This window comes from Lynx canadensis, chromosome E2, assembly GCF_007474595.2.
Source record: "Lynx canadensis isolate LIC74 chromosome E2, mLynCan4.pri.v2, whole genome shotgun sequence".
NCBI classification, from domain to species: domain Eukaryota; kingdom Metazoa; phylum Chordata; class Mammalia; order Carnivora; family Felidae; genus Lynx; species Lynx canadensis.
In genome coordinates, this window is record NC_044317.1 from 57,251,833 (window position 1) to 57,377,835 (window position 126,003).

At 42.2% G+C, this 126,003-nt stretch overlaps 2 protein-coding genes across 2 annotated transcripts; both read right to left on the reverse strand.

Annotated features, from left to right (window-relative positions):
- Positions 1-22,849: 22,849 nt before the first annotated feature.
- Positions 22,850-98,452, reverse strand: LOC115502656 (zinc finger protein 708-like). The gene is made up of 6 exons (XM_030298247.1): positions 98,022-98,452; positions 87,327-87,419; positions 42,432-42,575; positions 38,881-39,007; positions 38,304-38,399; positions 22,850-25,691 (listed from the first exon to the last, which is right to left on the reverse strand). Exons 3-6 carry the CDS (start codon positions 42,444-42,446, stop codon positions 23,719-23,721), a joined length of 2,211 nt encoding a protein of 736 aa, XP_030154107.1. The 5' UTR covers positions 42,447-42,575; positions 87,327-87,419; positions 98,022-98,452; the 3' UTR covers positions 22,850-23,718.
- LOC115502710 (eukaryotic translation initiation factor 4E-like) lies at positions 73,512-74,890 on the reverse strand. Its single transcript, XM_032591390.1, has one exon. The coding sequence runs from the start codon at positions 74,805-74,807 to the stop codon at positions 74,247-74,249; it is 561 nt and encodes a 186-aa protein (XP_032447281.1). The 5' UTR covers positions 74,808-74,890; the 3' UTR covers positions 73,512-74,246.
- Positions 98,453-126,003: the final 27,551 nt, after the last annotated feature.

Below are 126,003 nucleotides of genomic sequence, written 5' to 3' on the forward strand. Positions count from 1 at the left end.
CCCAAGTCTCCATCTCTGTCACATTTGCTGATCACACGTAGCTTCCTAAGCCCTTTCAGTGACTAAAAGAGACTCCCTACCATTTGTGTCCCACATTTCAATAGTTCTCCATATTTGCTTTCAGTAGCCCTATGTTCCCCTCAAAGGATACCATCATTATGTTTCATCTGCCTTCATAACTGTCTCAGTGCCAAGTGCCTGAGTTAAACCTGTGGCCCATTGACACCTCTGTCCTCTTATCTCAATGAAGTGGTGACAGCATTGTATTTAAATTTTAAATATGACCTCCAATGATCTGTTTAAAGATCATTGCTCAGAAAAATTCCAAACTACTCATGAGAACCTACAAGGACCTGAGTGACTGATGTGGAAGGGGGGCAGCTGTGATGCATAGGCTGCTGGGATTTGGAGATGAAGAGACATAGAAGAACTGGAGATGATTTGGAAAGAAACAAATAGAATTTACCTTCCTGGTTCAGAGTCAGTAGTGCAGCCCAGGGACAGATGTCCTGTTTCCACAAGCAGAATTCATACCAATACTTCATCTGGATGTTTTTCATCTCCGACCTGGGGCAGTAACATTACTCCCAATGGAATACTGTTATCTTCCTAAGCACACTATAGGTGCTACATACTCAGCACTGTCCCATGTTTGTTCACTTGAAAGAAATATCAAAACAACCCAAGATGAACACATATTATCTATATTAGATGTTTTATATATGGTATTATGATAAAATAAGGTAGAGAAAAGAAAATGTTATTAAGAAAACCATAAGGAAAATGAACTTACAGTACTCTACTGTAAAAAAATATGCCTGTCAGTGGACATGCAACATGGACATGGGTTCGAACCCATGGTGTTCAAGGGTCAACAGTACTTTGTCATTACAGTCTCTTTACTACAACCTTGTTTAATATGTAGTGGGTTAAGGTTGGTACAAGGAAAACAATTCATTCATTACACATCAGTGCTAACACATGAAAATCCGTTCTGGTTTACTAATTAAAATATATCAAGTTTGGGGCACCTGGGTGGCTCAGTCAGTTAAGTGTCATCGGGCTTCGGCTCAGGTCATAATCTCGTGGTTTGTGGATTTGAGCCCTGCATCAGGCTCTGTGCTGATGGCTCAGAGCCTGGAACCTGCTTCAGATTCTGTGTCTCCCTCTCTCTCTGCCCCTCCCCTGCTCTCTCTCTCTCTCTATCTCAAAAATGAATAGACACTAAAAAAAGTTTAATATTTTTAAATAAAAAAATTATATATATCAAGTTCATTGTGAGCTCAAGCCCCACGTCTGACTCCGTGCTGACAGCACCGAGCCTGCTTGGGATTCTCTCTCTCCCTCTCTCTCTGCCCCTCCCCTGCTTGCTCTCTCTCTTGCTCAAAATAAATAAATAAACTTTAAAATATGTATTATAAATATAAATAAATATGAATATTTGTAATATTTATATGCGTATAAATCACTGCAAAATTACTGTAGGATCCTTGGTCAAAATACAGACTACAAATATTCAACAACCAGTCTTCTTCCTCTGATGTAATGACCTGAGAGTTATGGTTCCCTTGGTTTTACTTTTCACGTTCCAAATATGTGTTGATCAAACTATTTATGTTCTCAGTAAGGTTTCTGGTAAACAGCAGTCTATAATAACAGTTAAATTTGGGGAAATCAAGTGCAATACACCTATTTCAACTGCACAGGGGTAGAGCCTCTAACCATGCATTTTGAAGACTCTCCTAAAAATGATCTAAGTGTTTTAACTTTGGGTTATTCTCTACAATAAATATTATGATTTAGATTATTGTCTTTAAAGTGGTAATAGGCTTAGTGCTTTTCACTATGAATTCTCAGATGTTTATTCAGATTTTCTTTTTCATTATATACAGCACCAATTTTTTACATATTTGAGGTTTTTAATGCTATATGAACCTATTCTTATCTGAAATGTATATTTAAAACAAAAGTATTCTGGGGCGCCTGGGTGGCGCAGTCGGTTAAGCGTCCGACTTCAGCCAGGTCACGATCTCACGGTCCGTGAGTTCGAGCCCCGCGTGGGGCTCTGGGCTGATGGCTCAGAGCCTGGAGCCTGTTTCCGATTCTGTGTCTCCCTCTCTCTCTGCCCCTCCCCCGTTCATGCTCTGTCTCTCTCTGTCCCAAAAATAAATAAACGTTGAAAAAATAAATAAATAAAAAAAAATAAAACAAAAGTATTCCCCATTCATTACATTTCTAGTGTTTCTTTCCAGGATACACCCTCTGATGAGTTGATGTTGAGTTCCATGGAATGGCTTTGCCACATTCTTTACATTTGTAAGTTTTGTCCCCAGTAAGCACTCACTGATGTTTACTTAGGTTGTAGTTTTAGCGAAAGGCTTTGCTATAGCCTGTATATTGGTTGGATTTCTCCCGGGTACATATACTCTGATGTCAAAGAAAATTTAAGCAATGGTTAAAAGCTTCACGTACAAAATTTTACAGGTTAAAATCATACCTTTTACATCTGTAAGATCTGTAAGATTTCTTCCCAGTATGTGTTTTCTGATGTTAAGAAAGGCTTGCGTGCTAATTAAAGGCTTTGTCACATTCTATACATTTGTGAGGTTTCTCCCCAGTGTGAAATCTCTGCTTTTGAGTGAATTTTGAAAACGATTTAAAAGCTTTGCCACATTTGCTACATTTATAAATCTTTGATAAGGATACAATGACATACAAAAAAGCTTCAGCTTTGATAAAAGTCTTTCTGATATTTCTTTTTTTAATTAAAAAATTTTTTTTTTTTTTCAACGTTTATTTATTTTTGGGACAGAGAGAGACAGAGCATGAACGGGGGAGGGGCAGAGAGAGAGGGAGACACAGAATCAGAAACAGGCTCCAGGCTCCGAGCCATCAGCCCAGAGCCAGACGCGGGGCTCGAACTCACGGACCGCGAGATCGTGACCTGGCTGAAGTCGGACGCTTAACCGACTGCGCCACCCAGGCGCCCCGATTAAAAAAATTTTTTAATGCTTATTTATTTTTGAGACAGAGAGACACAGAACTTGAATGGGGGAGGGGCAGAGAGAGAGAGGGAGGCACAGAATCTGAAACAGGTTCCAGGCTCTGAGCTGTCAGCACAGAGCCCCACGTGGGGATCAAACTCACAGACCATGCGAGATCATGACCTGAGCTGAAGTTGGACGCCCAACTGACTGAGCCACCCAGGTGCCCCAAAAGTGCTATATATTTATGTTGTTTAATTTTTTAAGGATTTGTAAAAAAAAATTTAATGTTTTTGTTTTTGAAAGAGAGAGAGCACAAGTGGGGGAGGGGCAGGGAAAGAGGGAGACACAGAATCCAAAGCAGGCTCCAGGCTCTGAGCTGTCAACACAGAGACCGACATGGGGCTCGAACTCACAGACCGCTAGATCATGACCTGAGCCAAAGTCGCACGCTTAGCTGAGCCACCCAGACGCCCCTGATTTAGACTTTTGATCTTCATTTAAAATTTTCTGACATGAAGAAAAGTTTGAATAATTAATCCTTCCTGTATTTGAAATGGTTCAAATCATTACTTTCTGCATGGACCAGGTGACTTTCCAGAAAGTCCAAATTTCTTCTCAGAGAATACGTACGTTTAAGAAATGGAGTTGGGTCTTTGTGTTCATAAAGACATTGTTCTGCAAACATACCTGTCTTAAAGCAGGGTTTTGCCCAAAATGTTTTCTACACCCCATCTCTTGTGGCAGTAAGGAGTCCATCATAGAAGTTTACTTATACCCATAATAACCTTCATTCTGCCTTTCACTCCCTTCAATCACTTTCTCTATCTTTCATGAACTGTGCTTTCTTAAAGTCACAGCTTCCATATCTTCCCAATAGCACTTTATGGAATAAATTTTCTTTGCCTGTCTTTGTCAAAACTCCCAGGTGTCACAGCACGCCTGGGAGGCTCAGTTGGCTTTGAGCGTCCAACTTCTGCCTACGTCATGATCTCGTGGTTCGTGGGTTCAGGCTTCACATCTGGCTTGGTGCTGACAGCTTGGAGCCTGGCGCCTGCTTTGGATTCGTGTCTCCCTTTTTCTCTGCCCCTTCCCTGCTCATTCTCTCTCTCTCTCTCTGTCTCTCTCTCTCTCTCTTTCTCTCTCTCTGTCTCAAAAGTGACTAAACATTAAAAAAAATTATTGGGGCACCTGGGTGGCTCAGTCGGTTGAGCATCCGACTTTGGCTCAGGTCATGGTCTCACAGTTCATGAGTTTGAGTCCTGTGTCGGGCTCTGTACTGACAGCTCAGAGCCTGGAGCCTGCTTTGGATTCTGTGTGTGTGTCTCTCTCTCTGCCCCTTCCCTGCTCATGCTCGCGCTCTCTCTCTCTCTCTCTCTCTTCTCTGTCAAAAATAAATAAACATTTATTTTTTAATTTTAAAAAAATTATTTTAAAAAAATCCCAGGTTTCATAAGAAGACATAACTGAGAAAGTACCTAAGAAATTATCCCACTTGCTACACCTACCTGTATATACTTTAAAATGCTAATGTAAAAAATTCATATCCATCATAGGACATCAGGAAGATGGAGAAAAGGGCAGCACCGGGACTTTCCTCTTCTGTGGAGATACAAACTCACCAAATTGCCTTTTTGAGTGCTCCAGAAGCCTGTTGGGAGAACACAGCACCTCCAGGCTGGCACAAATGAAGAACCACCAGTTTGAAAAAAGAAAGAAAATCTGTTACCCTTGCTCACCAAAGCTGCTCTCTCTCCCTGGAACTCTCTGACAAGACCATGAGAAAACTCTCAACTCTGCTCAGGAGAGGAAGATATGAGTGATGTGTGTGGGCAATAATCTGGCTTCATGGCGGCTGCCCATCTCATGCATGACGTGGAGGGCTGAGGGAATGGGAACACACTCTTGATGCATTGTATTGTCCACCCTCAGAACAGGTAAGTACTTGTTCAAACACCAGCGAGACTGCAGAGCTGAGCAACGTCAGGAGAGGGATGCATGGTGTGCACCAAACAAGAAACAACAAACACTTCTTTAATTACACCCAGACATTACACATCCCAGCATATGTTTGACAGGCCCCAGATTTACTACACAAGTGGCTGTTATTTCTGTTCTCCATAGAAAGCAAGTGCATATATCCTGGGACCAGAGACCGGTTTTTAAATTCCCAAACCTCAGCAAAAGATCGCAAGGCATACACGGAAACAGAAGAACGCGGTCCAATCAAAGGAACAAAATAAAACTTCAAAACTGGCTCTCAATTAACAAAGAACTATTAATTACCTGAGAAAGGATTCAAAATAACTATCATAAATGTGCTCACGAAGGAAGAGGAGAAAGCAGACAGGTAACTAAAATGATATCTGGTAAATTATGCATGACCAAAATGAGAATCCAAAGAGACAGAAAGTAAGTATAAAAAAACAACCAAACAGAAATTGGGAGCTTGAAAGTACGATAACTGAATTTAAAAGTACACTAAAGGGTCAGCAGACTCGATCAAACAGAAGAAAGAATTAAACAACTTAAAGACCCCTTGGGTTTTTTTTTTATTTTTATTTTTTAATGTTTATTTTTAGAGAGAGTTAGAGAGAGAGAGAGAGAGAGAGAGAGAGAGAGAGACAGTATGTGAGCAGGGGAGGAGCAGAGAGAGAGAGGGAGACACAGAATCTGAAGCAGGCTCCAGGTTCCCAGCTGTCAGCACAGAGCCCAAAGCGGGGCTCGAACCCACGAGCTGTAAGATCATGACCTGAGCCGAAGTCGGAGGCCCAACTGACTGAGCCACCCAGACGCCCCAAATCATACATTGAGGGGAGCAAAGTCCATGTGAAAAAGGACAGAGTCTGAGGGACTTATGGGACACCAAAAGTGGACGAATATATATGTTAAGGGGACCCCCTAAGGCGAGGAGAGTGAAAGGGGGCAGAGAACTTACATAAAGAGCTACTGGCTTATCCTTCTCACAACTGTGGAAAGAAAGACACATATCCAAGGCGCTCAGTGAATTTTAAGTAGGATAGATGTCAAGACATGGGCACTGTGGCACATTATAAGTAACATCAAAAATTGCAAGTGAGGGGCACCTGGATGGCTCAGTCGGTTGAGTGTCTAACTTCAGCTCAGGTTATGGTCTTGTGGTTAGTGAGTTCAGACCCCGCAGTGCACTGTCTGCTTCCAGAGCAGAGTCCACTTCAGATCCTCTGTCCCCCTCTCTTCACCCCTTCCCCACTTGAGCTCTCTCAAAAATAAACAAACATTAAAAAAAAAAATTACATGGGGCCCCTGGGTGGCTGTCAGCTAAGCCTCCGACTCCAGCTCAAGTCAGGATCTCACGGTTGGTGGGTTTGAGCCCCGCGTCGGGCTCTGTGCTGACAGCTCAGAGCCTGGAGCTCTTCAGATTCTGTGTCTCTGTCTCTCTCTCCCCCTCCCGTGCTCGTGCTATGTCTCTCAAAAATAAATAAAATCGTTTAAAAACTTTTTGTTAAATTTTTAATTAAAAAAATCACAAGTGAAAAGAGAATTTTGCAACAGCATGAGAAAAGCAACTTATCTTGTGCAACAGAGCTCCTCTAAGAATATGAATGGTCTCTCAGCAGGACTTACATGAAGAAGTACATGAGATAATATATTAAGTACTGAAAGATTAGAAACTATCAACCAAAGGTGGTGCATCTGGCCTTTTGTCCTCCAAAAATAGAGAAATGAAGAATTCCCCAGGTAAAAACCACTAGACCTGCCCTACAAGAAACATTAAAGGAAGTCTTTCTGGTTAAAATGCATCGACTCCAAACAGTAACTAAAACCACATGATACGATAAAGCTCTCTGGCAAATGTTTACACAAAGATAGAAACCTAGAATGTTTTATTGAGGGAGCACAAATTGCTTCTTTTTATATGACAAAAATTTAAAAAATAAAATGAAAGTATAAAATGATGTATCAAAATTATAGACTACACCACATAAAAGAGAGAATTGGGGTTATTGGTGACATAAAGTGGGTGCAAGGATGGACAGGATAAGTAGTAGAGTTTTTTTTCTTTAATGTTTATTCATTATTAAGAGAGAGACAGAGTGCTAGCAGGGGACGGACAGAAAGAGAGGGAGACACAGAATTCAAAGCAGGCTCCAGGCTCTGAGCTGTCAGCACAGAGCAGGACGTGGGGCTTGAACTCATGAGCCACGAGATCATGACCTGAGCTGAAGTCAGATGCTTAACCGACTGAGCCACCCAGACACGCCAAGTAGTAGAGTTTTGTATGCTACTGCCAATATCTGGTTAAAATGGTTTCTTACAGCTTTGGGAGGTTTTAAATAATCCCCATGGTAACCAAAAAAAAAAAAAAAAACTGTAGAAGACATAAAAAGGAAATGACAATGGTATCAAGTTATGTCATTACAAACATCAAAGAAACATAATGGAACACAGGAAGAAAAGAAAGGTGGGATAAAATAGCTACAAGAAATACAGAAATCTATGAGAAAACAGCAGCCATAGCCCTTCCCTTTCAGGAATTACTTTGTACCTAGATTAAACTCCCCCACCCCGCATTAAAAGGCATAAATCGGCTGAGTGAGTAAAACACAAGATCCAACATCCTCCTGGCTATAAAAGAGTCACACTAAATCTAAGGACACACATAAGATGCAAGTAAAAGGAGGTAAAAGCATATTTCTGGGGTGCCTGGGGGGCTCAGTTGTTTAAGCATCTGACTTCGGCTGAGGTCATGATCTCACAGTGTCAGGCTCTGTGCTGACAGCTCAGAGCCTGGAGCCTGCTTCAGATTCTGTGTCTCCCTCTCTCTCTGCCTCCCCTCTGCTCACTCACTCTCTCTCTCTCTCAAAAATAATGAATAAACATTGAAAAATTTTAGAATGTCTCTCATGGTGGTATCAGGTGTTGTGATGAACCTTCTGAGCGGTTCATACAGCGAGCAGCTTCCCCATAGGTAACCTGTTGTGGTCATTTTTCCTCAGCTTCAGCTTGCAGAGCTTCAAAAAAAGAAGTTTTAGTTCTCATGATTCCAAGGCAGAAAGGAAAAAGTTCAAGACGTTAATTTGGGGAGTTGTAGCTAGATACTGGAGAAAACTAGAATTCAGGATTTTCTGAGGACTAGCAGAAAGCTCCAGACAGAACCCACAGGGATGCTTTACCACCTTCCATTAAAAACAAACGGGAGCGCCCCGGTGGCTCAGTCGGTTAAGCTTCCGACCTTGGCTCAGCTCACGAAATCATGGTTCATGAGTTCGAGCCCTGCGTCGGGCTCTGTGCTGACAGCTCAGAGCCTGGAGCCTGCTTCGGATTCTGTGTCTCCCTCTCTCTCTGCCCCTCTCCCACTCGTGCTCTGTCTCTGTCTCTTAAAAATGAATAAATGTGGGGCGCCTGGGTGGCGCAGTCGGTCAAGCGTCCGACTTCAGCCAGGTCACGATCTCACGGTCTGTGAGTTCGAGCCCTGCGTCAGGCTCTGGGCTGATGGCTCCGAGCCTGGAGCCTGTTTCCGATTCTGTGTCTCCCTCTCTCTCTGCCCCTCCCCCGTTCATGCTCTGTCTCTGTCTGTCCCAAAAATAAATAAAAACGTTGAAAAAAAAAATTAAAAATGAATAAATGTAAAAATAAATTTTTTTTAAAGGACAATTCGGGCAAATGGAAACCAAAAGAGGGCATGGGTGGCCATACTTATATCAGACAAATATACATTAAGTTCATAGAGTGTCAGAACAGAAAAACGACATTATATGTAGATAAAAGAATGAAATTACCCAGGTACTAGAACAATTATGTGTGTACCTAACACCAGAGATCTCATATATATGAAGCCCAAAAGACAGAAGTGAAGCAAGAAATACACAGCATCAGCACAGTAGCAGAGGGTAATACCTCGATTTAACTGGATAGAAGGACCACATTCAAGTCCAAGAAGGAGAGAACTTGAACAATGTTATAGACCAATTACATATAATGGACGTAACACAGATCACTCCACCAGGCAAGAGCAGAATACACAATCTTCTCAATCACACACGGAACATCCTCTAGTAGAGACAATCTGTTTGCCTTCAAAACAAGTTAACAAATTTGCTTAGGCCTTCTTGAATTTTTTTTTTTTTTTTTTAAGTAGAGGCTTGAACTCACAACCCTGATATCAAGACCTGAGCTGAGATTGAGAGTCAGATGCTTAACCAACTGAGCCACCCAAGTGCCCCCAAAACAAGTTAACAAATTTAAGATGATGAAATCATAGCAGTGTCTTCTTTGACCACCACATAAAGAAACTAAGAGTGAATAGCAGGTGGAAAATTGGAAATTCCACAAATACTTGGAAATTGAACAACGCACTCTGAAACAATCAATGGGTCAAAATGAAATTTAAAAAAATAATAACCATAAATACCTTGAGACTAAGGAAATGAAATGCAATATATTCACACATATGGAAACCAGAGAAAGTAATTTTAAGGAAACAGTGGAGTGAAAAGGCAACCTGAGAAATGGAAGGAAATTTTTCGCAGAGCCTCCAGAGCATAATGAATTAACATCTAGAATATATAGAGAACTCTTGCAACAACAAACACAAAGCAACTAGCATGATTAAAAACTGGACAAAGGATTGAATGGACATAATCCAAGGAAGGTACACAAATGAACCAGCACAGGAAAGATGCTCAAAATCCCTATTCATTAGAGAAATACAAATCAAACAGTGAGTTGTCACTTCATACTTGTTCACCCCCACTATTGTAAACAAGAACAAAAAAGCTACATGTGTTGGAAAGGAAGAGGAGAAATTGGAACCCTATGGACTGCTAGAGGAAATGCAAATGGTGCGACCACTATGGAAAACAGACTGGAGTTTCCTCACAACTTTTGAAATCATGTTATCGCGTGATCCAGCCATCCCACTTGAGACTATATAATCAAAAGAATTCAGAATAGGATCCGCAAGAGATATTTGCACAAGCAGATGGGCAGCAGCATTATTCAGAAAAGCTAATAATAAATGCAAGCAACAGAAATGTTCATGAATGGATAAAGAAAATATAGCATTTAAATGCACTAGTATCATATTCAGCTTTGAAAAAAGAAACACATCTTGTCGTTTTATACAACATGGTTAAAAAGTAATGATATTATATTAAGTGAAATCTATGAGTCGCAAAGAGAGATACACCATGATTTCATTTAAGTGGCTAAATTAATGTCTTGAACCTCATGAAGAAGGGAGGAAGGAAGGAAGGAAGGAAGGAAGGAAGGAAGGAAGGAAGGAAAGGGAGGGAGAGAGAAAGAAGGAAGGAAGGAGGGAAGGAAGGAAAGGGAGGGAGGGAGAGAGAAAGAGAAGGAAGGAGGGAAGGAAGGAAGGATGGAAGGGAGGAAGGAAGGAAAAGGGGGGAGGTAGGGAGAGAAAGAAGGAAGGAAGGAGGGAAGGAAGGAAGGAAGGGAGGAAGGGCAAGCAAGCGGCTTAGAGTAGAGACAAATGTGGAAGTGGCTGCTTTAACAGATATGGAGTTTCAGTTTTGCAAGATGAGAAAATTCAAGAGGTGGGTTTTGCAATAATGTAAATACACTTAATACTCCAGTTAAAAACTGTTAAAATGGTAAATTTCATGGCATATATTTTGGACCTCAATTAATAATAATTTATGACACCTAAAATTGATACAGAGATAAAAGTTTAACAAAATGACATTCAATTCAAAACGGTGTTTCTCTCCCAAAGAGAATATGAATTCATTCCCAAATAGATGACGACATTAATTCTATTATGACAACTCACCCGGGATAAAACAGGATAAAACAACCACCGACAACTAACCAAAAAACAAACAAAGTTAAGTCATGAAACAACAACGTATAGGTAATATTTACACAAATAAATTTACACATAATTTTATTGGCAAGTGACATATGGCTGATTGCTATTTGAATTAAACCCTACACTGTCCTCAACTGCAATGAAAATTGTTATTCAAGATTACAAAACATAGATAAAAAACAAAAGCACAATTAATTAATGATGTGGCAACTATCATTAAAAAGGAAGCTCTGGGGTGCCTGGGTGGTTGACTCAGTTCAGCATCTGACCCTTGGTTTCAGCTCAGGTCATGATCTCGCAGTTCCTGGGATTGAGCCCTGTGTGGGGCTCCATGCTGACAGTGTTTGGGATTCATGCTCTCCCTCTCTCTGTGCCCCTCGTCTGCTCATGGGCATGCGTATGCGCTCTCTCTCTCTCTCTCTCTCTCTCTCTCTCTCTCTCTCTCTCAAAATAAGCTTTAAAAAATAGAAAGCTTTGTTATTGGATTGCAAAACAAGATTAAGTAAAATGTTAACTGAAAAAATTCTGAATAAAGCATACAAAGGATCCTTCTAGATACCATAATTTTATAAAAGGATCCTTCTAGATACCATAAGTTTAAGATTTTTCTTAATGTTTGTTTTTGAGAGAGAGGGAGAGAGACAGACAGACAGACACAGAGTGTGAACAGGGGAGGGGCAGAGAGAGAGGGAGACACAGAATCCTTAGCAGGCTCCAGGCTCTAAGCTGTCAGCACAGAGCCTAACGTGGGGCTCACATTCACAAACTGCAAGATCATGACCTGAGCTGCAGTTGAAGGCTTAACGACTGAGCCACCCAGGCGCCCCTAACTATAATTTTTAAACGGAGTGGGCACTCAAGCAAGCATTTGAAACAGTAGCATGTTACATGCCATAAATTGCTCAGAAAATTCTTTTCACTGAATCATAAAATGCTCTAATAAAAATTTTACAAGCATTAAATGACACTATAGAATGTTATTAGAGACACTCCCACTTTTACACAGAATGCCAAGGCTGTAATTCATCCTTTACAAGCAACAACAGGGGCACGTCGGTGGATCAGTCATTTAAGTATCTGACTCTTGATTTCAGCTCAGGTCATGATCTCATGGTTCCTGGGATAGAGTCCTGTGTCAGGCTCTATGCTGACAGTGTGGATCCTGCTTGGGATTCTCTCTCTCTGTCTGTTCCCTGCTCATGCTTACCTGCTCTCTCTTTCTCTCTCAGAATAAATAAACTTTTTTTTTTTTAATTTAAATAGAAGTAACAGGGGCACCTGGTGCCTCAGTAGGTTGGGCATCTGACCTTGGCTCAGATAATGATCTCACAGCCTATGAGTTCAAGCCCCGCATTGGGTTCTGTGCTGGCAGCTCAGAGCCTGGAGCCTGCTTCGGATTCTGTGTCTCCCTCTCTCTCTGCCCCTACCCTGCTTGCACTCTGTCTCTCTGTCTCTCAAAAAAAATGAATAAACATTAAAAGTTTTTGGAAAAAAAAAAAAAGGGAATGTGAGTTTTGTTACAGATTCTTTAATTTTCAATCCAATATTGTCCTCATTAGAGAAGAGAGGCTATTATAGAATTCTAGAAAATAATTTCCCCAAAACATTGTTATTTGAGGAGTTTGAATGGAATGATGTTTTTTTTAACATTTATTTATTTTTGAGAGAAAGCGAACACAAGCAGGGGAATGTCAGAGAGACAGGGAGACACAGAATCTGAAGCAGGCATCCCTTTTTTAAAAAATTTTTTAATGTTTATTTACTTTTGAGAGAGAGAGACAGAATGTGAGCAGGGGAGAGTCAGAGAGAGAGAGAGAGAGAGAGAGAGAATCTGAAGCAGGTTCCAGGCTCCAAGCTCTCAGCACAGAGCCTGACGCGGGGCTCAAACTCACAAGCCATGAGATCATGACCTGAGCTGAAGTCAGACGCTTAACTGACTGAGCCGCCCAGGCGCCCCCAAGAGCATGCAACTCTTAATCTCAGGGTTGTGGGTTCAAGCCCCATGTTGGGCATTGCGCCTACTTAAGAGGAAGAGACAAGGAAGGAGAAGGAGAAGGAAACAGAATCCCAAGCAGGTTCAACACTGTTAGCACAGAGTCAGACGTGGGGCTCGAACTCACGAACCGTGAGATCGTGACCTGAGTCAAAGTTGGAAGTTCAACTGAATAAGCCACCCAGGAGCCCCTTGAATGGAATGATTTTTATGGCAATTATGGGTTCTACTAGAATATGAAAAATGGAAGCTACAATCCTTTTTGAACATTTACTATTACTACATTAGTAGTGTAGCAATTTTTATAAATTAATGCAAAAAAAAAAAAAACCCACCAAAATAATTTGAGACCAAACATAATACTTTTTCTCCTTTACGACAGTATTTTACCAAACAACCAATAAATGGAAGAAACTAGGTTTTAACCAAGATTATCTGGTCTAGAGTTTATCTAACATGGCACACACATCTATATACAGAGACTACCTTAAAGCAATGTTCTGTAGGGGCCAGGGGCAAGCTGCCCCAACAGGGGACATTTTGGCATGAAAATTTTGGGGGGGATAAAGGCAACTGACACCCTGTGGGCCCAAGAAAACCTTTTTATCCTCTCCCTTTACTATGTAGAAGAATCTTAATTGGGGATCTTTCAAAGAATAAGTATTATCACCAGAGACAAATTTTATCTGAGTGACTGTGTGAAAGGGCAAACATCTAATTACCATACATCTGCTTTTATTATCGCCCTGTGAAGGGCATTTCTCCACCGCGAAGTCCCAGACCCTCCTCCTTAGTTCAGGACGACATATATACCCATTTTGCCTGATTGTCTTTGGGATTTCTGTGTCTTTGAGGGTTCCTTATACTTATGAAATTTAATTTGATCTTCTCCTGTTAATCTGTCTCATTTCAGTTGGATTCTCTGTCCAGGTAGAAGGACCTGAAAGCGGAAATAAATTCACACTCCCTGAGAGTATCAACACACAATTGGTCCAATGAAGCCACCAGCATTGATCTTGTCAGTTCAGATGAAAGAATGCACAGGTCATACTGCCCCCAGGCACAGATGTACCAGCCAAGGAACATGTAGTCTCGACTCAAGAGATAGGAATGTAACCCCACTAGTTTACAAGGGATTAATCAGCACTACCTTGCAGATATAACTACCAGATGCATCCAATAAAACCTTTAACATAAAGAAAAAAGACACTTTTCTAATTCAAGGTTTTTTGAGATGGAATACACCTCTATGATATCAGGTAAAGTGGCAGCAGAAGTTATCAAGCAACATCTCCTAACATGGCCTCAGGGGTCTCCAATCGATGGCATCCACCTTTTCAGTGCCAATGAACCAAACTGTGCCCTTGGGCTCTCTAAGCAAGAGAAATTGATCATAAACCAAACTGAAGTTTCAGGCAAGGTTTCATTGCATCTTGTGCCTGAGAAGAAGGGACACAGCACAAAGGAAAGTGTCACAAGGGACACACCACAGAGAAAAGTGTAGAGGACAGGGAGAGTCCATCTTGGCGCACGCTGGTTTGGACCAGTCTTTGCCAGTGTTCATAGTAAGCATCCTCCCTCTGAAGTCCTGCAACATAAACTACTCGAGATGCAGAGTTTTGTTTGTTTGTTTGTTCTTGTTTTTTTCCCTAATGGAGGGAGTCAAACAATGTTGGATTTCATGGTCAATGTTAAGGGGGCCTGAATCTAGCCCATGCTCTGTCTCATCAGAGGACTGTTGAACTCAATTTTCCCTTTAAAAGCCTTCACTTGCAAGCCACTGGGGAGTTCAAGACTTTTGAGCATTAGCTCCTCCTTCTCCTGGGTGGGTCCACACAAATAAACAGCTTAAATTGGTTCACTGCAAAAGGCCAGTGTATGATTTTATGGCTTGCTGCACATGGTGGACAAACTCATTTGCTTTGGTTACTATTTTGGTGAGCATAAAGGGAACCCAGTCCCATGTGGATGTTCTGCCCATGATCAATTGGCCCCTGCCAGTGGGGGCATCTCAAGGTCCCATTGTGAGAAGGGAGATGAATCATTTTCAGAAATACCAAATAAAAGCTGTGCAGTCTAATTAATAATAGGTTTACAACCTATTGGAAATATGTACAGACTCCCCCCTCCCCCCACATTGGAGTCCCAAATGCTTAGACACTTCACTTCCTTGTTCTTCTTCCCCTCTCCATTTAGTGGTCTTATTTTTGTGGGTTTTGCAATAAGCATGAGCCAAAGAACAGAGGGAGGAGGGACTGAAAGTCCCTGTGTCACCTCAGAGAATGCACCCTTTTTTGAGTCAGACTACTTTTTGCCCTACCTGGGCACAAGCAACTTTGGGTAAGGCTGTAACCTCTGTAATGCTCAGCCAATGAGGAACCAGGGGAGGGACTTACCTGTAGTGCTCAGCCAATGAAGAATCAGGGGAGGGACTTGCATGCTAGGAGATAAACTGTCTGCTGTGACTGCGCCCTGTGTGCCTATCCCGCAGAAACCACTCTTGCAAGTACGTTGAGTAAAGCCTTTCTTCACTGTGATCTGAGTCTCCTCATCCTTCCTTTGACTGGGTTGACGGCTTATTTCTCACACCATCCAGGAACTTCCTAGAAACTTGTTCTGGGGACAGTTTTGAGACACTCACCACTGAGCAGATCTGGTTGATCTATGGCGCTTTTTTTTTTTTTTTTTTTAAAGAGATCTGCTATCATTTTTCTATTCCTTTTTTTTCCACTTTCACTTTAGGCCATAAAATCATACGATTTCTATTATTTGTGATGAGCTGGGGGACAATAGAAGTGTTCGAATTTAACTTATCCTAATAGTAAGGCAATGAAGTGCAATGGAAGGCTGAATGCTAACTGTAAATGTTTTTTGTAACATAACATTTCAAACCTGCTTAAATCCAGAGAGATTTTCTTATTACACAATTTGATTTGCACGGCAATAAAATATTAGATATATAGCAATACAGATGAAGAAACAAGAATTTAATTTGTAGTGAAATAATTATTAGATACATAAAGTACACATAGTGAAAACAGGTCACAGTAAAGTGAGACATCATTTTGCTCGGTCACTAAAGCTCCTGACACGTCCAATATCATACCATCAAATTTATCGTTCTTGATGATAGAGCAGAACACAAAACAAATATGGATCCCAGAGCTGACTTTCAGAGTTTCCAGCATAGATAACTCATTACAGTGATCCAATTTGGAAATCAGTTGGGACCAACAAATCACTGCATGAAGGAGTGAATGAGGTCCTTTATCCTTAATGTCACCAGCTAGGATTATTATGTTTCTTGGATTTTGTTGAAAGGATTTCATATTTTCTCAAATACTGAAGAGAAATATATTTTACCTCTGAGCCCTACACTAGCATTTATGTGCTTTAGTCTTGAATATAGAAGAATAATGAATTTTAAATTTTATTTTATACATTTATATAGTCTAGATGGTATTGGCCTGAGGAATATAACTGCCCAAGCTGTACAACATTCAATCTTAAAAATAGGGCACCTGGGTGGTTCGGTTGGTTAAGTGTCTGACTCGATTTTGGCTCAGGTCATGATCCCAGGGTGCTGAGAGATTGAGCCCTACATCAGATTCTCTCAGCCCCTTCTCCCCCCTCTAAAAATAAATATTAGAAAACTTAAAAAACTAAAAATAATGGGGTGCCTGTGTGGCTCAGTCAGTTAAGCGTCCAACTTCAGCTCAGGTCATGATCTTGCAGTTTGTGGATTCAAGCCCTGCATCGTACTCTGTGCTGACAGCTCAGAGCCTGGAGTCCGCTTCAGATTCTGTGTCTCCCTCTCTCTCTCTCTCAAAAATGAACATTAAAAATTTTTTTCAACTAAAAATAATTCTAAAAACAAAAATAGATTCAAGAGAAGTTACTAGGAAATGCTGACATACTATATATACAAATTTTTAGTTTGCTATATCCCATTATATGGAGGAGCAAATGTAATGCGTTTATAAAGGAAGGGTTTTTTTAGGACTCAAATATTAATTTGTAACCCTTTTGCATTTGTTCTGAAATAGACACACCAGAAAGGTCACCTTCCCAAAATTGTGTCCGTTTGACCTCAACCTACAAATGTGTACCTAAGCAAAACTTTAAGCCAGAAGTAATTGTTCTATTTTACAAGTACAAGATAAAATTTGTAATTAAACCGTCACAAAACAAAACAAAAGATTTAAACGGACTATGCATCAAAAATTTAGTTTTAAGGAGACCATGAAGGAAGATGCGAAATAACTTGACAATGGTGCTTTCATTGTCCAGTGAGAGAAATAAGGCAGCGGACTGGAAAAACCTCTTTTGATAAACAGTATGTGATGACACCAGACATTTTTTTATTAGTTTCATCATAAACTCATTTTGGTGAGGACTTGTACTCCTCTGGTTTCAGAATCTAAGAGGCTTTGTGGTTCTGGGTCTGTGCTTGTGTTGTTTCTTGACTGGCAATGGGGACTGTTTCTGATCTAACTGCCCATGTGCAGTCCATTAGCCGCATGTTACACAATAGGCTGGTGTTCAGTTAGGACTCTAATAAAGGATGATCATTTTCCTTTGTAATACTGCATGGCCGCAATACACTGTAGAGTCAGGAAAGAACAGATTGCAGGTCTGTGGCAGAGATGACTCTTCCTCTTAGAAATTTAAAAGTCTTTGGGCGCCTGGTGGCTCATTTGGTTGGGCGACTGACTTCGGCTCAGGTCATGATCTCACAGTTTATGAGTTCAAGCCCTGTGTCGGGCTCTGTGCTGACAGCTCAGAGCCTGGAGCCTGCTTCAGATTCTGTCTCCCCCTCTCTCTGCCCCTCCCATGATCCTGCTCTGTCTCTCTCTGTCTCTCAATAATAAATAAATGTTAAAAAAAAAAAAATCTTTTTAAAGAAATTTAAAAGTCTTGGTGTGCCTGGGTGGCTCAGTTGGTTAAGCATCCAAAATTGGCTCAGGTCATGATCTCACAGTCCATGAGTTTGAGCCCCACATCGGGCCCTGTGCTGATGGCTCAGAGCCTGGAACCTGTTTTGGATTCTGTGTCTCCTTCTCTCTCTGCCCTTTCGCCCTTGTGCTCTCTCTCTCTCTAAAATAAACATTAAAAAAAAAAAAGAAATTTAAAATTCTTCAGTCTTGCCAATGTAAATGCTTGATGCATTCTGTACATGAGATTCTGAATGAATCCCAAGACAAAGGACATTAGCTCTTCTCATTAGACAGGGACAGAGTCAACAGCACCCAGCAGCCATCCCACAGGGATTCCCATTCATGTCACAAATAATTTAGTTACTCTCTCAGGGGAACCATAGAAGAATCAGCCACTTAACATGCTGCACACTTTGAATTTAGGCAGGCTAAGTGCAGAGAAAACCAAGACACAAAATATAATGAACCAATTCCAGGAGCAAATTATTGCAGGAGCAACATCACTCTAGTTAGCACATTCATTCACAGCTAAAACCCCTTAGGTAGTGTTGAGCACCTAAACCCACTAGGAATCAAAATAAATCACTAAAATGGGGAAAAGGATGGAGACAATTGTTGGAGACCTTCCAACAATCTGGTGGGAACTCGTGTTTAACACACATGGAGAACATGTTTGCAATATCTAAATAGAGCTGTACTAAGGATGATTTGAATGCTCAAGTGGCCTGAATGAGGACCCTTGAAATACTTAATGTGTGTACTTATGCATCCACCTCCAGAGAGCCATCTATTCAACTAAACAAATCGAGTGGGACACCTATTTTGACTGCTTCTTGTAAGTTTAAAAAAAAAAAGCACACACTAACAAGATAGTATCAATGCAGTAAACAAATAAGGAACCCTCTGAAATCGTGGCAAAAACTGAGCTCAAAAAACCAACTCCTCTAGAAGTACTTCCTACTGCTCCACCATGTTTTTTTACTTGAAAAGGAATGCCAAAAAATGAGGCATTTAAGTCAAATCCTGTCGGAGAACAAGGATTCTTGTTGCCTCAAAGATCCTTCTAGCTGGACTAAGAATCAAATTGACATGAGACAGGTTAACAGACCATCAAATTTAATAGGTGTATATACAGGGAATCCACATAGAGGTGGAAATTCCAGACTGTCAGGCAAGATGAGGCACTTATGTCATCCAGAACTAAGGAAAAGGGGGTAGGCGCCTGGAGCTTCCTAGGAAAGGAATGCACTTCACAGGGTGATAAGAGTACATATTTGGTAACTAGAGGCTTGTCCTACCTCACAGATGTGTCACTCAGATAAACTTTATCTTGGTTAATAACTCTTACTGTGGGAAAAGCCATACAACTTAGACTCTTCTGTGTGGTTAAGGGAGGGGGAAAGTTCTCTTGAGCCCACAAGTTCAAAGTACCTTCACCTCAAATTATCAACGGGACAAAGTGGCATATTGTGGCTGAGAGGAGGGGTGGGGGCAGGCGGAGCAGGTTGTCCTAAACCACTTCAGTTCCCCCATCTACAACTTCTATGGTAGTTCACATATTAAAACTTGACCTGGTAGATTTTTCACACCCTCGATATGGTACTTTAGTCCTGACAATAGGTCAGTTTAATTAGTCGAAGTTTCACGAGGCAAGGATTCAGCTGTATTTTCAAACTAAGCCTTGTAGTTTCAAGTAGTGTTATTAAATGAGGCATTTATATGAGAACAAATCAACTATTGCTAATAGTCACTGAGAGTTTCTGAATTCTGGAGGCATCCCTTAGGGAGAAAAGATAAATGTTTCAATTTGTTTACAAGGTAGGTTTTGTGAAACTCCTGCAAGTCAGTTAAGAGAAAATGTTTGCTTAAATCTGCAAAAAACACAACTATTTTTTAAAGGTTTTATTTAAATTCCAGTTAGTTAACATACACTATATTAGTTTGAGGTGTACAAGTGATTGTATAATTCCATACAACACCCAGTGCTCAACACAAGTGCGCTCCGTAACTCCCACCACTTATTTAACCCGTGCCCCCACCCACCCACCTCTATTCTGGTAATCATCAGTTTCTTCAATATAGTTAAGTCTATTTTTTGATTTGCTTCTTTTTTCCCCATTTGCTTGTTTCTTTATCACACACGACTGAAATCAGACGGTAGTTCTGATTTTTTTCGTTTATACAATACCTCCATCCAGGTCAGTGCAAATGTCAAGATTTCATTGCTTTTTATGGCTGGGTAATATTCCGTTGTGTACACAGACGGTATCTTTCTTATTCGTTCGTTAGTCAGTGAACACTTGTGCTGGACTGTTTGAATCAAAAATGCTCACTGCCACTAATTCCCCAACTTCAACAATTCTGTGCCTTGGAAAGAATCAGAACACAGAACTATACTCATCATGGGCTGACTGAAGACAGGAAGGTCCCTCACAGCAATGCCATCAGCTTCCCTAAAACGTCACCCTCGTAGAGTGGATCTAACCATAAAAGGGCTTATATACCTGGGATATTAGTGCTTTGATGAGACCAACCACAGCACATGACTTGCTGATCCTATTAGTGTCCAGAAGGCTTCATCTCCAAAATTTACTCTTATATGTGACATTTTATAGCTAGGCCCACACCTGTGCACCATTCATTACCCCCTCCTCCATCCACTGTCACTGATCTATGTCTGGGCAATCACAGTAATCGCCATCCGAAATCTGTTCTTCAGTAACACACAATTCGACTGAATCATGAAGATAAAAGATGAATTTCTTAATCCTCAGAAACTCACCCCATTTCCAAAATCCTCATCTCTGTGACATTTACTCATTAGATGACACCACCAAGAGCTGCCTATGACTTTGGTGACAAAAGGGAGCCACCTCCAGTTCCCTTGCCACATTGAAAGGGTAACTCACATTTTCATTTCATAGGTCTTATCTCTCTAAAGATGGTGTCATGGTCACGTTTTACTTATATTCTCATTCCACATCCCAGTGCTAAATGTCTGAATTAATACTGTGTCCCACTGGGGGCACCTGGGTGGCTCAGTTGGTTGAGCAACCGACTTCGGCTTGGGTCATGATCTTGCAGTTTGTGAGTTTGAGCCCCACATCGGGCTCTGTGCTGACAGCTCGGAGCCTGGAGCCTGCTTTGGATGGTTTCCCCCTCTCTACTCCTCCCCAGCTCACGCTGTCTCTCTCTCTCAATGATGAATAAACGTTAAAAAAATAATTTAATAAAAAAAAAAAGTACCGTGTCCCACTGGCCAAACATCTCTATGATCGCATTTAGGATTTCAGTGAGGACATTCTAGCCGCCAACACAGGCAGAAAATGTTTTTGATGCCTATGTAGCTGGAAACAAAAATGAGGAAAAACAGAACTGGAGATCTACAGATAACTAGGAAATAAAACAAAATAGAAGCTTTATTTTTTGAAATGCAGAGAGTCAGTTGTGTAACTCAAGTGTCTTCTCTCCACAGGCAGAATTTATGCCAATTCTTCATCCTGTTATCTAGCTCTTACCTGGGGCTATATCACTCCCATTGGAATGTTTCCCTACTTATGGGTATCTACTACTCAACCAGTATTGTCATACATACATGCTTACTTCATGTTAAGTATCAAAACATTCCCCCCTTATGACTGGGGGCACATACCTTTATTTGGGGCCATAATGTGGTGCTTTAGAGTCCCTGCGCAAGGTCCAGATTGGGTCATTGACTACAATACGTTTAGGTAAATTCTGTGGGAATCTTCTCTAAGGGACACATAAGGGGAAAAGTTGAGGAGGGGGGGGGAAAGAAGTTATATCAGAAGTTACACTAGAGGTCGCCTGAGTGACTCAATCCGCTAAAGGACTCAGATCATGATCTTAAGGCTTGTGAGTTTGGCCCAGGTTGGATTCTGCCCTGCTGGCACAGAGCCTGCTTGGGGTTTTCTGTCTCCGTCTCTCTCTGCCCCTCACCCTCTCTCTCTCAAAATAAATAAATAAACAAAAAAAAAAAAGTTACACTAACTTGTGACTCTACAGGGTGTTATTTAGGGACCATACTAGTGAGAAAAGGCCGGTGTTAGTTCAAGTCCCTGCGAAACTACTGGCTATACAAAATGGCTGCCAAGTGGCACCAACATGGAGTCCTTGAGCTAAACGGTCTATAATACCTCTATATAATCTATAATATATCCGTGTACTATCCCACTAGTCCCGAAAAGGAGAAAATGATACAATTGAGAAACTAGGGAAAAAATAATCACACATTACTTAAACTTTAAAGCCACTGAGAAAATGGATTTCTAGGTGTATTATTCCACTCCATTACAAATACGTGATATCATCAGTTTCCTACAACCTTAAATAAAAATGAGATAGGTTAACATTGGTGGTGGGATAATACTTCATTCATTACACATCCATGCGAACACGTTAAAAACCATTATGTTTTAGTAACTAAAATATATTAAGTTCACAAATAGACTAAGTAATGCATTCCAAATCCACTCTATAACCCTTCTTCAAAATACAGAATACAGGCATTCAAAAAGCATTGGTCTCCTGATATAATGATGTGGAAATAGTACTTTCCATAATTTTCAGGCCTGAGGTCCTTCTTAAAAAATGTCTATCTAAAAATCATATGCCGTTTGGGGGAAGCATTTGCTATCCTTTCTGACATCTGCGAGGATTGATCCATTTCAACCACATCAACTGACATTCTCTACATCGAATTTTAGCTGTTATGAAGATACGCCAGTATTTTACAAGACTGCCATGTCTTTTTTCTTAAAGACAAGTTGGTAAAATAAAAAAATACTTATCATATTCAGGAAAGGTTTTACTTTGAATAAATGGAGAAGATTGATGTTCTGAACACCTATCTCATTATAAGCATAAATAGCATCTCCATTTAGATTTTCTTCATATTGTACATCAGACTGTCCTCCATCTTCCATGAAAATTTAGGTATGCAGGAGTCCCACCTAATGAAGGACATCTCATATCTTTGATGCATCAACAATCAGCCACATATTTTCACACACCCACTAGGAATGAATTCTGCAATTTGAGAGTAGAAATACAATAATACTTGCTAATCAAATATCTCAGGGTCGATGTAAGAAAAAAAAACACATTGAAATTAATTATACCTATGCAAAAATCCATCCACTTAAGCTTTTGAAGCATATTAGCATATATATTATCTAAGTGTTTAGCTTTGTATTTTTACTTATAATGAGTATTTTGATGTAATGTCTAAATAGGTTGACTGACATAATGCTTGCCACTGGATTTGTCACCTGTATTGACATTTGATATTCAATTAAATATTTTCCTAAATATTTATATCTTTCAAGTCGCTTTCCTCTATGCACTCTGGTGTTTCCTAAAATGTACGTTAAAATGAAGGTCTTTGCTCATTCATTACATTTTCAGGGATTGAATCTGGTGTGCATTTGGATTCCGGTTAAAGGCACTGCAACTTTCTCTACATGTTACGGTTTCTAAACTGTTAAGATAGCTATGATGTTGAACAAATTGTGAGTTTCGGCTACAGGATTGCCACATTCTTTACTTTTGTAATGTTTCTCCTCAGTATAAGGTCTGTGATGCTCAGTAGGGTTGAGCCTAAAAGTCTTACCAGATTCTTTACATTGGTAAATTTTTCCTCCAGTATTAATTCTGTGATGTTGAATGAGGCTTGACCTCTGATTAAAGGGCTTGCCAAATTCTTTATATTTGCAAACTCCTCTCCAGTATAACTTCTCTGTTCAGGAGTCAGGGTTTAGCATTGCTTAAAGGTTGGGCTACATTCTTGACATTTGTATGGTTCCTCTCCAATAGAATTCTCTGATGTGGAGTAAGGGCTGAGAAGTCCTTAATAGTTTTCTCATTCTTTCAATTTGTAAGGTTTGCTCCAGTGTGAATTCTGTGATAATGAGTAAAGGTTAACCAGAGATTAAATGTTTTGCCACATTCTTTACTTTGGTAAGGTTTCTTTTAAGTGTGTATTCTGTGATGTTGAATAAGATGTGAATACTGGATAAAAGTGTGGCCACATTCTTCACATTTGTAAGGTTTCTCTCCAGTATGAATTCTGTGATGTCGAGTAAGGTTTGAATGCCTGTTAAAGGCCTGGCCACATACTTTACATTTGTAAGGTTTCTCTCCAGTATGGACTCTGTGATGTCGAGTAAGGTATGAGTGCCTGTTAAAGGCCTGGCCACATTCTTTACATTGGAAAGGTTTCTCTCCTGTATGAATTCTGTGATGCTGAGTAAGGTTTGAGTGTCTGTTAAAGGCCTGGCCACATTCTTTACATTGGAAAGGTTTCTCTCTAGTATGGATTCTGTGATGTTGATTAAGATGTGAGTGCTGGTTAAAGGCCTGGCCACATTCTTTACATTTGAAAGGTTTCTCTCCAGTATGAATCCTGTGATGTCGAGTCAGGTTGGAGTGCTGGTTAAAGGACTGGCCACATTCTTTACATTGGTAAGGTTTCTCTCCAGTATGGATTCTGTGATGTTGGGTAAGGTATGAGTGATGGTTAAAAGCTTGGCCACATTCATTACATTGGTAAGGTTTCTCTCCCGTATGAATTCTGTGATGTTGAGTAAGGTTGGAGTGCTGGATAAAGGCTTGGCCACATTCTTTACATTGGTAAGGTTTCTCTCCAGTATGAGTTCTGTAATGGTGAGTAAGGGTTGTGTGCTGCCTAAAGGCCTTGCCACATTCTTTACATATGTAAGGTTTCTCTCCAGTGTGAGTTCTGTAATGTTTACTAAGGATTGAGTGCCATTTAAAGGTCTTGCCACATTCTTTACATTGGTAAGGTTTCTCACCTGTATGAACTCTGTAATGACCAACAAGGGTTGCATGCTGGGTAAAGGCCATCCCACATTCTTGACATTTGTACGGTTTTTCTCCAGTATGGATTCTGTGATGTTCAGTAAGATGTGAGTGCCTGGTAAAGAGTTTTCCACATTCATTACATTTGTAAAGATTCTCTCCAGTATGAATTCTGTGATGTTGAGTAAGGCTTGAGTGGTGGATAAAGACCTTGCCACATTCATTACAAATGTAACTTTTCTCTCCAGCACCGATTGTCTTATGTATATACAGTCTTGATGACTGACTATACATGTTCCCAGGTTTATTACGTCTGTATGAGTTTTTTCCCACATGCATTCTCTGATGATCAATAACATTGGAGGTCTGGTTAAGAGCTTTGTCACATTCATTATATTTATAAGGATTCTCTCCCATGTGCATACTCTTATGTATAATAAGGTTGGAGCCTTGATAAAAGACTTCCCATTTATTACACTCAAAATGGTTCTCTGGAAAATGAGTAATCAGATGTTTATTAACATTTGACCCCTGGATAAATATCTTCTCAGATTCACTGTATTGAGCAATTATGTTTTCATTGAAAATGCTCTGGTAGTTTTGCAGGGTTGACTCCTCGGTGAAGGAACTCTCAAACTGATACCACATAGCGCTTTTTTCTTCATTTTTAAATCCCTGATTTTCAGAAATATTGGACTGAAAGGTCAATGCAAACCTATTTTCAAAATGGTTCAAATAATTATTTTCAGCCTGGACTAGGTAATTTTCTAGATTTTCCAAATTTGGATTCTGCATATACGTATCTTTGATCATTGGATTTGAACCATTGCTTACAGAAACACAAGGCTTTGCAGAAGTAGTTGACTTAAAAAGGGATGTCGTCCAGAATGTTTTATATCCTTCACCGTCTGGGGCGGTGAGATTCTCATAATGGGCAGTTATCTCTGTTTGGATACGTCCTTCATATCTCGGATGCTCTGCACTCTCTCCATCATTGTCCCAGTCTATCATTAAGTGTAAATTCTCAAGGGCACTCTGTTTATATCTACCCAGTGACACATTCTGAAAACAAGATTCTATGCACGGCTTTGGCAGCAAGCTCTGGGTGTCATTTGAAGATACGGCTGAAAGAGATCAAATAACAGAAAAATAAAATCATTTTTATCCAACTACAGTCAGATAAATACACTGACCAGTTCTAACATGCAAAATTAAAATCGATCGGAGAACTTCAGCAAGACGTTTGAGAAGCAATCATCAGGACCTCATTCTGCCGGCACACAGAAATTTGCATATAACGTGCTGACCACGTAGCCTAAGAGATCATTCTGGAGTACCGTCACCTGTAGTACACGTCGCTTTTCTATATGGCAAAAAGTCAGAAGTACCGTTTGAGAACAAAATTAGCAGAAGGAAGGAAATCTAAACATCAACCACAAATGAACAAAACAGGATATAGCAAAAAGTGGACAGTGTCAACAAGAAAAGGAGCTGGTGTTCAGAAAAGATCAACAAACATGACAGACCTGTAACTAAATCAGGGAAGAAGGACAGAGAAGACCAAGTACAATCAGAAGCGAAAGCAGACACATTAAAACTGATATGACAGAGGGGCGCCTGGGTGGCTCGGTCGGTTAAGCGTCTGACTTCGGCTCAGGTCATGATGTTGCGGTCCGTGAGTTCGAGCCCCGCGTCGGGCTCTGTGCTGACAGCTCAGAGCCTGGAGCCTGTTTCAGATTCTGTGTCTCTCTCTCTCTGACCCTCCCCCGTTCATGCTCTGTCTCTCTCTGTCTCAAAAATAAATAAACGTTAAAAAAAAATTTTGTAATAAAAAAACTGATATGACAGAAACAAAAATAATTACAAGAGGTGACCATGCCTATAAATAGGTATCCAAAAAAAAAAAAAAAAAAAAGAAAGAACCTGTGTATATGGGGTGCCCGAATGACTCAGTTGGTTAAACATCTGAAATGGCTGAGGTCAACATCTCAGGGTTGTGAGACAGAGGCCCACCTGGGGCTGCCTGAGGAGTGTGGAGTCTGCTTAAGATGCTCTCCCTCTATCTCTGCCCCTTCCCTGCTCTCCCACCCCTGTACTTTCTCACTCTAAAAAAAAATTAAATTAAATTAAATTGACTTCTGGGGAGCCTGGGCGGCTCAGCCAGTTTAATGTCTGACTCGGTTTCAGCTCAGGTCATGATCTCACAGTTTGAGGAGTTCCAGCCCCATGTTGGACACCATGTTGACAGTGCGGAGCCTGCTTGAGATTCTCTTGTCTTCCTCCCTCTGCTCTTCCCCAAGTTGCACTCTCTTTCTCTCTCAAAATAAATAAACTTAAAAAAAAACTTACTTGTAAAAAAATAAGTATAAATTTCAAAAGGTGTAACATACCTGACTCCATCATGGAGAAATATATAAAAATAAAATAAAATAAAGTAAGAAATATATATAATTTTTGAGACAGGGACAGAATGCGAGCTGGGGAGGGGCAGAGAGAGAGAGGGAGACACAATATACAAATCAGGCTCCAGGTTCTGAGCTGTCAGCACAGAGCCCAACATGGGGCTCAAACCCACGGACCGTGAGATCATGACCTGAAGTCGGTCGCTTCACTGAGCCACCCAGGCGCCCCTATATATATATATTAAAAAAAAAAATCTCGGGGCGCCTGGGTGGCGCAGTCGGTTAAGCGTCCGACCTCAGCCAGGTCACGATCTCGCGGTCCGGGAGTTCGAGCCCCGCGTCAGGCTCTGGGCTGATGGCTCGGAGCCTGGAGCCTGTTTCCGATTCTGTCTCCCTCTCTCTCTGCCCCTCCCCCGTTCATGCTCTGTCTCTCTCTGTCCCAAAAAAAAATAAACGTTGAAAAAAAAAAATTAAAAAAAAAAAAATCTCAACCTGCCAACAGCTAAGTAGATTAGATTGATAAAGAAATGTTATTTTTCTTTTAAGCTTATTTATTTGTTTTGAGAGGGAAAGGAAAGTGGGGGGGGAGGGGGCAGAGAGGGAGGGAGAATTTCAAGCAGGCCCCAGGTTGTCAACGCAGATCCTGATGCAAGGCTCGAACCCAGGACTGGAGATCATGACCTGAGCTGAAGTCTGATACTTAACCAACTGAGCCACCCACGAGTCCTACTAAAGAAATTTCTACAAACTTTCAACAATGAAAGGTCCTCTGCCAGATGATTCATTTAATGAGAAACAGATGAAACGATGAGAAAGTGCTTCCAATCTCCTCCAACATTTCCAAGAAGTGAAGATAAATTATCAAAACACTCTCAGTGACATGACAATCACCTGGTTATCAAAGCCAAAGGAAGACACTACAAGTACACAAGATTACAAAGTACTACCTGTGAGGAATATTCAATACAAAGTCCACAATAAATTAAAGCAAAATGAATCAAAAGCACACTTCAATATTTTACAACATAATCAAGTGGGAATTCTTCCTGTAACTCAAGGGTGTTTCAACTTACAGAAATCAAGAAATTTAAGACTGCACATTAACCAAGAGAAGATCAAACAGGACATGATGCTCTTAATTGTCGCAGAACAAGAGTGTGTGAGCATATTGGAAAGCGTTTCATGATTTACAACACTCAATAGTAGCAACAGAAGGAAACTACCTCAACCTAATAAAGAACACAAACGTACAAAAGTTGAAATCTAACATATTCAAAGATAAAAGACTGAAAGTTTCTCCTGTGTGATCATTAACAAGGTAAGGAAGCGACTTCACTACTTCCGTTCGACAAAGTACTAGAATATTCTAGTCAGAACAGTTAGGCAAGAAAACATACAAAAAAGGAATCCAATATAAAAAGTAAAACTATCTGTTCACAGATGACATGATCTAAGAAAATCCTCAAGAATCCTTATTTCCTTTTTCTGTTATTTTATTTTTTTGGTCATTCCTTGTATTGTTTATTTATGCTAATTTTCCCTGCTAGGAAACCCATTTTCAAACTTTTTTATGCTATAAATGCTTATGTTAAGAAAAATTTCAGCAGCACCTGGGTTCAGTCAGTTAAGCATCCAACGTCAGCTCAGGGCATGATCTCACAGTTCATGAGTTCAAGTCCCGCTCCATGCTGACAGCTGGGAGCATGAAGCCTGCTTCAGATTCTGTCTGTGTCTCCCTCTCTCTCAATCTATCCCTCCCCAGCTTGCGTGCTCTCTCTCAAAAATGAGCAAACATTAAAATAAAAAAAAGAAAAATTTCAGATAAACAACTTAACACTACAAGGAAGTAGGAAAAGAAAAGAGCTGAGATTTAGTAGAGGAAGGAAATGACAAAGAAAAATTAAAAATAAATAGAGATCAGAATAAGCAAAAACATAAGACTGAAAGTAACACAATTTCCATCAAAATCCCAACGCCATTTTTGGCAGAAGATCAAAGTCTGTCCTAACATTTATATGGATTTTACAGAATGACACATACACAGAGCAATCCTGAAAATACATCGAGATCATGTTGCTGGCAGCACACTTCCTGATTGAAAGCAACTACAAATCCATAGCTATAAAAATAATGAACTACAAACACAAAGAGAAGCATAGAGTAATGGAAACACGTAGGTGAGTCACACGCGTACTTCTCCAGTGTTAACGTGTATGAGAACAAAGTGGCAATCTTGTTAAAATTCATATTCTGCTTTGGATTTGTAGGTGGGTTCCAAGTCTCCACATTTCTTATAAGCTTGAAAGTGATGCCAACCTTTGGCTCAAGAGCCATATTTTTGTTTTTTTTAATTTTTAACATTCATTCATTTTTTGAGAGAGAGAGAGACAGAGCATGAGTGGGGGAGGGGCAGAAAGAGAGACAGAGCCCAATGCAGGGCTTGAACTCATGAACCACGAGATCATGACCTAAGCCAAAGTCGGATGCTTATCGGACTGAGCCACCCAGATGCCCCAAGAGCCACAGTTTTAGGTTCCAAAAATAAACATAAAAAAAGAAGAAATCGTGGATGACTGTGAACTTAAAGACTATTGTAGAAATTACAAGTTTTTTGTTTTTTTTTTTGAGACAGAAAGAGACAGAGTATGAACGGGGGAGGGTCAGAGAGAGGGAGACACAGAATCTGAAACAGGCTCCAGGCTCCGAGCTGTCAGCACAGAGCCCGACGCGGGGCTCGAACTCACAGACCACAAGATCATGACCTGAGCCGAAGTCGGACGCTTAACCGACTGAGCCACCCAGGTGACCCTAGAAATTACAACTTCTAACGTCGAGAACAGAAACAATGGTTCTCGAACATTTCCTACACACTGTACACCATTATAACACTTTTTCATAAACGTACCCATGAATCCACAGTAACCTATGAGAACTGTTCATCTTTCAAAAGACTCTCTTGACAAAACTTCAGTAATAGCAGAACCTGAGTTTTAGCCCAGACTGCCTGCCTGTGAATTCACCTAAGAGAAACACGCAGACCGTTGTACAGACACAACCTTCAAGGAGATTCACAGGTTTCAAAGTGACTGTGGGAATGGAAACACAATTAAACCACAGAACTGATCCACTACAAGAGGTAATTGAGGATAAAACATAAAACACAAAAATTCCAAATTTCAAGAAAGGAATAAAAATGGGGTGCCTGGGTGGTTCAGTTACAGCTCAGGTCACGACCTGACGGTTCGTGAGTTCAAGCCCCCACACTGGGCTCTGTGGTGACGGCTCAGAGCCTGGAGCCTCCTTGGGATTCTGTGACTCCCTCTCTCTTTGCCCCTCCCCCGCTTAAGCCCTGGTGCTTTCTCTCTCAAAAATAAACATTAAAAAAATTTTTAATAAGAAAATAATAAAATAAAATAAACCATTTTTTTTTTAAACTTTTCTAGTGTTTATTTATTTTTGAGACAGAGAGAGACAGAGCATGAACGGGGGAGGGGCAGAGAGAGAGGGAGACACAGAATCGGAAGCAGGCTCCAGGCTCTGAGCCATCAGCCCAGAGCCTGACGCGGGGCTCGAACTCACAGACCGCGAGATCGTGACCTGAGCTGAAGTCAGACGCTTAACCGACTGAGCCACTCAGGCGCCCCAAAATAAACCATGTTTTTAAAAAGAGCATGCTCTAATTTCTAGCTAAAGCAATACGTGACTGAGCACAGTGTTCACAGAAAAGAAGAATTAAATGTCAAATTAGTTTCTTAGTATGAATACAGGAAAACATAATAAATAATAAAAAATAGAATATAAGGAGGGGCGCCTGGGTGGCTCAGTCAGTTGGGCAGCTGACTACAGCTCAGGTCACGATCTCATGGTCCATGAGTTCAAGCCCCGCGTCAGGCTCTGTGCCAACAGCTCAGAGCCTGGAGCCTGCATCTGATTCTGTGTGTCCCTCTCTCTGTCCCTTCCCTGCTTGCTGTCTCTCAATCTCAAAAATAATAAACGTTTTTTTTTTTAATTTTAAATAGAATATAAGGAAAAATATAAAAAATGGAATACAAGTAAAAACATAAAAATGTTGGTAAATCCAAATCCCAGTATCTACATTAGAATATTAATTCTTCTCCTAATCAAATTGTTACAGTAAAGTGTGAATAACTTGGATGATGCCACTTCCAAGAAGCAAAAACACCAGTAACTAAAGAAATCTTTTTTAATGTTTGTGTATTTTGACAGAGAGGGAGAGAGGGTGGGTAGAGACAGAGAATACCAAACAGACTCCATGCTCAGCATAGAGCCCGACGCGGGGCTGGATCTCAGGACTCCGAGATCACAACCTGAGTTGTCAAGAATCAGAGGCTTAACTGAATGAACCACCCTGTCCCCTAAAGAAATCTTTCTTAGTGTTCTTCTCCAATTCAGAAGGAAGAAGTGAAATGTAGCAGTTAAACTATATGGAATTGGATATACTCCCTGAACAATTATTTCCATATTCAAATTAATTTTGAACACGTCATTTTGTGCAAACTGTTCTAAAAATCCCTGAGCAAGTTATATGAGCAACAATTAATATACAGCCGAACAAGGAAAACAGAGATGTTATACAATTAATAGCTAGGTAGATAAGACAGGATTTGCCTGGAGAGATTCTCAAACCAAGATACATGAGATGTAAGAGAAATAACTTCAATACGATGTAGATAAAATTATTCCCATTAGGTATCTCTTAACATTTTTGTTTGCTAGAAAACCATCAATTTTTTAATATATTTTAGAGAAAGAGAGAGCGTGCAAGCAGGGGAGGGGCAGAGAGACAGAGACAGAATCTGAAGCAGGCTCCAGGCTCTGAGCCATCAGCACAGAGCCTGATGTGGGGCTTGAACTCACGAAAAGTGAGATCATGACCTGAGCTGAAGTCGGACACTCAACCAAGGCACCCAGGCGCCCCTAAAATCATCAGGCCTGCTTAGGACTCTTTCTCTCTCTCAAAATAAAATAAACTTAAAAAAAATTAAAGAAATAAAAGAGAATCATTCTTCTGATAGAATGATCTGTGAGTTCTGCTTCCCATGCTTTACAAACGGAGGCTAATAATCAAGTACATGTGGATGTACGATAATTTCACACCCTTTTACGGGAAGAGTTAGCCAATCTTTCCTCAGATATTTGTGAAAATTTCTTTATGCCAATCACATAATTAATATTCTTGACTTCCACGAATGGCCATTTTGAAGACATCCATATTTTGATGCAATTCCAATGTTTCCTACTTAAACGGCAACTGGCAAAACTATTTAAAATTCTGAGTTTCTGTGTCTTACTTTAGCGCAAAGAATGATGCCCTGAACACTTACTTCATGCTGACTTTGTCACTCTTACACATCAACCACAAACAGGATCCCCATGTGGACCCCCCCTTTGTACAGTCAGTATACACGACAGCCTCCTTGATCTTTCATGGAAAAGTAGGTACGAAGGTGCCTGGGTGGATCCGTCAGTTAAGCGTCTGACTTTGGCTCAGGTCATGAGTTCAAGTCCCCCAATGGGTGAGCATAAACCCCACTTCTCTCTGCCCCTCCCTCACTTGTGCCCTCTTTGTCAACCAAAAAAAAAAAAAAAAAAGGGGGCGCCTGGGTGGCGCAGTCGGTTAAGCGTCCGACTTCAGCCAGGTCACGATCTCGCAGTCCGTGAGTTCGAGCCCCGCGTCGGGCTCTGTGCTGACTGCTCAGAGCCTGGAGCCTGTTTCCGATTCTGTGTCTCCCTCTCTCTCTGCCCCTCCCCCGTTCATGCTCTGTCTCTCTCTGTCCCAAAAATAAATAAACGTTGAAAAAAAAATTAAAAAAAAAAAAAAAAGGAAAAAGAAATGAAATGTAGGCATGAGCAATACGTATTCCTCAACATAAAAGAGCCCCTCAACAATCAAATCATTTTGCATGCACAGAAGTAAAACAGGCATAGCGTGAGATGATTTCAGAGTAAAAGCAGGGACACCTGGCTGGCTCAGTGTGTTTAGAGTCCAACTCTTGATCTCCAGCTCAGGTAATGATCTTGGTTTGGGACATGGAGCCCAAGGTATCTCCCCAGGATGTTATTACCTCTTGTTGAAAACTTTTGATCAGGAGTTAACAGCTTTGCCACATTCTTTGCAGTTTAGGGTTTTCCTCCATTATGTGTTCTCTCATGTTCAGAAAGTCTGTAGTTCTGTTTAAAGGCTTTGTCACATCATATTTTACATTTGGCAGCCTTCTCCCCACTACATTCTACTTCGGGTTGGAAGTTTTGAGTAGTACTTTACTGCTTTGCCACATTTTGTAGATGTGTAATATTTCTTCCCATTATAAAATCTGTGCTGTTGGGGAGCTTGGTTGGATCCGATGGTAAAGTGTTTGAATCTTGATTTCAGCTCAGGTCATGATCTCAAGGTCCGGAGATCAAGCCCCACAATGGGCTCCATCTTAAGATGCTCCTTAAGATTCTCTCTCCCCCCACCCGACTTGCACACACGCTCTCTCTTTAAATGAATGAATAAACGAGTAAGTAAAATCTCTGCCATTGAGTGGGTTTTGAAGTTAAAGGCTTTGCCAAAGTGACTACATTTGTAAGTCTTCTCTTTAGTAAGGATACAGTGGTACATAGTAAGATTTGAACTTTCGTAGAAGACTTCCCCACATTTATTATTTTTATGTGGCCTCTTTGCAGACTGAGTTCTCTGATGTTTATTAGGATTTGACCCTTGATTAGCATTTTCCCAGATTCACTGTATGGGTAAGTTATGTCTCCATTATAAATACCTCACTAATTACAGAAGATACAGTCCTCACTAAAGATCTCCCTATGTTCACAACACATGAAAACTTGCTGCAAACTAAGTATTATGTGATAACTATTGAGCAGCGAAATCTGGTTAAAGATGCTACCACATTTACCAAGATTAGAGACTTTGGAACAAGGGATTATGTGTTAGTGGAAGAATACGAAACCCACCGAAGAGAATTTCTCAAATCAATCATATTTAGAATTTTTATCTTCATTTTGAAATGTCTAACATTTCAAAAAAAAAAAAAAGCCTAACATCTCAAAATGTCTCGGTGAATGATTAATCCAATTTTATGTTTGAAATGGTTACTTTCAGTACGGATTGGGTGCCTTTCAGATTTTCCAAATGTCCTTTAAGAGAATGTGTATGTTTAAAAAATGGATTTTGGTTCTTGTGTTCAAAGACATTGCTCTGCAAATATAACAGACTTAAAGTGCAGTTCTCCCAAGTGTTTTACACCCTTGATCTCTTCTGGCAGTAAGGATGTCATTATGGATAACTGTCCCAGCTTGGTTATATCCATCAGAACATCCTTTGTTCCCTTTACCAACCCCCATCATCATCCCTGTCATTAAGTATAAATACTCGGGCAACAGGTTCCATATATTCCCAGCACTCTATAGAAGAATCTTCTTTGCCTGTCTTTGCCAACAAGGCTAAGAGGTTATAGAGAGACACAATGAAACGATACAAAACAGGTTATCTCGCTTACTAAACTCATATGCATGGTCATTAAAATACTGATGTGCAAAATTAACCCCCATCATAGGACATTAGGAGAATGGAGAAATAGGAAGCATCAGGACTTTGATCCTCCATGGAGACAAAATTGACCATATTACCTTTTTTTCAGTGCTCCAGAAGCCAGTCAGGAGAACACAGCACAAGCATTCAAGTATGAATGAAGAAGAACCACACTGAAGGGACAAGGAGAGTTTCTGACAGTTGTGCACAACAGCTGCTCACTCTCCCTGGCACTCTGTGGGCAAGACCGTGAGAAAAGTCTCAACTCTGCTCAGGAAAGAAAGACATAAGTGGGAGCAATAATCTAGCTGCTTTGCAACTGCCCGGGGGACTTGTTTTTTGTCACGCGTGACATAGAGAGAATGAGAGAACCCAATGATACACTGTGGTGGCTGCTGAGTCCCAAGGCGAGCATTTGTCCAGACATTGGAGAGACTAGAGAGCTGAAGAGAGAGGGGAAGGTATCACAGGCTCTAAAGAAGTAACTCCACCTCTGTAAACTGGGAAATTAACAAAAACTCAGACAACACAAATGCCCAGAATACATGTGACAAGCACCAGGATTATTGTGATTTGGGTTCTCCTGTACAAATCAAGTTCAGGAGAATGGGCTCAGAGGCTATTTCTTAAATTCCCAAATGTGAACAAAAGATCACAAGGCATAAAAAGTAGAAAAACTACTCCAATCAGAGGAACAAAATAAATCTCCAAAACTGGCCCTAAATTAAAAGAGAACTATTAATTACCTGACCAAGAATTCAAATAACCATCATGAAGATGCTCGTGGGAGGAGAGAAAACGGGGAACTAAATGATGTCAGGAAGACTATGCATGGCCAAAATGTAAACCACCCAAAGAGATGAAAAGTATAACAATCAATCACCCTAGAAACTGGGAGCTGAAGGGTATAATCACGGAATTTAAAAATACACCACGGGGTCACCAACAGATGTGATCCAGCAGAAGAAAGATCAGATTAACTGAGACCCCTTGTTGTCAATGATCTACTGAGAGGAGCTAAGAAGAAGGTGGAACAGGACAGAGTCTAGGGATTCATGGGACACCACCAAGTGAACCCAGAAATACATTAAGGGAACCTCATAAGGAGAGGAGAGTGAGAGGGGGCAGAGTTTACAGGAAGAACTACAGGCTTCTACTTCCAACATATGTGGCAAGAAGAGACAAATTCAAGAAGCTCAGTGAGTTCTAAGTAGGATAAATGTCAAGACGTGAACCCACTAACACATTATAATTAATCTATCAAAATTCACAGGTGATCAGAGAATTTCAAAACAGTATGACAAAGGAATCTCATACAAGGGAGCTCCTGTAAGATTATTGGTAGGATTCTCAGTAGACCTTAGGGGAAGAATATTATACTATTAGGACAATTCATGTATACAGGATACAACATTCAGTGAACACTAACCAAGGGAAAAAAATCAACAACGTGTGTCACGAAGTATGTGTGCACGGTATTTATACAAATACATACATAATTTTACTGGTAAAGTGCATAAAGTGGATTCATACTTGAGTTAAACTCACATTATCTTAAAATCTAAGTTGAATATTGTCATCCTACCACAAAATACACAGGCAAAAATGAAATCACAACTAAATAGTGTTGTGGAAGAGCCCAACAAAGGAAACACATTATTCACAACTGCAAAACCATAATAAGACAAAATTTACCCCAAAAAAATTCTACATAAAAAATAGTTGAGGGGCGCCTGGGTGGCTTAGTCGGTTGAGTGTCTGACATGATCTCAGGTCATGATCTCGTGGTTCGTGAGTTCAAGCCCCATGTTGGGCTCACTGTTGTCATCAGAGTCTCCTTCAGATCCTCTGTTGCCCCACCCCACGCCTCTCCCCTGCTTGCATGCTCTTTCTCTCTCTCTCAAAATAAAATAAACTTAAAAAAATTTTTTTTAAATAGATGAATTTTTAAAAGGCAACCTTCTATATAACTATAATTTTAAACTATGACTGTGTACCCCTAAGAAAATAGCATTTTCAATTACTGGTAGGACTTCCTCAATGGTAAAATGAAAAACAGTATTCATTAAAAGCAACCATGGAAAGTTCTAATGAAGAATATTATGAATAAGCACTGAAAAGACATTAAAAAATTGTATTATGTTATTAGAATATTCCTCCTCTTACACAGAATGTGAGGCTATAATCCATTCTTTAGAACCAAGCAGACAAAATGAACCTCTTTTATTTGTAAATAATGAAATACCACCAGAGCTGTAAAATATGTTGACAATCACTTTATGAAAAATAAATATTGGGGATTAAATTCAGAAACATTCTGAGGAAAGCAGAAGAGAAACCTATTATTGGTTATTTTTTACTGAAGTAAAATTACATTATAAAAAAAGCTTTTTAAAATATGGCAATTTTACTAATTATCCACCTTACTTCTTATAAGCATATGCCAATGGCCTATCAGAACTTTTGATCTAAAAATTCAGAGATTAACAGAGCGCCTGGGTGGCTCAGTCGGTTGAGTGTCCGACTTCAGCTCAGGTCATGATCTCCTGGTTTGTGGGACTGAGCCCCACATCTGGCTCTTGCTGACGGCTCAGAGCCTGAAGCCTGCTTCAGATTCTGTCTCCCTCTCTCTCAAAAATAAACAAACATCAAGAAAAAAAAAAGGCTTTTTAAATTTAGTGATTAATCTCATATATAACTAATCAGAAAACGAGAACACAAATGACAAAATCACAAGAACTTCTTATCATATAAAATAAAATTATAAAATGATGCAATTATTAAGAAATATGGTGATAATTGAGAGACTTTACGATAGGCTGTGAGTTCTAAGCTCTAAATGTTGGAGCTCCCCTAGGGCATTAATTTCTGTAGGAATTCTGGGATACACATAGATGCATTAAATTATTTCACCATTGGGGCGCCTGGGTGGCGCAGTCGGTTAAGCGTCCGACTTCAGCCAGGTCACGATCTCACGGTCCGTGAGTTCGAGCCCCACGTCGGGCTCTGGGCTGATGGCTCAGAGCCTGGAGCCTGCTTCTGATTCTGTGTCTCCCTCTCTCTCTGCCCCTCCCCCATTCATGCTCTGTCTCTCTGTCTCAAAAATAAATAAACGTTGAAAAAAAAAAAAATAAATAAATTATTTCACCATTGAGGAATGGAATGCAGAGTGAAAATTCCTAATTTTAGTTAACAGAAAGACAAATGAACTTTTGACGTGAAATAAAGGATTAGATTTTCTTATTTTAGGGAGGTGCTTTGTTATCTGATGAAATTACTGAGTCTCAGTTTTGTATGATTAAGATTAAAGCCTCCATAACATTGGAAAGGTTAAACAAGAAAACATGTGATATCTGTCTCCAGCGTTCTCTGAGTTTATGCACCAAACCCCAATATGGCCACCACTACCCTGACACACTTCTCACATGAGGCAAAACAGAACCTAGAAATAGCTTAGAATAGAGTTCGTCAGAAATATGGAAACTTCCCCAGGGCCCTCAAAGCAATGGAGAAGCTCTCAGAATATGCAGGCCCTCACACTCCAAGGGGAGTCTCCTCCTGGCCCTCACTGTGGACATGATGGACCATCACTGGAGCTGAAGGAGAATTCTCAAAGAATGTAAGAGCCAGAGGTGTTAGATAGCAGATGGCTCGCTGTGAGAGACATAAAACTAGCTAATTTCCATTCAAGGAGAGCTGCTCAAACCACATTTTAAGGCCTATCTTCCTCCTTTCACGACTGGTCCTCACCTCTGTCATCTGCTTCACTCATCCCCACCTACCTGGGGGTGTGGCTATGGTTTCCTTTTCGTTCACATCACACAGCTCCTTCTTTTCCTCCAAAAACATGACCAGGTCTGGCTTTGACACAGCAAGACCTGTTTATTAGAGAAAAGGAACAGAGTATTGATGGGGATTCTAACTTTCGACCCACTATTGTGCTCAGCGGATGAGAGAGGCCACTGTGTAGAATTTTAGGAAATGATTTTCCAAAAGCCATTGCCCATAAGTCCCTTTACAGCATGCAGGAAGGATTTCCAATGTTCAGATCTTGACCTCCACTTCCAAATACTAGATACAATAAGAAGGAGAACTTGGAGTTAAACATGTGGGAGGTACCATTTTATGCCATTCAATGTTTACAATTGCCGCTAATTTACAGAAATGAAGATCTTACATGAAAGGGAGGCTAAAGCTGAAAAGGAAACATCAGGAAGGTATTTCTCTACATCTACAAACCCCTACTTCTTTCCCTCACTGCAGGGATCTGAATCCCAGTCATGCAAAGAGGAAGCTTTTTCAAAGGAAGGAGCAAAACCCTGAGTGTGGTTTGGGAAGTCTGGAAGGAGTTATCCTCACCCAAGAAAAGGAGGTGTCCGTAGTTCTCTAACATCACATCCCTGTACAGTTCCCACTGAACGACGTTCAGGAATCCCCACTCGTCCTGAGAGAATTCTATGGCCACATCCCTGAACGTCAGCAGTTCCTGCAATGAATACCACAGTTACCGAGTGACCACAGGCAGAGGTCATAATGGTACCTAAGATGAAAGAGGGAGTTAATGTCACCAGCTGGACCCCAAGACCTGACTTTCACTGCTTACCTGCTTGTTCCCACTGACCTTAATCCCTCAATTTCCTTTACCTCTTCTTTCTACCATCTTCTACTTCAGGCAAAACCCCCCATGGGCTCAGTCTCCTATGGGAAAACAGAAAGTATCCAACAAAAGGTAATGACTGCCCCGAGGAAGAGCTTGGGCTGGCCCAATATGAACTTAGCCCCTGACTCACACCTATTGCAGATGGACTAAAGAGTAACCCAAGGAGTGACAGTTGCCATTACTCACCTCTACATATGATGGCAAGGCTCTCCTTTCTCAATATCCACCCTAATCTTAAATAAAAGGAAACCGTTCCCCATTCCTCAGTGAGCCTCTACTCTGGAAATTATTCCCTTTCTCCTAATTTGCTGAAAATCAAGTTTCCTTTATGTGACAACCCCAGCTGGTGTAGTTTCTCTCTGTGAGTCAGCAAAGAATGAACTCATGTTAGTAGTTATATTAGGAGAGCTGGTTCTGGCCTAGGAGAATTTCTCGCTTTATGCAGTGATTTTTAAGACAGTAATATGTTCTCATGTATTCTCTAATTTTGAGATAACAGGCTGGTATATGATTCACAAAAACATTGTAAACACTGTGTGTTTACCCAAGAGGATTTGTGAAATAAAGGCATCAATACAGGAATACGCATTTTTAAATACTGCATTTGTATCATATAGAAGTTGTGTCTATTTCTTAGATGGAAAGTTTGAGTGGGTTACAAATATGCTTACCAAATTCTAAGGTGAATGAGAATTTCACTACCGTGTATTAAAGATCTTGTTAAAATGCAGGTTCCGTTCAGGACTTTTGCGGTGGTATCGGAGTCTGCATTTCTAACAAGGCATTAGCCTTTGGGCCAAGGGATACATTTTTGAATAACAAAGGTAGAACTCCAAGGCAAGAATTCTTGGAGGGCTGGTAACTGAATGGGTTTTATGGCAATTACAGGTTCTACTAGAATAGCAAGAAAGCCAACAATTTTTTGAGCATTTCATACTTACCAGTGAGCATCTAAGTTTCTCGTAAACTAATGAAATATAAATAATACTCTAAGAGAACAAACTCGTTATTCTTTTATTTTCATGGAGTATTCTGTCAAACATCCAATATACGGAAGGGATCAGGTTGTAACCCAGGTTATCTGCCCTACAAGTTATCTGCCCTACAGTTGATCTAAAATGACACACAGGTCAGTATACAGAGAGGACCCTATAAAATTGTTCATAATGGTGTCAAACCTGAGGAGTTATGGAAACAAGCAATCCACACAAAATTGATGTACCTTTTTACATTTCCTGCACACATCCATACATTTATTTAGAAAGTAATTAAATACACATTAAAAATGACAGAGTAGAAAACGGTCATGGTGACTTAAACATTTTCAATGACAATAAAACTCATCTCTTTGTGCCTGACAATGCTTCTTTTATTCACAACGGCAACACGAACACACAGAATGAAATAATTGTTATATCTGAGTCCAGTATGGTGATGGATAGAAGCAGTAAACTGTTCACCGTTAGCCCAGAAAGCTGCTCTCTAGCCTGCATAGATTCCTTAAGGATCAAATACGTGCTGGTTGCTGCATTCTTACAGGGTCTCGTGGCTGCTTATACATCTCATCGATGGCTAGTATCGAAATGAATGATAAGCACCAGAAAAATCTTGCAAAAGTAGCTTTCCAAGTAGAAATTCCAAGAAACACTGATGATCTAATACTCCCCACATGTCCCCTCCCACTTGAGCACTTTGCAGGTAACCCCCAGCTGCATACAGCCAACCTGCAGCTCTTTCTGCCCAAGGTTCCTGTTCCCAAGCTACTGAAATATAATTAGTAACATGCACCATAAAACGTCTCAAGAATTGTTTGACAGTTGTGCTCAAGGATCCCACCGAAGACTTTTGTTTCAATCCTCCTTTTTGATCTATTTCATGATTTTAAGACACTCAAACATGTTAATTCTGTGGTTCTTCTTTTGCTGAAAACACAAAGTAAATAGAAGAGGATGCCTGTGACGAGAGCGTAGAGTAAAACAGAAGCCTACAGGACGGAGGTCTGACTGAATTAGAACCTCCATTCCCAGAAGTCACTATCTCTACTACACAAGTGTGTAAACTGAGGCGATGTGGGTGGGCCCGGTAACCAGAAGTCAAGAAGCATTCTTGAGACACAGTCATTACAAAAAGCTGCTTCCATTAAAGCGTGGGGACAGGATCTGCACTGAGGCAGTGAGGAGAAATAATCGTCTACTTTTAAGTTCTGGGGATGAAAGAAGCTTGTACAGGAATTTTCACATGTTAAAGAGGACTTAAGGGATCCTGAAGGTCTTGCTATTGTCAAGCTAAGGTTGTTGTTGTTTTTTGCCTCTACCTGCAAGTTGCCAGGAAATTTTATTGTATCTACGTTTTTTTCGCCTTTGTTCTCCTTAACAGAAACTACAAGCAAAGAGAAACTCAGGAGAAAAAAGTTTCCAGTTTAAATGTGATGGTTTCTGCACATCGCTCAGCAAATCCATCTAAGGTCCTTTAGGAATGAAACGAGGGAATATGTGAATGAAACCTGGTGGAGAACACCACGCCAAGTTAAACAACGGAACATCAGCTGTAAGGAAACGATTTGATGTGTCCGATGGTCACATGATCACTGGCGTGTTCTTGTGGCTCCCTAACAGTAAATCAGAAGATAAATCTAATTATGAAAAAAACCAGTGGATTTATCCCAATTTCAATCACATATCGTTTCCATGTCCTATAATACCTGGTATATTTTAAATAGAGTAGCTTTTTCACATTCTAAAGACCAAGCCTGCCCTTTTTTATTTGCAGAACTCTCGGAGTTATTCTGGGCCTCAGATCCATCTTGTATTTATGTTCATTTTCTTAGTCCGGGATCTACACAGAGCTGATAAAGCATCCAAAGTGGACCTAAATGGGAAGTGTTTTTTTTCCTTGACTGAAATACCAGGGCCAGACCCCATCAGCAATAGGAATTTTGAACTCCCCAATTTCCCCTGGGGATCTGTCACAAGGAATATTTTCAATACTTGCAGGACTTTAACTCCAAGTGACAACTGTCGAGGCCCTCCTGGAACCCAGGTCGCAAAGGGGACAGAGAAGGCTCTGGGATATAGAGGAACAGTGTTCTAAAGACCTAAACTTGAGTATGATTTTTGAAAAGGTTTAAAAAACCAGGTGAAAACAAAGCAGAAATATCAGGACTAGAGGAACCAACATTTGCAATTTCTAAAAGCACAGAATTTCAGGAGAGAGAGAAGACGCGGCTTCTGACGTGGGACGCCAGGCTTACCTGAGAACTGGCCATTTTCTTCTTCTTCCACCTCGTCCGCTAGATTTCTTGCTCGGTTGATTTCAGTGATGAAATCACGGTTGCATCAGGAAGAAAATGCCTTTAAAGCCACCAACACAGCCTCTTCACCAGTTAACTGCACGCCTGCAGGCAGGACATTGTAATGCAAAAACGGCCCAACTTCCTAGTCCTTTGTGTCCTGAGCTATTCAGGAACTCTGAGCTCCCACTTGGAGACCTAGCTCTGAGTTTCCCCTTCTCTGCTTGCAGGGGGCCTCTTCTCCCACAGACACCCCCAAATTAGACTGCAGCATGGGAACGTGTGCTGCACGGACCTCACCCTCCCCAACTCCTACAGAGGAGACCCCATTACCTCTCCTTTAGCCAAAGCCTGCACTCAACGTTCATAAATTAATGGGAAGCCGCCCCGCGTAACCCTGGCCTCATTCTGAATCACCTGATGCAGTTAATTAAAATAACAGTTGGGAGGCGCGCCAGGGTGGCTCCGTGGGTTCAGCCTCCAACTCCTGATTTCGGCTCAGGTCAGGATCCCAGGGTCGTGGGATCCAGCCGGTTGTGGGTTGCACGCGGAGCAGGGAGCCTGCTTAAGATTCTCTCTAGCTCTGTCCCTCCCCCACTCACGCTGTCTCTCTCTCTCTCTCACTTGCTCTAAATTAAGAAAAAAATGAAAAATAAAAAAAAACACTTGGGGCGCCTGGAGACTCAGCTGTTTAGCCTCCCGCTCTTAATTTCAGCTCAGATCATGATGCCAGGGTGGTGGGATTGAGCCACGCGTCGGTCTCAGCTCGGAGCGTGGAGCCTGCTTAACATTCTCTCTCGCCCTCTGCCCCCCCCCCGCCTGCGCATGCGCTCTCTCCCCTCTCTTAAAAAAAAATACCGTGCATGTATAAAAATAAAACAAAAAAATGCTGTCCTTCCCACCCACACCAATTGACAGAATAGGAGGGGGAGGGCAGCTGATACCTTTTTTCAAACTCCACATGTGACCCTATTGGGAAGCATTTGGGGAAGTGACCAAGCAAAAATCAGTAACCATGGGTATTGTTGTCACCCAGATTTAAATCCACGCCTCCTCCACTGATCAGAGTTTCTGGAGATTTACACATTCTCCCTCTTTTCTCTACACGGAGGGAGACACTCATTCAAATGCAGCCTCCCCTTATACATGCAAATGCCTCTTACAAAAGGAAATTTACACCAGGTTTCAGAGCTTTTCATTTGTCTGCTGGATCTTTAAAATAACCAGCCGAGAATAATCCTTAGGGCAAAGAGACATATTTTGTGCTGACAAAATGCTTCACCGCCCCCCCCCCCTTCAGTAGGGAAGTGTTTATTTTCCTAAGTCACTGCCAGTTTTCCAAAGCGAACGTGTATTTTCCACTCCCATCAGTAACACGTGGGAATTCTAAATCCTCCCAATTTTCGTGTTAATTTGGAGTTATCCTTTTTCCTTTATTTTAGCCTTTCCAGAAAATATTCAGGGCTTTCTCACTGTAAAATATGAAGTGATCTTACTACAGGTGTCGAATACGCTTAAAAGCATAATGCTGAACAAAAATCAAAATGACTGCATTAAAGCATCAGTAAGTCTTGACATTAAACGAAATACCAATTTTTCCTCTCTTCCACAAACCTCCCCTCCTCCCTTTTCATTTAGCCTTTTTCTTCAGGAAGCCGGTACCACCCAGAAAACCTGATGAACAAGGCAGGCAACACAAACAATTCCTGTCGAAACCGGATGGATCCTGTATTTCCCTACAAACCCCCAGCCCCTGCCTCTGGGTGGGCTTGCAGCTCTGAAGGCCCTAGCCAGCCTCAGCCTCCTCAGCCTCCCAAAGCAACAAAGCTACTGTTCCCCAACTCTGTCTTATCCCAAACTCTGTCTTCACGCTATTATTTTTGACTCTGAAGCACAGAGGTCAGTTTTTGAAAACAGAATGAATGTGCAGGAGAGGAAAACATTTTTCTCCATCTGTTCTCTCTTCTTTGGTGGGTCTAATAATTGCAATGATGTAAAACAGGTTCACAAAGGAAAAAAACTAATTTCTTAATTATGGGAACCTCAAAGATACCAGGCTCAAACACAGGCAGCTGATGCTTATATGCCATTTTGAATTAAGCAGAAGGGGGTAGGGATTTAGAATTTCAACAAGGTGGAAATACATTCACAGGAAAAAGAAAAGAACAAATATTTGTTACACGTTTGCCATGCCAGGCAAGCAATTATTTATGATATAAAAAGTTAATCTCAAAAAAAAAAAAAAGGTAATCTCTGGTATTAGCTCTTTTCCTGGTAGAGAGGTCCCTCATCTAATTTATTCTTGGGATGTATATCAGCCTCAGAAATAAAGGAAATCCTTCCTTATGCAGCAACAAAATAAACTTAAAGCACCTTTTCTCAAGTTAAATAAGCCACACACAGAAAAATATATACTGTAGGAAATCACATATATGTGGAATCTAAAAGAGACAAAAATTATAAAAGATTAGCATGTTCGTTGCCAGGGGCTGAGGACGGGGAAATACTCGGACACTGATTCAACTGGTCCAAGATTTACTTAATGCAGGATGAGTAAGCACTGCATGTTTACATCTCGATGACCAGAGCTCATACTACTGTGTTGTATGCTTGAAATTTGCTAGGAGAGGCTATCGAAGTGTTCTCACTGATGTGGAGAACAAAGGCAAAAGAAAAAATACTATTTTCTTACGACTCACAGCCCACTGACAAGTCGCTGAGACGGGCAGAGTGGCTTTTCCTCCAGGAATTCACCTGCCTCAATGTGGACACTTTGCCAAGGGCAAAAGGCAACCTTTGTGTGACATTAGCCCCACTCCAGGATCCTGTAAATTCTCCTTCAACACATAAAAACCCTTTTGGAACCTTCCTTTATCTCTACTCCCCAAGTCATATGGTAGCAATTATCCTCCAAGCTTATGGCCCACTGATATACATCTGAAGGGTCTCATGACTGAGGCTTCACTAGACAGTAATAAATGACCTTTTCCTAATAATATCTAGACCCTCAAGTTCCTTGAAACCTTGCTTCCAAATTCCTCAGAGACTTAGGCTGTCCCTAACCCCCTCCCAACTTGAAAGTATATCCTCAGCCACTCCTACTAACCTCAGTGCAGCTCTTTCTGCCCACAGGTCCTGTCCCCGAGCTTTATTAAAACCACGCTCTTTGCACTGAAGACCAGAATTCTTTCTTGTCTGTTCACTCCTGAACCCCAACATTTTCATAGCATCACCACACACACACACAGAACATCTTTTTTTTTTAATGTTTTACTTTTATTTTTGAGACAGAGAGAGACAGAGCGTGAGCAGGGGAGGAACACAGAGAGACCAAGACACAGAATCTGAAGCAGGCTCCAGGCTGTCAGCACAGAGCCCGATGCGGGGCTCGAACTCACAAACCGTGAGATCATTACCTGAGCCAAAGTCAGACCCTCAACCGACTGAGCCACCCAGGCGCCCCCACACAGAAAATCTTAATTGTGGGAGGTATGGGATGTTTATTAGATCTTTTGTGGTAATGACTTTGTAAGCAGGACCCAAGGGTGCAGGGGCACCTGGTTCCAGTGGCCCCAGACAGACCCAGTTCTGCCACTCATGGCTGACCAAATCCAAGGGCAAGACAGAGGACTTTTGCTGCCTCAATTTTGACCTCAAACTTCCTCACTGGGTTCCTTCCAGCTTGTCTCCTGGCTCAGGAGGAAGGCCCTGAGGACGAAGTATCCCTCAGGGGAACTGGAATTAACCCTCAAGCCACAAGCACTGCCCTGAGCCAAAAGACCCCACCCTGGACTGACTCCCAGACAATGACAGATTTAACCTTCACTGTCAACCTGCAGGCACCCACTCACTTTTGCCCCCGTTTCCCTTATATAAACCTGGAAGTATTTCTAGCACATTGGAGACAATCTGAGACATTAGTCAGCCATCTTCCCAGTGTCTGCCTCCCTGAAATAACTTCCTTTGTCTCACCACCTCTCATCTCTCTGCCTTTGGATTTTGTCAGGAGCAAGTGACCAAACCTGATCTGATTGGGACCCTGGAGACACGTGCTCTTGCACCCCATCCCTGAACACCAGCTAACAGCAGAGCAATGAGTGGTGGCAAAACCAGAAAGGGATTTTCGTCAGGGAGGCCAACACCGAGAAGGCAGTGCACGGACATCTCAAACACGGTCTCCAAATTACCGGAATAATCCTCAACCTTGAAAAAGGAAATAGATCCTTTCAAATTAAACAACACACTTCAAATGTGAGGACATTATGCTAAGTGAAATAAATGAGACACACAGACACTGAATTACTAACGTGACTAACCTAATGGAATGAACCTCATGAAAAAAGGAAGGAATGAAGGAAGGGTGAAAACAAGGAATGTGGCAACAAAAAAGTAAGAAAGGAACAAAATGTAATTGCCTGGGGTTTAGAATAGATACAAATGTGGAAGGGGGCGTCTGGGTGGCTCAGTAGGTTAAGCATCCAACTCCTGGTTTCAGCTCATGTCATGATCTCAGGGTTCATGGGTTTGAGAGGTGCATCGGGATCTGTGAGGATAGTGATCTGTGAGCCTGTTTGGGATTCTCTCTCTCTCTGCCCGTCCCTGGCTCATGCTTGCTCTCTCTCTCTCTCTCTCAAAATAAATAGATTAAAAAAAAAAAAAGATACAAATGTGGAAGTAGTTGTGTAACAGGTATTCAGTTTCATTTTTGTAAGACGAGAAATTCAAAGGGATTCATTTTGTAATAATGTAAATATTCTTAACACCACAGTTCAAAATGGTTAAAAAGATAAATTTCAGGACTTAGGTTTTCAACCACAATTAAGAGTAAAATATACGAGCGCCTGGGTGGCTCAGTCGGTTAAGCTCCGACTGAGCGTCCAACTTCGGCTCAGGTCATGATCTCATGGTTCGTGGGTTCAAGCCCCACATTGGGCTCTGTGCTGACAGCTCAGAGCCTGGGGCCCGCTTTGGATTCTCTTTCTCTTGCTCTCTCTCTCTCTCTCTCTCCCTCCCTCCCTCTCTGCCCCTCTCCTGCTTGTTCTCTCTCTCTCTCTCAAAAATAAATAAACTTAAAAAAAAAAAAGTAAAATATAAAACCTAAAGCTGAAGGGAGTGTGGGTGGCTCAGTGGGTTAAGCATCTGACTCCTGGTTTCAGCTCAGGTCATGATCCCATGGTGCCTGAGATGCAGCCCCAGATTGGGCTCTGTGCTGACAGTACAGAGCCTGCTTGGGATTCTCTCTCTCCCCCTCTCTCTCTCTCTTTCTCAATCCCTCTCTGTATCTCTCTGGCATGCACGCATACTCTCTGTCTCTAAAAACCTAAACATAAAAAAAACAAAAACAAAAAAAACAAAAAACCCAAAACCTAAAGTTGATACAACAAAGTGGAGTTTTAAAACATTACCTTCAATTCAAGAACGTATTTCTCTCACAAAAGTCATATACGTTCATCCATAAATACATAATGAACAAAACAACCACTGACCCACTAACCAAGAGAAAGAAACAAGGTGAGTCATAAGCAAAGAATGTATGGGTAATATTTATATAGAAAAATACATAACTTTATTGGGAATTGATATATAGCTGATTCCAATTTGATTTAAACCCTACACTGTGGTAAAATGCAATGAGTTGAAAACTTATGCACAAACATAAAACATAGATAAAAAAACAAAAAAAAATTAATTAATGTTATGGAACCTATCATACAAAAGAAAGCATTGTTCAGGAATTCTAAAACAAAAATCAGACAAATTTTAGACCTTGAAATTCTGCATAAAACCAATGTTTTAGGTGCACTTGGGTGGCTCTGTAGATTGAGTGTCCCACCCTTGATTTCAGCTCAGTTCATGATCCCACCAGGCTCCAAGGATGGAGCCCACGTAAAATTCTCTCCCTCCCTTTGCCCCTCCCCACGCTCATGCAGGCTCGCTCCCTCTCTCTGCTATGGGGCAGAATAGTGTAATATTATGCAAGGGCGCTGAATGAAACAACCTAGCGTATTTGGGAACATAAACATGAAGCAATAGTTAAGTTTTGAAAGAATAACAAACCTTCAAGGACATATTTTTAAAGTTTATTTCTTTATTGTGTGTGTGTGTGTGTGTGTGAGAGAGAGAGAGAACAGAAGTAGGGAGGGGCAGAGAGAGAAGGGGAGAATCCTAAGCAAGCTCCACACTGTCCGCGCAGGTCCTGATGCGTGGCTCAAACCAAAGAACCGTCAGATCATGACCTGAGCCGAAATCAAGAGTCAGACACCTAACCGATGGAGCCACCCAGGCACCCCCAAAAACACTTTAAAACGGAATTGTTATCTCTAAGGAACTGTTTAGAACCACACGTGTTATCCAAAATACTCTGTAAGGTTTTAAATTCACAAATCATGCATTTGCGGGGCGCCTGGCTGGCTCAGTTGGTTAAGTGTCTGAATCTTGGTTTCAGCTCAAGTTATGATCTCACGGTTCGTGGGTTCAAGCCCCACATCTGGCTCTGCGTTGACAGTGCAGAATCTGCCTGGGATTCTCTCTCTGTCCCTCTCCCACTCTCGCTCTTTTGTTCAAAATAAATAAACTTAAAAAAAGAAAGGAAAAGTTGGCTAAAAAAGAGCTGAAGGTACCTTAGGCTCTTAAATTTGTAACATTCATTTTTCCAATGTCCTGGTTCCTTACATTAATTGTGGAAGCAAGGCTTCTAGTTTTGTTTAGGGGTATTCATTTGCTGGATTGAATACTGAAAATTTTAGCCATCTTTTCTCTAAGGGTGAGAACAAATTGGTCTGCAAAGTTCATAATGTCCAGTTCCATCTTGGTCCTTGTAACTAAAAAAGAAAGATCCTGGATCAGTCCATTTACATAACATAGTTAAATACTACTATATGGGTGAATTCCACATCTAAAGACTAGAATTTTCTTTAAAGAAATGTTGGACTTGGAAACAATTATCAAAACTAAAAGGAAACCGATGGAATGGGAGAAGATATTTGCAAATGACAGTTTAGATAAAGGGTTAGTATCCAAAATCTATAAAGAACTTATCAAGCTCACCACACAACAAATAATCCAGTGGAAAAAAATGTGCAAAAGCCATGAATAGACACTTTTCCAAAGAAGACATCCAGATGGCCAACCAACATATGAAAAGATGTTCAACATCACTCATCATCCGGGAAATACAAATCAAAACCTCACACCTGTCAGAATGGCTAAAATTAACAACTCAGAAAACAGCAGGTATTGGCAAGGATGTGGAGAAGGGGAACCCTCTTGCACTCCTGGTGGGAATGCATATTGGTACATACATATATTCGGCAATCAAAAAGAATGAAATCTTGTCATTTGCAACAATATGGATGGAACTAGAGTTATGCTAAGCAAAACAAGTCACTCAGAAAAAGATAAATATCCTATTATTTCACTCATGTGGAATTTAAGAAACAGAACAGATAAACATAGGGGAAGGGAAGGAAAAAGAAGATAAAAACAGAGGAAGGCAAAGGACAAGTGACTCTTAAATACAGAAAATTAAGTGAGGGTTGCTGGAGGGGTGTTGGGTGGGGGGATGGGCTAAATGGGTGATGGGTATAAAGAAGGGCACTTGATGGGATGAGCCCTGGGTGTTATAAGTGATGAATCACTAAATTCTACTATTAAGATCAAAAAAAGAAAAAAAAAATCACAATTCCCTCTTAATTATAGAGAACAAACAGGGTTAATGGAGGGAGGTGATGGGCATGAAGGAGGGCACTTGTTATGACAAGCACTGGATATTGTAGGTTAAGTGATAAACCACTGAATTCTATTCCTGAAACCAATATTCCACTGTATGTTAACTAAATAGAATTTAAATGCTGGGGAGGAGAGGGAAGGAAAGAGGAGAGGTAGGGGAAGGGAAGGGAGGGGAAGGGGGAGGAGGAGGGATAAGTGAAGGGAAGATGGGGGGGGAAGAGAGGGGAAAAGAAGGGAGGGGAAGGGAAGCGGAGGGAGGAAGTTGGACTTCACTGTAATCATCACGAAGGGATTCACAGGGCTTTTGTGTACAAGACTGAATTTTGTTCCGATCCACAGGATTGGGAAAAGCCATTATAACTGATAGGTGGGGTCTTCCAGGGACGCTTCTAACATCTTGCCTAAAGTTAGCAGTCTTTCTTTAGGCCCTATTTATGATGCTCCCACTGGATGTTCCCACCCAGTGTATGTCCTGGCCCTCACCAATAACCAGGTTGTTGAGAAACCAGGTTGGGAAGGTTGGATCACCATGTTAAATTCTTCACCAACTATGGGCATCCTCAGTCACTTTAGGGAATTCTTTCACTGTGGCTCCAAGTTCAGCCTTACTCCAGAGAACATAAGAAACTTTGGGTCGACCTAGGTCCTCAGAGGACTCATCTTTAAAGGGGCAGGTTTTGGGGCGCCTGGGTGGCTCAGTCGGTTAAGTGGCCGACTTCGGCTCAGGTCATGATCTCGCGGTCCGGGAGTTCGAGCCCCGCATCGGGCTCTGTGCTGATGGCTCAGAGCCTGGAGCCTGTTTCAGATTCTGTGTCTCCCTCTCTCTCTGCCCCTCCCCCGTTCATGCTCTGTCTCTCTCTGTCTCAAAAATAAATAAACGTTAAAAAAAATTAAAAAAAAATAAATAAAGGGGCAGGTTTTAATAGGTTCATGAGAGGAGGCAGCAGAGTGAACTTCAGAGGAAAAGGAAGGTGCAGCAAAGGGATGGAATGAGAGTGGAGATGTGGGAGGGAGAGGACAGAGGAAGATGGTACTGGAGGTGGGGCCTGAGCACAAGTGGCTTCCTAGTTAGTATCTGTTGACATCGCAGGTGGGGGAGAAGACTAAAAATCAGCAACTCTTTTTTATCCTTTTAATTGTTTGCTTACCTGATTTCATTGAAAAATTATATATATGTTAGAATGAGGCAATATTACATTCTTGATAGGGTTTGGAACCTTCAAAATACAAACACAGAAATCCTATTCCGTCTTGTTGATTTCAGAATCATAGTTGTGCAACTCAGCTTTGATTAAAGTAACTTTGGAAAGTTCAAAGAATCCAGTAATGGCCACCGGAGTTCTAAATTACCTCTGGTTAAGTCCGTCCAGATGCCCAAGCAGAAGTAAAGTATTTTTTATTTCTTTTTGAGACAGAGTGAGAGAGGTGGGGGAGTGGAGTTTGGGCCAGGGGCAGATACAGAGGTAGACCGAGAATCCAAAGTGGTCTCCACACTGACAGCAAAGAGCTGGATGCAAGGTTCGAACTCGAGAACCATGAGGTCATGACCTGAGCTGAAGTCAGACGCTTAACCCGCTGAGCCGCCCAGGTGCTCCAGAAAGTATTTTTTAAGCATAAGGAAGGTGTCTATTCCTTCGGCTGGAATAGAGGAGTAGCACCCATGAGCAAGATCAAGTCCACCCCTCCCTGTTGGGTCTGCAGACGACTACCGGTGGTATGGAGAGAGAGCTCCTCCTGCCAAATCCCCTGACTCTATTTTAGTGAGGTATCCCATTACCAATTTTCACAGTCGGAAAGGAAAATCTACTTCTTTCAGGAGACTGGCAAGTGGTGAAGATGTTGGACTTATGTCCAAAGGCTATCTACAAAGTCACACAGCAAGCAGGGAGTTTCTAAGGGGGAGGCACACGGAACTAATGAGCGCTGACGTGCAGGGGAAGAATGCTACAGCGCTGAATGATTCTCGATACGATCTCAAGACTTGCTGGCATCAGAAAAGGCCACTGCCTACCATGGTCAAGTTTGATCTTCTAGGAACATGGGGTTCCTTGTCTCCCAGGCATCAGTGGTCTGTTGAAATCTCAAAGAAGCTACAATTAGTCAAGGTATAAGCTAGCGAGCATAGGTCAGTGGGTTATATGTGTGCAACCACTGTAGTGCTTAGAACAGTTATAGTCTGAGAAAGACTGTATTTGGACAATAACATAGATACGTTATGAAGTGTTCATTAAGCTCTCACTCTATGCACACACACAGGTTACATGGTGCTGTGCTGGGAACCTCAGGAACAGGTATGTGAGTTAATCTTCATCATACTTTTGGGCTTGATAATAGGTGTCCCATATTTCCCCCAGAATACAGATGCTGGGCCCTGCCTTTCTGTTTGTTTGTTTTTTTTTCCTTAACACTGATTATATAAGATTGGAGCAAAATATGGATTACAGGAAGATACAAAAGCCTGAACTGGAACTTAAGAAGTTCAGACTGTTGACTAAGAATGAAATTGGCGGGGCACTTGCATAGCTCAGTCAGTTGAGCATCTGACTTTGACTCAGGTCATGATCTTGGGGTTTGTGTGTTCAAGCCCTGCATCAGGCTCTCTGCTGTCAGCTGGAGACTGGAGCCTGCTTCGGAATCTGTGTCTCCCTTTCTCTCTGCCCCTCCCCTGCTCATGTTCTGTCTCTCTCCCCCTCTCAAAAAAAAATAAATATTTGGGGCGCCTGGGTGGCGCAGTCGGTTAAGCGTCCGACTTCAGCCAGGTCACGATCTCGCGGTCCGTGAGTTCGAGCCCCGCGTCAGGCTCTGGGCTGATGGCTCGGAGCCTGGAGCCTGTTTCCGATTCTGTGTCTCCCTCTCTCTCTGCCCCTCCCCTGTTCATGCTCTGTCTCTCTCTGTCCCAAAAATAAATAAAAATGTTGAAAAAAATTAAAAATTAAAAAATAAATAAATAAATAAATAAATATTAAAAAAAATTTTTTTTTAGGGGCGCCTGGGTGGCTCAGTCGGTTGGGCGACCGACTTCAGCTCAGGTCATGATCTCACAGTCCGTGAGTTCGAGCCCCGCATCAGGCTCTGTGCTGACAGCTCAGAGCCTGGAGCCTGTTTCAGATTCTGTGTCTTCCTCTCTCTCTGACCCTCCCCTGTTCATGCTCTGTCTCTCTATGTCTCAAAAATAAATAAACGTCAAATAAAAAAAATTTTTTTAAATAAAATAAAAAAATTAAAAAAAAATTTTTTAAAGAATCAAATTGCCATGAGATAGACCCAGAGAACGTAAAATCTGAACTGTATGTACAGAGATTCCACATACATGTAAAAATTGCAAAGACTGACAAAATAAATTAATACATATTTGAGGAGAAGAAGAAAAGTAGGAGCCTGGGACTTTAAAGAGAAGGCAGGCACTTCAACGAAAGATGAAAGAGAGGAAATATTTGGTAAACAAATATTCTCTGAGCCACTCAAAAACAAATAGGGCATAGAGGACTTTGCTCCAACGGGCCTTACTAGGTTCCTCACTGTTAATCACACCTAGTTGATGTCACAGTATATTTGTGTGTGGTGACAGCAATCATCCTGGGGCAGTTTCTCTATCTAAATTCTTTTTAGGCAATGAAGCGGGAGATAAAGACATTTCCTGAATCTGTTGGATGCAGATTGCTTTTTAACTCAAAATGAGCTTTCTGCCAAAGCGGCCTGTCATGGGGCAGCCTGGGCTTGGTCCATACAAACTGGAGGATATTGTGTGGAATTAAATACAACACACAGAAAGAAAAAAAAAAAAAACTGTATGAAATCATATAGAATCTTTAAAAAGTTCAAATCATCAAAGCAAGGATTAGGGTATTAGAAATGTTGAGATAGTGGTCCAATGAAAATGTGAAAGTTAGGGACGCCTGGGTGGCTCAGTCGGTTAAGCATCCAACTTCGGCTCAGGTCATGATCTCGTGGTCCATGGATTTCAGCCTGCATCAAGCTCTGTGCTGACAGCTCAGAGCCTGGAGCCTGCTTCAGATTCTGTGTCTCCCACTCTCTCTGCCCCTCCCCCACTCACGCTGTCTCTCTCATTCTCAAAAATGGATGTTAAGAAAAAAAAAAAAGGAAAGAAAATGAGAAAGTAGTGGGAACCGTCACTAAAATGGAGTCAGGAAGTTTCAGCAGGGGGAGCTCTCAAACCCTATCACTCATAGTCAATGGCAGATCCAAAGAGGTCTTGACCTTCCACAAACCTGACCTTGGAGGTAGCTTATATTCTACTATTTCAGCCACAGGAAGAGATGTTTTACTCATTTCTCCCAGCCAACAGCTCAACCAATGAAAATCCACCGTCCTTCAAAATACCAATTTAGTCTAAAGGACTTCGAGTTTATAACAGACTTCCCAACTTACTCCTGTCTCTTCAAAAAAGCATGTCTCTTGTTTCTTCCCTGGACCTGCCTATGGTTTTGCCACAGCCCATACATATATCCCTCATTACAATTCTTTGTTATTCCCAAATAAACCCTTCTTTTGCTGGTAAAATAACTGGTAGGTTTTTTTTCTTTTTTTTAATGTTAATTTATTTGTGTGTGAGAGAGAGAGGCAGCACAAGGGGGTAGGGGCAGAGAGAGAGGGAAACACGGAATCTGAAGCAGGCTCCAGGCTCTGAGCTGTCAGCACAGAGCCCGAAGCGGGATTGAACTCACACCCCTCGAGATCATGACCTGAGCCGAAGCTGGACGCTGAACCGACTGAGCCACCCAGGCGCCCCAGTAGTATTCATTTTTGAAGTTAAATGTTACAAGGTTCACTCATGCTGATGAGTAAGTAGTGGACTTCTCCTGTAACAGCAGAGTGACTATAATGTATTGGACACTTGCAACTTGCTAGGAGAGAGCATCTAAAGTGTCCTCGGCACACACAGAAAATTCTTCACTCTGTGGGCTGAGGGATAGGCTCATTAGGTGGATTGTGGTAACCGTTCTGTAGGCAGATAAGGTTAGGGGTCTACAGAAAAAGGAAGACAAGGCATAGATTTCCTAACATAAGACAAGTCCCTTTAGACCCCCAGCCATGTTAGGATCTATACCAGCACTACTTACCCAAAGCACATGTTTGCTGAACGTCCTGGGATTATGTCAAAATTGCAGAAAAGTAGACATCAGTAGTTAATGATTTTAAGGCAGCCAAATGTAAAAACAAATATGCACTACCAGGCCAGGAGATAGTCTAGTCATAACAGAGATAATAAACCCACGGCAAAACTTCCACTGCTGTTTCCAAAGTAAAGATGGACTTCACACGTATTCTTGAATGGTTTTGAGGGAATTAAACCCCTCTGAGCATCCAAATACCAGACTGAAAGAGCCACAGAATGGATGATGACCACCCATGGTGGCCCTGTGACTTCAATCAACCAGGATCTGGACTCTTGCCAACGTGGAATGACTTTTGAGTGAGCGTATACTAAAATGTCCTTTGCCAGGCCCCTTCATAAATATGCATATGCCACTAGCTTAAAACTTCCCCAAGTCTTTTGTCTGGGGGAGTCGCCATTTTAGGAAATGTCCTTGGGGTTCTCCTTATTTGTTGCAAGGAAAACCTGTCTTTTTCCTATTCTTTGGCTTGGTGGTGTCTTTTGGCTCAACCCCCACCAAAAGGTGAAACCACATTCGGGTTACAATTTAAGAATATATACGGATATTTACTTTCTAAACCTTCAACAACAACTGGATATTCATGAATGGAAAAGAAGATGCTGAAAGAGGAAACACAAGAAGCAGAGAATTTAATAAAAAGGACAGAAATTTAGGCACCAAAATATGTAGTTCTCTGTTCCTATATATCTGCACTTGGGTTTCAGCAAAAAGTGAGTACTTACTTTACAGTTGGGAATAGGCAGCCAAGCAAATTTTTGATCTCCTTTAATCTGTTTGTGTGAAGGGAGAGCCCAGAGTGGGGCCAGACCTGGAAAATTTTCAGAAGGTAGATCTGGGTGGGGCTGTGGGGGGATAAAGGTTCTAGGCTTCTGATCTCCCTGCTTATGGTATATTTCCAGTTCTGTCTTCCTGACTTTGTATAGGGGACAATGACATTTTAAGAGCTGCCCTAAAATGTGCTCCTGTTGATTATTTTGAAATTAAAGACACTTACGAAACAGCCTACACCTGGGGCACCTGGGTGGCTCAGTGGGTTGAGTGTCTGGCTTGGGCTCAGGTCATGATCTCACTGTTCCTGGGTTTGCGCCCCACATCAGGCTCTGTGCTGACAGCTCAGAGCCTGGAGCCTGCTTTGGACTCTGTGTGTGTCTCTCTCTCTGCCCTTCCCTGCTCGTGCTCTATTTCTTTCTCTCTCTCAAAAATAAATAAACATCGGGGCGCCTGGGTGGCGCAGTCGGTTAAGCGTCCGACTTCAGCCAGGTCACGATCTTGCGGTCTGTGAGTTCGAGCCCCGCGTCGGGCTCTGGGCTGATGGCTCAGAGCCTGGAGCCTGTTTCTGATTCTGTGTCGCCCTCTCTCTGCCCCTCCCCCGTTCATGCTCTGTCTCTCTCTGTCCCAAAAATAAATAAACGTTGAAAAAAAAAATTTTTTTTAATAAATAAAAAAATAAAAAATAAACATCAAAAAAAATTAAAAAGAAAAGAAACAGCCTATGCAAAAAGAACACTGACTCACATTTAATTGCAAAACAGAAACATCAGTCTCCATGTAATAGATACCTTTCCAGCACCAAGAGGTAAAGAAACATTCTGTCACCAAAGACAGAAAAGAGCTGAGGTCTGCATGAACAAACCTTACTTTTCATTAATTTATTACCACTATACAATTTCCGTTTAATTCCTTACTACCTGAAGGCCAAAACAGCGGTTTCCTTTATGCTGTCAAATCCTCACAGACTTATTGTCTCTTTCTCTACGAAGTATAAAAACTATTTGCATTGGTTATTTCTATGGGTTTCAATTTCATTATTGGGCTTCTATGCGCATGTAATTAAACTTTGAGACAAATTTGAGATTTTTGTCTCCTATGACTGGTCTCAGTCAATTTGATTCTTAGACCAGCTAAAAGAACCTTGAATGGTAAAGGAAAATTATTTCTCCCCAACAACGTTTTCCCTAAAGTCCTAAATAACTTAAAGTGCAGGGTTGAATATCTGTTCAAGCCCATCTATAAAGAATTAGCAATCTATCTGCATACATGATGAAATTCTTTTCCATCTGGGTTAAGTACATTCTAAATTTGATCACCTTTTTTTTAACACCTTGTTTCAGTGCCAAAGGTGATGGCCATTGAGTCATATCCTGGGACACACTGGAGGTAAAAATGGTCATTTTCAATGACGAGTTTGTGTCCATTCGTGCTAAAGGCGATTTTGCTTTCAGTGGCTACAGGAGAGCTCTGGTTAATAAGATGGAGGAGAAGTGTCTACGGAGGCAGGACTTCCCTGAATTTATTAGAAATGACCTCAAATCAAAATTTGTATGTACTATCAGACTCTTTCCTTATTCCTTCTTAATGCATGAGATACAGTTTGATGCCTGATGGTGGGTAATCCTATTGAGGCCATGAGAAATCAAGGATAAACACAGGGGTGCCCGGGTGCGTCAGTGAAACATCTGACACTGGTTCAGGTCATCATCCCACCGTTCGTGAGTTCGAGTCCTGTATTGGGTGAGCTCAGCCCCACACTGGGTGAGCCCCCCTTGGGATAAGTCCCACTTCTCTCTCTCTCCCTCCCTCTGCATGTCGCTCAATTGCTCCCTCTCTTTCTTATTTAATACAAGTGTTACTCTTTTCTTGGTATAGCTGAACAGAAACTAACAGCTACAAAATGAAATTATTATATTTTCATTCTATCAATGTTAAATGTGAGCACCACCTGCTACCCACCACCATCATAATATTGGTTTAAACAACTCAGAAATTATTTCCACTCCATACCCAACATGTGTAAGGGCAGCAAGAGCTGTGAAGGAACATGGAGATTTCTGGCCCAAGATTGGGTGCGCTGTTTGAAGCAGAAATGCTCACTGCCTGCTCCTCAACTAATCGGTCCCTAGCACAGAGCCCAGACCATGAGACGGTACTAATCACGGGGCTGAGTGGGAGTGAGGGACATACCTGCCAGCAACGTCTGCATCACTGGAAGGTCATCCATCTACAGCGAATTAAACCTATGTTGGGGTTATGCACCTGGCATACTGGTGCTCTATGGAACCACTGCACTCACCTTGCTGATTCTGCCTGTTACAGTGTCCAGGAGGCTTCCTCATCTCTGCCATGTGACATTTTCTTTTTTTTTATTTAAAAAAAAAAATTTTTTTAACGTTTATTTTTGAGACAGAGAGAGAGCATGAACAGGGGAGGGGCAGAGAGAGAGGGAGACACAGAATCGGAAACAGGCTCCAGGCTCTGAGCTGTCTGCACAGAGCCCGACGCGGGGCTCGAACTCACCGACCGTGAGATTGTGACCTGAGCCGAAGTCGGACGCTTAACCGACCAAGCCACCCAGGCGCCCCTGCCATGTGACATTTTCAAGACATGTCCACGGTATTTCCATCACCCAATACCCCACTTACTATCCACTGTCACTAATTTAGGCATGAGAAAGTTCAGTAATCGGTCACCCGACAGCATCTGGCCCTCAGTAACATCCAGGAATTCATTTAAGTTATGAAGAAAACGGGGCACCTGGCTGACTCAGTAGAGCACACAACTCTTGATCTCGGGGTTGTGAGTTTGACCCCTACATTGGACGTAGATAGAGATTACTTAAAATCTTTAGGGGCGCCTAGGCTGGCTCAGTGGGTTAAGCATCCGACTTCGGCTCAGCTCATAATCTCATGGTTCGTGGGTTCAAGCCCCTCATCAGGCTCTGCACTAGCAGTGTGAAGCCTGCTTAGGATTCTCTCTCTCTGCCCCTCTCTCACTTGCGTTCTCTCTCTCAAAACAGATAAAACTTAAAAAAAAATTTGAGTCCTGGTTAAACTTTTTCTCAGATAAACAGCATTGATCTGATCTCTCTCCATTTATAAAGGCCCTGGTACTTTTTTACATGTGAGTCCTCACTGATGTGGTTTGAAGTGTTGGGGATGGAGCCAGTGGCCAAGAAAGAAATCTTGAGTTGTCTTTGGTGCAAAAAGTTGTTTTCATTAAAGCACGGGGACAGGACCCATGGGTAGAAAGAGCTGCACCGGGGTTGATGGGTGACTGATTATATACGTTCAGGTTGGAAGGGGGTTAGGGATAGCATTAAGTCTCTAAAGAATTTTGGAAGCAAGGTTTCTAGGACCTTGAGGGAGCTAGCTGCTGTTAGGAAAAAAGGTCATTTACCACTGTTTAGTAAAAACTCAGTCATAAGACCCTTCAGATGTATATCAGGGGGTCATAAGCTTGGAAGATAATTGCCAACATAGATCTTGGGGTGGGGGTGGAGATAAAGGAAGTTTCCAAAGGAATTGTTATATGTTAAAGTGGACTTACAGGGGGGTGCTTGAGTGGCTCAGTCGGTTAAGTATATGACTTCGGATCAGGTCATGATCTCACTGTTCGAGTTCCAGCCCCATGTTGGGCTCTGTGCTGACAGCTCAGAGCCTGGAGCCTGCTTCAGATTCTGTGTCTCCCTCTCTCTCTGCCCTCCCCTGCTCGCACTCTGTCTCTGTCTCTCAAAAATGAATAAACGTTAAAAAAAAAACTTTTTTTAAAAAAAATAGACTTACGGGGCGCCTGGGTGGCGCAGTCGGTTAAGTGTCCGACTTCAGCCAGGTCACGATCTCGCGGTCCGTGAGTTCGAGCCCCGCGTCAGGCTTCGGGCTGATGGCTCGGAGCCTGGAGCCTGTTTCCGATTCTGTGTCTCCCTCTCTCTCTGCCCCTCCCCCGTTCATGCTCTGTCTCTCTCTGTCCCAAAAATAAATAAACATTGAAAAAAAAAAAATTTAAAAAAAAAAAAAATAGACTTACACCCTGTGGGGGCGGGGGGTGGGGGAGGGGGCAGATAATGTTAAGCTACAATTCTCTTTTTCCCTTAGCAAAGTGTCAACATCAAGGCAGCTGAACTCATAGAATAATGTCACTCTGCTTGTTTCAAGGACTTGTCAAGGGGCTGTGGGCAGTGAAGAAATTTCTCAATTGCCTTTGTTTCCCCCATTATTCCCCCTTAACAATCTTTACCCTTAAATCTTTAAGTGTGATGAGGGTGGAAGGTCTCATCTTCTGTAGCTTCTTCCTGCCAAATAAGGGACGTAGAGATGTCCCTACCTATGAGCCAACACTCGTCAGTTGGGGACTTATATATATATAGGAGTTACAAAAGCCAGAGGCAGCTGAGTCCAAGGGAGACCGCATGTATGGACCTTCCCAAGTGGAAAGGATCATCTGTCAGATTGAAGCTATGGCAGTCAAAGAGCCTGGGCACCAGGTGGAGGAGAGACATGGGAGAAATCAACAAAACCTGATTAGAACACCAAAAAGAACAAGCAGCTCAAAAAAGAGTTCTTTGATAGTTGACATAAATCTTCTTCGAATCCAAGAGTTTGACCAATCATTAAAGGAAAGAGAGGGCCAACTTGAGCATTCACATCTGTTAGAAACCCAGAAATATGTTTGTAAGTAATCTGGACTGTATGCCCAGCACTGTCTTTGTGATAGCACATGTCCTCGTTTCTGCAGCAGTTAAAACATCTAATGCCATTTTATTTTGTAAAACTGCCTTATGCCTTTGTGTCCCTTCAGTATTTAACAGGGAAATGCTACTTTGAGTGTCATTTAAGGCTTTGACCACGTACTTATTTCCATGTAGCAAACAACATCCTCCAGTCCCAAAGAGGGATCAAAGGTGGTCATACCAATGAAACAGAACATGTCCACTGTTGTTTTACACTTAGAAGGTCGGCTGGGTTGCTAATGGTCCATGCATCCAGGCAACACCCAAAGTACAGGGGCTTCTCCAGCCTGGGTGAAGCCATGGCCACAAGTTAGAGCCACACAGACACTGGGTCCCATTCAGGGCTCATCATCTAATTCTGGGCCTCCTTGAACTACAGTTAGGATATCACGGGCCATTTGGTTTTGGAGGGCCACCTTTCCAGAGCACTGTGGATACCAGGCCAAAAGTAAATAGCAATTAATTTTTTAAGGCCTGAGCTGTTTGCTAAGTTATCTGTACACTAAAAAGGATCGTCTGTTGTCATTTTGTGGAGACCAAAGTCATCCAAGTCTAGGGACAATTTCTCCTAGCAAGGTTTTTGTCACCTCGATGGCCTTTCTACTCAAATGAGTAGCCTGGTGTAAACCCTATTTTACCTTCCATTGGCTATTTGGTGGAGGGGGGGGGATAAAGATTTTTCCCTCATTATTAACAAGCCAGTCCTGTGCATTTTTTGAACATACTCGTTCCTGGGCTATGTGAATGTTTCGGTGTTGAATAGACTGGTGTTATGGGCTTTATTGGAGTTAGACTGGTTTAAGACTTAGCATTTGTTTATTTGGTGCTGCCCACTTGGCTGCAGGGCCTGCCAAATTGTTTCCTTTAGATCCTAAGGTCATATCTTTTTGCTGTCTTTTGAGGCGAATAACAGTCACCTCCATCAGCAGGTGTACAACCTCAAGAAGAGTAATCACTTAGGGCCCATATTTGATTGGGGAGTTGTTATGACTTGATTATAATCCCCTTTTCTTCCAAATTGCCCCATGTAAGATTAGGAAGGCACACTTAGCTTATTTTGAGGTCCTATGCCAATTTTAAAGCACAGACGAGTGCTGTTATCGCTGCTTTTGGGGCAGATCTATTTGCTGGGAGGGCTTTGGCTTCAACAGTTTGAGTCAGACTGACTACAGTCTATCCAGCTTTTCCTATGCCCTTTTCTCCCATGAAACTTCTGCAGGGGCGCCTGGGTGGCTCAGTCAGTTAAGCGTCCAACTTCAGCTCGTGTCATGATCTCACGGCTCATGAGTTCGAGTCCCACATCATCAGCACTGAAAGCAGTGAGCCTCCTTCAGATCCTCTGTTCCCCTCTCTCTCTCTGCCCCTCCCCCACTCGCACCCGCACGCTGCTCGCCCTCTCAAAATTAAACATTAAAAAAAATAAAGTTTGACAAGTGTTAGGTATTATTTGAGGTATATCTAAGAGCATAGCCTGGTATTTAGTAAGTCGACCTCCCATCATCCACTGGTGGCCTTTGGTCTCAAAGCACTCTGGCCCTGATGTGGAGTCATCATTGTCAGGGACTGTCCCACTGTTAAGTTTCGAGGCTTCTTCTACCAGGAGGGCTGTTGTGTGCTTGGATAGAGCCTCTATTTGGAATTGTACATCAAAAGAGGTGGTTCCTGGGACAAATAGGACTAAGGAATAAAACCATCAAGAAGCTCTCTTTGAGGTCTAGCCTTACCAGTATCCTAATTATGAGGAATCTCTGACAAGTGGGAGAAGACTTGTCTCAAGAGATCAGGGCATCCCCAAGTACACCATCCAGTCCAATCATAAGGAAAGTTTAGTCATCCATTATGCCCACAAGTCCATAGTTAACCCCATGGAGTGGGGTATGCTCTGGCTTTTAAGGAGAAATTTTTCCATTCCAGCCACACAGAACTGATCAAGGTGATAGCTGAGTGACATAATTATTGAGGAATCTATCCCATTTTCCAGCTGTTCACATATTCACATATCCACAAGGTCCTGTTATCCCCAGAGAATAATAGGCATGAAGACTGTCTATACATGAGCTATTGTGTCAATTTCTCTGAAGTTCACCTCAAATTGTCCGGCCTGGGCAAACAACAAACAACCAGAACTGAATATCCGTAAAGATCAGTTATTGAAACATAGTTTTTTCTCTCCATAATCACCCTTATTTCCAGAGAGAGCCAAATGAGGGCTAATTTGACTGAAAAACAAATCCAATTTTTAACAAACTTGGCCTATTATTTACATAAACTCAGTAAGAATAGTCATTGACCATACAGATCTTTTAAAATCGTTTTACTTAGGGGCGCCTGGGTGGTTCAGTCAGTTAAGGTCCAACTTTGGCTCAGGTCATGATCTCGCTGTTTGTGAGTTCAAGCCCTGCATCAGGCTCTGTGCTGACAGCTCAGAGCCTGGAGCCTGCTTTGGATTCTGTGTCTCCCCCACTCTCTGCCCCTTCCCCACTCGTGCTCTGTTCTCTCTTTCTCTCTCTCTCAAAAATAAACATTTAAAAAAGTCTTTTTGGGGGGCACGTAGGTAGCTCAGTCGGTTGAGCGTCCAACTTTGGCTCAGGTCATGATCTCACAGTTAACGGGTTCAAGCCCCACATCGGGCTCTGTGCTGACAGCCCAGGGCCTGGAGCCTGCTGCGGGATTCTGTGTGTGTCTCTCTCTGCCCCTCCCCTGCTTGTGTTCTCTGTCTCAAAAATAAACATTAAAAAAAAAAGTTGTTTTTTTAATTTGCTTTACTTGAACTTCTCATGAGGAATCTAGATTGAACTTTTAGTAGCCTGTCTAGGCCAGAAGCCAAGCCAAGTTCTTGCCACCAAACATGCCTGCAATATCTATAGATTTGGGTGAATTCCTCTGCTCAAGATCCCCAAGATATCCTCAGATTCCTGCACTCGCCAGGAAGTGACATTCTCTACTCACCTGGTGAGGCTGCTGGGAACTTTGTAAGAAGGTATCAGGCCAACATCCCCAAGAGGCACCATTGGCTCCGTGTTTCATAAAGTCAACATCGATTCCTTAAAGCCATCTGGTCATATCTGAGTCTATGCATGTCTCTCAAATATGACATTCCAGTCAAAGCTTTGGTAAAATAACCAATGTTTCCAATGGTGTCCGGTTGCAAGGAGAATAGATTCTTTATGGAACTTTTGCAAATAATTATGACTGCCAAGGAAGAAAGCATACTCACTGAGACTTTTTGAATTTCAGAGGGTTCAGGTAGAGAGAAAAGTTAAATACTTCAATTTTTTCACAAAGGAATATTTTATCATATTTTTGTCAGTCATAGATACCTTAAGAGAAAGTTTCCTTAATCTGGAAGAGCAAACATTAGAGAACCAGCAATGTTCCAAAGAAGAGTCATAAAAACTAATCGTTTTTTTTTAGTTCATTTTGTCCCATGTTACTAATTCTTCAATTTGTTTTTTTTTTTTAATTATTTTTTTAACTTTTTTTATTTATTTTTGAGACAGAGAGAGACAGAGTATGAACAGGGGAGGGTCAGAGAGAGAGGGAGACACAGAATCTGAAACAGGCTCCAGGCTCTTAGCGGTCAGCACAGGGCCCGACGCGGGGCTCGAACTCACGGACCACGAGATCATGACCTGAGCCGAAGTCAGACGCTTAACCAACTGAGCCACCCAGGCGCCCCACTAATTCTTCAATTTGAATGCAACATTTTTAGTTCTGGAAATTCTTACCCATTTGAGTTTTAAGATCTTAAAGATATGTATTTGTCCTAAAAGTCCTTTTTATGAATCCCCTTATATGCTCTGTAAGAGCACTGGAACAATTAAAATGACAAGGACCCAGAAATTGACATTGTTAAAGAACTGAGAGTTCATTATAGTGCAACTGACAGGGAAAGTCAGTGATTTCTGTGACACAGAACACAAACACCTCCATAACCTGCACATCTTGATGACCTTAAACTACAACATACCAACGAAACAAGACTAATTAGTCAAAAAGATTCCCTTTAAGATCTAAATCTTGGGGAAGTTTGTTAAAACCTTAGAAAGTTTTAAAGCACATGCCTAAATAGGATTAGGATCACCAAAGGCCTGATAAAGTCAAAACACAGAAACTGGTTTTTCTAGGCTGACAAAGAAAAAAGAAAACCATTTTGTTTACATTTTCTTATCAAGAGAAAACCAACAATCTGGGAAACTGTCTTTTAAAAAAGACAGTAAACAGAATGTGCTTATTTTTTTTTATTTTTAAAAAAATGTTTATTTATTTTAGAGACAGAGACAGAGCACAAGTAGGGGAGGGGCGAGAGAGAGGGAGACACAGAATGGAAGCAGGCTCCAGGCTCTGAGCTGTCAGCACAGAGCCCGACGCGGAGCTCGAACCCACAAACTGCAAGATCATGACCTGAGCTGAGGTCGGATGCTCAACCGACTGAGCCACCCACATGCCCCAGAATGTGGTTTTTAAAAATCTATTCATTTCAACTTTAGTCCATCCTGACCACACATAAAATTCCTTTCCAAAGATTTCTCTTCACAAACCTTCTACAACTTTCCTTTGCATTCAGATTTTGTCCCAAGCCATTGCTCTCCAAATAACCAGGACAAAATTACCTTCAACAAAAATGTATTTTCATTCCTTACATTTTTCTTACACATCTCCTACTTTTCTACATACAGAGTTGCTTCCTTTATTTCCATCAGTCTTAGTTACATTTAGCAGAATGTAGCATTCTTAGGAACCTTAGTCTCCAATGGGAACTAAGTAGTAACCAACTGTGAACTGTTATACCAGAATTCTTTAGATGGAAAATTCATGAATCAATCAAACAGAAAGCATGTTTACCAACAGACCCAAATATCCTTAGTTTCTCAGCAACAGGAAGTCAACAGTAGATACACCTTATGTTTAGTAATCAATGCCTTATGCTATTTGGAAAACACATAGATAGATATCCAATGAATTCAATCCAAGGAAAGTTTTAAAGTCTCAGGTTACCAAAAATTTTGAAAGCTATCTTAACAATTACCCATGAAATCTTTGAGACAAAGTTAACCGTTATTTTTTTTTTTTTTAATTTTTTAACGTTTATTATTGAGAGACAGAAAGTGAGCAGGGGAGGAGCAGAGAGAGAGGGAGACACGGAATCCGAAGCAGGTTCCAGGCTCCAAGCTGTCAGCACAGAGCCCGACGCAGGGATCGAACTCACAAACCCCAAGATCATGACCTGAGCTGAAGTCAGACACTTAACTGACTGAGCCACCCAGGCACCGCAACCATTATTTTAAGTCATCTTTTTATTACAAATTGCAACAGAGAACACGAGCTTATTTGACCTTTAGTAAACATAGGTGGAATGAAAGTGTCATATTTAATGATGATAACTCTAAATTTAGACATGTCTATTTTAATTAAACCACAAACTTAAGTTTGAATACCAAATTATGTTCCACCTGGGTCCACACAAAAATCCATCAATTTAGAGGCACCTGGGTGGCTCAGTCAGTTAAGTGTCTGACTTTGGCTCAGGTCATGATCTGGCAGTTTGTGGGTTCAAGCCCCACATCGGGCTCTATGCTGACGGCTCAGAGCCTGGGGCCTGCTTCAGATTCTGTGTCTCCCTCCCTCTCTGCCCCTCCCCTCCTCGTGATCAGTCTCTCTCTCAAAAACAAACATTTTTTTAAAAAGTCAATTTGTGGGGCGCCTGGGTGGCTCAGTTCGTTGAGCATCTGACTTCAGCTCAGGTCATGATCTCGCAGTTTGTGAGTTCGAGCCCCGCGTCGGGCTCTGTGCTGACAACTCAGAGCCTGGAGCCTGCTTCCGAGTCTGTGTCTCCATCTCTCTCTGCCTCTCCCCTGCTCATTCTCTGTCTCTCTCTCTGTCAAAAATAAACTTTAAAAAATAAAATAAAATAAAATAAAATAAAATAAAATAAAATAAAATAATAAAAAGTCAATTTGTTCCCCATTGTCAATTTTTACCTGGGACACTGGTGGGGAAATCTGAAGTGGGTGGCCCAAAGGGGATGCTCTTTGCTCCCTGACAGCGAGGGTAAGAGGAGAAGGCAATGGGTGCCAGAGACACCACGGATGGTATAGGAACCACTTACACAGACCGCACTCCAAGTGGTACAGAAACAGGAGGGAGAGGCAGAGGAGGCGAGGTGCTGCCAGAAGGCAGAGAAAGAGGGCTCCCAGTTCTAAACCTCAGCCGATTGGACAGATGAGCAGATGCCATGTTTTTTTCCTACCAAAATGGAAATATGCCATCCCTGTCAGGCTGGAGAAGACAGGGAATTTCCCCAAAACAAAGGGAGTTTTGGGAACTGTTTGGGAATCTTTCTGAAAGTCCGCATCCAGAGATACTGACTCCAATTATAGCCATTAGCCTGGAAAATGAACGGAAGAGAAGCCTCCACATCTATTAAGAGGAACAGTGAGAGTCAGCGTCCCATTCATTAGGGATGGCCTGTGTTTTGTCCAGCAACCTGGGTTTATTTGGAAGCCTGTTTAGGCAATTATCCTCCAATATGTCAGGAGGGAGCTAACTGGCCTGGTTACTGACCAGACACGTTCTGCCAGAGCCTCTTAGTTCCAGATCCTGACTTACAGCCCTGAAGGCCTGGACCTAGGGTAACTGTCCATTTGCCCTATTTCCTGCACAAGACATCTAACTGATAAAGCCCACTGAGGCCATGCAGTGTTACAGATCAGTCCTTTCCTAAATTTTGCAATCCAAATTGTTTCCAGTGGGTGAAAAGGCATTCCAAGGGAAAGTCCCTGGGAACTGAAGAAGAGAGAAGGTCCATTACCAAGAAAAGGGGAAGGGGAGGCAGAAGAGACAGAAGTGCTACCAGAAGGCAGACAAAGAAAGTTCTAAACTTCATCAGCTGGGACAGATGAGACGGCACCATGGTTTGTTTGGTTTTGCTTTTTTCCCACCAATGTGGAAATATGCTGTCCATGTCAGGCCGGAAAAGGCAGGGAATTTCCCCAAAACAATGGGAGTTTGGGCACCTACTTGGGGATATTCCTTAAAGTCCCCATCCTGGGGTAGACTAACCACACTTGGCCCCAGTTGTAGCCATTACCCCCGGAAATGGATGAGGGAGAAGCCCCCCCCCCCATACAACAAGGGTAACATGGGTCTGTTAGGAGGAAGAACAGTGAAAGAGGGTCAGCGTCCCCCTCGCTAGGGATGGCCTGTTTCCTCCAGCAACCTGAGTTCAATAGAAGTAGTTAGCAGAGGACACTGATGGAAAACGGTAAAGATAGAAATCCATCATGGTCTAAGCAACATTCCATCACAGGTAGTCTTTACAAAAGGAGGCCTATTTAGGTAATTATCATCCAATATGTCAGGAGGGAGTTTACTGGCATGGCTAATAACCAAACACATTCTCCAACAGGCCCTTAGGTCCGGATCCTCCTTTACGGCCTTGAAGGCCTGAACCTAGGGTACCTCCATCCATTTGCCCAGTTTCCTATAGAAGAGATCTGATAGATCCTACTGAAGCCATACAGTGTTATAGATCAGTTCTTTCCTAAACTTTGCAATCCAAACGGTTTCCAGTGGGTTAAAAGGCATTCCAAGGATAAGTCCTTGGGAACTAAAGAAGAGAGAAGGTCCATTACCAAAAATCCCACCCAGCTCCTTGTGTCAAAAGCAACCAGCGGCATCCTTCGAATGATCACTGCCTGCCATAAAGGGCCCGTAGGAAGGATGCTAGTCTCCCCCCATTCCTCGTTGCACCCTAGGCTACAGATGGGTGCCTGTTGAACGGACTGAAGTACCGTGCCTTATGGTGGCCAAGCCTTCTAGTGACGGCTGCACTACTGCCTTCCTGTGAAGGCTGTGCTGTTGTTTTTATTTTTAATCTTTTTATTTATTTTTTTAATTTATTTTTTATTTAAATTTTTTAATTTATTTTTTTTTTAATTTACATCCAAGTTAGTTAGTATATAGTGCAACGAAGATCTCAGGAGTAGATTCCTTAATGCCCTTTATCTGTTTAGCCCATCCCCCTCCCACAACCCCTCCAAGCAACCCTCCGTTTGTTCTCTATATTTAAGTGTCTTATGTTTTATCCCCCTTCCTTACTTTTATATTATTTTTGCTTCCCTTCCCTTATGTTCATCTGTTTTGTATCTTAATTTCTCACGAGCGAAGTCATATGGTATGTCTTTCTCTGACCAATTTCGCTTAGCATAATACCTCCTAGTTCCATCCACGTTTTGCAAATGGCAAGATTTCATTCTTTTTGATTGCCGAGTAATACTCCATTGTATACATATACCAAATCTTCTTTATCCATTCATCTATCAATGGATATTTGGGCTCTTTCCATACTTTGGCTATTGTCGATAGTGCTCCTATAAACATTGGGGCGCACGTCCCCATTCAAAACAGCATACCTGTATCCCTTGGATAAATACTTAGTACTGCAATTGCTGGGTCATAGGGTAGTTGTATTTTTAATTTCTTGAGGAACCTCCATACTGTTTTCCAGAGTAGCTGCGCCAGTTTGCATCCCCCTGTGCTGTTTTCTAACCCATAGAAAATGCTAAAACAGTTTTACAAGGGGAAATCACCCAATTCGGTAGTCTAAGTAGTTAGCAGAGGACACTGATGGAAAACGGTAAAGATAGAAATCCATCATGGTCTAAGCAACATTCCATCACAGGTAGTCTTTACAAGCAACCTCTCTAGGAAATGGCCCCCACTTGGGATTTAACTCAATCAGGTACTGGTTTCGGCCGGCTTCCAGGGCAGGTCCTGCAGCCAGAAGTAGCTAGACCAGGGATGTGGAGAGGATCGCATTAGAACCATGAGGACTCACATAGGAGTCTTAAGACTGGCAGCAATGCTAGTCACAAGTCGCTGTCCCGTGCCCAAGACAGACAACTTTGTATAAGGAAAGGAATACAAAAGAGGGCATCAAGTTTCTGAGCCTTATTACCATCGCGGCCAGGGTACTAACTTCCAGCCAAAAGGCAGGCTTTCTCCTCCATAGGGTAGCCACGGGCTAGATAGAGGATTGCAGCCTGAGCAATCCACAGGAAAGTGTTCCAATAGACCATACTCCTTGAAAGGCCCCTGAAATGAAAGTAAAGGAAGAGAAAATAATACTCCTCAGGTTTGCACCAAGGCTCAGAGTCCAAATGAGAAGGCTCAACCCCACGTTAGGACACCAAATGATGTGGTTTGAAGTGTTGGGGTCCAGAGCCAATGGCCAAAAGAGAATTCTTGAGATGTCTTCAGTGCAAAAAGGCGATTTTATTGAAGCATGGGACAGAACCCATGGGCAGAAAGAGCTGCACTGGGGTTGTGACAGATGACTGTTTATATACATTCAGATTGGGGGGAGGTTAGGGATGGCATAAGTCTCTACGGAATTTTGGAAGCAAGGTTTCCAGGACATTGAGGGGGTTAGCTTTTGTGTAAGAAAAGGTCATTTACCACTGTTTAGTAAAAAATCAGTCATGAGACCCTTCAGATGTACATCAGAGCCCATATGCTTGGAGGATGATTGCCAGCATATATCTTGTAAGGTTAGAGACAAAGGAAGTTTCCAAAGGAATTTTTCTATGTTAAAGTAGACTTAACAGGATCCTGGGGGGTCAGGATAATGTTAAGCTAAGATTCCCCTTTTCCCTTAGCAAAGTGTCAACATCCAGGCAGCTGAGCTCCCAGAGGAAGGTCACTCTGCCTGTTTAATGGGCCGTAAGCAGTAAAGAAATTTAATTTTTCAGGTGATTTGGTTTCCCACATCACTCACTAAAGTTCTAGTTTTACTACACAGGTAAAGTTCTTCATGGTGATTCATTCTCTGACGCTCAATGAGCAATGATGAATAGTTCAAGATCATCCCACATTTACGATGTTTATAGGTTTCTTTTTTTTTTTTAAGTTTATTTATTTTTGAAAGTGCGAGCAAGTAGAGAAGGGTACAGAGAGAGAGAGGGAGACAGAGAATCTGAAGTGGGCTCCACCCTGATAGCAGAGAGCCCAACAACAGGCCTGAATTCACAAACCACGAGATCATGACCCGAGCGGCGTTAGACACTTAACTAACTGAGCCACCCAGGCGCCCCTAAAGTTTATAGATTTCTAAACTAGGAGGGATTATTTGTTGGTAAAAGACTAAAGAACCCTCACTAAAGGGTCTCTCAAATTGATTCCACTTAGCATTTTTAAATTACTGCTGTTCAGAAATATTTGACTAGATAAGTCAACACAACCCTATTTTCAAAATGGTTCAAAGAATTGTTTTCAGCATGCACTGGGTACTTTTCCACATTTTCCAACTTTTCTTTCCATGAACTTGAATGTTTAGATATTTGGTCTGAGTCTTCTCGTGCAGTAACACACTGTTTTGGAAAAGTAGCCAACTTACAAAGGGAATTTTTCCAAAATGTTTTATATCCTCCATCATTTTTGGCAAGAAGATTCTTATTGTGGCCACTTGTCTCAGTTTGGATATGTCCTTCACAAAATCCCTGCTGTCCTTCACTATCTTCATCATCGTCCTAGTCTATCAAGCGAAAAATCTCAAGGCCACTACTACATGAATGTCTTCCCACCGAGACTCTGCAATGAAGTTTCTATGTGTGGTTTTGGCCGGAAGGCCTGCATGTCATGAGAAGATAAAAGACATCAAAAAACACAAAAGAAAACTCATTGCCCTTAGTACTCGCAGATGAGTATACTTAAAAACTCTAATATTCAGGGGCACCTGGGTAGCTCAGTCCATTAAGCGTCTGACTTTGGCTCAGGTCATGATCTCATGCTCATGAGCCCATGTTGGGCTCGGTGCTGACAGCTCAGAGTCTGGAGTCTGCTTTGGATTCTGTGTCTCCCTCTCTCTCTGCCTTCCCCCCCACTTGCTCTCTCTCTCTCAAAAATAAACATTAAAAAATTTTTTAACAAATAAATAAACTCTAATATGCAAAGATAAAATCAATCCGAGAATGTCAGCAAGATAATGGAGTAGGAACCATGAGGACTTCATTCCTCATTGGAGACATGAATATATACACAATATATAACCAAAGAGCACTTTTGGGACTCCATAAGCCAATCCAGAGGTCACAAAAAGCCATCAAAGGTGAAATCAAGAACAGTCACATTGAAAAGGGAAGGAAAGTTGGTCACATGTGCCCATAAGGGTTGTCTTCCTTCTCTAGCACACCATGTGATGACTGTGAGAAAACTTTCAATCCCTCCTTTTTGCCTTGGAGACAAAGAGAATATTGGACGATGTGTCCCAATCTGTGACTTTTCGTGCATCAACTTACTTCGTTTTGCATGGCACAGAGTACAGGACAGAATGGCGGATAGCATGAATGCACCATTGGTTGTCATGAGTCAAAAAGGCGAATACTGTGTTAGCACCGGAGAAACTGTAGTCCTGAAGATGGACATCAGGGAGAGCGAGATATCATGCGTGTTTAAGAGAGAAATTTTTGGTTACTGGAAAGTTACACGTACAACGACCAAACGGGTGTGAGCAGATACAATTATTCTAGTCCAGCTGGCTGTTACTGGTGTTCTCCTGAAAACAACCACGTCCATAAAGACTAGAAGACATAGCTCGTTTAAATTCCCAAATCTCAACAAGAGATCAAAAACCATACAAAGAGACAGAAAAACATGGCACAGTCAAAAAACCAAGATATAGGGGAGCCTGGGTGGCTTGGTCGGGTAAGCGTCCGACTTCGGCTCGGGTCATGATCTCACGGTCCGTGAGTTCGAGCCCCGCGTCGGGCTCTGTGCTGACAGCTCAGAGCCTGGAGCCAGTTTCAGATTCTGTGTCTCCCTCTCTCTCTCCCTCCCCTGTTCATGCTCTGTCTCTCTCTGTCTCAAAAATAAAGGTTAAAAAAAAGAAAATTAAAAAAAAAAAAAAACAAGATACATCTGCGGAAAGTGGCTGTGAGCAATGGGCATCTATATTACTTGGTATACAATTCAAAATAACCATCTAAGTGATGATTAAATAGCTAAGAGTAAATAAATCAATTAAATAAAATATGGAAACTATTCTGGAAGAGTATGAAAATGTCAGTGAAACAGAAGTATAATCAAGGAACGAACAAAAAATGAGAGCTAAGTACAATAACTGAATTTGAAAATTCACTAGAGGCATTAATTATGACTTGATCAAGCAGAATAAAGAACTAAAAAACTTGAAGACAAGTTATTAAAATAATCATGTTAGATAAAAAAATAATAAAATGTGGGCATGGGACGAATGCCTGAGGGACCCGTTGAACACCATCAAGTCAGCCAATATATGCATCAAGGGGACCCAATACGGTACTGAGAAAGAAAAGGGGGCAGAGAGCTTGTATGAGCAATTAATGACTTAAATGTCTCTCCTCCGCAGAAAGAAACAGACCTACAAAATCAAGAAGCACAATGAATTCCAAATAAAATAAACTAAAAAGCATCCACACAGATACACAATACGATCACACTGCCAAGTATCACAAACAAAAAGAAGATTTTAAAGGAACAAGAGAGAGCAACTCAGAGGATACAGGAGAGTTTTTACAGAATGATGGGTGGATTTCTGAGCAACAACCTTGTATAAAGAAAACCATCTATAGTCTATTAATAGTCATGAAGGAAGGAGCACCTGGGTAGCTCAGTCAGTTAAGTGTCTCTTTTTTTTTTTTTTTTTTGCACAAAATTAATGTTTGTGTCATATTCCTGGATCCTTCACCAATGTTACATGAGGAAAAAAACACCTGAACTGAAATCAGAATCACTAACGTTATCAAGTAGGGAAACAAATAAATTAAAATCTAGCAGCCATCAGCAAGAGTACAGCAAAGACAATGATGTAAAAAGAAACAAAGAAAATCGCTAGAAAACTGTATGCATCATACTCTTCCAAACCAGCAAAATATGCTCCTGCATACAATGGAACATAAACAGAATTTTTTTTCCTTTAAGCTATAGAAATGCAAGTTCTTTTTTAAATATTGTGTATGCGTAAAATGTGTTTATAATGGTAATTCTACTAAGCTATTACAGAGTGGGCCAGGAGCACATTCATGGATTCTGGGGATGATGTGTACCGTAATTCTTTGATTGGGATAGTGGAGACTCTAGCCAAACAAACAAACAAAAAAAAAGCGAACACAGAAGTACAAGACAAAGGCGAATGAGACTTCTCTTATATCTTAGCAACATTTAGATGGAAATCAAATTTAAATGCAGTCCACTCTGCTTTGGAAGAGGCTTTGGTTCAGCTCCCAAATCTCGACTGCTTGACGCAGTCTCCTATGAGAATACTCAGAAGGTGTCTTCTCAAACAGCAAACCTGTTTTTAGTGGTGGAGTCGCTCTTAGTAGCTGTGTCTGCATGGGACTGATAACCGATCACTATCTTTGGAGGAAGTCCTCACCTTTCCTTGTATGCCCTCCCTATATGTGTAACAGCCTCTCTGTTTTCACATTCAGTGGTCCATATTGCTCCCTTGTCACCTTGAGCTCTAACGTTAACAACAGCTCCACATACATCACCGCTGGAGTCATCGAAAGATTCTCCAATAAGGCACGGCAGGGTCTCTAGCCAAAAGCCATCCAGATCACTTCGTCTCTGCTGTTCGATGTAATTAACCATCGTCCTCCTCGTTTGATTTTTCTCATCTTCCCACACAGGCTCAATACCATCCTTAAAAAGTGAGTAGTCACAGCCAGGCATTAAATTACTAGACAACTGGATGTGGTTGTACAGAGCCCAAAAGTCTTCAACGGTATCAAACTTAGAGATCAGCCAAAGGTTTGCTTGCCAAGTTTTGCTTTTATCATTTTTAAAAAACCAGAGTGCCCATCTGTTCTGTAAAGGAAGTTTAATACAGTGTTCTGGGTTAGCAACCTCCTGATTAGATTCTGTTTTCTCTTCTTCTGAAGGGGGGTGGGGATTAGGAGTAGGGGTGGTTTCCGGTTCCACAGTCGCCATCTTGTGTCTGATCTGACACAAGTCACATCAAGTGTCTGACTGGTGATTTCGACTCAGGTCATGATCTCAGGTTCGGAGTTCAAGCCCCACATCGGGCTCTGCACGGACAATGTGGAGCCTGCTTGGGATTCTCTCTCTGCCCCTCGCCCTCTCACTCTGTCTCTCTCCAAAGAAATAAGTAACATTTTTTAAAAATAGTGGAGGAGCGGGACCCCTGGGTGGCTCAGTGGGTTCAGCTTCCGACTTCAGCTCAGGTCATGGTCTCAGGGTTCATGAGTTCAAGCCCTACATCGGGGTCTGTGCTGACAGCTCAGAGCCTGGAGCCTGCTTCAGATTCTGTGTCTCCCTCTCTCTCTGCACCACTCCCTCCTCCCCACCACATTCGTGCTCTGTCTCTCTCTCAAAAATAAACAGACATTAAAAATAATAATAATAAATTAAAAAAAATAAACAAAACTCAAAACTGGCCCTAAATAGAGAATATTAATTATCTGACAAAGAATTCAAAATAACAATCATAAAGATGCTCATGGAGAAAAAAGAGAAAACAAACAGGTAAACAAATCATATCTGGAAAACTACTCACGACCAAAATGAAAATCCCAACAGACAAAGTATAAAAAACAACTAAAAAGAAATTGGGAGCTGAAGAGTTCGGTGACTGAATTTAAAAATACACTACAGGGGCGCCTGGGTGGCTCAGTCAGTTGAGTGTCCAACTTCATCTCAGGCCATGATCTCACAGTTCATGAGTTCAAGCCCCGTGTTGGGCTCTGTGCTGACAGCTTGGAAGACTGGAGCCTGCTTCGGATTCTGTGTCTCCCTCCCTCTCTCTGTCTGTCTCTCTCTCTCTCTCTCTCTCTCTGCCCCTGCCCTGCTCATGCTCTCTCTCTCTCTCTCTCCTCAAAAATAAATAAACATTAAAAAAAGAAAAAGAAAAATATGCTACAGGTTCACAAGCAATATTCACCAAGGAAAAGAAAGAATCAGACATCTTAAAGGCCCCTTGTTTTAAATTCTCCATCGACAGAAGAAAATATGGAAAAGGACAGAGCCTAAGGGACTTGCGGGACACTAAGATAGGGAGCAATTTATTATATATTAAGGGGTTCTCCATGAAAAGAGAGAAATGGAGAATAAAACTTACATGAAGAGTTAATGCCTTCCACTTCCCACATTTATGGGAAGAAAGACAAATTCAAGTAACTCAGCAAATTCAAAGTAGGATAAATGTCAAGACAGGAACACAGTGGCACATCATAATTAATTAACCTATCAAAAAGCACAGGTGAATAGACAATTTTTAAACAGCATGACAAATGTAATTCATCATGTACAAGAGAGCTCCTATCAGATCATTAGCAGGGCTCTCAGCAGACCTAATAGGAAGAGGTGCGTGGGATAATATATTCAAGTGCAGAAAGATAAAAAATGTCAACCAAGAATGCCCTACCTGGCAAAACTGTTCTTCTACTATGGAGAAAAGAAGGCTTTCCCGGGTACAAACCCTGGAAGTTTACCACTAGATCTGCCCTACAAGAAATGTTAAAGAGAGTTCTTCTACTTGAAGTAAAAGGATTCTAAACACTACAACCACATGGAAATATGGAGTTCTCCGGTAAATGTAAATATTGCCACAAATACACAAACCTGAATACTGTAATGAGGTAGCACTAATCAATGTTATTTCTGCTATTAAAATTGTTCTCAACCAAAGCATAAAAATCATAAATCTAGGTTACAGAGTACACAACATAAAAGGTAGAGTGTGGGATGTCGCTGGCATACAGTATGTGCAGGGGTGGTATTAAGTAGGAGATTTTGAAGGCAATTGACAATATCAATTTTAAATGGTTTGTGACGCTCTTGGGGCACCTGGGCCCCAACCAACTGAGCCAAGTTGGTTAAGCGTCAGACTCTTGATTTTGGCTCAGGTCATGATCTCACAGTTCAGGAGTTTGAGCCCCACGTTGGGCTCTGCTTGGGATTCTCTCTCTCCGTTTCTCTCTCTGCCCCTCCCCTGCTTGGGCTTATGCTGTCTCTCAAAATAAATAAATACACTTTAAAAAAAGAAGTTTAAGAAACTCCTGAATAACCAATGGGTCAAAAAAAAAAAAAATCAAAAAGACAATCAGAAAATATCTGGAGACAAATGAAATAAAACATAACACACTAAAATGTACAGAATTCAGAAAAAGTCTAAGGACATAATCTATGGAACAAAAAGATGACCTGTGCAATGGAAGGAAATTTTTCAAAGAATCTAGCGGATAAGGAGTTAACTTGCAGAATGTAGACAGAAGGCTTGCAACATGAAAAATACGGTATAATTAAAACATGGACAATGGGGCGCCTGGGTGGCGCAGTCGGCTAAGCATCCGACTTCAGCCAGGTCACGATCTCGCGGTCCGGGAGTTCGAGCCCCACGTCGGGCTCTGGGCTGATGGCTCAGAGCCTGGAGCCTGTTTCCGATTCTGTGTCTCCCTCTCTCTCTGCCCCTCCCCCGTTCATGCTCTGTCTCTCTCTGTCCCAAAAATAAATAAACGTTGAAAAAAAAAAAAATTTAAAACATGGACAATGGATTCAGTAGACATAAACCAAGATCACAAATAGACAAGCATTTTAAAGACACTCTAAATCACTAAGTATTAGAGAAACACAAATCAAACCACAGTAAAAACCACTTCACGCTTATTAAGATGCCACCATCAAACAACAAAATCAACAAATGTTGGCTGGGACAAGAACCAGAACCATTCTACACTGCCGGAAGAGCTACAAATGGTGCAACCACTATGGAAAACAAACAACATTAACACATAACACAGCCACCCCACTTCTAAAGATACAAGGAGAATAAATCAAAGGATCTATAGGTATCTCCGAAACCGAGTTTATTACAGCACTATTCACAAAAGCCAAGTAACAGGGGAAGCAAGAGAAATGTCTTTGTATGGCTAAATAAAGGGAATGTAGCATATATATGAACTGGAATATGATTCAGCCTTGACAAAGAATAAGATGTTATCACAGCATACAACATAGGTAAAACCTGAGGGCATTATGTTAATTAAAATAAGTTGAGGGGCGCCTGGGTGGCTCGGTCGGTTGGACGTCCGACTTCAGCTCAGGTCATGATCTCGCAGTCCAAGAGTTCGAGCCCCGCGTCGGGCTCTGTGCTGACAGCTCGGAGCCTGGAGCCTGTTTCGGATTCTGTGTCTCCCTCTCTCTGACCCTCCCCCGTTCATGCTCTGTCTCTCTTTGTCTCAAAAATAAATAAACGTTAAAAAAAAAATTTAAATAAGATAAGTTGATTAAAAAAATATCTCAGATATTACAGGATTCCATTTACAAGAGTAATCTAATGTAGTCAACCTCATCAGGGGAGGGGGGGCTGTGGGGGAAAAAACAGTGACAGCCAGGGGCTCAGGCAGAGGGACATGGAGAAGTGGCTGTTTAACATAGGTATTGAGTTTGGGGTTTGAAAATGAAGTCATTCCAGAAATCAGTTTTACAACAATGTGAATACGCTTGACTCTACTGTTAAAAATGGTTAACGTGGTGGGGCACCTGAGGGGCTCAGTCGGTTGAGCGTCAGACTCTTGTTTTCGGCTCAGGTCATGATATCATGGTTTGTGAGTTTGAGCCCTGCGTACACAGGGACCGACAGCACAGAGCCTGCTTTGGATTCTTTTTCTTTCTCTCTGCCACGCTCACACACACTCTCTCTCTTCTTCTCTCAAAAATAAACAAACTTAAAAAAATAAAAACAAAAATAAAAAAAATTTTTTTAATCCTTAACATGGCAGATTTTATGCTCTCTGTCTAGGACCACAATTAAGGATAAAATGTAATACCTAAACTTGATACAGAGATATAATATTTTCTAAAATAACCCTCAACTCATAAAAGTGTTTCTTTCACAAAGAGAATATAAATTCATCAAAAAAGAGATGATAAAATTCATCCTATGATTAGAATAACTCATCTAGCCATGATAAATAAAACATAGACTGACCACTAACCAAGAAAACAGACAAGAGGAGTCACAAAGTATTATGGGTAATTATGCAAATACATAACATAATTTTATTGGCAAAGGAAATATGGCTGATTCATAGTTGAGTTAAACCCTACAATATCTTAAAATGTAATGAGTTGAAATTGTCATCCAAAACATAAGATATAGGTAAAAAGCAAAACGCAACTAAATAATATTGTGGAAAGTACTATGAAAAAGGAAGCACATTATTATGGAACTGGATAACCAGAACAACAGAAAATTTAACCCAAGAAGTTATACATAAAAAGGGATGTTTTATTAAAAAAGATCTTTCTTGGGGCACCTGGGTGGCTCAGTTGGTTAAGCAGCGGACTTCGGCTCAGGTCATGATCTCACAGTCTGTGAGTTCGAGCCCCGCGTCGGGCTCTGTGCTGACAGCTCAGAGCCTGGAGTCTGTTTCAGATTCTGTGTCTCCCTCTCTCTGACCCTCCCCTGTTCATGCTCTGTCTCTCCCTGTCTCAAAAATAAATAAAACGTTAAAAAAAAAAAAATTAAAAAAAAAAGCTCTTTCTACAGGACTATAATTTTACACTGTGACTGTGCACCCATGAAAACCAACTATCTTGAACCACTAGCATGTATTACACGGCTGTAACAGTGTGAACAAAATTAATTAAATCAATCATAAAATGCTCTCATGGAACATGTTATGAATAAGCACTTAAAAGACACCAGAGAAATGTATTCTGCTATTTTTTACATAATTTTTAAGTTCATTTATTTGTTGTGGGAGAGAGACAGAGAGAGCAAGCAGGGGTGGGGCAGAGAGACAGAGAGAGGGACGAGAGAATCCCAACCAGGCTCTACACTGTCAGCATTGAGCCCGATGCGGGGCTCAAACTCGCGAACTGTGAGATCGTGACCTGAGCCAAAATCAAGATTTGGATGCTTAACCGACTGAGCCACCCAGGCACGCTGAGACTCTATTTTAATAAGCAGACCAAAACACACCCAGGATCTACTTCTTGGGGTTTTGTTTTTCTTTCTTTTCTTTCCTGAACAAAATGATGAGATGGATGTAATTCACTCCATTTAATCAATACAAATAGAAGATGTACGAACTAGAATTTAAAACAACTTATAAGGATACTAGCTGGAGATACTGAAGAATCTCTTTCTACAGAGATAAAAGAACCAAAATCTAGTCAGGCTGAAAAAAAGACGCTATAACCAATATGCAAACCCAAATGAAGGCCATAAAAACGAGGATGGATGAGGCAGAGAAGCAGAAGATAAAATTATGGAAAATAACAAAGCAGAAAAGAAGAGGGAAAGAAAGGTCATGGATTACAAAGACAGCCTTAGGGAATTTAGCAACTTGTTAAAATGTAATAACATTTGGGGCACCTGGGTGGCTCCATAGGTTAAGATCCAACTCTTAATTTCAGCTCAGGTCATGATCTCACAGTTCGTGAGTTCAAGCCCCTCATTAGGCTCTGTGCTGACAGCGCAGAGCCTGCTTGGGATTCTCTGTGTCCCTTGCTCTGCCCCTCCCCCAATCATGCTCTCCCTCTCTCAAAAATAAATAAATGTTAAAAAAAAAAAAAAAAAAGAATGTTGCATCCTGACAGGTGCAGGAACCTCAGGATACTTGGGAGACATCAGGAAAAGAGGAATTCACCTAAATCACAGGTATTGCAAGCAAATGTAATGGCAAATATTTGGCCTGTCTTCTGGTCTCGAGATACTATGAAATTTCAGTCTGAAATTTCTTATAGAAAGTTTCAGCAGGGGCACTTGGCTGGCTCAGTTGGTGGAGCATTTGACTCTTGATCTCAGGGTTGTAAATTCAAGCCCCACGGTGGGTGTAGAGATTACTTAAAAATAAAATCTTGGGGGGGAGGGGGGAGGTTCCAGCAAAGCAGACATAAAACAAAACAAAACAAACAAAACAACAACAAAAAACAAAACCATATGGCCAAGCACTATTCTTGCTGTGTTATGTAAATTAGGCCAAATTTGTTAAACTTGGAATTCTTTAATAAATGCATTATTAGTCTGCATTTGAAGATCTTTGATGGAAATGAGGGTGGTTTTGGAGAAAAAAATTGTTTTAGTAACACATATTTGGGGGTGTCAGATTCTACCTCTGATTAACTGTCTCTTAATGTTTTTGTTTGGCTATAAATTGGGCTGGATCCTGAATTCTACTTGCTTCCTCAAAAATCTGGCTATGACTGTCCAAACTAAGGTTTCTAATTTTCTCTCGTTCTCTTGGCTTGCAATCACTGAGAACTAAAATTGCCCTTTTTCCTGAAGCCCTGCAAACTGAAGCTAGACAACTGAGGTAGACCTCAGGGAAATTCCCACAACAGCCCGGGTTCACATAATCTTGCCTACTGCTGTGTGGGCCACTCAGAAGAACCACCAGAGACATCTGAAGAACAAGCCAGAAAAATCGATCAGATTCCCACCGTCCGCTCCTACCCCATTGGAGGATGCTTCAAGCCTACCCCATTGGAGGATGCTTCAAGCCCGACATGTAAAAATCCTCTCACTGACAGCACTCAGGACTCAGACACTGGGTTTATAATTTGCTCCAAGCATTGGGGCACCTGGGTGGCTCAGTTGGTTAAGCGTCTGACTTCAGCTCAGGTCATGATCTTGTGGTCCATGAGTTCGAGCCCCGCGTCGGGCTCCGTGCAGACAGCTCAGAGCCTAGAGCCTATTTCAGATTCTGTGTCTCCCTCTCTCTCTGCCCCTCCCCTGCTCATGCTCTGTCTCTCTGTCTCAGAAATAAACGTTAAAAAAAATACTACTAATAATAATTTGCTCCAAGCATTAAGCTGTGTTTTTCTTTGGTTCCCATAGAAATGCCTCTTAATAAGTAATTACCTGATTTCTTGCACAATATAGGCTTAACTTTAAGACTCTGTTGCAGGACCACCCCCTGAAATGAGACAATTGTTCAAATGAACTAACCTATTCTGAAGATGAAGACTGGTTCATGAGGTATGAAGTAAACTTCTACCTAAGGTCCAGAGCAGAGCTTAAACTCCAGCTAGAAGGAAACCATGTTGATCTCTGATGTTTTTCTACGGAAAATTGTGTCAAAAGGGGAGACTGTGCAATTGCCACTAACTCCCTCCCAACCTATAATGCACGTTCCACTAAAAGACAAGTTCTAGGTTTTATAGACCGGTACTATTCATGACAGTCCTACACCAAAATCCATCCACATGCCCATTTAGAGTAAAATGATGCAGGGCGCCTGGGTGGTTCAGTCAGTTAAATATCTGACTTCAGCTCAGGTCATGATCTCACTGTTCGTGAGTTTGAGCCCCGCGTCGGGCTCTGTGCTGACAGCTCAGAGCCTAGGGCCTGCTTCTGATTCTGTGTCTCCCCTCTCTCTCTGCCTCTCACTCACTTGCTGTCTCTCAAAAATAAATAAACATCAAAAAAATTTTTTTAATTAAAAAAAGAGTAGGGGCGCCTGGGTGGCGCAGTCGGTTAAGCGTCCGACTTCAGCCAGGTCACGATCTCGCGGTCCGGTCCGGGAGTTCGAGCCCCGCGTGGGGCTCTGGGCTGATGGCTCGGAGCCTGGAGCCTGTTTCCGATTCTGTGTCTCCCTCTCTCTCTGCCCCTCCCCTGTTCATGCTCTGTCTCTCTCTGTCCCAAAAATAAATAAACGTTGAAAAAAAAAATTTTTTTTTAAATAAAAAAAATAAAAAATAAAAAAATAAAAAAAGAGTAAAATGATGCAATTAATTGTTTGATATTCACACAATGGAACTGGACCCATCCATTCTAATGAATGATACACAATAACATGCAGGACAGATAAATTCACAAACAACACATGGAAAGAAAAAAAAACAAACAGAAAAGAGTGCCTGTTGCCTGATTACATTTATATAAAGTACAAAAATGAGGACAGCAATCTATCACCTTACATGTAAAAAGAGAGCCTAGCTTTGGGGGAAATTATACTGAGGAGCTAAAGAAAAATTTTACAGGACAAACAATATTCTCTTTCTTGATCTCAGTGGTTTTTAGAGATTTACTCAGGTTGCAAAATTCCACTGAGCTGTTTACCTACGATTTGCATTTTATTTTTTTTAAAAACATACTCATTCCAGGGGCATCTGAGTGGTTCAGTCAGTTAAGCATCTGACTTCAGCTCAGGTCATGATCTCACAGTTCATGAGTTCAAGCCCCGCATTTGAGCTCTGTGCTTACAGCTCAGAGCCGGGAGCCTCCTTTGGATTCTGTGTCTCCCTCTCTCTCTGCTCCTCCCCTGCTCTTGCTCTCTCTCTCTCTCTCTCAAAAACTAAATAAAAACATTAAAAAAAAAAATCTATACCGCCTATATCGTAACCATCACAATGTCCCAGTACTTACAAAAAGGAAGAAAAGGTACAATACTAAACTTGGGGAAAATAATCTCAAGTAATTTGAGGTTTAAGGCCCTTGGGAAAAGAGGGATTACTGGTGATGCCACCCCACTGCATTAACAAGTACAGGTGACCCTTGAACCATGAGGGGGTTGAGGTCCCCAGCCCCTATGCACCTGACCATGTATAATTTTTACTCCCCAACACTTAACTTCTAATGGCCTACTTTTGACCAGAAACCTTACTGAAAACATACACAAAGATAGCATGTATGTTATATATGGTATTCTTACTATAAAGGAAGCTCAGGAAAAGAAAATGAAAAGAAAACCAGAAGGAAGAGAAAATACATTTACAGTACTGTATTGTAAAAAAAAATCCGACTGTAAGGGTACCCACAGTTTAAACCCACGTCGTTCAAGGCTCAACTGTACTTTGTGTTACTGTCTGGTTACCTGCAGCCTTGATGAAGGTGGGGCGGGCTAAGGTCAACATAGGGATAACCCATCATTTATTACACATCAGTGTTAACACATCAAAAACCATTCAGTGTTATATTCATTAAAACATACTAAGTTCAGGGGCGCCCGCGTGGCTCAGTCGGTTAAGCATCCGACTTCAGCTCAGGTCATGATCCCACAGTTCATGAGTTCGAGCTCCACATCGGGCTCTGTGCTGACAGCTCAGAGCCTGGAGCCTGCTTCAGATCCTGTGTCTTCCTCTCTCTCTGCCCCTCCCCCACTCACACTCTGTCTGTCTGTCTGTCTGTCTGTCTCTCTCTCAAAAATAAATAAACGCGGGGCGCCTGGGTGGCTCAGACGGTTAAGCATCCGGGGTTGGCTCAGGTAATGATCTCATAGTTCACAAGTTCGAGCTCCACATTGAGCTCTCCTCTGACAGCATGGAGCCCGCTTCAGATCCTCTGTTCCCCTCTCTCTCTTCCCCTCCCCTGCTTGTTCTCTCACTTTCTCTCTCAAAAATAAACATTTAAAAAAAACACACTAAAGAATCAACACAGACTTGACCAAGCAGAAGCAGACATCTTCGAAACATCTTGTTTTAAATGATCTATGAAGAAAAAAAAGTATTTTTTTAATAAATTATCTATGAAGAGGAGCAAAGAAAAACGTGGAAGAAGGGTCTAAGGGACTCATGGGACACCCACAAGTGGACCGATATGCACACTGAAGGGACCCCAGAAGGAGAGGGCAGGGAAAGGGAGCAGAGAGCTCTACTGAAGAACGCCTTGTACTTCCCACCTTCCTGGGAAGAAAGAGACAAATTCAAGGAGCTCAGTGAATTCTAAGTAGGATAATGTCAGGACAGGAGCACAGTGACACATTATTATTAACCTAGCAAAAACCACAGGTGAAGAGAATTTTGAAACAGCTTGACAAAAACAGCTCATCTCGTACAAGAGAGCTCCTATCAGATTAGTAGCAGCTTTCTCAGCAGACCTTATAAAAAGAAGTGCATGGGATAACGTATTCAAGGGCAGAAAGATCAAAAAATACCAACCAAGAATACTGTATCTGGCAAAACTGTTTTTCAAAAATGAAGCAATGGGGTGCCTGGGTGGCTCAGTCGGTTGGGCGTCCGACTTCAGCTAAGGTCATGATCTCATGGTTCATGAGTTCAAGCCCCGCATCCGGCTCTGTGTTGACAGCTCAGAGCCTGGAACCAATGGAGGCTTTCCCAAGTAAACACCTCTGCCCTACAAGAAACATTAAAGGGAGTCCTTCTAGCTGAAATAAAAGCATTCTAGGGGCGCCTGGGTGGCGCAGTCGGTTAAGCGTCCGACTTCAGCCAGGTCACGGTCTCGCGGTCCGTGAGTTCGAGCCCCACGTCGGGCTCTGGGCTGATGGCTCGGAGCCTGGAGCCTGTTTCCGATTCTGTGTCTCCCTCTCTCTCTGCCCCTCCCCCGTTCATGCTCTGTCTCTCTGTCCCAAAAATAAATAAACCTTGAAAAAACAAATTAAAAAAAAAAAAAAAAAGCATTCTATACAGGAACTAAAATCACATGAGAATATAAAGGTCTCTGCTAAATACAAATATCTGCACAATGATGGAAACCTGTAGTGTTGTAATAAGGTCGCGCAAGTTGTTTTCTTTTCCGCTACAGAATTTCTTTTTTTTTTTTTTTTAAGGAAATTCAGGCCCAGCACAACACCCAAGGCGGGGCTTGAACTCAGGACCCTGAGATCAAGACCTGAACTGAGCTCAAGAGTCGACACTTAGTGGATAGAAGCAGAGTGTATTGTGCTAAGCAAAATAAGTCAGTCAGGGAAAGATAAATATCATATGATTTCACTCATATGTGGAATTTAAAAAACAAAACGGATGAACATAAGGGAAGGAAAAGTAAGATAAAAACGGAGAGGGAGACAAACCACAAGAGACTCTTAAATTTAGAGAACTAAGGGTTGCTGGAGGGGAGGTGGGTGGGGGGACAGGTTAAACCGGTGTTGGGCATTAAGGAGGACATGTTGGGATGAGCACTGGGTGTCATATGTAAGTGAAGAATCACTGGGTTCTAGTCCTGAAACCGTATTTGAGGAAATTAATTCCATTACTATGACAACCCACTTAGACATAAAACATTCACTGACCACCAACCATGGAAAGAAAGAAACAAGATGAGTCACAGGCAAAGTATAAATGGGTGATATTTATACAAATACATAATTTGATTTATTTTATTTTATTTATAATTTTATTTTTTATTTTATTTATTTATTTACTTATTTATTTTATTTATAATTTTATTTTATTTATTTATGTAAGGTCATACAGCTGATGAATAGCTGAGTTGAACCCACACTGTCTTAAAATATACTGAGATGAGGGGCTCCTGGGTGGCTCAGTCGGTGAAGCGTCTGGCTCTTGATTTTGGCTCAGGTCATGATCTCACGGTTTGGGAGTTTGAGCCCCGCGTCAGGCTCTGTGCTAACAGTGTAGACCGCGCTTGGGATTGTCTCTCTCCCTCTCTCTCTGCCCCTCCCCCACTTGTGCGTGCACACCCTCTCAAAATTAACTTAAAAAAACTATAAAGAAATAAACTTGGGGGATTAAATTCAGACACACTCTCAGGAAAGAAGAAAAACCTGAGGATTAATTTTTCTTGAGATAAATAACATGTGTGAACAAAACATTTTTTTTAATATGAGACTTTTATTAATTATGCAACTCATTTCTTTTTTTTAAGTTTATTTATTTATTTTTGAGAGAGAGAGGCAGAAAGGGAGAGACAGAATCCCAAGCAGGCTCCACACTGTCAGCACAGAGCCCAACACAGGGCTCGATCCCAGGAACCTTAAGATCACAACTTGAGCCAAGATCAAGGGTCAGACACTTCACGGACTGAGACACCCAGGCACACTTTATGTGCTCTAAGTTCTAAGTGTTCCAGCTCCTGTATGGCATTACCCTATGTAGGAACTCTAGGATACAAATAGAAACATTGAATTATTTAACAATTGAGAAATTGGAACACACTGAGGTGCAATTTCTACTGTCAGTCCAGAAAGAATAAGGAAACTGTGAAGTGAAATAAAGCATTAGATTTTCTCATTTTAGGGAGGTGCTTTGTTATCTGGAGAAATTCCTCAGTCTCAGTTTTGTACAGTTATGTTTAAAGCCTCCCTAAGACTGGAAATCAAAAAGCAGAAAACAGGTGAAATCTGTCTCCACTGCTTCTGGGATTTCTGCACCAAATCCCCATATGCCCCCGCATCCTCATACACTTCTGACGGGAGGCAAAACAGAACTTAGAAATGACTTAACATAGAGACCCTCAGAAATATGCACAGATTTCCGCAGGCCTCCAAAAGCAATGGAAAAGCACTTAGATCATGGAGGCCCTCACCATCCACGAGGAGGCTTTTGTCCATGCTGTGGACGTGATGGACCATCACTAGAGCTAAAGGAGAATCCTCAGAGTATGTAAGAGCCTGATGAGTGTTGGACAGGAAGCGTCCCTCTGTGACAGCAAGAGAAATACACCTACCCTTCTCAAACTTATTTCTATTCAAGGAGAGCTGCCTAAACCACAATGTAAGGTCTACCTTGTTCCTTGACATTTGAACCCTTCCTCTGGCATCTGCTTCATTCATGCCCACCTACCTGAGTGTGTGGCTACCTTCTCCTCTCTCTTCACATCCCTGAGCTCCTTCTCTTGCTCCAAAAAGATGACCAGGTCTGGCTTTGACACAAGATCTGTTTATTAGAAAAAGGAATATGAGTATTGCTGGAGATTCTAACTTTCCATCCACGACTGTGCTCAGTAGAGAAGAGAGGACACTGTAGAAATCTAGAAAATCTAAAAATAGAACTATACTACCATCCAGCAATTGCACTAGGTACTTATTAAAAGGATACAAAAATACAGATACAAAAGGGCACACAAACCCCGATGTTTATAGCAGCACTATCAGCCGTAGCCAAAGTATGGAAAAAGCCCAAATGTCCATCAAGTGATGAATGGATAAAGATGTGACGTGTGTGTGTGTGCGTGTGCATGCGTGTGTACACACACACACACACACACACACACACACACACACACACAGAGGAATATTACTTAGCTATCAAAAAGAACGACATCTTGCCATTTGTAATGACATGAATGGAGCTACAATGTATTACACTAAGAAAGATAAATCAGACAAAGCCAAATATCGTATGATTTCACTCGTGGAATTTAAGAAAGAAAACAGATGAACATATGAGAAGGGGAGGGGAGAGAAGAGAGGACAATAAGCCACAAGAGACTCTTAATAATAGAGAACAAACTGAGGGTTGACAGAGGGAGGTGGGTGGGGGGTGGGCTAGATGGGTGATGGGTACTAAGGAGGGCACTTTGGTGGGATGAGTACTGGGTGTTGTATGGAAGTGATGAATCACTGAATCCTACTCCTGGAAGCAATATTGCACTGTATGTTAACTAAAATTTAAATTTTAGGGGCACCTGGATGACTCAGTCACTTAACCATCTGACTCTTGATTTCAGCTCTGGTCATAAATCTCACGGTTGGTGAGTTCAAGCCCTGCATCAGGCTCTGCACTGACAATGCTAAGCCTGCTTGAGATTCTCTCTCTCTCCCCCTCTCTCTCTGCCCGCCACCCCAAGAATAAATACTTTTTTTTAAATAATAATAAAATAGGGGCGCCTGGGTGGCTCAGTCAGTTGAGCGTCCGACTTCAGCTCAGGTCATGATCTCACGGTTCATCAGTTTGAGTCCCGCGTCAGGCTCTGTGCTGACATATCAGAGCCTGGAGTCTGCTTCAGATTCTGTGTCTCCCTCTCTCTCTGCCCCTCCCCCACTCATGCTCTGTCTCTCTTTCAAAAATAAATAAAAATTTAAAAAATAGTAATAATAAAGTAAAATGTGAATATTAAAAAAAGGGAAAAATAAATATTCACCCTAAGCCTAAATAAAAGGAACTCATTCACTCTTGCTCCGGAGTCTTGGCTTTAGAAGCTATTCCCTGTGACCTCCTTATTTGCTACAAATAAACTTTCCCTTGCGTTGGCAACTCTGCTTGGTGTCGTTTCTGTCTGTGACTCACCAAGGAGCAAGTTCACTTTAGTTCACTTACGAATCTGGCAATCCACATGTGTCTTTCTCAGGTTCTGGTCTCTGTTTCCCTGGTTCCCAACAGATGAAGCAGCGGTCAGCACAAGGTCACTCTGGCTAAACCTGTTCAACTTACTGTGGCAGGAGGCAGATTCCTTGGGGGACAGAGGGGGCGCTCACTCTTCACGCCTGTGACTGCCAGCCTGGTGTTCTGACAGCCCCTGAAATCCAGTGGCCATTCTGAGTACTATTACTCAGAAGGATTTCTGTTGGGATAAGCCATACCAGGTCTGTGGCACAGCTTTAAGAGGTAAATGGGGAGAGCTGTCCCACAAAGTCTGGGCAAGACGGCATAACGCTCAGAATACTCGGGGAAAATTGAATACTCATTCAAGTTGAGTCTAGACATCCCCGGAAGATCACAGGACCCAGCCATTCACAGGCTTGGGATGGTCCAACCTTGCAAAATGGGAGAGACCCAGCAGAGACGGGGCTAAGGTCTGAGACTGAAATCTCCATCCCACCTGGTTGTTTGGTGGGCTTCTTGTTCCCAGCTTAAATCTCCACCCTGAGCACTTCCTCCTTTCCTTCTAGCCCCAGACAAAGGAGACAGCAACTCCCTGGGTCACTGGAAGCGGGCACTTGGAACAAGTAAGAGCTCTATTTAACCGGTTCAAAAGACAAACGCTTATTTATATATGTGTGTGTGTGTGTGTGTGTGTGTGTATGTGTGTGTATATATTAGAATGTCATATATATGATACATATATGCCAAATGTTTTTCACATTCACATATCTGGGATCATTTTTTGTAAGCTAAAGTTTAAGCTTGTTGGTTTCATTAAAATAGGCAGATCTTTTGGAGTTATCAACATTGAAAATAAGACATAATTAACCTTTGTTCTACCTGAATTTACTAGTCATGTTCACGTCGTATCTGTTACAATTTGTCACCAAAAAGAATTTAAAATTCGGTCTGTCCCATAGTTTTCATGGGTAATTGTTAACGAGTAAATAAGTTCAATAAGTAAAAAGACTGATAGGTGAATGTTTAAATAGCTTACAAAATCTTTGATAATCTAACACTCTGAAGTTTTGCTCAAGTAAATGATAAATTGGTTTGAACTCACTGGATATCTAAGTCTTTTCCAAAGAAGACAGAATACTGAAACACTGATTATTAAACATTAGGTTTATCTGTTCTTGTTTTATTAGAGAGAAACTAGAGATAAATTTGGGTCTGGAAGTACACATGTTTTATGCTTTATTAAAAGGTTCTTGGGGGCGCCTGGGTGGCTCAGTCGGTTAAGCGGCCGACTTCGGCTCAGGTCACGATCTCGCGGTCCATGAGTTCGAGCCCCGCGTCAAGCTCTGTGCTGACAGCTCAGAGCCTGGAGCCTGTTTCAGATTCTGTGTCTCCCTCTCTCTGACCCTCCCCTGTTCATGCTCTCTCTCTGTCTCAAAAATAAATAAATGTTAAAAAAAAAATTAAAAAAAAAAAAAAGGTTCTTGGGGCGCCTGGGTAGCTCAATCAGTTAAACATCCGACTTCGGCTCAGGTCATGATCTCATGGATCATGGGTTCGAGCCCTGCATCAGGCTCTGTGCTGACAGCTTGGAGCTTGGAGCCTGCTTCAGATTCTGTGTCTCCCTCTCTGCCCCCGTCCCTTGTTCATGCTCTGCCTCTCTCTCTCTCTCTCTCTTTCTCTCTCTTAGAAATTAATAAACATTTACATATATATATAGTTCTATCAAAAAACTATTCTAGAAATTATGACATATGTTCATAAATTTGCCAATCTAAAGAATTCTGGTGCAACAGACAGTTCACAATTGCGTAGTACTTATTTTTTACTAAAAATTCAGGTTTCTAAATGTTAAAATTCTTTTTCTTTTTAATGTTTTTACTTTATTTTTGAGAGAAACTGAGTGTGAGTGGAGGAGGGGCAGAGAGAGGGTAGTACAGAGCTCAATGTGGGGCTCGAACTCACAAACCGTGAGATCATGACCTGAGCAGAAGTCGGACGCTCAACCGACTGAGCCATCCAGGTGCCCCTAAACGTTAAAATTCTGGGGGCACCTGGGTGGCTCAGTCAGTTAGGCGTCCGACTTCGGCTCAGGTCATGATCTCAGTCTGTGAGTTCGAGCCCCGCGTCGGGCTCTGTGCTAACAGCTCAGGTCCTGGAGCCTGCTTCAGATTCTGTGTCTCCCTCTCTCTCTGACCCTCCCCCGTTCATGTTCTCTCTGTCTCAAAAATAAATAAACGTTAAAAAAAAAACCAACTTGTAATTCTGATATGTGTAATTGAGACTGCTAAAAATGGTAAGGAAAGCAAGTCTATATGGAAGGAAAGTAATATGTGTTTTTGGTAAGAAAGGTAATGACAAGTAGGATTACATTTTTGTTGAGGGAAGACTGCTAACTACCAAGCATGCAGAAATTAAATATGGCAAGGAAATTCTCAGACCGCCAGAAGCCATACACACACCTAAACGAGTGGCGGTGGTTCATCGTCGAGTCCTCAAAAAGGAAATTCAGAGGGAACAGAGGAAAATAATTTTGCAGATGCAGCACCAAAAGGACACCAAAGTCTGGGGAGATTCTGCATTTTCCAGTAACTCCCTCTCTCCTGCTTCCACAATGAGATAAAAGAGGCTGTAAAGCTGGGTTATCGATGGTTCCCACCAGCCAGAGGATGGATGATGAATAACCACTGGAGAATCCGGGTACCTAAGACTGCCGTAGACTTCCTGAAGAGTGCACCTGCCTCAACCCACCATGGTAAGGAAGACTTATACCTATGGTTACTAAAGATTATGAGCACCCCAACGATGAAGGAAGTCACCGAGAAAATAACAAATCAATGTGCCTACTGTAGGCAAACAATGATAAACCAGACCTTTGGTACACCCTTTAGTTAGAGAAACTCAAATCCAAGGGCAATGTCTGGGGAGGGTTGGTGAAGGGACCTTAGTGTAAGGCAAATTGCTCCCAGAGGGTTCAGATACCTTTGGGTGTTTGTGGATACATTCACTGGATGGATTGAGGCCTTTCTCTGTGAGGCAAGAAAGGACCTTAATAATTTAAGTTTTTTTAATGTTTGTTTATTTTTGAGAGAGAGAGACAGAGAGAGAGAGAGAGAGAGAGACAGAGCACGAGCAGGGGAGGGGCAGAAAGAGAGGGAGACAGAATCCAAAGCGGGCTCCAGGCTCTGAGCTGTCAGCACAGAGCCAGACGTGGGGTTTGAACTCACGAACCACGATATCATGACCTGAGCCAAAATCAAGAGTCCGACGCTTAACCAACTGAGCCACCCAAGAGCCCCAGAAAGGGCGTTAATAAGGGGGAAAATTCCCTGATTTGGGTTGCCAAGGTCAATCCAGAACGACCTTTTTGATTTATATCAAAAATCATTTCTAAGGTAGCCAAGCCCTTAAATATCAAGTGGAGGTTACACTCTGCCTGGAGACCTCTCAGTCTTCTGGGAAGACAGAATGGGCTAACAGAACCCTAAAAAGACTCTGGCAAAGTCGTATCAGGAAACACAGGAAAACAGGTTAAAGTTAGTTCCAATAGCTCTCACCAGAATCAGAGCAGCCCCAACAGGCAAACTGAAAGAGCTCTGCCCATTTTCTCTGGGGTCAGTGCACAGCCCTTTTCAGATCCTGTCTCCCGCCCCCCCCCCCAGCTCGTGCTCTCTCTATCTCTCTCTCAAAAATAAGCATTTAAAAAAATTTTTAAACTTAAAAATAATAAAATAAAGAAACTAAAAGCTCAGCCCATTTGAAATGACGTATGGGAGAGAACTTTCCAAAACGCTCCACCTGCCTCCCCCCTCCAGAGCCAGAAGTCAGGCCATTTAGCAAATAATTAATCCCCAGCAGGTGGAGAGGTTTCCCCCCACTACCCACTGAAACTAAGCTTCACTCAAATGAAACTGGAGACTGATGTACCTCAAAATATGGAAAAACAGGGATGCCTGGGTGGCTCAGTCAGTTAAGCGTCAGGCTCTTGATTTTGGCTTGGATCATGATCTCGTACTTCGTGAGTTCGAGCTCCGAGCTCGGCATCAGGCTCTGCACTGACAGTGAGGAGCCTGACTGGGATTCTCTCCCTCCTCCTCTCTGTCCCTTCCCTGTTCACCCTCTCCCTCTCCCTGTCTCAAAAATAAACTTTAAAAAAAAAATTGGAAAAGTGGGTCACCCCATTTTTACCCTGACTATACTCTTGGCCAGCACCCCACCCAGTACTACTAACCACATGCTCTTCCTTCAAATTAGAAGGCATCCTACCTTCTCGAATCCACCAGATTAGAGTAAAAAAAGTATCTACACAGAGGCCCAGGGGCCAGAGCACCAGATGACAATATTCCTGTGAGCAACTCACTGACCTGAAACTTCTGTTCTGGAGACACTCTCAAAATAAGGAGAACCTCAATGGATAAAGGTCCTCAAATTTAAAACATAATAATCTCAAGGTGCCTGGGTGGCTCAGTCTGTTGAGCATCTGACTCTTGGTTTCAGCTCATGTTATGGTCTCGCAGTTCATGGGTTCAAGCCCTGCATCGGGATCTGTGCTTACAGTGTGAAGCCTGCTTGGGATTCTCTCCCTCTCTCTCTGTTCCTCCCCAACTTGTGCTCTGTCTCTCTCAAAATAAAGAAATACACTTAAAATTTTGTTTAAAAACAACAACAAAAGGGGTGCCCGGGTGGCTCAGCCGGTTGAGCGTCCAACTTCGGCTCAGGTCATGATCTTGCGGTTTGTGGGTTCGAGCCCCGCGTGAGGCTCTGTGCTGACAGCTCAGAGCCTGGAGCCTGCTTCAGGTTCTGTCTCCCCCTCTCTCTGCCCCTCCCCTGCTCACACTCTGTTTCACAAAAATAAATAAACATTAAAAGGAAGAGAGAGAGGCGCACCTGGGTGCCTCAGTCAGTTGGGCGACCGACTTCAGCTCAGGTCATGATCTCGCGGCCCGTGAGTTCGAGCCCCGCGTCGGGCTCTGTGCTGACAGCTCAGAGCCTGGAGCCTGCTTCAGATTCTGTGTCTCCCTCTCTCTCTGCCCCTCCCCACTTGCACTCTGTCTTTCTCAAAAATAAATAAACATTAAAAACAAGAGAGAGAGAGAGAGAAAGAAAAGAAAAACATAATCACTATCTATATGATACTAGTTCCGTTCTGATTTCTTCAACCTTACTGGTTGCTGCCAGGCCCGTTTAACAGATTAAATCACTCTCTCCATGAGGGGTAATAAATACCACAGCTTATTGTTAATACATAGCACAATAATGTTCTAGCCCCCTCTTCCTCTGGTCTGATGTCACAAAGAACACTCTCTTAATGTGAGTTCTTGCCACTATTATCCTAGAGATGCCAAAAGCTATCAACACAGTGGGCCATCCCTGGGGGATAACTTCCCTAGTAAACAGCAGTCAGATCACATAGCAAAAGGAAACTAACAAAAAATACCGCTCTTCTTGCTGTTTGGACCTTGCACACTTGCATCGAATTTGGTACAATTTGTGTCCAAGCTCAGAGACCATAAAGTTACATACGGTAGTAACACGAGGTTACATGAGCTTGGGGACCCACAGGCAGATCTAAAACTAGCTGAGGGAGGGCGCCTGGGTGGCTCAGTCGGTTACGCGTCCAACTTGGGTCATGATCTCGCGGTCTGTGGGTTCACGCCCTGCGTCAGCTCTGTGCTGACAGCTCAGAGCCTGGAGCCTGCTTTGGAATCTGTTCTCCCCCTCTGTCTGCCCCTCCTCCACTCATGCTGTCTCTCTCCATCTCTCAAAACTGAATAAACATGAAAAAAAAATTTTTTTTTTTAAATCTAGCTGAGGGGAAATTCTGCTCCTCAGTCAATCCTTATGACACGCCCAGCAGGAAGTAGCTCCAGGATGGACCTTCTGCTGGTGCCCCTCGAGAACGAAGGGCAGAATGAAACTAAAGGAGGGATTTGTCACCAGCTAGACCCTACTGCCCACCTGCATGTCCCCAACGAAACCTTATCCCACATTTTCATTCAGCTCTTCTTTCCTGCCTATCTTTCAATTTGGGCAAGAGACCTGATGGGCATAGCCTCGCATCATGGAAATGGAAACTTCCGAACCTCAAGCAATGAGTGCCTTGACAAAGAGCTCCAGTGCCCCGGCCACCGACACCAGCGTAAGCTTAACCTCCAAATCACACCTGCAGACGGACTTTAGGGTGACTGACAATTATCTTCACCTCATTAGAATACTAAATCTCCACCCAAGGAGCACAAGCCCCATCGATGTAACATACAAAGCACAGACCTGTTTCCGTATGGAATGTGCATGGCCTTATGTCCGCCTCTACCTAATGTGACAAGGCTCCCCTTTCTGAACATCCATCCTAACTCTAAATAAAAGGAACCCACTCAGCCTTGCTTGGGAAATCAAGGCTTCAGAAGTTATTCCCAAGGATCTCCTTATGTGCTGCAAATAAAATTCCCTTTGTGTCACAACTTTACCTGGTGTAAAGGTAAAGTTCGCCTTTAACTTTGTTAAAAGTCACTCTGACTCTTACCTGGTGTGAACTCATGTTACTTTGATTATATTAAGGACAACTAGTTCTGACTTACGTGTGTTCCCTGCTTTATCCATAAGATAATTAAGCCAGTAATATGCTCTGATGTATTCTCGAACTCTGAGTTAAGAGGATGGCGTCTGGTCCACAAAACCACTATATATACTGTGTTTACCCAAGATAAATTGTGAAATGAAGGCATCAACACAGACATACACATTTTTGAGTACCGTATTTCTATCATAGAGTATACGTTGTGTCTCTTAGATGGAAAGTTTTAGTGGGTTACAGATGTACTTAGCAAATTCTAATGTGAATGTGAATTTCACAATAATGCACGGACATCTTCCTGAATGCAGATTCTGTTGAGTTCTGGGGTGGGATCTCCATTTCTTTCCAGGCAGTAGCCTGTGGGCTAAGGGATACATTTTTTTTTTTAATTTTTTTTTTTAACCTTTATTTATTTTTGAGACAGAGAGAGACAGAGAATGAATGGGGGAGGGGCAGAGAGAGAGGGAGACACAGAATCGGAAGCAGGCTCCAGGCTCCGAGCCATCAGCCCAGAGCCTGACGCGGGGCTCGAACCCACGGACCGCAAGATGGTGACCTGAGCTGAAGTCGGACGCTTAACCGACTGAGCCACCCAGGCGCCCCAAGGGATACATTTTTTAATAACAAAGAGGTAGAACTCCAAGCAGTACTGGAGGACTGGGAACTGAAGGCATTTAAACGCAATTGCAGGTTCCACTAGAATAGCAAAAATGGCCCAACAATATCAGTTACTAGATGACATTCTAACGATTTTTTCATAAATTAATGCACAAATAAGTATTAATAATCTAAAAGAACATATTATTCTTCCTTTTTTATGAGAATATTTTGTCAACCATCCAGTACATGGAAGGGATTAGGCTTTAATCCAGGTTATCTGCCCTAGAGTTGATCTAAAATGACACACAGGTCAATATACAGAGAGGACTCCAAAGCAATGTTCACGAAGGTGTCAAATCTGAAAAGAGTGATGGAAACGAGACAGGATCCATACATGTAAAAAGTAATTATATACACATTAAAAGTGACAGTACAAAACTGTCCTGGTAACTTAAATTAAGAAACATTTCCAATGGCGTAAAACTTATAAACCCATGTGTGGATGATGTCTTTTAATCACACTATGAAAACACACAGAACGCTATAAAGAAAACAGCTATATCACATATATACATATATATACACACACACATGTATATGTATAAAAACTTCCTAGAATTTGAATAAAAATTTGGAAAAAAAAAACAGCTAATGCTTCTGAGTCTAGAATTTCATTAAAAAATTTTTCAATAATCATTTATGCTATGTTAGGTTTTAGAAGTTTATGGCGCTAAAACATATGTCAATTTATGTGATTCTTTTCTTTTTCTGAAAATACAAGGAGAGCGTGTCTGAGACAAGAGTGCAGAGTAAAATGTAATAAAACGGAAACTTGCAGGACAATGGCCTGAATTATTTAGAAACACGGTGCCACAAGTGTCTCCAGAGTACACAAAAGTGAGAGTCTTCATTTTCCAACAGAAACTACAAGAACAAGAAAAGAGTTTGCAGTTTAAACGTAAGGGCTTCTGCACCTTTCAGTAACTCCACCGAACCTCCTTACGAACGATATAATGGAAAATATCGATGCTGTAGAGGAGGACCCGGTCAGAGAGCAATAAGCCAAGGAAAAGAAGTTAATTAACATCAGCCGTAATGAAGCAAACCGGTACCAGTGCCTAAGGCACACGGAAGGACACATGATCACCGCTGTGTTCTCGTTCCCCCAAAAAGTAAATCAGAATATGAATCTAATTACTAGAAAACAGTGGGATTTATACAAATTACAAGCCACACGGAGCTCCCACGGCCTGTAACGTAATCGTGTATTTTAAATAGAGCATCTTTCTTTCACATTCTAAACAGAGAAGACTATCTCTTTTCCAGAACTTTCCGAGTTATTCCGGGACACTTATCCATTCGGCTTATTTAACCGCATTTTCTTAATCCGGGTCTACCCAGAGCCGTTAAAGCATCCAAATGGGACCTAACGGTGAAATGTTCCCCTTGCCCGATCTCCCAGGACTCGGCCCCCTCCGCAACAGAAAACTTTGGGATTCCCTGTGGATCGGTCAGAGGGGACATTTTCGATACACGCAAGACAGGAGTTCCGAGTGACAATTGTTCACGTCCTGCTGGAAGCCGGGCTGGAGGGAAGGGAAAGAGGGCGCTGGAACCGAGGAGGGTTTTCTAAAGCGCAAAATGTCAGTATCCTTTTAAAAAAGCTTCCTAAAAATAGGTGAAAACGCTCACAAGGCAGGAACGGGAGAACTAGCGTAATCAACATTTGCAAAAAAAAAAAAAAAAATTTTTTTTTAATTGAGAGCGAGCGAGCGCGTCCACGCGTGCGCGCGCGCGAGGAAGGGGCGGAGGGGGAGAGCGAGAGAGTCTCAAGCAGGCTCCACGCTCAGCCGCGGCCGGACGCGGGGGGAGGGGGCTCCAACCCACGACCCCCCCGGGGCCGGGGCCTGAGCCGGAATCCAGAATCCTGAAAGCTCCACCGACTGGGCCACCCAGGCGCCCCCGACCTTGGCGACTTCTCCTTGCACGGAATTTCGGGACAAAGAGATGACACGGCTTCTGACGTGGGCCGCACGGCTTACCTGGGACCCAGCCATTCCTTCTTGTTTGTTTTTTGGGGTTTTTTTTTCCTCTCCTCGTCCTCCAGATCTCTTTCTCCGAAGGCACTGGCGGAGAAGTCGCAGCTGCGCCGGGAGAAAATGCCTTCAGAGGCACCGGAAGGGCGTCTCGGCGGCGGCAGCAAACCGCTCGCCTGCAGGCAGGACGCCGAAATGCAGAAGAGGCCCCACTTCCTGGTCCTTTGTGTCCTGAGCTGTTTCAGAAACTCCCTGAGCTCCTACTGGGAGAGCACCCCCTGCCTTTCTCCTCCTCTGGGTGCCACAGTAGGCCCTGAGTCTGTTCCGACGGGCTCCCTGCAGGGGAGGGGAGGGGAGGGGAGCGTGGCCCCCTGGCAGGGGAGGCGGATGCCCACGCGGGCCGCTCTCCACGAGAAGCCAGCTCGAACCAGACAGGCCCAAGATGGCGGGTGCCATGACAGGAAACGCCTGACCAAATAAGGAAGAAAAGGCGCGGAAACCCTGCTTGCAAGAAATTCCCACCCCAAGTAATAAATAGCCCACCCCCTAGTTAACAACTGTCAATCACCCTTGGAAACCCAAAGCCCAGGGCCCCCAGCTCTCTCCCCCCCCCCCCCCCCCCCCCGGAGATCTCTTACTCTCACATCTTGAGAGTGTACTTTGTTTCAGTAAGCTGTCCTGTTTGTGTCACTCATTTGCTGTGCTGTATGTGTCCCTGAATTCTTTCTTGGGACCCTTCAGCAATCTATTTGGGATGGGCTGGGCTGGAGAGAGGCCCCAGAGACCACCCGGCGACTTCCAAGGGGCCTCATTTCCTACAGAGGCCCCCAAGTTCTGCAGCGCAGGAACGCGTGCGGTAGGGACCTGACCGGCCCTCCCCGACTCATGGAGAGGAGACCCTGTTACCTCTTCTTGAGCCAAAGCCTGCACTCAACTCCCATAAAATGATGGGAAGCTCTCGTGCTTAACTCTGGCCTCACTTAGAATCGTGGAGAGTGCTTCATTAACACAACACTTGTTTCCACCCACACAAAGTGACCGAGTGACGGAATCTGAGGGGGTGGGCAGCAGCAGTAATGCTTTCGGGAACCCCACGCGTGATCCTACTGGGAAGCATTTGGGGAGATGACCAGGCAGAGCACGAGGATCAAGCCTACGGTTGTTGTCCCGATTTCAATCCATGCTTTCTCCATTGATCAGTTTCTGGAGATTTGCACATTCTCCCTCTCTGGGCTACAGAGGGAGGCATCCTTACAAATAGAGCTTTCCTTTATAAATGCAAATGCCTCTTACAAAAGGAAACCAGAACTTCGGATTTCAGACTTTTTCCTTTGTCTGCTGTTTCTTTAAAATAACCAGCCTAAAATAATTCTTAACGGAAGAGGCGCATGTGTTCGGGTGACCAGATGCTCCCCTTCAGTAGGGAAATGTTTATTTTCATAAGTAACTGCCAAGCAGCTTTCCAGAGTTGAATGTAGCTCTTCCACTCCCGTTAGCAGGATATGAGAACTCTAATTCCTCAACGTTTTCACTGGAATTTGGTGTTGTCATTTTTTTTTCTTTATGCTAGGCATTCTAGAAAATAGTAAGTGGTTTCCCACTGTAAAATATGAAATGGTCTCGCTACAGTTGTCCTGCTGATTGGGATGAATGTGTAGAAGAGGAAAACTTTTCTCTTCCTTCTAGATTCTTTGGCTGGTCTAATAATTAAACTGACATAAGACAGATTAAGGGCGCCTGAGTGGCTCCGTCAGTTAAGCCTCTAACTCTTGATCTCAGCTCAGGTCTTGACCTCAGGGTCATGAGTTCAAGCCCCATGTTGGGCTCCATGCTGAGTGTGGAGCCTACTCAGAAAAAAAGAAAAAGAAAAAAAGAAAGAAAGATTAATCACAGGAGAAAAACAAATTTAATTTCTTCATTACAGAAACCTCAAAGATAGGAGGCTCAAGGACAAGCAAATGATACCTATTGGCCATTCTGACCTAAGAAGGGGTGGGGAGGGGGGTAGAGATTTAGAATTTCAAAAAGGGGTTAATAAATTCACAGTAAAAAGGAAAGAGCAAATGTTGGCAAAGGTTTTCCACACCAGGCAGGCCAATCTTGCTGATAAAAAAATTATCTCTGGTATTAGCTCTCTTCCTGGTTGAGGTCCCCTATCTAATTTCTTCCTAGCAGTTAACTTAGAGGCAAAATCACATTACCTGAGCCTGCTGGGTCCTAATTGCCTTCAGCTCAAAAAAATCCACATGCAAAGTGATTTTTTTAATTCCTTTATTTTTTTAAGTTTATTTATTTATCTTGAGAGAGAGAGAAAGAGTGAGCGGCAGAGGGGTAAAGAGAGAGAGAGAATTCCAAGCAGGTTCTGCACTGTCGGCACAGAACCTGATGTGGGGCTTGAACTCAACAAACTGTGAGATCATGACCTGAGCCGAAACCAAGAGTCAGATGCTCAACAGACTGAGCCACCCAGGCACCCCACAAAATGATTTATTTTGACATCACATATTCTCTCTTCCAATGAATAAAAACAGTATTTTGTGTGCATATATATATATATATATATATATACTCCTGAATATACTTCTGAAGTTTGTGTGTGTGTGTGTGTGTGTGTGTGTGTGTGTGTGTGTGTTCAGCCTCAAAAGTGAAAGAAATATTTCCATTTGCAGCAACAGGATGTATCCGGAGGACACTTTGCTAAGTTAAATAAGCCACCAGGAAAAAAACAATTCTGTATGTATATGTGGAACCCATAAAAAGTTAAAATCATAAATGTGAAGATTAGCATGTTTGTTATCAGGCGCTGAGGGCAGAAGAAATATTGAGATGCTAATCAAATGGTACTCAGGCAGGTTAAATAATTATTGGAGTTCAGCTAGCCAGCCCTCTTACTCAATTGCAGACCCCAACAGGCCACACCAGAAATAGGGGTGCCTGGGTGGCTCAGGTCGTTAAGCGTCCGACTTTGGCGCAGGCCATGATGTCACAACTTGTGAGTTTGAGCCCTGTGTGGGGCTCTGTGCTCACAGCCTGGAGCCTGCTTTGAATTCTGTGTCCCCCTCTTTTTCTGCCCCTCCCCTGCTTGTTCTCTCTCCCTCTCTCTCTCTCTCTCTCTCTCTCTCAAAACTAAATTTTAAAAAACATTAAAAAAATGTTTAATACAACCATAAAATAGACAAGACCATTTCACTAGTGCTCTAACTGAAGCCCATTGTTCTTATAGCACAGTCTTTAAGGCACTGATGAAGATGTTTTGAAATGACCGGGACATTCCAATGGCTGGGGCAGAAAAGCCCTGATGGCAACAGAATGCCTACAAGACTTCCTCCCCTGTGCTGCTCGTGATCAGGCGCTGAGCACATACCAGCCCCCACGCATGACCATGTGCTCCCTGCCCGTTCTCGCGCAAGTGCCCCCCTGACCCTCTTTCTATAAAACACTAGGTGTCCATCCTGTTAGCAGGATGTTAAGGCTTGTGTCTGCCTCTTCTCCCCCCAAATAAATGTCTCCCTTTCTCTTTGCCCAATCCCTTGTCTCTTGAGTTATTAACTTCTCTTGTGAGGAGGTGATGGGAGTTATTTCAGCAACATTGTTGGCAAACCCAGCCGGGAGCTACCCTTTACATTTGTCCAGCCCTGTAGGGATTTCCTGGAACAGAGCACTTGGCCATGGCAGTGCACCAGGCTTACCTGTCCATTTCCTGAGCTAGGAGCCACGCTAAATAGGTCAGTTACAAGTCTAATACACATCATTGTGGCTATAATTAATAGTGTATTGTACACTTGAAATTCACTAGGAGAGAACATCTTAAGTGTTCTCACCACACATATACACAAATCTTAGCTATATGAGGTGAGGGGTATGTTCATTAGCTTGATTGTGATAATCCTTTTACAATGTGTATTTGTATTCATGTTTTAAAACTTGAGTAATGGGGCGCCTGGGTGGCTCAGTTGGTTAAGCATCCAACTCTGACTCAGATCATGCTCTTGCAGTTCATGAGTTCCAGCCCTGCCTTAGGCATCCTGCTGTCAGCACAGAGCCTGATTTGGATCCACTATCCCCTGTCTCTCTGCCCCTTCCCCCTCAAAAATAAATAAATATTTTATTATTTTTTAAGTTTATTTTAATGTTTATTTATTTTTGAGAGAGAGACAGGAAAGACAGAGCATGAGCAGGGGAGGGGCGGAGAGAGAGAAACACAGGATCCGAGCAGGCTCCAGGCTCTGAGCTGAGAGCATAGAGCCCAACACAGGGCTCGAACTCACAGACTGAGAGATCATGACCTGAGCCGGAGTCGGGCACTCGACCAACTGAGCCACCCAGGTGACCAAAAATAAATATTTTTAAAAATAATTTTAGGGGCGCTTTGGGTGGCTCAGTCGGTCGAGTGTCCAGCTTCGGCTCAGGTCATGATCTCACAGTTTGTGAGTTCGAGCCCTGCGTCAGGCTCAGAGCCCCACTGTCAGCTCAGAGCCCGGAGCCTGTTTCGGATTCTGTGTCTCCCTCTCTCTCTGCTCCTCTCCCACTCGTGCTCTGTCTCTCTCTCTCTCTCTCTCTCTCTCTCTCTCTCTCTCTCTCAAAAATAAATAAAACATTAAAAAAAATAATAATAATAATAATAATTTAAAACTAAGACTTGAGGGGCGCCTGGGTGGCTCAGTCGGTTAAGCGTCCGACTTCGGCTCAGGTCACGATCTCGCAGTTCATGGGTTCAAGCCCTGCATCAGGCTCTGTGCTGATAGCTCAGAGACTGGAGCCTGCTTCAGATTCTGTGTCTTCCTCTCTCTCTGGCCCTTTCTCTCTCTCTCTCTCAAAAATAAACATTAAAAAAATTAAAAAAAAAAAAAACTAAGACTTGAGAAACTATAGGATGTTCAGAAAGAGGAAACAGGGTGGTGAATGGGTAGGCTCTCAAAGCACGGAATCTAATAAAGACAAATTTAGGCACCAAAACATACAGTTCTTTGCTCTCATGTATCGGTAGAGCACCTAGAACCGAGCTGTTATAACCAAATGAAGGGGAGTTTGCTCCTTGGTGAGTCACAAGTAGAGTACAGCCTACACCAGGGGGAGTTGTCACACAGAGGAAACTTTATTTGCAGCAAATAAAAAGATCACTGGGAGTAACTCCCAACGCAGTGACTCCCTGGGCAGGGGTGAGTGGGTTCCTTTTACTCAGGGTTAGGATGAATAGTAAGAATGAGGAGTTGTGTCATGCCATGTAAAGGCAGGCAGAGGTTGCACAAGTATGCTTAGAAAACATGCCTATACGTGCATCCTATGTTAGGTTCCTGAAGCCTGGTCTCCTAGGGCGGAGACTTTAACATTGTAACGAAGCCCAGATAACCCTCAGACCAGGGGAAGGGGTGATGAGCTGAATGAGTATGCTTGCAGACCCAGTGCAAAGTGAACGGGGCCTCAGGCCCCTTATCTCAGGAAAGGAATACAGGTCCTTGCTTACTTTTCAAACAGCACTGGAAATATGTGCCACTGATTTATCGTCTCTGATATGGTAAGGCAAGAGACTGGTACTTTCTGTCTTCCCTTTGTTCCCTTAAAATCCTCAACTACCGAGGTTTTTGCATTGCTCTGTAATTCTGACACCGCCTAGGAAGTTTTGCAGGAAGTATGCTAGACCAAGTAGAGCCCGTGAGGCACAGATCACAGAAAATAGCTGGGGACTTAAAAAAAAAAAAAAAAGACTCCCCTTTCTCTTGCTGGGGACCCCTAACTCTTGCTGCTTATAATGCAGGAGGAACTGCAAACCAAAACTCTCACCTCCTCTAATCTGTTCAGTAAGGGGAGAGATGAGGGTGGGGCCAGGCCTAGACAAAGCTTCAGAAGAGAAGGCATCTGAGTGGGGCCTGGAGGGAGAGCTCTCTAGGCTTCTGATCTTCCTGCCTAGGGGGTGTCTGTCTTCCTAACTTTGTGTAAGGGACAAGGGTGCCCTAAAATGTACTCCTTTGGCATACTGTTTTGCATTAAAAGTGATTTATGAAACAGCAAATGCAAAAACAACATTCTGAACCCCCCCCCCCGCCCCACCCAACATCAGTCTCCAGAAAGCAAGAAATCAGTCTCCTATGGGAAAGGTGCCCTCCCAATTCCAAGAGATAGAGACATTCTTATCACCAGGGGTAAAGAATTTAGAGCTGAGAAGTCTGTATAAACAAATCTTGTTACTTTTCACTAATCTACTTCTCCAGCCCAAATTCTCTAGAGAATTCCCTTACTAATTGAAGGCCCAGACATTAGTTTTCTTTTTTTTACATTTATTTATTTTTGAGAGACAGAGGGAGACAGGGCACAAGTGGGGGAGGGGCAGAGAGAGAAGGAGACACAGAACTGAAGTAGGCTCCAGGCTCTGAGCTGTCAGCACAGAGCCTGATGCGGGGCTCGAACTCACGTACCGCGAGATCATGACCTGAGCCAAAGTCGGACGCTCAACCCACCCAGGCGCCCCTCTTTTTTTTTTTTTTTTAAATGTTTATTTATTTTTGAGAGAGAGAGAGAAACAGAGTGTGAGTGGGGGAGGGGCAGATAGAGAGACACAGAATCTGAACAGGCCCCAGGCTCTGAGCTGTCAGCACAGAGCCAGATGCAGGGCTGGAACTCACAAACTGCGACATCATGACCTGAGCCAAAGTCGGACGCTTAAACCACTGAGCCACCCAGGTGCCCCCAAGTTTTATCATGTCTATTTCTCACAGATTTATGGTCAAAGAGACAATAAATCTATTGACCAGCTAGCATAATTATGAGTGGTAAAAGAATATTGTTCCTCCACACCGATAATTTTTACCACAAGATCGTAACATAATTGTAGTGTTCTATGGCTCTTCCTGCCCACTCCAAAAAAATAAGCCATTATTTGCATACATGATGAAATGCTCGTGCATCTGGGTAAAGCATATTCTAAATCACAGGGTCTCTTTGTAACAAGTTTCTTACAGAGCAATGGGTGATGGCCATTGTGTCAGATGCTACGAAAGAGTACCAGTGATGTGCTCATGTGTCCACTCGTGGCATAGGCATATATTTTTGCTTAGAGTGGCCACAGGACAGAGTTCTGGTGAATGACATGGAAAAAGTAGCGCTCAGATAGGAAACCTGAAGGACTCCATAAAAATCTGCTTTTTGCTCCTTTTCCTGATTCTATTTTTGCCAGGACCTGCACCCCCAAGTTTATGCATGCCTCATAACGCAAATAGTGTACGTCCTCCTTGTAGGGGGCAAGGAGCTAATGATTTCTTTGGAGTCCTGCAGCACAATGGATAACACTTAAGGAAGGACCAGGTAGAATGACCAGAGGAAGTCATCACGTGCATATTCAAGACCACCAAAGCTAGACAGCTGTGCCCTTGTGTTTGTTCTAACGAGTTCCCGGATGCCAAAGAGGACATGTAAACCAGACCACCATCCTCAAAAAAATTCCCAGGCCCCAAGCAAAGGTAAGACTCTCTCTCTCTCTCTCTCTCTCTCTCTCTCTCTCTCTCTCTCCTTTCCTTTCTGAGTCTTATAGATACCGTCTGTACCTGCTCTCTCCGTACCTTCAATAAACTCTGGTCTCACCTCCTACTGGCTCGGGTTTGATTTCTAACCTGTGCTTAGCCAGACATCCTTCTGGCTGGTGCTGCGGGACCCCTTCGCGGGTCCTCGGACCCAGCCTACCTGCATCATCGTGGCGACCACGAAGGGACAGTCTGAGGAACGGCGATACCCCAAAATTGAGTCTTCGCGGCACAGTGTGGCTTTTGGGGGGGGCTGGTAAATTCCTCCTTTGGGAAAGAGAGTCGATTTAATGCCGATGTAATTTCTGTCTCCGTGCTTTAATGTGTCTATTCTCTAGGGAAGAAGGGGAACTGGAAGAACTGGTCTGGGAACCTGTTCTTACTGCTGCCCACTCTGCTCTGAATTACTTCGGCCTGCTCTGACACGCCATAGTGTGCAGTCCCCTTGGGAACCCAAAGGGGGAGTGGTGGGCCCTGGGAGCACACACCGGGTCTCACTCCTCAGTTTCCTACCCTAGAACCTGGGAACCTAGACAACCGCTTGGGGTTACTACCCTCTTTAACTGGCTTGGGATTTAAACTGGCTTTCACTGTAACTGCCAGCTCTCTTTACCCAGGCTTTGGGACAATTTCTAGGTTGTTAGTTGGCGTGAGAGACTGAGTCACTCAGCTCCGAAGAAATGGGACACTTGCTCCTTCCCACCAAAAAGGTGTTCATAGGTGACTAAGGAACCAAGGGAAAGTGTCTGAGGTTATTCCTTGATGCACAGGGAAATCCCCCCCGCCATGAAAATTAATTTCTGGATCACCAGTGGATGCACACGTAAGACGTGTTCGTTTTGTGCTCTGAGCCCTCACATCATGTCAGAGAAGTCACTGTCCCAATTTCTATTGGACAGAAAAAAAAAGAAGTTCAATAAGGAGAGGACTTGAACCGTAATATACAACAATTAGCTATAACAGACATAAACCGAGGACACCACTAAACTACACTAGAATACATCATGTCCTCAATCAGACATGGAACAACATTCTCCAGTATAGATAACCTGTTTGTTCACAAAACAAGTTAGTTTTTGTTTGTTTGTTTGTTTGTTTTTGGTGCAAAAAGGTGATTTTATGGGAACAGGACCCCAAGGCAGAAAAGAGCTGCCTACAGGGGCATCTGGGTGGCTCAGTCGGTTCGTTCAGCATCCGACTTTGGCTCAGGTCACGATCTCGAGGTTCGTGAGTTTGAGCCCTACATCGGGTTCTGTGCTGACAGCTTGGAGCCTGGAGCCTGCTTCAGAATCTGTGACTGCCTCTCCCTCTGCCCCTCTCCGACTCATACTCTGTCTCTGCCACTCAAAAAATAAATGTTAAAAAAATTTTTTTTTTTTTTTAAAGAAAGAGCTGCCTACAAAGCAAGTATTAACACATTTAAGAAGATTGAAATCATATACTTCTCTTTTATGGCCACAGTTGAATGAATCCAAAAATCAAGAGTAGATGGAAATCTAGAAACTCCCCAAATATGTGGAACCTGAACAACACATTCTTGCCCAATCAATGGGTCAAAAAAGAAATAAAAAAGGAGGGGCACCTAGATGGCTCAGTTAGTTGAACATCTAACTTTTGATTTCAGCTCAGGTCATGATCCCAGGGTGGAGGGATCGTGCTGGGTGTGGAGCCAGCTTGAGGTTCTCTCTCCCCTCCTCTCTCTGCCCCTCCCCTGCTTCATGTACATGTGCCCAGGTGCACGCTCTCCCTCTAAAAATAAATAAGAAATAAAAATAAATAAAATAGGATATAAATAAAAATAAATAAGAAATCAAAAAATATGTTGAGATGCTTGAAATGAAACAGAATATATCAAAACTTATGGGATTCAGAGAAAGTAATAATAAGGGTGAAGTTTAAAGTAACATATGATGGGGTGTCTGGGTGGCTCAGTTGGTGGAGCGTCCGACTTCAGCTCAGGTCATGATCTCACAGTCTGTGAGTTCGAGCCCCGCGTCGGACTCTGTGCTGACAGCTCAGAGCCTGGAGCCTGCTTTGGATTCTGTGACTCCCTTTCTCTCTGCCCCTGCCCCGCTCATACTCTGTCTCTCTCAAAAATAAACATTAAAAAAAATTTAATTAAAAAATTAAGTGACATATGCTTACATCAAAAGATATCTCAAGTGAACAACATAAACTTTTATCTCAAGGGAGTAGAAAAATAAGAACAATCTAAGTCCAAAATTAGCAGGAAGAACATAATTTTAAAATACAGCAGAAAAAAAAATAAAATGGGGTATGGCAAAAATAGCAAAATAGCAATAAAAGAGTTTTTTTTTAAGATCAAAATTGACACACCCTTATCTAGATTAAGAATAAATGAGAGAAGACTCAGCTAAAATCAAAAGTAAAAACAGACACGTTATAAATGATGCCATAGAAATAAAATAATTTTGAGGGAAGATGAACAATTATATGTCAACAAATGGATATTAAAAAAGTATGTAAAAATTTCTAGAAAGATACAACCTATCCTGAACTCTGTCTTGACAAAATTAAAACAAACAAAAAGTCACAACAGATCTATATCTACTAGGAAGATTGAAAAAGTAATTAAAAAAAAAAAAACTTCCAACAAAGAAAAGTCCTGAGCCAGATGAATTCACTAGATAAGTCAAGCAAACAGTAAGTAATAATAACAATAAATAATAAGTAAATGATGTCACCTCTCACCAAAGACTTCCGGAAGTGGAGTGTAATTTTATAAGGCTAGTATCGGCTGATATCAAAGCCAAACAAAGACACTACAAAGAAAATTACAGACTACTACTCATGATGAATATTGATGCAAAAGTTCTCAAAAAATATATAACAAACTGAATTCAAAAGCACATTTTGAAATTATACACCACAAACATGTGGAAATTCTTTTTGGAATTCAAGGGGTGTGTTGATGTAGGGACATTAAGAAATCTAAGACTTAAGGGGCGCCTGGATGGCTTAGTCAGTTAAGCATCCAACTTCAGCTCAGGTCATGATCTCATGGTTCATGAGTTCGAACCCCACGTGGAGCCTGCTTCGGATTCTGTGTCTCCCTCTCTCTCTGTCCTTACCTCCCTCTCTATCTCTCCCTCTCTCTCTTTCTCTCAAAAATAAATAAACATTTTTAAAAAAAAAATTTTTTAAGAAATCTAAGACTTAACAGAATTAAGGTAAAAAAAAAGAAAACCCACGTGATCATATCAATGAATACAGAAAAGGAATTTGACAATATTCGACATCATTTAATGATACAAAAAAAACCACACACACACACACACACACACACACACACACACACACACACTCCACAAATTAGAACTGGAAAGAAACCATATCAATATAGTAATGGCCATATATGGAGAACATGGGAAGACAGAGGAAAATCCTAGGCTCACCTCATCCCACAGACACACCTAGATGACAGTCACATCAGTGTCAATAATCCAGAAAACAATCCTAAAACTGTTACAGCAGACTCTACAATTAATTAATTGTAGAGAGGAGGCCACATCAAAAAAGGTAGGAATGCAGGTGCCTGGGTGGCTCAGTCGGTTAAGCATCTGACGTCAGCTCAGGACATGATTTCATGGCTTGTGGGTTGGAGCACTGCTTGGGATTCTGTCTCCCTCCCTCTCTCTGAGCCTCTTCCCCCCCAGCTCACACTCACTCTCTCTCTCAAAAATAAATAAACATTAAAAAAAAAAAAAAAAAGGGTAGGAAGGGTGGAGTCCTGGGCAGTGGGTAACCAAACTAGCCAGCCAGATCAACAACTAAAGGGAGGAAGACCACACACATAGAGGAAGGAGACGAACAGACCCCACACCAGGCACGCCAGACACAGCGGACCTGCACTGAGAAGATGAGTCCCCTGACGTCTGGCTTTGAAAACCAGACGGGCATAACATCACAAGTTTTTACAGTCAGTGGGGCTTAACACTGGGAGCCTTAAAAATTGGCAGGCTGGGCTCTGGGACAGCCGGAGGGCAAAACAACAAACAATCCTGCCGAAGCAGCATACTAGGAACAGTTTGAAGAGCAACTCAGGTGTAAGGGAAGGAAGTTTATTTACTAAGCTCAGAATCTTTAGGAAACTTCTCCAAGATGTAAAGTATGATGTCATATACATAAAACATGGGGAGGTGGGTAAAAATTTAGTGCTTTTATTTTTTTTTTCATTTTTTAAAATGTTTATTTACTTTTGAGAGAGCGAGAGAGAGACAGAGTGGGAATGGGGAGGGGGGAGACAGAGAGGGAGACACAGAATCCGAAGCAGGCTCCAGGCTCCGAGCTGTCAGCACAGATGATGTGGGACTGGAACCCATGAAACGTGAGATCATGACCTGGGCTGCAGTTGGACATTTAATCGACTGAGCCACCCAGGCGTCCCCAAAATTTAGTGCTTTTAGAATGGGGGGCACCCAGGTGGCTCAGTTGGGTAAGTGTCCAACTTCAGCTCAGGTCATGATCTCACAGTTCGTGAGTTCAAGCCCCACATCTGGCTCTGTGCTGACAGCTCGGAGCCTGGAGCCTGCTTCGGATTCTGTGTCTCCCTCTCTCTCTGCCCCTCCCCTGCTCGTGCTCTGTCTCTCTCTGTCTCTCAAAAAATAAACATTAAAAAAAAATTTAGAGGGGCACCTGGGTGGCTCAGTCGGTTAAGAGACCGACTTTGGCTCAGGTCATGATCTCACGGTTCATGAGTTCAAGCCCCACTTCAGGCTCTGCGCTGACAGCTCAGAGCCTGGAGCCTGCTTCGGATTCTCTGTCTCCCTCTCTCTCTGCCCCTTCCCTGCTCGCACTCTGTCTCTCTCTCTCAAAAATAAGTAAATATTAAAAAAAATTTTTTTTTTTAATTTAGAATGGTTCAAGCATGAGTGACCATCAACCTAATACAGACTGCTGTGTGAGTAGGGTGTGTTACAAATAAACCTAATGGTAAACACAATCAAAAACCTGTAATAGAGGGGCGCCTGGTGGCTCAGTTGGTTGATTAAGCAACCGACTCTTGATTTCAGTTCAGGTCTTGGTCTCGCAATTTATGAGTCCCAGCACCGTATCAGGCTCCATGTACTGACAGTGCAGAGCCTGCTTGGATTCTCTCTCTCTCTCTCTCTCTCTCTCCTCCCCGGCTTCCTCTCTCAAAACAAAATAAAGCAAAACACTTAAAAAAAAGACCTGTAATAGATATGCGAAAACTAAAGAGAAAGAATTCAAGCATATGACTAAAGTCAATCAAAACACACAAATGCCGGGGCGCCTGGGTGGCGCAGTCGGTTGGGCGTCCGACTTCAGCCAGGTCACGATCTCGCGATCCGTGAGTTCGAGCCCCGCGTCAGGCTCTGGGCTGATGGCTCAGAGCCTGGAGCCTGCCTCCGATTCTGTGTCTCCCTCTCTCTCTGCCCCTCCCCCGTTCATGCTCTGTCTCTCTCTGTCCCAAAAATAAATAAACGTTGAAAAAAATATTAAAAAAAAAACAACAACAACAACACACAAATGCCATAGGAATCCACTTATGTGAATAATCGTATGTAGTCAACCTCATAGGTAGAGAAATAACAATGATACTTGCCAGGGGCTTAGAGTAGAGGGAAATGAAGAAGTGATTGTTTTGTTTGTTTGTTTGGTTGGTTGGTTGGTTGGTTGGTTTTTTAATGTTTATTTTAAGAAAGAGAGTGTGAGCAGGGGAGGGGCAGAGAGAGACTGGGAACAGAGGATCTGAAGGGGCCTCTGTGCTGACCGCAGAAAGCCCAGTGTGGGGCTTGAACTCAGGAACCATGAGACCATGACCTGAGCTAAAGTTGAATGCTTAGGCAACCGAGCCACCCAGGCACCCCAGGAAGTGGTTGTTTAACAGGTATTGGGTTTCCGGGCACCTGGGTGGCTCAGTGTGTTAAGCATCCAACTCTTAGCTCAGGTCATGATCTCATGGTTCAGGGGAATGGAGCCTGACGTCGGGCTCTGCGCTGACAGCACAGAGCTTGCTTGGGATTCCCTCTCCCCCTCCCTCAGTCCCTCCCCTGTTCACATACATGTTCTCTCTCTCTCTCTCTCTCTCTCTCTCTCTCTCTCTCTCACTCTCTCAAAACTAAATAAACATTTGGGGCACTTGGGTGGCTCAGTTGGTTAAGCATCCAAGTTCGGCTCAGGTCATGATCTCATGGTTGGTGAGTTCAAGCCCTGTGTCAGGCAAGCTCTGTGCTAATAGCTCAGAGCCTGGAGCCCACTTTGGATTCGAAGTCTCCCTCTCTCTCATCGCCCACCCCTGCTTGCACTCTCTCTCTCTCTCATAAATAAATAAATACATAAACAAAAATTTTTTTAATTAAAAAAAATAAACATTTAAAGAAAGAAAAAGGCAATTTCATGACTACTCACCTAAACAGGATAAATAAAGCAACCTTTGACCATTAACCAAGAAGAGTAATAAGCAAGATAAGTCATGAACACAGTAGGGATAATACTTATACAGGCAGACACAGACATAGCTTTGTTTGCAATAGACACAGGACTGATACACATTTGAATTAATCCCCACATTGTCTTTAAGGATACCAAATTGGTCATTGTGATCCAAAATCTTAATATATATGTAAAAACCTAAAGCGCAATTCTCTAAGGCTGGGGATCCTTCCACAAAACAAGGAAACACGTTGTTAGGGAATTGCAAAACAAGAATAAGGAAATCTAACCATCAAAATTCTGAATACAACATAAATGTATTATGTCGATATTGCTTCACACACTTCCAACATGAAAGAGAAAAAGGACATAAGACAAGGCTTAGCACAGTGTTCCTCAGAAATATGCAGACTTCCCCCAGACACCCAGGAGCAACAAAGAGCTGCCAGATCATGTAATCTCTCATGGCCCCCAGGGAGACCCTGGTCCTCACTGTGGATGCGATGAAAGACTAGAGCTGCAGGAGAATCCTTAAAAAACTATATACACAAGCACAATAAGTGTTGGGCAGATGTCCCTCTGTGACAGCAAGAGACGTGAACTTAGTGTTCTCAAAAATCACGTTACTGAAGCAAAGCTGCTCAAACCACATTTTAAGGTGGGGCTTTCTCCCTGACCTTGGACCTCACCTCCATCATCCACTTCATTCATGCCCAGCTACCTGGGTGTGTGGCTACCGTCTCCTTTCTCTTCCCATTCCAGGGCTCCTGCTTTTGCTCCAAAAAGACGACCAGGTCTGGCTTAGAGACAGCAAGTCCTGTTTCTAAGAAAACAAAGAAACAAACAAACAAAAACAAAACATGACCCTCATGACTCTTGCTGGGGATTCTCCAATTTCCAATCCAGTATTTTGCTCAGGAGAGAAGAGAGGATGTTGTAGAAGGTTCTCAAAAGTGATTCCCCAAAATACTGTTTTCTGACAGCATCTTTAGTACGTTAGAGGAACATTTAAAATTTTCATACCCTGAGTTCCACTTTTGAGTACTAATGAGTTAAAAAAAAAAAAAAAAGGTAAAAAACTAGTGAGTAAAAAACAAAACAAAAAAAAACACTGGACTTTAAGAGGCAGACAACAATAGGGGCGCCTGGATGGCTCAGTCAGTTAAGCGGCCAACTTTGGCTCAGGTCATGATCTCACGGTTCATGGGTTTGAGCCCTGCATCAGGCTCTGCACTGCTGGTATGGAGCTTGCTTGGGATTCTTTCTCTCTCTCTCTCTCTCTCTCTCTCTCTCTCTCTGCCCCTTCCTTGTGTGCACTCTCTCTCCCTCTCAAAAATAAACAAACTTAAAAACAAAAAAGAGAATTTAACTTAGTATTACTCTCTATTTTAGTTTCTAACTCTGAGGAAAGATGATATAAGATCCACAGAAATACTGTAGATACTATATTTTTATGAAACATAAACTATAAAATTAAGGCACCAACACAGACATATACATTTTGAGTGCATGAAAAGTGTGTATGATTCTCAAGTGAGAAAGTCATGAGGAGTTAGAAGTGTACTTCTTCAATGTTATATGTATAACAGTGAACTGGAGACCTTGTTAATACTTATATTCTGATTCACAAATTTTGGGGTGGTTCCTGAGTTTCCACATTTTTAAAAATTTTATAGAAGTAATCTCTACACCCAATATGGGGCTTCAACTCAGCACACTGAGATCAAGAGTCACATGCTCCACTGAGGCAACCAGGTGCCCCTCCACATTTCTACTTCTGGTCCAAGAGCCACACTTTTGAATAACAAAGAGATCAAAGAATCATGGATGACTTTGAACTGAAAGGGTACTGTGAAAATTACAAGTTCTTTTTTTTTTTAACGTTTTATTTTATTTTTTGAGAGACAGCGTGAGCAGGGGTACAGGCAGAGAGAGAGGAAAACACAGAATTCAAAGCAGGCTCCAGGTTCTGAGCCGTCAGCACTGAGCCCAACAAGGGCTGGAACCCACAGATGCAAGATCGTGACCTGAGCTGAAGTCAGACCACTCAACCAACTGAGCCACCCAGGCGTCCCCCTTTTTTTTTCTTTTAAAGTAGGCTCCACGCCCAACATGGAGCTTGAACTCACAACCCTGAGCTGAAGAGTCACACACTCTACCAACTGAGCCAGTCAGGTGTCCTGGAAATTACAGGTTCTAATATCAAGAATGGAAACAACAATCCTTCTTGAACATGTACTATGTACTAGATATCGTTCTAACAGCTTTTCATAAATTAAGCCATAAAATCACAAAAATTATCTATGAGAGCAATAGTGGTATTATTCTTCATGACTCAAAAGAATATCTTGGCAAACTGTCAGTAATTGTAGAACCTGAGCATTACCCCAGATTATCTGACCTCGAATTTATCTAAGTGGAGCATACAACTATAGAGGACAACCCTAAATAATGTTTGTAGCAGGTTTTGAAACTAAATATTGGAAAAAAGTTAAGAAGATACCAATACAGAATTGATCAACTAAAAAGAGATAAAAGACACTAATAGTTAAATTTTTAAAGATTAAAAATGGCTGGCTGTCTCACTTGGTAGAGCATGCAATTCTTGATCTGGAGATCGTGACTTCCAGCCCCACATTGGGGGTAGAGATGACATAAAAAATAAAATATTCTTCAAAAATTAAAAAATATATATGGGCCTATGTGGCTTAGTTGGTTAAGCGTCCAACTTTTGATTTTGGCTGAGGTCATGATCTCACTATCATGAGATTGAGCCCCACATAAGGCCCAATGTGGAGCTCAGAGCCTGCTTGGGATTCTCTCTCTCTCCCACTTTCTCTCTGCCCTTCCCCTGCTTGTGCACTCTCTTCCTCTCCAAATAAATAAATAAACCTTTTAAAAAATAAATTAGTCGGGCTCTGGGCTGATGGCTCAGAGCCTGGAGCCTGTTTCCGATTCTGTGTCTCCCTCTCTCTCTGCCCCTCCCCCGTTCATGCTCTGTCTCTCTCTGTTCCAAAAATAAATAAACGTTGAAAAAAAAATTTTTTTTTAAATTAATTAATTAATTAAAAAATTTAAAATATATTAAAAAGGGGTGGTGTCGAAAATTTTCATTGTCATTGAAATAAAGAATTTTTTTTAATTTTATTTTTTATTTTTTAAAATTTACATCCAAATTAGTTAGCATGTAGTGCAACAATGATTTCAGGAGTAGATTCCTTAATGCCCCTTACCCATTTAGCCCATCCCCCCCACAACCCCTCCAGTAACCCTCTGTTTGTTCTCCATATTTATGAGTCTCTTATGTTTTGTCCCCCTCCCTGTTTTTATATTATTTTTGTTTCCTTTCCCTTATGTTCATCTGTTTTGTTTCTTAAAGTCCTCATATGAGTGAAGTCATATGATTTTTGTCTTTCTCTGATTGACTAATTTCATTTAGCATAATACCATCCAGTTCCATCCATGTATTGCAAATGGCAAGATTTCATTCTTTTTGATTGCCGAGTAATACTCCATTGTGTATATATACCACATCTTCTTTATCCATTCATCCATCGATGGACATTTGGGCTCTTTCCATACTTTGGCTATTGTTGATAGTGCTGCTATAAACATGGGGGTGCATGTGTCCCTTTGAAACAGCACACCTGTATCCTGTGGATAAATGCCTAGTAGTGCAATTGCTGGGTCATAGGGTAGTTCTATTTTTAATTTTTTGAAGAACCTCCATACTGTTTTCCAGAGTAGCTGCACCAGCTTGCATTCCCAAAAATAAAGAAATATTTTTAATTGCTTGAAACTTATACATCTATTTCTGGATGATGATTTTTTTTTTTTTTGGTCTAATAAACACACTCTGGAGACACACATTGATAGAACTAAAACAGCTATTGTTTCTGCGTCTTGTGTTTCTTTGAAAGTTTTTGTTTCATTTTTCCTTTGTGCTGAGCTATATTTTACAGTTTTAGGACAGTAGAGCTTATATTAATTATACAATTCTTGTTTTTGTTTTCTGCAGCAAAGGAGAAGTGATAAAGAAGAGGAGGTCTCTGACATGAGGGCGGAATACAACGGAAACTTACAAGACCAAGACCTGATTAAAACCTTCACTTGTGGGATGGGGCGCCTGGGTGGCTCAGTCGGTTAAGCGTCTGACTCCAGCTCAGGTCATGATCTCACTGTTTGTGGGTTGGAGCCCCATGTCAGGCTCTATGTTGACAGCTCAGAGCCTGGAGCCTTCTTCGGATTCTGTGTCTCCCTCTCTCTCTGCCCCTCTGCCACTCATGCTCTGTCTCTTTCTCAAAAACAAACATACATTAAAAAAAACAAAACAAAAAGACCCTTCACTTGCAAAAGCCAGTATGTCTGGCCAAAGAGAAGGAATCCTTTATTAGCCAAAGCAAACTACAAGCAAGGTTTAACTGAGAAGAAATGGGAGTTTCCAGATTAAATGAGGTGATTTATGAGTATCTCACAGTATATCCCAAGATACTTATTTTTTTAAAAATTTTTAATTTATTTTGAGAAAAAGAGAGCAGAGGCGGGGCAGAGAGACAGAGAGAGACTGAGAATCCCAAGCAGTCTCTATGCTGTCAACACAGAACCTGAAGTGTGGCTCGACCTCATGAACCTCGAGATCATGACCTGAGCCAAAACCAAGAGTCAGACACTCAACTGAATGAGCTACCCAGCTGCCCCAGAAGTGTTTAGTTTTAATGAAGTTTAGCTTATAAATTGGGGTGCCTCGGTAGTTCAGTCGGCTGAGCGTCTGTCTTCCGCTCAGGTCATGATCTCACAGTTTGTGAGTTCGAGCCCCACCTCGAGCTGGCTGCTGTCAGACTGTCAGTGCAGAGCCTGCTTTGGATCCCCTGTTCCGCTCTCTCTCTCCCTCCCCCACTTGTGCTCTCCCAAAAATAAATAAATATTAATAAATAAATAATTTCATTCATGCATTGTCTCTAGTGTTTTACTTAAAAAGCATTCATTATATATCCAAGGTTATCAAGGTTTTCTCCAGTTATGTATGCAGAGTTTTGTTATTTTTCACTCTACATTTAGGTCTGTGTCCATTTTGAGTTAATTTTGGTTTTGCTATTGTTGTTGTTGTTTATTTATTTTGAGAAAGAAAGAGAGAGAGCAAGTAGGGGAGGGGCAGAGGGGGAGGGAGAGAGCATCCTAAGCAGCCTCCAAGCTGTCAGTGCTTGGAGCCAGCAGGACACAGGGCTCGAACTCACAAACTGTAAGATCATGACCTGAGCTGAAACCAAGAGTCAGATGCTTAACCAACTGAACCACCCAGGTGCCCTGCTGAATTCGTTTTTGTGAAGGGTGTCAGGTCAGTTTCTAGATTCATTTTCCTTCACGCAGACATCCAGTTCTTTCAATACCATTTGCTCAAAAGACCATCTTTCCTCCACTGGTATTTTCTTCGCTTCATTGTGAAAGATGAGTTGACTGCATTTACGAGGGGTCTCTTTCTGGGTTCTCTATTCTGTTCCATTGATCTATCGGTCTATTCTTTTTTAAGTTTTTATTTTAGTTCCAGTTAGTTAACATACAGTGTTATGTTAGCTTCAGGTGTACAATATTCACTTGCATACATCCCTGGGTACTCATCACAATAAGTGCATTCCTCTATCAGGTTGTTCTTCCACTAACATAGCCTTGTGTTGATTACTCCAGCTTTATAAGTCTTGAAGCCACATAGTGTCAGGCCTCCAACTTTGTTCTTCTCCTTCCATACTGCGTTGGCTATTCTGGGTCTCTTGTCTCCACACCTGGGTGGCTCAGTCAGTTAAGCGGCCAACTTTAGCCCAGGTCATGATCTCACTGTTTGTGAGTTCAAGCCCCACGTTGGGCTCTGTGCTGACAGCTCAGAGCCTAGAGCCTGCTTCGGATTCTGTGTCTCCCTTTCTCTCTGCCCCTCCCCTGCTTGCACTCTGTTTCTGTTTCTCTCTCTCTCTCTCAAAAATAAAAATAAACATTAAAAATTTTTTTAAAAAAATGTGTTGGGGCGCCTGGGTGGCGCAGTCGGTTAAGCGTCTGACTTCAGCCAGGTCACGATCTCGCGGTCCGGGAGTTCGAGCCCCGCGTCGGGCTCTGGGCTGATGGCTCAGAGCCTGGAGCCTGCTTCGGATTCTGTGTCTCCCTCTCTCTCTGCCCCTCCCCCGTTCATGCTCTGTCTCTCTCTGTCCCAGAAATAAATAAACGTTGAAAAAAAAATTAAAAAAAAAATGTGAGTATACTTAATGCCACCTAATTGCAAATTTGACAGGCTTTAGAATGGGGATTTGTGGTTTCCAGTTCCACATATAAGGATCTTGAAAGTTGTCATTTCATTCTAACAAAAGGTAAAAAACTGAACAGATTAAAAATAACTCTTCTTGGACCCATAAAAGAAGGGAGGACATGGGGCAAACTGCTTTCCCCAAGACTGGATTGACAATTCTATATTTACATCATTTCTCTCTTCTCCCGTTCTAACCAGAAGCAGCCAGGAGGAAACAGACTATTGTTTTGACACTTTGCTTACACCTTTCCTCGGCCAAAGATCCAATTCCATCGCTCACGAGGTCTACCCTGTACAAAACACCAGGACAGGAACACAATTCAGCCAAGTGCTTTCCATATTGTAACAGCAACACCTCTCCTCCAGCTTCCAATAAAGCATTCCTCATGTGTGTCTGGGACCCCACCAGAACTGCCTCTGCTGTCTATATTTCCACTGAGGTGTTCTCAAGAAGACTAAGGTCCCCTCTACAGTCTCCCCTTGTCTTCTGAGCTGTCACCAGAGTCGCCCTTCCTGGTCCTTTTGTGCTGATGCAGGCTTTTTCTACCCTGCTCTCCCACAGTCTTCCAGCCCCCATCCATCATGCTGTTCCCATGCCACAGGTTTAGGGATGTTTCACAGGTGTACCCCAATTCTCATTACCCATTTTTGTCTTAGTCTATTTCAGCTGCTAAAACGGAATGCCAGAGACCGGGTAGTTTATCAACAACAGACTTTTTTTTTTTTTTTTTTTTTGTCATAGGGGTAGAGGCCGGGAAGTCCGAGATCAAGACACCGGCAGATTCGGTGTCTGGTGAGAACCCATTTTCTGGTTTAGAGACAGAATTTTCTGGCTAGATACTCAAATGATGGAGGGGCAAGGGAGCTTCCCTAGGCCATTTTTATAAGGGTACTAACCCCACTCATGAAGTCTCTGCCCTCATGACCTACTCACCTCCTAAAGGCTTCACCTCTTCATGTCATCAAGGTGGGAGTTAGGTTTTACCATATAAAATCAGGTGGGACACAAATATTCAGACCAGAGCAGGGTACCAAAGAGAAAATAGATTTTTCCTTTACTGCAGGAAGGTTCAAACACTGTAGATTTTTACTTAGTCCCAATAACCTTTAATTGGTAACCAAGACTTTCAATTTTGCCATGTTTTTTTTTTTTTTAATTTTTTTAACGTTTATTTATTTTTGAGACAGAGAGAGACAGAGCATGAACGGGGGAGGGTCAGAGAAAGAGGGAGACCCAGAATCTGAAACAGGCTCTAGGCACTGAGCCATCAGCCCAGAGCCCGACGCGGGGCTCGAACTCGCGGACCACGAGATCGTGACCTGAGCTGAAGTCGGACGCTCAACCGACTGAGCCACCCAGGCGCCCCAATTTTGCCATGTTTCACCGGCTACTCTACTGGCAGGGATGTGATAACATCCTAGACAGGGTATTGACTGAACCTCCAGAACTACCAACAAAGAGAAGATCATCTAAACAGTGAAAAATTTGCCTCTCGAAGGATGGAGGCACCCATGCTAAATTCTGCCGTGTCCATCGCTGGCAGGTGGCAGGAGATTTGGTCTTACCAACACTTCTCTCCTTGCACGTCTCTCCAATGAGAAGACTTCCCTCTAAAACTTGTAAGACAGGGAAATATACAGTGCGACCCATCAATGTCTACTATAATTCTAAAGCAGGAACAGTAACAGGATGTTGAACACATCCAAAGGATTGTGTCTATACTGTTACGGGAGCTTCCTTCCCAAACCCGATCACTTGAATTTGAGTTACTTTTTTCTAAGGGAGTGTGACGTATTTTAATGCACAGAGTCAGGTGCTGCAGCAATATTACACTTTCCCTTGGGCCAGTATTTGGGAGGGATTGAAGGGACTGTGTGAGGCTACGACGGGGTCTGCCCAGGATGCTAGGGAGATTTCATTCTCCTTTGGCTCTTCACCCTAAGATCCCTGCTGCCTTCTTTATCTTACAGCTCCTCGTGTCTAGAGAGTAATCAGGACCACGGGCTTGGCTCCATCCATGAAAGTAACCTGCAGACTTGGTGCTTCCAGACCCCCCTGTACCTAATGTCCCCTCCCTCTGCAGCATCACAGAGAACAAGATGGTGACATGGGTACCTGTTGTGAAAAAAGAGACAAGAGGACCAAACTGGGGTCACTTATGCTCAGCCCCACATTCCCCAACCAAGACTTAATCCCTAACTTAATTGCAGTTTCAGCCTCTCCCAGCAATGGGATCTGAAACCCATCAGTGTGGAATCACTTGTTTGGCACTAGTGAAGTAATCTGCCTCACAGACCCCTACCGTTACTTGAAGAAAGGTGGCCTTGCCACACCAATCCACTTTGTGTTTGTACAACTTCCTTGTCCTGCTCTCTCCTGCCCAGAAGTCTTTTATTTTGAAAAAAAAAAAAAAAATTTTTTTAACATTTATTTATTTTTGAGACAGAGAGAGAGAGAGAGCATGAACAGGGGAGGGTCAGAGGAAGAGGGAGACATAGAATCTGAAACAGGCTCCAGGCTCTGAGCTGTCAGCACAGAGCCTGACGCGGGGCTCGAACTCACAGACTGTGAGATCGTGACCTGAGCCGAAGTCGGACGCTTAACCGACTGAGCCACCCAGGCGCCCCTGGAAGTCTTTTATTTTGTACAGCTCCTCAGCGCTCCTTTCTATTTGCTGGATGGGATGATGCCCAGTTCACGTACCATAAAATAGTATCTTTTAAATTGTGTTTGAATTGTTGAATTGTGTTTTTTTTTTTAATTAATTTTGAGAGAGAGAGCGCGTGTGCACACGCACGAGCAAGGGAGGGACAGAAAGAGAGGGGCAGGGGAGAGAGCAAATCCCAAGCAGGCCCCATGCTGCCAGCACAGACCCCGATGCAGGGCTTGAACTCATGAACCGTGAGATCATGACTTGAGCAGAAATCAAGAGTCAGACATGGGGCACCTGGGTGGCTCAGTCGGTTAAGCGTCTGACTTCAGCTCAGGTCATGATCTCATGGTTTATGGGTTCCAGCCTCACACTGGGCTCTGTGCTGACAGCTTGGAGCCTGGAGCCTGCTTCGGATTGTGTCTCCCTCTCTCTGCCCCTCCCCCACTAGTGTGCCATCTCAAAAACAAATAAACATGAAAAAAAGAGAGAGAGAAGCTTAAACCAACTGAGTCACCCAGGTGCCCCTGAATTTTGTTTTTTAACAGTACAGGTGGCAGTAATAGGACCATAGGAAAGTTCTGACAGCTTTGGGGACAATGAGAAACACAGGCATGGGTCCCTGCAAACCCTCTGACCTCTCTCTCTTCCTGACCATTTTCGAGGGCTGTAGATAAATTCTCTCGGTTCCGAGCTCCTCCCTCTGCATCAAGCTCTCATTCTAATTGGCTTCCTAGTTCAGGGAAGGTGAACTTGAGTTAGCAAATTGTTTCACCCAGAACCCAAGCCCCCAAGGCTTGGTTCAGTCCACAGTGTCCCATTTGATTGGAATCCTGGTCCACAAATATTTGGCAGTGTCTAAGAGAAATGAAAATCTATGACCCAAAGATTCCACTACTATTCCGACTACTATATACTGAATATAGATTCATACGTGTATCAATGTCTCACCAAAACACAAGTTCTAGGATTTACATACCAGCACTATTTCTAACAGCCACAAGCTGAAAACAACTCACTTGCCCATAAACGGTAGAATAATTACTTTTTTTAATATTTACTTATTTTGGGGAGAGTGCAAGCCAGGGAGGGGCAAGGTGAGAGGGACAGAGGATCCAAAGCAGGCTCTGAACCGCCAGCCCAGAGTCCGACGCGGGGCTCAAACTCACAGACCGCAAGATCATGACCTGAGCCAAAGTCGGATGCTCAACCGACTGAGCCACCCAGGCGCCCCACAGGATAATTAAATCAATAGTTTAATGTTCACACAATGGAATACTACACAATAATGGCAATGCAAGGTCCATGCAATGGTATAGATAAATTCACAAACACCCATATTGAATAAAAAAAGATAAATAGAAAAGAGTTCATGCTGTGCCATACCATTTATATAAAATGAAACACAGGAGAAACTGATCTGTGTTTTTAGAGGCTAGAATAGTGTTCACCCTTGGGGTGGTGACTGAGAAGGGGAACCAGGGACTTCTGAGTGTTAACAATTTTCTGTATCTTTATCTGTGAGTTACATACAGAAGTATATGCAGATTCTGGAATTTCTTAAATTTGCTGCGTACTTAGGACCTGTGCGCATGTCTTTGTTTTTTCATAGGTATCACAAATTCTAAAAAACGGGTCTGGGAGAAGTACCTGCGTGACTCAGTAGGTGGAGCATGTGACTCTTGATCTCAGAGTTGTGAGTTCAAGTCCCAGGTTGGATGTAGAAATTACTTAAAAATAAAATCTTAAAAAAAGAAAGAAAGAAATGTAGAAGAGTTAAGATAGAAAAACAAGACGGGGCGCCTAGGCAGCTGAGTCTGTTAAGTGTCCAACGTTGGCTCAGGTCATGATCTCACAACTCGTGAGTTCAAGCCCTGTGTTGGAGCCTGGAGCCTGCTTCGGATTCTGTGTCTCCCTCTCTCTCTGCCCCTCCCCACTCACTCTCTGTCTCTCTCTGTCTCTCTCTCTCTCTCTCTCTCTCAAAAATAAATAAATTTTTAAAAAAAGATAGAAAAACAAGACAATGGACTAGATTCAATGTAGAGCACACAGTAAGAAGGTAATTCTTAACCTATATATGTATATCCATTACCATAGGAAACACAGGAATTGCTCCTGTTAAAGTCAAACTTTTTAAAAATTATATGCAATTAGATTTTTTCATGGATATAAATTACAAGAATTAAACTAGAGAAATGGAAAATAGGTTCTACATAATTTTAAACAGTGAAACAATTAGCATAGATTTTAAGATTAAAGCATTTTGCCATTATTGAAATCAGTATTATTTTTAAATTCCTTAATGAATAATACTGCAATACTATTGAGTGATAGGAAACAATTATATGCATATGTATATGTGTGTATGTATATACACATGATTACATTTATATGAATACCATGTATATATATACTTATATATACATATACACAAAAACATATATATATACTAACATAGTATATATGTATATATTTTCTCCCTTGTGATCTAATATATGGTAGGTATTTTGGTGCTCATATGAGCTGAAAATATCTTTATTTTGTAGCACAAAGTTCAATATCTATAAGGTCAAATTAACCCTACTGCTTTTAAAAGTGTAGAATCCTAGATACTTTGCATCAGTTTCATAATGTAAAGAGAATTATATGAAAATATTTCCAAAATTAGAAATATCCATTTTTGAAATCTGCAAGCCACACACTCCCCATTTAAAAAACAAAAAACAGGGGCGCCTGGGTGGCGCAGTCGGTTAAGTGTCCGACTTCAGCCAGGTCACGATCTCACGGTCCATGGGTTCGAGCCCCGCGTCGGGCTCTGGGCTGATGGCTCAGAGCCTGGAGCCTGTTTCCGATTCTGTGTCTCCCTCTCTCTCTGCCCCTCCCCTGCTCCCACTCTGTCTCTCTCTCTCTCTGTCTCTCTCTCTCTCTAAAAAATAAATAAACATTAAAATTAATTTTTAAAAATTAAAAAATTCTAAAAAGAAAACAATAGATTCATGGGGTGCCTGTCAGTTAAGCATCTGATTCTTGACTTCAGCTCAGGTCATGATCTCACCATTTGTGAGGGCTCCATGAGTTCAAGCCCTGAGTTAGGCTCTACATTGATAGTGCACAGTCTGCTTAGGATTCTCTCTCTCCTGGGGCGCCTGGGTGGCTCAGTCGGTTAAGTGTCCAACCTCGGCTCAGGTCACGATCTCACATTTTGTGGGTTGGAACCTTGCATTGGGCTCTGTGCTGACAGCTCAGAGCCTGGAGCCTGCTTCAAATTCTGTATCTCCCTCTTTCTCTGCCTCTCTCCTGCTCATAATCTGTCTCTCAAAAATAAATAAATGTTAAAAAATGTTTAAAAAAAGAAAAAGGATTTTCTCTCTCTCCTTCTCTCTCTGCCCCTCCCCTGCTCACGCGCACATGCCCTCCCTCTCCCTCTCAAAATAAACAAATAAACTATATATTAAAAAATAGTGCCTTGCCAGTATTTCTCACACCTGTCAAGGTCCTGAAAACCAAGGAAAGACTCAGAGAGTGTCATAGAGAAGACTGGGGAGACACAATGACAAAGTCTACTGTGATATTCCACACTGGACCTTGGAAGAGAAAAAAGACCAAATGCACCACGGTAACATCCAATGGTAACATTACAGGAGACTGGATAGAAGGCATTTGAGACATCTCTGTATTATCTTCACAACTTTTCTGCAAATCTAAAAGTAAATAAATAAATAAATTAGGGGGGCCCTGGGTGGCTCAGTCAGTTAAGTGTCTGACTTCGTCTTGGGTCATGATCTCATCGTTCATGAATGCGAGCCCTGCATCGGGTTCTGTGCTGACAGCTCAGAGCCTGGAGCCTGCTTTGGATTCTGTGTCTCCCTCTCTCTGCCCCTCCCCCACTCAGGCACTGTTTCTCTCCCTCTCTCTCTCTCTTTCAAAAATAAATGAACCTAAAAAACTTTTTTAATGAAAATAAATAAATAAATAAATAAATAAATAAATACTGTTGTTTTTTTTTTTTTTAGAGTAAGCTCTGTGCCCAACATGGGGCTTGAGCTCACGACCCCAAGATCAAGAGGCACACGCTCTACCAACTAAGCCAGCCGAGCCCCTACAAATGTAAAATTATTTAAAAATTTTTTTTAACGTTTATTTATTTTTGAGATAGAGAGAGACAGAGCATGAACGGGGGGAGGATCAGAGAGAGAAGGAGACACAGAATCTGAAGCAGGCTCCAGGTTCCAAGCTGTCAGCACAGAGCCTGAGGCAGGGCTCGAACTCACGGACCTCCAACTCACGGACCGTGAGATCATGACCTGAGCCAAAGTTGGATGCTTAACTGACTGAGCCACCCAGGCGCCCCTAAAATTATTTTAAAATAGAACATTTACTTTAAAACTTTGCAGCTTATAATTACAGATAGCTACATTACAATATTTCCCATGTTTGGGACCATAGCCATTTTTTCCTTGAAGGTATTTTAATGCCCTTTGTGATTTCAAAAACAAAATTCATCCTTAACCAGACTCATATCTTTTGCGTCCTCTATTTCTTCAAGCTTAATAGAAAATTCCTCCACAAATGTGTTTCCTTGGGTTGAAAATTCAGGAGTCCATCTTGAAACCTTTTTCTTGTCAACACAGCCAATTGGCATCAAGGTTTTACAGGGCAGACCCTAGAAATGCCTTTATTTTCCCCATGTACCAAATCTCTATTTAATTGTTGCTTCCCACCTGCTGTTCTTTTAAACTTCAGCCATTAACATCTTTCTGTCTCTTCTTAGTGACCCTATGGTTCATTCTTCCACTGTTTACCTGAAAACATTTTCATATGCTAATCTACACCATAACCACGACTGTGTTTCAAACCACCATTTACCTTAGGAGGTGAGGGACAAAATTAAAAAAAATTTTTTTTTCAACGTTTATTTATTTTTGGGACAGAGAGAGACAGAGCATGAACGGGGGAGGGGCAGAGAGAGAGGGAGACACAGAATCGGAAACAGGCTCCAGGCTCTGAGCTATCAGCCCAGAGCCCGACGCGGGGCTCGAACTCACGGACCGCGAGATCGTGACCTGGCTGAAGTCGGACGCTTAACCGACTGCGCCACCCAGGCGCCCCAAGTGAGG

Excerpts from the sequence above, each read along its gene's own strand:
- LOC115502710 (XM_032591390.1), bottom strand. The coding sequence starts at position 74,807 with ATGGCGACTGTGGAACCGGAAACCACCCCTACTCCTAATCCCCACCCC.
- LOC115502656 (XM_030298247.1), bottom strand. Across the intron at positions 38,400-38,880 it reads CGGACACCTCCTTTTCTTGG|GTCTTGCTGTGTCAAAGCCA; the intron begins GTGAGGATAACT and ends TCTAATAAACAG. Across the intron at positions 25,692-38,303 it reads AACCATAGCCACACCCCCAG|CCGTATCTTCAAATGACACC; the intron begins GTAGGTGGGGAT and ends GATCTCTTTCAG.